This window comes from Eleutherodactylus coqui, chromosome 1, assembly GCF_035609145.1.
Source record: "Eleutherodactylus coqui strain aEleCoq1 chromosome 1, aEleCoq1.hap1, whole genome shotgun sequence".
NCBI lineage: Eukaryota > Metazoa > Chordata > Amphibia > Anura > Eleutherodactylidae > Eleutherodactylus > Eleutherodactylus coqui.
In genome coordinates, this window is record NC_089837.1 from 232,287,291 (window position 1) to 232,427,033 (window position 139,743).

The 139,743-nt window shown below is 43.8% G+C and overlaps 2 protein-coding genes across 8 annotated transcripts; both read left to right on the top strand.

Annotated features, from left to right (window-relative positions):
• The first annotated feature begins 10,497 nt into the window (after positions 1–10,497).
• On the top strand, positions 10,498–79,753 carry LOC136631913 (heat shock factor protein 2-like). Of its 6 annotated transcripts, none has more exons than XR_010793096.1 (13): positions 10,498–10,711; positions 23,470–23,578; positions 25,297–25,469; positions 29,844–29,995; positions 31,945–32,008; positions 36,416–36,465; positions 41,155–41,227; positions 61,020–61,144; positions 68,076–68,210; positions 74,352–74,400; positions 75,967–76,039; positions 76,384–76,552; positions 78,619–78,746. XR_010793096.1 is itself a non-coding variant. In XM_066606425.1 (13 exons), exons 1-12 carry the CDS (start codon positions 10,619–10,621, stop codon positions 76,502–76,504), a joined length of 1,152 nt encoding a protein of 383 aa, XP_066462522.1. In that variant the 5' UTR covers positions 10,498–10,618; the 3' UTR covers positions 76,505–76,552; positions 78,619–78,746. The 6 variants fall into 6 exon arrangements, 4 of the variants coding, with proteins under 4 accessions (XP_066462522.1, XP_066462499.1, XP_066462508.1 ...); XR_010793097.1 differs by having other exon boundaries at positions 76,387–76,552; XM_066606425.1 differs by having other exon boundaries at positions 76,449–76,552.
• A 13,807-nt stretch (positions 79,754–93,560) lies between these two features.
• On the top strand, positions 93,561–137,309 carry HSF2 (heat shock transcription factor 2). 2 transcript variants are annotated; one of them, XM_066606442.1, is made up of 13 exons: positions 93,561–93,737; positions 99,258–99,366; positions 100,896–101,023; positions 101,392–101,516; positions 105,650–105,725; positions 110,009–110,070; positions 110,155–110,239; positions 110,817–110,962; positions 117,014–117,277; positions 120,058–120,163; positions 125,975–126,028; positions 131,146–131,221; positions 136,353–137,309. In XM_066606442.1, exons 1-13 carry the CDS (start codon positions 93,645–93,647, stop codon positions 136,616–136,618), a joined length of 1,590 nt encoding a protein of 529 aa, XP_066462539.1. In that variant the 5' UTR covers positions 93,561–93,644; the 3' UTR covers positions 136,619–137,309. The 2 variants fall into 2 exon arrangements, with proteins under 2 accessions (XP_066462539.1, XP_066462548.1); XM_066606451.1 differs by lacking the exon at positions 125,975–126,028 and having other exon boundaries at positions 93,563–93,737.
• The last annotated feature ends 2,434 nt before the right edge of the window (positions 137,310–139,743 follow it).

Sequence of the window (139,743 nt, forward strand, 5' to 3'; positions counted from 1 at the left end):
ACAGTACTGCACACAGGTAGATGTGGCCCTGAGAAGGGCCGTTGGGGTTCTTGAAGCCTACACTGACTCCTAACGCTCTCCCTACAGCAGCACCAGCAGCAGCACTTTCCCTCAGCTAAGTCACAAGGCATGTGTGGCGAGCCGCGGGAGGGGCCGATTTTTATACTCGGGTGACACCTGATCGCCCCAGCCACTCACAGCAGGGGGGTGGTATAGGGCTTGAACGTCACAGGGGGAAGTTGTAATGCCTTCCCTGTCTTTCAATTGGCCAGAAAAGCGCGCTAACGTCTAAGAGAGGAAACTGAAAGTAACCAGAACACCGCGTGGTGCTCGTTACGAGTAACGAGCATCCCGAACACCCTAATATTCGCACGAATATCAAGCTCGGACGAGTACGTTCGCTCATCTCTAATCAGAGGCAAAATGGAATCACTTCAATGTCTGCGAATACGACAATACAGGATGTTCTTTGATGTTCTGCTTATTGCAGTCAGGAAAGGTGAAAAAGAGCTAATCGCATTCATAAGCTGGACTAGTTATAAAGGGCCATGTGTGTCAGACACTAAATATTTTGTGGTTCAGATCACCACTAAATGATTCAGGATACAGAAGGCAGATTGCTCTTTTCATATTAATAATGGAGAAAAAATATAGTCCATAGCGTATGGCTACCAATATATAGAAATAACTGAATAGCAAGAACCCCATCAATAAGATCTTATGTACAAAAATGCTCACCACAGCGTATTTGTGTATGAATGAAGTTTGAAAAGGTAGTTTTGCTTTCATCTCCACATAGTACTGTACTTTTTGCGCATGCAGGACCAGTTCACATGCACGCAAAACACCATTTCTGTGAAATAAAAGGCTAATTAGAATAATGAGGTTCAGATGTGTTCTTTTTCCTGCGTTTTGCTCAGTGTTTCATGCTTCCCTTTGCGTATTTTTCTGTGGGATGTTCTGTAGTTTCTGGTGGTACCATTCTGGAGTACATATGACTTTTTGATTGCTTTTTATTATATTATTTCTTGGAGATGGGGTGACTAAAAAAGCGCAACTGGCGTTTTTTTTTCTTTTTCTGACAACGTTTACCTTGCGGGATAAATTAAATAATGTGTTAACTTGATGTATTGGACTTTTACAGATGCAGCTATCACAAAAATATGTATTTTTATTTTATTATTTAGAATTTTTTATTATAAATATGGCAAAAGGTTTTATTTTTTTTAACTTTTTATTACCTTTTTTCTTAATACTTAGTAAAACTTTTTTAATCTTAATTTTTACTTTTCTTTAGTCCCCAGAGGGAGATAAAAGCTAGTGATCCTTTGATCGCTCTTGTAGTATGGTGTTATGTCAAAGTATTGTATTATACCGCGTTCTAAGGCCTTAGTCAGACGGGCGTTTTTTCGCGCGATTTGCGGATCGCATGACGGATGCGCATCCGCAAATCGCGTGACCGGTGCGCGCAAGTCACCCGAAAATCGCCCGAAAATCTGCCCCTAGCTGCGTTTCATTAGAAACAGGCCGGAGCTGTCCAGCGCATTGCATTCAATGGAGACGGCAATAGAGCCGTCTCTATTTAAAGCAATGCGCTGCGGGCGAGCCCGGGATGAATTGTCGGTAAGGGCTTAACTATATAAGCCCTTCCCTGCAATTAATCCTAAAATGTGTTAAAATAAAAAAAAATTGTATACCGAGCGGCCGTCCTGCAGTGGGTGTGAAGGGGGTGTGAGTCAGACCTGCCCCCTGATTGGCTCAGCGCTGAGCCATTCAGAGGCATGGCTCACTCACACCCATTCATGAATTCATGAATGGATGTGAGTCAGACCTGCCCCTGATTGGCTCAGCGCTGAGAGGCAGCAGTCACTCACCCATTCATGAATTCATGAATGGGTGTGTGAGTGTTTTCAGCCTCTGATTGGTCAGGGCTGTGACCAATCAGAGGCAGATCATTCAGCAGGCGGGGATTTTAAAGCCCCGCCGGCTGAATAGTGCCGAGAAGCAGTTCAGGAGAACTGACAGCGGCCGCGGCTGGACTCCGGCTGCAGCGGAAAGGTGAGTATACAATTTTTTTTTATTTTAACACATTTTAGGATCAATTGCAGGGAAGGGTTTATATATTTAAGCCCTTCCCGACAATTCATCCTGCGATCGCCGGCAGCCCATTGCATTTAGTGGAACCTGCTGTATTGCCGGCTCCATTGAATTCAATGGGCAAACATCGTTCTTCTCTGCCACAGCTGTTACAGCTGTGGCAGAGAAGAATGATTTGTCTTCTATATGTTCTCAATGGGGTCGGAGCTGCTGCCGCCGGCCCCATTGAGCGCATATACAGAAGAGAACAGGAATCGCAGATCGCAGATAGGTGCGATCTGCGATTTTTTGTTCTATAATTTATCGGACGAGCGCATAAAAAGCGCTCATGTGTCCGATACCATTGCAAAGCAAGGGTTTTAAAAAATCGCCGGACGCATGCGCATGCGCAAATCGCGGCTAAAAACGCCCGTCTGACTAAGGCCTAACAGGCATTCTATCAAGCCATGCCTAAGGCATGGCTTGATAGTAGGGTTGCCGGTATTTTTTTTTTTACCGGCCCTATTACAGGCTGGTATTTTTATCACAGCCTGCTGTAGTCGGTGATGCCACAGGAAGATAGGGGTGTGACAAGGCTTTGATAGAGGGATGGCCCTGTCACACCCCTAGCTCCCGATTGGCTCTTTGGGAGTGTGCTGTTCCATCCCCTAAGCTATCTAACTCACCACCCGGCTGCTGCTTTGGCTCTTTGTGCCCCTCCCTCAGCTGCTGCTGTCTTGTTCTTGCGGTGGGGTGCCTCAGCAGCACAGGCGCTCCGTCGGCTGTGGCTGTCTTAGCGGCAGGGTGCCTTGACAGCACAGCGGTGAGCAGGCGCCGGGGTCCCTCAGCAGCACAGCGGGGAGCCGACAGTGCACTGGACACCTGAGCAAACATCCCCTCTGAACTCAAGTGCAGTTTGGCAGAGCAGGGAAGAAGCAGTGGCACCAGATGAACAAACGATGTTATACCTGGGACAGAAGACTAAAGGGCTCCCTACAAATCTTGCAGCGCATGGGGGGCATGGCCCCAGTGACAGCGCTTGTTAGCTGTTGAGAGAACATCTGAGGGTGCTGGGGACTGTAGCAGACCAGAAGGAGGAACATGGCCGCAGGGACGGCGCTTGGCCCATCCAGTGATCGCACACGTGAGGGTGTCAAGAACTGTATCAAGAGGAACATGGCCACAAGGACAGCGCTTTGAGGTTCAGGGAGTCGAAGTTCGCAGTGTAGAAGTTCGTAATGGTGATGCTGCAGCGTCTGATTGGCTGGCAGGCACTAATACTACAAAGGCCGCTCTGTGGCCAGGTATATCAAAGGAATCAGCCCATGGCTGCCAATCACAGGCAGTTCTCGTCTGTCATTCATTCAGCGAGCTCCATTGAAGGCAATGCGTGCATTCCCTATGGTGCACGCATGTCCTATATTTACAGGCGCACGCCTGTAAAACACAGACATGTGAACACACCATAGGGAATGCATTGGATGTAATAGACGTGTGTTTTTGTGCGTGCATACGCTTGTGTGAGGCCACCCTATACCAAAATAGATGTGGAACCTTTTGTTTTAGTAGGAGCAGTCACTGACTAGAAAGTAAGAAGATAGCATGGGGAAGAATTGGTTGAGAAATGTGTCTCTTGCAGACAGAATGTCGGTGTGGGCATTTTTGTAGTTTCGACAAGCTTTAGTGATTCTAAGTTAAATTAAAGCCTTGAACATTGTGGGAAATTATTTTCAGCACCATGAGGAATTATTGAGGAGATTATATTGTTTTATCCTTACAGAGAAGAGGCTAGGGAAGAGGAGAAAGAGAGAGAGGCAAGGAAAAATAGGGGTAAATAGCCAAATAATCAAATTAACTATCATACCAGGTTTGCATCACCTGTTTTAGTTGTCATCACAGCTGGTAGTTCTTGGGATGACATGCCACCACAGCACAAGAGAGGAACCATATTATAAAAATCATGTGAAACATCCAAAAGAGAAGAGATCTGGAGATATGGGGTGTGTCACTATTTGGACGAGAGGAATCTGATGGGGTTGGCATTGGTAGTGCCTTAGGTGTTCTTTTGCTGAAGAAAGGGAGCTTTGACTGTATTTTCCAGATTTTAATTGAGAGGGACTCATTGTCGGTTTATTTAAAGGGGTTGTCTCGCGGCAGCAAGTGGGGTTATACACTTCTGTATGGCCATATTAATGCACTTTGTAATATACATCGTGCATTAAATATGAGCCATACAGAAGTTATTCACTTACCTGCTCCGTTGCTAGCGTCCACGTCTCCATGGCTCTGTCTAATTCCGATGTCTTCTGGCGTTTTTAGACGCGCTTGCCCGGTCCGTGCTTCTGCCTGGTGAATGGGGCCGCTCGTGCCGGAGAGCTGGTCACCGCGTCTTCATCGTAGCTCCGCCCCGTCACGTGTGCCGATTCCAGCCAATCAGGAGGCTGGAATCGGCAATGGACCGCACAGAGCCCATGGTGCACCATGGGAGAAGACTCGCGGTGCACCATGGGAGAAAACCGCAGTGCATCCCTGGGAAAGGACCAGCGGCCATCTTGGGAGAAGAATTTTATATGTTCATATTTCATCACATCGGTGAGTAGCAAGTGGTTAAAAACCGCTTTAAAATGCTATTTTATGCCGGGGGGTGACAGGGGGAATGAACTAATTTAAAATTTTGATGTTTTTCCTCGGGACAACCCCTTTAAGGGTTATCCCTCAAGAAGGTTGGGGGAGAGAAGGTGAAATAAAAACTCTCTTCCAGTTATTGTCCTCTTCAAGGCATGTGGTGTGGGCAAGACAACATCAGGGTTTCATAATCCTACATGGGTCGTAAAGTCGTCTCCTTTAAGCTGCCAGTGTAGTGGGTATGAGATTGAGGGTGCACTAAGGGTAGTATTCTCATAATTTGCTAGTAGAACTTTTATTATTTCTTGTTTTAAGTGTTTTTACTTAATGTATAAGGTCAGTTGTGGTATCGTAATCAACCACTAGATGGCAGGAAAGATTGTAATTTGTGTGGTAGGTTATTGATAAGGGATTTATGCTCTAATTTAAGAGAAGAAAATTCTCTTATTTATTTTAAAGAAAATAGAAAGCTCAAAAAGCCTCCTTGTGTCCCAGGATTTTTATAGGAAAGCGGCGACCTTCCTAGGTGTTGCAGTGTTAGATGTTCTTCCGGTCTACCAAACAGAACTGAGATCGGGTAAGTACCCGCAGAAGTGTCCCCACTATACAGTCCCATCACTGTGCTCTGTGTTGGGGTGTGCTGTCGATCTCAGGTGAGGTGCACAGGTAAGAACACTTGGAGAGCCTGCCGCTAGCACAGCGACTCACCCCCCTCGTGGTACCTGTTTTCCAGCACTGAGGCTCAGGAAGGAGTCAGACTCAAATGGTCACGGTGAAGGGGTTTTCCGTGGGCCCCGCTGTCCATCCAAGACGTTTGTTGGGCAGAGGTCCCAGGATCCAGCAGCCAACCAGGCCACGTCTAGAAGAGCCCTGCTGCTGCTAGATTATCTCTCAGGGGTCCTCCCAGACTGTACACCAGGACACTGGTAGGTTTTAAAAACCGTCAGGAAATCACTTTTCTTCCTATATGGATAAGGAGCAAACAGACACTGAAGTTGATGATTTTCACCTTACAGCAAAACAATTCAGTCCCTTCTATGTGATTTCTGTACTGATAAGACAGTTTGTAACTTTCATGACAGTGAGGGTGATCAATGAATGGAGCAGTGAGGGGATTGTGGGTTCTCCTACAATGGAAGACTTCAAACAGAGGCTGGACAGACATCTGTCTGGGATGATTTAGTGAATCCTGTACTGAGCAGGGGCTTGGACCCGATGACCCTGGTGGTCCCTTCCAACTCTATGATTCTACGTTATGAGATTAATCTGTGCTGGATGGATATACATTGTGTTAAAGTTTTCAGTCTCATACTGGTAGTTTTGTGTTTAAGGGCTACCTAACTGCCAAATTTCTAAAACAAGAGTATGGGACTCCAGACTAATTGATTTAAAGACTTCTGGGAAGTTTCTGTTAGGTAGTCATCTAAAAATTGACATTACAGCAGGGATTCCGAATCAGCAAAATTTTGAACTAAAAAATTAAAAGACAGGGTAAGTTTTTGTTAGTATTAATGGTAATCGTTTGGGGAGCAATAAAGCAACTGCAGCTCATCTGGCATGAGTAAATAAATGTCCAAGGGACAAAGCAATGGCACTGTGAAGGTCATGCTCAATCAATCTGGCAAATGGGCACTCTGGGAGTGCCATAGTTTGGGGCATGCCAAAGACTAGCTGTTTGGATGTGGATAGACAGAGAACATTTTCAAGTGATTGAAAAGGATGGATACATAATCATGGATTCAGGATGAAGGACTTCGTATAGAAGTCCCTGGATGACAGCATAGTTAGAAACTGTATGTTGAGAGTATGTGTGAGTTAGTAGGCTGTAATATCCCCCCCCCCCCCCCCCACAGATTCAGCAATGTCAATTGTGGAAGTGCTGTGTTCAGACGGCTTGCATTGACTTCAATAGAAGCCGTCCGTGTGGGTACAGCAGCAAAATGGAGCATTCTGCAATTTGTTTTCCGCACCAAAAGTATGTTTAAATTCATGTGCTTCCCTATGGACGGCTTGAATTGCAGATCTTCCACGCGGGTGCCCAGCGCGGATTCTGCAAATCAAATCTGTCCGTGGACATTGGGCCTTACTGTGGTAAAAAGAAAGCTCAGCTGAAATTGGATATTAGGGGCAACAAAAACTGTTTTCAGATCAATTTGACTGGTCAAATCATGGCTGTTGATCCTGGTAAGTTTGAATTTTTTGCTATGATCGCTACGGAAAAATCAGCTACGCAGTTTGCTCAACAACATAACTTGCTCCTTTCTAAAGAGCATCTTGAACAGCAACAACAATGCTTGCTGGAAACCAATGGCTGCACCAGCACTGGTGGAAGGAACACATGGTGATTCTCCATTCTACTATATTTTGTCTACAAATGCCAATGCTTATTGTTTGACATTGTTTCTTGACAGCTTCTTTATTAAAAACCTTACATGGTCACATGCTAAATGGCAATGCTTTTCAATGGACACATGCTGTAGTAATATCAGAAGTTGGTTCACATGACTTGACACTATACTTTTCTTCGTCCTGCTTTGCACTATAAATAAAGTTAACACTGGGCTGGTCTCTCAGGAAAGAGAACAGTGGTGATTTCACAGTTGATGTTTCTTGTTCTTTCTCTAATGATCATTATTAGTGATGAGCGAGTATACTCGCTAAGGGCAATTGCTCGAACGAGCATTGCCCTTAGCCGAGTATCTCCCCCCGCTCGAGACAAAAGGTTCGGGTGCCGGCGGCGGGCAGGGAAGAACAGAGGGGAGATCTCTCTCTCCCTCTCTCCCCCCTGCTCCCCCTGCTGACTGCCGCTACTCACCGCTCCCCCGCGCCCGAACCTTTTGTCTCGAGCGGGCAGGTACTCATTAAAGGCAATGCTCGCTCGAGCAATTGCCCTTAGCGAGTATACTCGCTCATCTCTAATCATTATTACTTGATTTGGACACGAGGGAACTCAGATACCAGCAGCCTTATTGCTGATTTGAAATTTGAAGGAGTACTCCAACACCACCACCACCACGAAGCACGACAGCATCACGTTGTAGGGAGGAATGGGAAACTCTTCAGACTTAAAGGAAGGATAGATGGCAGTAAATACAGAATAATTCTTGAGAAAAACCTGTTAAAGTCTGTCAGAGATTTGGGACGGGGGTGCAGGTTTGTCTACCAACAGGAAAATGACCCTAAGCATACTGCTATAGCTACACTAGAGGGAACAGTAGCCATACAAATCACAGTTCATCCTACAAAAAATCAAGAATGCTCACAGCGGTATCGATAGAAAAACCAAAACGTCATGGGTCAAAAAATGGTGACAGAAAAAATACACCATTTTAACCCCATTAGTGACCGGCCTATTGTGTTTTTACATCCTGCTGACTTATTTACACGAGCATATTGGCCGCCATTCTCACGGCCGGCCGATATATGCTACCAACTGATGCACTGAATTCCAATGCATCAGATCACACAGGTGTATTCCCTCAGCGAAAGGGCTTATTCAGACGACCGTATATCAGCCGGGTATTCACACCGGCCGATATACGGCGTCTCTCTCTGCTGGGGGAGGACGCTGGAAGAGCCGGGAGCAGTGCTCTGAGCTCCCACCCCCTCTGCACTATTTGCAATAAGAGAAGGCGGGACAGGGGCGGGGCTAAGTTCCAGGAATTAGCCCAGCCCCCCTCATTGCAAATAGTGCAGAGGGGCAGAGAGGGGGTGGAGAGTTGGCGCAGAGGGGGCGGGAGTTCAGAGCACTGCTCCCGGCTCTTCCAGCCTCCTCCCCCTGCAGAGAGGGACGCCGTATATCGGCCGGCGTGAATACACAGACGATATACGGTCGTCTGAATAAGCCCTAAAAGCGCCCGGCCGGCCAATATAGCACCAGGCGCTTTTATGGCAGGCATGAAAGATAGTCCTGGAACTATCTTTCTGCCCGGAATATGTCGGCCGCTGCATGGGCTCCAATGGGAGCCAATGACAGCGGCTGGAGAAGGGAGGTAGCAGGGAGTTTTAGCAGGGTGATTGTAAAACTCCCTCCCTCTCGTCTCCTCCCCTCCATCTGTTTGCAATGGGAGGGGGCGGAGCTAAGTTCCGCCCTTTCCATTGCTGGCTGTGGACAAGCGGTGGGAGCTTAGCTCTGCTACCGTCCACTGCAAACAGTCGGAGAAGAGGTGAGCTAGCGAGGGGGAGACAGTTTAGCAGAGCTGAGCTAAACTGTCTCCCCATGCCCAATGGCATTGCGGCCTCAGCCTATATGTGTCGGGCCTGTGCCGTCTGAACGGGTGCACAAATGTTAGATTTACGAGTTGTAAAAACGCATGCGCCCGTGTGAATCCAACCTGCAGCTGCAGGACATGTATGAAGTGAGATTGCGCACTGAAAGATGTCAGAATTTTGTTTTTTTTCCATTTCTCTCCACTTAGAATTTTTATACATTTTGGTAAATTAAATAGTACCATTGAAAAATACAACTTGTCCCACAAAAAAACAAGCCCTCAGACAGCTCCATCGATGGATAAATAAAGAAGTTACGATTTTTTTAAAAGAGGGGAGGAAAATGGAAAAATGAAAAAAAAAAACTTGGTCACTAAGGGTGCATTCAGACGACTGTATATTGGCTGGGTTTTCACGCCCAGCCGATATACGGCATCTCTCTCTCTCTGCAGGGAAGGAGGCTGGAAGAGCCAGGAGCAGTGCTCTGAGCTCCCGCCCCCCCTCTGCCTCCTCTCCACCCCCCTGCACTATTTTCAATGAGGAGAGGTGGGACGGGGCCAGAGAGACGCCGTATATCGGCCGGCGTGAATACCCAGCCGATATACAGTCGTCTGAATGTGCCCTAAGGGATTCAAGTACTAAAATAAAAAAACTATATAAAACTATATAAATTTGATATAGCCGTTACTGTACTGACTCAGGCCTCATGTCCCACACGGAATCCAGCACTGCCCACGGCCAGTAAGCCCTTTTTCCTGCAATTCCTGGCAGCGGCAACTGCGCGGATCCCTCAAATTCTGGGTTCGCTATACTGCGTATTGTCCTCGCGGTTCGCCGTTGGACATGCGCAGTACAGGTTTTTTTCTTTTTAATTTCCTGCTTTCCTGTGGATCCGCAGCACATCAATGGAAGCCCCCCATGCAGGATCTGCAGAAAAATGGAGCATGCTGCGATTTGTTTTCCGCATCAAAAGCTCACAAATCAAATCTGCATATTTTAAACTAATTGCGGACGCCCATGCATCTGTATGGGCGGCCTTATTTGCAGATCTCCACTAATCAGACCCGTCTGTGGACATTGGGCCTCACGGACAAATTATTATTACCAATTGTGCTGTGCTGTGTGCGTTATAAAAACATTTTTTTCCATTTCACTCCACTTAGAAATGTGTAAAAGTTAAAAGTACATTAGAAAACAAGACCATTTAAAAATATACCTGGCCCTGCTAAAAATGCAAAAATAAAATATAAAAATAAAAAAGTTAGGATTTTTTTTTTTAAGTGAGGTGAACATAAACAAAAAAAAGAAAAAAAAAAGTCCGTGACCTCAAGGGGTTAAACAGCATACATCAGTATTTGGGTATATAGCAGATAAATCACTGCGCAATCTGCTCATCTACGAGCGCTACGGCCCGCACAGACAGCCGAGCCTGCGGCGCTTGTCCGAATGTGCTTTGTGCTCTGCTGTTGATAAAGCATGTTGATTTACTAAAAAAAAAAATTGTCAAACGGCGCGCGAAGAAGCGGCGTTGAAGAGTCACGTGAGGGGCCGGCACGTAATGTGAATAGGGGTCACGTGAGGAGGCGGGGCTCCGGGCGTTGTTAGTGGATGGAAGGCATGTAAATGATTGGGAATAGCAGGCAAACACCTCCAGGCTTCCCGGCGACGTAAGAGGAGGGATCAGAGATCTTGGCGCACGGCGACGACCATGAAGGCCAGCTCCACCGTCCCCAAATTCCTCACTAAGATCTGGGCGCTGGTGGAGGATCAGAGGAACGCCGAGTACATCTGCTGGAGCCAAGTAAGGCCGGAGCTCTATTGTGTCCCGGCCTCCATCATGGGGCCTGCATTGTATCGGCGGGAGGGATGCAGGAGCCCACCTCCCAGGGGATGTATGAGGGGCCTGGAGTTCTCGGAGATCCTCTGCTCGGGGGTGATGACAATCTGCGCTCCTCTAGCAGGCCTTGTGCATCCTCACTGCTGCCTGGGCGCTGTGTTTACAGCAGTGGGCAAGTTTTACAACAAAGGGGGCATATGTGTATAAAAATGTGTGTTTATTGGGCATTTTATTAATTTTGCAAATATGTGAAATCCCCAAAAAAAGAACAAACTCCCAGTCACTCTCCCACAGGCGGCTTCTACAGCGTTTTAACATGCGTTTGCCGAGACTCCATTAACTTCAGTGGGGCTTCTCAGACGACTGCTCCTAATGCTGCGCTAAACGAGCGCCGTCTGTTCTAGTTTGATAGGTGACCGCGCTTTGTACCACAATGATGGCTGCGTTAAAACGGCTGCCGGACGTGCTTGAAAACGCCATTCCTAAAACGCTGTAAAAAGCGGTGTGTATCCGACCGCCTGCGCGGGATGGGGCGCTCTTGTTGTGAACAGCCCCAGGGCTTGGAATTGCCTGTTGCCTGATTCTGGTGCAGACGTAATGGGGTCTGCGCTGCTCACATCAGCCAATCACATGTTAGTGCCCTTCTTTCTGGGGAGGATTCCATCCTTTTTCTCCCAGAAACACTCATGAGGGCCGCATGGTCTGAAAAGTCATGTGACCAATGAGCGTGGTGAAACTGAGCAGAAACAATTTGTGATTTTATTTTCTTTTTTTACCGTACCCAAGGTCCCTGCCCCCCCAAATCACAGTAAGTTCCATTCCAGCGCAGATGGCTTCCATTGAAGTCAATGGAAGCAGTCCGATCCGCAGCCCTTCCGCAATGACATTGCAGAAGGATCGCGGATTCCTTGTCATCGCCTAGCGACAGCGGGGTGTTTTCTGTCCAGCACATCTGTTCTATTTTGGTGCGGGCCTCTCATGGACAGCTTCCATTGATGGCATATCCGCAGTACAGAAGCCGCCTGCACATGAAGCCATCGTACAGGTACACAAGGGTCACCACCGAGGCACAGGGTTCGGTTCCACTGTGACAACTCGCAGCTGGAATCTGACCCGTTCATGTGCAAACGGCCATAGGCCGCCTGCACACGGGTGGAAATCCCGCGGCGGGATTTCCGCCACTGAAAGCCTGCATAGGAGTGCATTACAATACGCACTCCTATGCAGACGGCCGCGGTTTGGTCGCGTGAAATGTCGTGCGGCAAACAAACCGCGGCATGTCCTATTTCTGTGCGGGGCTCGCAGAGCCTCGCACAGAAACGTCACTCACCCAGCCGCCGGCTCCGGTCTGCGCATGCGCCGGCACATGAAAGAGCCGGGGCCACCAAGCGCGGGTGTGTACGTGCTCGTCTCTGCAGGCGCTGGGGTCGGGTCCCGCCGGATCCGACCCACCCGTCTGCAGGCGGCCTTACTCATTCAATTTTCGTGCCCAACAGAAGCGGATACAAAAGTATCGCTCTTTGTTTTGAAAATGCGAAATGTAATAAAATGGTATTGAAACAAAAATGACTACAACATGCTCGGGGATCATTCATGAACCAAATAATCTTAAACTTGTAAAGCGTCGTTGTCATAAGAAATAAAATGTTGGGTTCTTTATAACTAAAAAAGTTGTGGAATAGTTGACCAATCAGGAAGGTAAATAGAAAAAGTGGTGGCCCTTTTACACACAAAGATGACCGCTCAATAGATGGCTTTTGAGTGATTGCTTTGCATAAACTACTAATAGGTACTAATGCCTATTAGTAGCCTATTAATGCATGTGAGCCGCTAGGAGCTGTATTCAGAGAACAGCTGGTGGTCTGTTCTCTGAATACATTCCCTTTGTTCTGCCACGGGGCTGACAGCTAAGGCCTCCCTCACACAGGGCGTTTTATACAGCGTTTAGCGCTGCCTTTTCAGTCCAGCGCTAAACGCTGTACAACACTCCCATTCATTTCAATGGGGCTGCTCACACAGGGCTGAAAACGCAGCACCTTCCAACGCTGCGCTTTGACAGCGATGCATGTTCTATTTTTGGGCGTTTTCAGCCCTGCGTCGCTCATTGAAATGAATGGGCAGCGGTTTTAGCACTGCTGAAAACGCGGCAACACTTGGTGCCGCGTTTTTGGCAGCGTTAACCGCTTGCTGATTTTCGGGGTGAGGGCTTGTAATAGAAGCCCTACCCCGAAAATCTGTCCCAGCTGGCTAGAGAAAAAAAAGAAAGTAATACTCACCTAGCCGCTGCAGTCCGGTTCGCGGCCGCTGGTCTCTGCCGCTGATCCGGGCTTCCCCTGCATTCGCAAGTCTATTGCCGTAGGCTAGGTTCGAGAACCCCGCCTCCGGCAATAGAGTGCTGTGATTGGTTGTCGGTGCTTGCTCGATGCCCAATCACAGCCCTTCCTTGACTGTCTCAGCCAATCAGCGCTTGCCGGCGCTGATTAGCTGAGACAGTCAAGGAAGGGCTGTGATTGGTTGTCTGTGCTTGCTCGATGCCCAATCACAGCACTCTATTGCCGGAGGCGGGGTTCTCAAACCTGGCCTCCGGCAGTAGACTTGGGAGTGCCGAGGAAGCCCGGATCAGCGGCAGAGACCAGCGGCCGCGACCCGGACTGCAGCGGCTAGGTGAGTATTACTTATTTTTTTCATTTCACCATCCTTGGCTGCGTTTTCAGCTCGGCTGAAAACGCAGCCAAAACGCTGGCATAAAGTATGCCAGCGCTGCTGAAACGGGGCGGAATCTGCAGTGACGCAGCGTTGAAAAACGCTGCGTTTCTGCAAACGCCCTGTGTGAAGGAGGCCTAAGACAATGTTATCAGCGCTCCTCGCAGAGAACACGTCCTGAAGCCCCCTACTATTGGCTTTTTTGAGAAACAATGGATTTTCTGCCGGAAACAAAATCATCGTTCCGCAGGAAAGTGAAAGATGGGCACATTTACACAAAACAATTATCGCTCAAAAGATGGTTTTTGGCCAAATTTTGTGTGATAATCGTTGTGCCTTAACCCCTTGAGTGGCGGGTTTCCTACCACCCTGTCGTGCCCACCAGTGCAGGTTTTTTAAAATGGTCTAATCATTGAATTTCAACTAGTTTTGCAGTTGCGTCTCAAGAGCCATAACTTTTTCATTTTTCCATTGACATGGCCATATAAGGGCTTGTTTTTTGCGGGACAAGTTGTGATTTTTTAAACAGGGGAGGAAAAAAAGAAATGGGGGAAAAAAGAAAAAAAGGGGCGATGTCATTAAGGGGTTAAATAATGTATTAACTTCCTTCTCTGGGTCATTACGACGCATGGATACCACATGTGTGATTGTATTTTTGATTTTTTACAAAGTAAAGGGAGACAAGTGTTTTTATTTTTTTTATAATTTTTTTACTTTTTTTATTTTTTTTATTTTTTTGTCCCTTTAGGGGACTTCCACAGGGACACATCAGGACCCCTGATCACATTCCGGGGGTCCGATGGTGACAGCCCTTTACATGCTGCAGTCACATAGACTGCAGCATGTAAAGGGTTAACACAGCAGAGATCGGAGGTTTTCTCTGATCTCTGCTATAAGAGCTAGTACCTAGCTGTCCTCTGACAGCCAAGCACCAAGCTCTCCCTGTCACAGAGACCATCGGCTTGCTTCTGACAAGCCGATGGTCTCTATGGCAACCTGTTCACAAACCAGTGCAGGAGATTGCCGGCATATTGGCAATATCTTCTGCTGGTTTTTCAAAGCCCTTGCACTGCTCTGTGTGGGTCTGTGCAGGCAGAGCACACTGTCACAGCTTGTGGCATTGTGCTCTGCAGCTCCCATAGTGATACATAGCCCAGAAATCTTCCGGGCAGTATCGCTATGAGCAGTGGAGCTCGTCCCGGAAAGTTTCGGGGCGTGCCACTCAAGGGGTTAAAGAGCCTTAATTAAATACAAGTATAAAGAAATTGCTAGAGTCCAAGCTCCCAAAATTTTTTTTTCCAATGTAGTAACACTTGGGCCACCTTTTTCTATCGGGATGAATGTAACCTCTTTTTTTTTTTTCTCTAAACACAATGATTGCTGGAAATTCAAGCGTGCCATATAGTGTGAAATGTAACAAGCATAAAGTCTTAGTATGACAAGATTTAATAATGCTGATATTTTACTTCCCAATATTCAAAATTTCGATTCAATAACACGTGAATCAATATTCAACAAAGTGAATGATGAAGTTTTTGACTCTCCATGACCAAAGTGAAATAGTCCCAGTATTGCTGAAAGAGAGGACAGCTCCATAAGATATGCAGGAAAGTTCTCCCATTGCCACAACCCCTCCAGCAATCAGACGTACAGCTGGGGGACATTTGGGCAGGCAAACCGGTGTGTAATACAAATGTAATGTAATTTCCATGATAGTTTTCACATGTGAGCTACTTTTGAGGACTTTGTGTCAAGTGAAATGTTTCCTCCACTCTTTATCATAAAATTCTTGAGCCAACTCCTTTTCCTGTTCGTTCCCTCAGTGGGTAAGTTTTTTTTTTTTTTTTTTTTTTGGAAAGCTTACCCACTTTTTAAACGGCTTCCCTGCACTGGTAGCGTTGGGGAGCAACGGCGCGGCATCAGGAACTGGACAGCACAGCGCTGGGTGAGAGTAAGGGACGGGGGAGGCTGTGGGAAAGGCTGGAGAGGAGCGGGGACACTTCAGTAAGACTGCACAGAAAACTAAATTTTTAGTTTTTTAAATTTCTAAGCCTAACACCGAAACAAACCCTAACCCTCCATCCCAGCACTAAGTAAATACCCACACTGCTAGGACCTTGCTGCATACTGCCAATCAATAGCATGTGGGCGTACAGAGGGCAGATACAGCCCATCACTAGCTCTCCACCCATTCTGCTGGTGGTGACCAGATACAATAATACTGTAATGGTCTTCCACAGTTGGTGGATAATAGGATGAGGAATGCTCATATGGCACAAGAGTCCCCATGCAATAATGGAGTTAGTGTGACAATGCCTAGTGAAACGCACCTAGAGATATTCAGACATGGGATATCATATTGGAGCACATCCATAGGTATATGATCTTACAGGAGGACTCCATGAGGTTTGGCATGATTATGGAACGGGTCAGCGGAGAAAGGCACAAAGGCAGAAGAAGACTTAACAAGGGAATCGCAAATAAGGATTAGGTCTGTTTCCAATCTCCAAAATGGAGCTAGTTGGTAGACATGACATAGCTATATAATAAGCATAATCATCTGGAAGACCCTAACCCCTTTGCCATATGTGACTTGTAAGTATTGGGCGTGCTATGCGTGGTTTATGTTGCACCCAGACAAAACGAGATGTAGTCCGGCAGTAAGGAAACGTCTCAGTAGCTCAATAAAGAAGTTATTCTTCTCAGCCACGATATCCCAAATGTAGCTTTTTGGGATTCGTCCCTAATGCCACAGGTTCAAAATTTCATCAGTAGAGATTTTTATGTAAGGCGGATATTATGCCCAGATATTTAATGCCCTCATGTTGCCAATCAAAAATATATTTATTTTGTTAATAGTGTAATAAGCCACTAGGGATGTTCAGAGGCAAAATATGGGATTTTGCGCGTTTACTTCTGTAGTACAAGATCTGTCCAAACTCTGACTTCTAATGCAGTATCTCGGGAGGTTCTAGGATGTGCTAGTGTCAAGATGATGTCCTCTGGTTCTAGCGATATTGGATCACAGACTTCCATTTGGATACCTTTTTAATAAGAGCATGTTTTTAAGAGCTTGAGCTAATGATTCCCATGATTGTATAAAGATCAGTGGAGACAGTGGACATCCCTATCTGGTGTTCGTGATGAAGGGTTTAAATATAATGCAGATGTGGACTCGAGAAAGAGACTGCTATAACCCATTTTCTAGGGCTGCAAAGGAATATGACTAGAGATGAGCGAGCATGCTCATCCGAGCTTGATGCTCGTTCAAGCATTAGCATACTCGAGAGTACTCGAGCGAGCACCACGCGATGCTCGAGAAAATTTCACCCTCTCCTCCCCACATGTTTAGCAGCTTTTTAGGCAAATAAACATGCAGGGAAAGCAACCCTGTGCACATCTATAGCAGTGATTGGCTGGCCGGAACAGGTGACCAAGGATCATAAAAACTCAGGTCACCTGATGCTCACCTCACACGGAGGCTGGATTAGCTGAGGGACAGAGCTGCTGTGAAGGAGGTTAGAAGGCGCATTAAGGCAAGGATCCATCTTCAAAGAGCCCAACAGTCCTTTTTTAGGACTACAACTCCACTTTTGTGCATTAGCAGCTTGGCTGCCTGGGACCAGTAGTGCGCACAAAGACTGCAGCAGCACCAGAACAGGTTGGAAGAGGCAGTGGGGTGGCCAGAGGGAGAAGCAGGGCCAGAACAAGTAATCCCCCAACTGTTCCCCACAGCACCTCCTCGCCGCAAGCTCCCGTGCAAAGGGCTAGGTGCTCGAAGGTCTGGAAGTTTTTCAATAAGAGCGTGGATGACCAAACAGTGGTGTGCAACCTGTGCCGCACCAAGATCAGTATGGGAGCAACCGCTACCAGCCTGACCACCACCGCGCAGGCATATGATGGCTAAGCACCCGACGAGGTGGAACGAAGGCCATTCACCTCCTGCGGGTCACATGGTATTCCCCTGTGTCACATGCTGGCACTGAGATGCAATCCCCCTCCAACGACGCGAGCATGAGCGTCTCCCGGCATGCACTCACCCTTTCACCTGCACGGTCCTCTACTGCCTCCACTAATGTGTCCTAGCGCAGTGTTCAACTGTCCACAACACAGACATTAGCGTGCAAGCGCTAATATGCAGGCACCCACCTGCATGCACAATTTCTAAACGTGCATATCTCCAAACTGCTGAGCCTGGAGATGCTGCCATATAGGCTGGTAGAAACTGAGGCTCACCACAACCTTATGGCGGTAGCTGCCCCTCGCTACTCGGTCCCCAGTCGCCACTATTTTTCCTGCTGCGCCGTCCCTGCCTTAAACCAGCACGTGTCACGGAATATCAACCGTGCCTTCACCAACGCGGTTACTAGGAAGATGCACTCAACCACCGACGCGTGGACAAGTGCTGGCGGGCAGGGACACTACATCTCCCTGACGGCACATTGGGTTAACCTGTTGGAGGCTGGGACTGAGTCTGACCCTGGGTCCGCTCACGTGCTACCCACACCAAGTATTGCGGGTTCTACCTCGCTCATGGTTTTTCCGGCTCATGCCACCTCCTCCAACCCACCCCTCCACCTCTCAATTACCATCTGTGAGCACGTCGCCTTCAGTCGGTAGTTAGAGGTGCAGCAGCACTGCCATAGGGAAGGCGTCAATAGGCCGTACTGAAACTCCTGAGCTTAGGTGACAAGAGGCACACCGCCCAAGAGCTGTTACAGGGTTTAATGGAGCAGAGAGATCTGTGGCTTTTGTTGCTGAATCTCCAACCAGGCATTGTCGTATGTGACAATGGGCGTAACCTGGTGGCAGCTCTGCAGACTAACACATGTGCCATGCCTGGCCCACGTTTTCAATCTGGTGGTTCAGCGCTTTCTTAATAACTACCCCAATTTGTCTGAGCTGCTCAGCAAGGTGCGTCGGGTGTGCGCACATTTCAGAAAGTCCACCACAGATGCTGCCACCCTCAGTAGACTGCAACAGCGCTTCCAGCTGCCAGTTCACCGACTGTTGTGCGACGTGCCCACGTGCTGGAATTCAACTTTGCACATGTTGGCCAGGGTTTATGAGCAGCGTAGAGCCATTGTTGAAAACCAGCTGCAACATGCCCGTTGGAGTGGTAGTCAGCCTCCGCACTTCACAGAGGAGTGGGCATGGATGTCTGACATCTGTCAGGTGTTAGGAAACTTTGAGGAGTCAACACAAATGGTGAGCGGCGATGTGGCCATTATCAGCGTAACCATCCCGCTGCTTTGCCTGCTGAGAAGGTCACTGCTAAGTATTAAGGCCGACGCTCTGCGGATAGAACAGGAAATGGGGGATGACAATACGTCGCTTGATAGCCAGACCACCCTCATGTCTGTTTCTCAGTGCGTTTTAGAGGAGGGAGAAGAGACTGCTGCCCACACTGCATAGGGTACCCATGCTACTTTCTTCACATCTGTTCAGCGCGTATGGGCTAAAGAGGAGGAGGAGCAGACTGAGAGTCATCCTCCTAGTGAGGACAGCGATGTGTTGCGTACTGGCACCCTGGCACACATGGCTGACTTCATGGCTACCTTTTCAGGAGAAGAGGCAGTGGTGTCACCCGCAGACGGTGATTGGCCTTTGTTCCACCTAGTGTGGTGCTTAGCAAAGATGTGCCAGCACGTGTTCCTTGCTGATTATGGTCTGGCCCAACTAAATTGTTAGGGGGTGACCACCAGGCTCTTGCCCACAATTTGGCTTAATAGTGCAACCTGGGAGCCTCAGATGCATCCGTGCATGCTGCCACTGCTGTTCCCTATCCATTTCTGTGGTGTTTTCATCACTTCTGATGTTTTCAGGTGAATCACACACCCTCCCTTATGCGGAGCATGGGTCACCTTGAAAAATGCTTGAGTCTCCCATTGACTTCAATGGGGTTCGTTACTCGAAACGAGCTCTGGAGCATTATGAAAAGCTCGGCTCGAGTAACGAGCATTTTGGTGCTCGCTCATCTCTAAATATGACCAATTAATGCGGTGAAATGCCTTTTTGGCATCCGTGGCGAGAAAAACACAGGAATCTTCCCAGATTCTATATAAGCTTGGTTTAAAACCCTCCTAGTATCATCTGATGCCCGTTGACCCTTCACAAATCCCACTTGATTTTCCCTGATCAGTGATGGTAAAATAGGTGTCAGAAGCACAGATCTCATGCAAATATGAACCCATTTTGTTCAATGTCTTCCGGCACCACATCGCAGTACAGGGAAGATTTGTGACATGCTTTATCTTTTCATGTTCCTTGGAATGCATCACCCATTGATTCAATGGGGCCTTTAATGCATTGTGTGGGTCTTGCAATGCCGTACAATGTGCATGCGAGTGCAATGTGAAGTTTCCCATTGAAATCAATGCTAAACACCCCTGATCCTCTTGTGTGTGAAACTCACATGACAGGATGATGTGAGGTGATTTTTTTCAGGCAAAACCGCCTCACATCCATGGGTAAAGCACAGGTTGCTGAGCGTGATATCGGGCTGGATTTCTTGGCCAATATTGCACTCGTCCATGTGTAGGTGGCCTTCTATAGTAGCTTACTGAAAGGCGCCGACAGAGCAGTTATTCTTACCCCCCCCTACCCCTGAAAATCAGGGTAGAGCTTATTATCGGGGTAGGTCTTACTATGGAGTAACACGGTAATAGTGGCCGAATCCAGGTAACGTCTAATAGAACACCTAGCAATAGTTATTCGATTTCTCCAATACCTAGGGTGGGTCATTAATTGGAAGCAATTGGACACGACCCCCAGCCAGAAGAAAACCTTCCTAGGAGTCCTACTCAATTTAGACATGTTCTTTCCTTCCTTCGACAAAGATGAAGCAATTACAACTCCTAGTCAAAAGGTCCCTAAAATGCAAAACCTGTGCCATCAGGACTGCTATGTCACTGTTGGGGAAACTCACGTCTTGTATTCCGGCAGTAGCATGGGTTCATCCCAAGAACTTTACAGGGAGCGATCTTAGCCGCCTGGGACAGAAAACGGTCATCCTTGGACAAGAAAATGTACATGGGAATGCAGTGAAAGTGTCTCTAATTTGGTGGCTTTCAACCTGGAACCTCTCAAGGGGTGTTCACTGGTTCTGAGATTCAGTGGTGTGCATCACAACAGATGCCAGTGCAAGGGGCTGGGTAGCCCACATAGGGGACCTTTATCTCCAATTTTTAAAAATTATTTTCTGCCGCCATCTTCTGCGCAATAGCTTTTTTAAATTTTTCCATTAAGTTAGTTGTGCCAGGGCTCATTTTTTACAGGACGTCCTGTAGCTTCCATTTGTACCATTTTTGATTCATCGCTTTTTGTTGCATTTTTTTCTTGGAAACAGGGTGACCGAAAAAGCACATTTCTGGCGTTCATTTGAATTTTTTTTCTGATGGCGTTCATTGTATGGGGTAAATAATGCGTTACTTTGATAGGTCGGACTTTTACGGAAGAAGTGATGCCAAATCTGTATTTTTGTTTTCTGCATATTTTATTATAAATGACAAAATTTATATTAATTTGTAAAACTTTATTCTTCTTTTTTTTTTTTTCAGTCCCACAGGGGACAACAACTTGTGATGCTTTGATCACTCCTGCAGTATGATGTAATGCCATAGCATTACATCATACTGCAATCGGACAGGCAGTCTTATCTAGCCACCCCACAGGAATGGCTTGATAGGCATTCTGCCATGACAGCCCTGGGGCCTTTCAGAAGGCCCCTGGCTGCCATGACACCTGCACTGCTACCTGCGATCTCCTTACGATGGGCCGTACGGGGCCCCCAAATATCGCTCGGGGTATTTAAATGCTGCTGTCAGAATTGACAGCGGCATTTAAAGGGTTAACCACTTCGATCAGCCGCGTGGCTGATTGGCGGACTACTCCACACGGCTGGTTGGAGCTGTTGCTGCAAAGTGTCAGCTGTAAAAAACAGCCGGCGCCCAGAAAGTATGAAGGGGAATCAACCCGTGATCTCTCTTCATACGTAGACCGCCGATACATGGGTCAAAAGGTGTATTGGCAGTCACTAAGGGGTTATGATGGTTGCTCACTCATGCTTGCGGTGGGTTGCCCTTCAGGAGAGTCCAGTTCCTGTTGGTATTTTGGGGGGGCTGATGTGATTAGAGAAAGCCACAAACTCCATATGACTGTGCAGAGATTTGCGCCTGGTGTGCACACGGCTTTCTGTGAATCATGAGGTGGAGTTGAGTGAATGGTCACAGGTTTGAAGCATAGTCTTCCTATCTGGCGAAACTGAGCTGCTCCTTCATTGCAGCTCCCCGGATTTCACTTACTCAGGCGAACGCTCAGCTGCCCACGATGTTGGGGAGCTCCCCTGCGGGCTTCCAGCCACACCATCGTGGTCACCTTTTTCTTTTTTTTGGAACTGGCAGAATTTAGAAATTGTTCCTCCTGTTCATCACTTACATCACCAAGACAATCTGGAAATCCATCCAAATGACTGCAGGTCCTGCAATGGGATGTTCATGTTACAACCAAGTGTTCAGGGACAGAAGTGATCATGTTCTCCACAAGGTCCCTGTAGTTAGTGGCCCTATAGTTCCCAGGGAGATGCTTTACAACCATACAAAACAAGTACCACCACGCGCCTCAATGTTGTCCACTGGATCTTGGAAACGCCGGTCTCTCATGAGTTTCCGGATTTGTGGTCCATCGGAAGTGTTCTACATTTCTAGCTGGAACATCTTCCATTTTCTTCAGTGTCTTTACACATTGTTTCATCAACCCAAGTGTGATGTGCAGCGATGGCGATATGTATCATATATACTAATAGTAAGCAAATGCTGGCCGGAAAAAAGTCATTCTAACAAAAATACATAATGACATCCGGAGTATCTCAAAAACTAGAATGAAATGGATGGGGTGGTTGGAATCAGCGGCACAAAAATACCCATAATAAGGTCTAAAATTCCAGGCACCATGAAAAATTGTTTGTGTATATAGTATACAAATTCTTTTCCTGTGGTAGATTAGAGGTTTTTTTGGCTGATAGTCTGGGATGCCCCAGTGTACTCCCAGCATGGTGTTAGTGGGTAACAATAGCCCTTCTCCTCTCCAAGAGGATCGTCGGCCCCTTTAAGATACCTTTTACATGTTATGACTGCCAAGTGCATAAGTGCCCAATAGTGTTCCAGCGCCCTTCACACAGAATGATAGTCTGTCACAGAGCTATCTGCCACCCATATCCATTCACTCCTGCTCACACAGAGTAAGAAGTACTGAGTGACGTCTCACTCACTGCCTTGTGCCAGGGGCTGTGTACACGGGCAGATGGTGGCTTATCGCTTCTTTTGAGCTACTATTGAGATGACAGCCTGTAAAAAGGTACCTTTTTAGACTTCTGACCCCCTCAAAACAATGATGTGCAGTCAAAGACCCATCATAGTACAATAGTTTAAATTGAGGATTTTTGTCAGAATGCGTGGGCATTGTCACTGTGTCCAAGGCTTATAATAAAGGGGAAGTAAAAAACTATAAAACAAGGTAAAATCTGCTTTTTGTTCTGACCAGTTTTTAGGCCATGTAGATTAGAATCGGCCATTTACATGGGACGATTGTCGCTCAAAATTGGTTGAAACGAACTAAAATGCACAATTACCGTTACGTCTGAATGTGAAGCCGACGTGCACTATTAGTTTACTTTTTTTTGCTCTTGTTGCTCCCTTTCAACCGGCATAAAAATCATCGCTGGTTCATTGACTTCTCGCTGAGTGTAAACGCTCTCGCTCAGTGTTTCACATAGAATGCGAAGCGCTAAACGTTAAGTGAGCGGTAGCCAGCAGTGATCTGTCTAAACGCTCTGCGCGATCGCCAACAACTAGTGGTGGAATCCCTCGCTCATGCAGTTCATTTAGCCAACAACCGTCCCGTGTTCCTTCTAATCTATACTTGTTGTTTTGCACCCCCCCAACCCTTCCCCCTCGTTGGTGACCTGTGTGTCTTCCCCCTTGTACAACTGGAACATAAACCCCATTTGTATCTTCTTTCAGGATGGGAACAGTTTCATCGTGTTGGATGAAGAAAGATTCGCAAAAGAAATCCTGCCTAGACATTTCAAGCATAACAACATGGCAAGTTTTGTGAGACAGCTCAACTGGTGTAAGTTTTATATTACTTTGCGGCATTGCAGCTTTTAAGTATTTAAAATCAAGTAGCATTTAGTTTAACCCCATAATGACCACCCGGTTTTTAAAATGGGGTCATTTGTGGGGTATTTATCATTCTGACAGCTATGAGTCTTTGCAATCTTGTCTTGGTGCAGGAAAACAAAGTGTTCCTCAAAATGTTGATAGGTAATGTTAACTTTGTACATCTCCTAAATGGTTAAAAAACCTAGTTTTTCCAATTTGCGTCCAGGAAAAAGTAAACTGATGGAAATATATATCCTATCGAAAATTTGTACAGTATTTTTGCACTTATTTGAGATATTGCAGTTGAAAATGTGAAACATTTTTTTTTTTTTTTTTTTTTAACATTTTCCTAATTTTAGCGCTTTTAATAAACACATTATTTTGGTCTATTCTTACCACCTAAATGAAGTAAAATATGTGCGAAACAACAATGTCAGAATCACTTGGATATGTAAAACCTTTATGGAGTTATTCTCTGTTAAAGTGACACATGTCAGGTTTCCAAAATTTGACTCTGTCACTTAGGGGGAAACGGACTTTGTCACTAAGGGGTTAAAAGGCATCCTTTTAGACATAACTGTATCCTGCAGCCCTAAATGTATTGAACAGTTTGACTGTACTTTCCAAAACAATGGTAAAAAAAATAACTTTAATATGTAAGTGCAAAGGTATACAGCTGCACGTCTGTCTTTATGTTCTATGACACAGTTTGAATTGAGGAAGGAAATGGAGCTGCATGCACCTTTTCTATGTGTTGGAACAAAGGTTGAGTGTACATTTATTCCTAATTTTAAAATTGCTTGTAGTGTTAGTTGATTAGATGGAATTTATTGTGGTGTTTACAGTTTGCATGTTAATGGGGTCCATTCGATGTCCTATTTGCATGTTCTGGGAACATCTGTGTGGATTATTGTCCATGCTGCTTGTTTTATAATCCATAGCATGTACATGGATTTTGTGCTGAAAATATGCAGTTAAAAAGACCTCTTCAGACACCTTTTTTCCATCCCTGCCTCGAATTGCCTGTTGCACGCTAGACCTTTCCTGTAAGTCCAGTCGCTTCCATGCAGTATAGCCTCCAGTATGATACTTATCTGACACCATCTTGATGCTGAGATTTCTCCATGCTCCCTTCCTCTGTGCTCTTATACTTATCACATGTCCAGCTGGAGCCAGTACCATCTGTACCTGCTGGGAGGACACTGCCATTACCTTCTATAATCCTCTAGATAAGCTACAGACCATAATTATATAGTCGTAAGGATTGTCTGATCTTCATTATTATTGTGTGACAAGAGCCTCTAAGCACCCACAGTAACTGATGCCAAGAAGAGCTAGTGTACCAGTCCATGTAAGATCACCACACAGCAATTATGACTTCTTAAGAGCACATAAAGCCAAGTAAATCTGGTCAGTATTAGATCTCATGACCCACCTGAAGAGAACGACTCCAGGAGGTTTTAGATACACAGAAATAACTAACCATGATAATGTTAGCAGGCTTCTATATAGTACAGACTTCTGCATATGGCTAATTAATAAAGGAGTAAAAATCTCCATATGGAGAAACGGAGTGCTATAGAGTGCTTTTGCTTTCATTCATTATGTAACTAGGTCCTGTGTGTGTTCTAGCAGTTTGATGTAATCTGAGAGTTGAACTAAAATACATGCGTATTTCTATTCCAGATGGCTTTCATAAAGTAATGCAGGATGAGACTGGTGCCGCCAGGCATGACAAATATTGTTCGGGTAGATATCAGCACCACTTTTTCAAGCGTGGTCAGGAAGAGCTACTGTCAAAGATAAAACGGAAAGTAACGTCAAGTACGGGAGAAAAGCGTGCGTTCCGGAAGCCTAAGGTTAGTATGTTTGTTTGATCTTTACAAATTTCAGGTATACTACTGGTATTAGCAATATCCATAAACCGGCAGCATACAAGCTTCATAGGATGCACCCCCTATATACCCGTGTAGTATGTTACTATACTGTTCTCTCTGTAACATTAACAGTGTGCCCCAGGTAGTCAGAGTTTTTGTTGGTCCGGGACTGGAGGGTTGTTTAACACGTTAAGGACCAAGCATGGTAAATTTACGGCACTTGATCCTGCCTTTAACCCCTGCCGATGGAAAACGTACCGTGCAGGATTAAAGGAGTTCTGTCACTAAAAAAAAAATTCTATACTTATCTATTTACCCCCCCCCCCCCCCTTGTTCAGTCTACTTACCTGACCTTCTCCTGTCTCCTGCAGTCGGGGGGTCACTTCACCTACAGCTGCCTGATTCTTCTTCTTTCTGTCAGGTTACATACATTGGTTGGCAGTCTTCTGCCTGCCAACCAATGTACGTTAAGTGTCAGCTTACAGGACAGCAGGGTGATTTCCTATCTTCAGAGATTGCTCATGCGAGCTGTCTCTGAAATAATTACAATTCCTTCCTAGGAAGTGAAGCTATAGCACAGGGATGTGACCTTCACTGACCAGGCCGGAAGGAATTTGAGGAGTGCAGCCTTGATAACAAGCTGGGCCCAGCATGCTACTGGGACACTGCAAAAGCTCAGCTAGGAGAAGATGTGCTAAGGAAGCTGACAGGGAAAGAATAGGTAAGTATGTTTTGTTTTGTCATTTAAAAAGAAAAAATCAAGCAAGAGCAGCTTCGGTCCTTGGCTGTCAGACACAACCAAGGACCCAGAGGAGTCAGCCTTCTCCTCTTTATAGGCTACTCGGTGAGCGCTATGCAGTGCAGAGACAAGTTGGTAGTGCTACTTCCGCTATTCAACCAGGCGATCACTTGACCACCGGGTGCCCCATCACTGCAGAGCTGCAGGGTCCTAGCAGACCCAGATCAGCTCTGTTAGTGACTACTGTCACTACAGGGGGATGTTTTCTCCTATAACTGGTGCTCCTATGGATGCCCCAACTACAGTGGAAAAGTGAGGGGAATGGGGGTGGGGGAGAATGTGAATGACCCCCCCCCCCCCCCCCCCCCCCCCAGACACACGTCTTATCTGTGACCCCATATCATTGTTTGTTGCACAGAAGCTACAAAAAGAAGTTAAAAAAAAATACAGAATAAAATAAAACTATATACATAAAGAAAATGACCCAGCGCTGCCGATACTAAATCTATACATATATCCCAAACTATACATATATCAAAATGTCCAACAAACTGAAGGACCCATTCCTATACTTTTATAGTTAATTTTTAAAATTAGTATATTTACACTAAAATTACATTTTATTACCCCTAATAAAACTAAAAAAGGGGGAAAAAAATTCAGTCAAAAAGATACAAAAAAATTGCCCTATATGTCATGGTGGGGGAAAATGCATCAAAAATAATTTTGGTAGCTGAAGATGGTGCAGCAAAACCACAACATAAGTAAAATCCGTAAGTGACTAGTTCTTTTAGGACCAAAACACTCTGGTCCTTAAGGGGTTAAAGTGCTTTTGGTGTGAATCATTATGGGCTATCAAGATGAGACTAGGCCTCTTGGCTTTTACTTAAGTTGACCCAAACATAATGTGACCCATAACGTGAATCCCAGTCCGTGGCTCTAACATATCCTTTATGAGGAATCTGGAAGACCTAAGGGCCCTTGCACACTTGTGTTTTTGTAACGTTGTGATATCGCTGCTTTTTTTAAAACGTGAATGTCAATGGGACTTTCTAATGTTAAAACGCATCACAAGTTTGAGATTTTTGTGCGGTACGTTTTTAACATTAGAAAGTCCCATTGACATTCGCATTAAAAAAAGCAGCAATATCAGTGTTAAAAAACGCTGTTGTGCAAGGGCCCTTAGAGTGGGTACACTGAGGCATTGTCTTTGCAGCTGAATGGCTTTGTTGTATCCTGTGACATGCAGAGACAACACCATAGTTCCCAGGTCTGTTTCCCCCAGGTTCACCATGTCTGATTATAGCGGCCATGATGCTGTGGTGAATTCAAGCTGACAACATTAATTGGTTCCGTCGGGGTCTCTGTATGTCATTGCAGGAATATAGAGACTGCACTGTTTATGCCCTCAAAAATACCAAAATGGCCAGTTTTTTTTTTTTATCGCAAAAGTCAATGGAACTTTCTCATGTTAAAATCGCATTGCAATGTGTGTGTGTTGTGCTAAAAAGGCTTCATAGGGAAACATGGGAGATAAAAAAAATCGCACATCACAGAAAGATAGGGCAAGCAATGTTTTTTTTTTTGTTTTTTTTTTTTTTTCTCTCTCAACATTACATCAGTGAAAACCTCACAAATGGGAAGGAAGCCATTGTAAAACATTGGTTTCAAAATAAGCTTTTTTTTTTTTTTTTTTCTTTTTTCTTTTTTCTTTTACTGACTATTGCATCAGGTGAAAATCATGCAATTTTTCTCTCCCGTGTAAGGCCAGCCTAAGTGGGTTGTTTCAGTGGCATGCCATAAATGTATGTATGTCGGTGCAGGCAGAAAAGTTGTGCTTGGGCCATTTGGGCCTGTGGTGTAATAACTTGGACCAGAGAACTCCTGATCCTAGCTGGCTAACACCTTCTATGTCCTGGACAATAGTGATCAGGCATCTAAGTGGTTAGAGGTAGGGGTGGTCCCTGTCATCTTATCACAACCACCCCTATGCGCAATGTTGATCTTGTGGTGCTGCTGGGTGATGGATCGATAGATTACTCCATTACAGCTGCCACTTGTTGAACGGCGTTTATAGGCCAGCAACTTGAGATTGTTGGGGGCCGTTTATTCCGATGGTGGCTGCCAACAAAGATTCCTGTTTTACATACAGCAATTGCTAGAGTTTTACTGGTCAAGTAACCACAAACTTAAACCACACCATAATTCAATTATCGTGGCAACGATTGTGGACATTGGGTAGTGGCTTTATTGCTCCAAGAAATCAGAACGACTTGTTTGAAACAAAGGAAACTGCATAAGGGTCCTTTTTAGAGCAGGCGATTATCCTTTAAACAGGGGAGTGATGTCACCACTGGCTTGTTTGCTCTCGTGCAGTCTGTTTAGACAGGCAGACACATCCTTGGCTCTTTTTTTTGGGAGACTGGAAGGGGGATTTTACACACATGGTGGTTTTACTTCCGTATTTTTCTCTTGTTTGTTTATTTTTTTTATTAGGGGTGAAAGGCTAAAAAAATTTTTTTTTTAACTAGTACATTTATTTATTCTAGCCTAAAGTACAGGGATAGGTTCCTTATTTTGTTTTGGACATTTTCATATGATTTGTATAGTCTGGGATTACAGGGCGCATACAGCTTTGGGTCGTTCTTTCTCTTTTTTGTTTTTTTAAATGTATATTTATGTTCTGAAATTTAAAAAAAATTTTTTTTTTTTCTGTACATCTAAGGCCCCCAAGACCTCTGTGGGTCATTCACATTGTATTTTTATTTCTTTATTTTATTTCACACTTTTCCCTGTAACTGACGCTCCTATGGATGCCCCAGCTAGTGGGAAACATCCCTGTAGTGACATCGGTCACAGGTTGATCAGAGTCTATTAGGACCCTGCAGCTCTGCTGTAACAGGGATCTCCCAGTGGTCACATGATCGCCAGGTCATACAGCAGAACTAATTCTTCTGCTTTTAGTCTTTATTACATGGCACTCATTGAGGGTTAAAGCCCAGGACCGTACGTCATAAATTTACCATCCTTTTTCCTTAAGGGGTAAACTAACCGATAAGCGAACAAGCCAATGATGGTTTTTATGCCTCCATGAAATAAACAATCAGCTAGTGTTCGTCTTCCAGTCATTGACTCACATTTAGACCAAACTACTATCGTCCACTTTGGCTAATTAGAACTATTTAATTTCTTTTAAAAACGATAATGGTTCCGTCTAAAAGCACCCTAACCTGTAAATCTGACGACAGTACTTACCTGTACGTGTCCTGTTGGAAAACCGGGTGTAAACAATATGATTGCAGTGATGTCGTTCCTGTGACAAACTTGCATACAGCAAAAAATCAACAGGGCAGAATGTTGCATGCAAAATCAACTTTGCTAGCATCTTGGAGGATGAAAGAAGTTTATGTTGCACCCAAGATGCTGTCCTGGCGATTCTTATATTTTCTACGCCTGAGGGTGCTGTGCATTCTTCCGGCTGATGAGGAATGCTGGACTATTGGTTTTGGCTAGGCTTGCATACAGTGAGTTTTTGTACAGGTCCCTTTAATAACTATGTAAGATAAACTTCTCCTGGTTAAGACTGGCACTTATTATATATAATAACTTTCTGCCAGGTTCAGGTTCAGGTTCCGGTTCCTGTCCCCCTTATTGAGGAAGGTAAAACTGGACCAGATGGGCCAGATGACATGCAGAAAATCTTAACCTTTCTTCATCAGCTGCAAGCAAGACAAGATATCCTTGATACAGCTGTCGAATCGTTGAAAAGGTAAAACATGTTTGTATATATTAATAAAAATTGTAATGTTGAAGAATGGGGTGTGAGTGTCTGGTCACATCACAAGTAGTTAAAAGTAAGCGAAGAATTGCTGATCAGGAGTCCAGTATGTATGTAACAATTTGCTGTACTGGGGCTTTTGCTGCATGGTTGAGTACCGTGTCCAAGACTCACAACAGAGAGCCGCATTACAAAGCTGTAAATATCCCAAGCTGTGCTGCATGCATCATCTGGCTGCCGGCACCTAATGCATGTTTAACTCTCACAGATTTGAAATTTGCACTGTTTTGCTATTACTTATATACTTGTTACCAGAATCTATCTCTTTGAGAATGAGTCTTGGGTCCCCATGACTGGAGGCCATTTAGACTTGTGCGTCTTGCGGCATTAGGACGGCCCATTTTCCAAGCCTGTGTACTTTTTTTGAATGAAAAATCTTCTTGGTGTCTCTCAGCCTCTTCTTCGTGTCTCTCAGCCTCTGCTTTCTGCATTCCTACATATTAATGGTCTTCTACTAGCCATTTTCATAATAGTCTGGCTACTATTTGCTTCGAATGCAAGTGGTTTTCGTAAAATCGTTGTTAATTTTTAGTTGTATTTATAGTTATCAAAACTTTATATTTTCTTTTTAAACTATAATTATCCAGTAGAATGCACCAAGATTTGAATTCAAACAATATGATGCACAGAAAAGTTCCACAAGTTAACCTGTGTTGCATCATAGTTCATCTACCCCTGAGAACTATCATATTAGTAGTCCAACTATTGTTTGCGGATTTGGTTAATAAAGCAAATTCATTTAAATATTTTTGCACTTTGGCTTCCTGTTTAAAGGCCCAATTACACGCAAAGATAGTCTTTCAAATGATTGAAACATTGAAAGTTTGAGCAATCTTTTTGAATAAAGTGTTAATGGCCTTCAGGGGCCATTAACACTTTATCGTCTTCATTTGCATGTAAAAGGTATCCAAGAGCGGTTTGCAAAGCCCAGCTGTGTGCACAGCTTCATTGTGCTTGTCGCAAAAGCTGGCAGAATTCAGGGTTAACTGCTGGCTCCCCATGGAGATAACAGCCTGAGGTCCTACTGACTGATAAAGGTGTTTGCTTTATCTCCAGTAGCTGAACGATGGATTATAAATTCACCTTAAAAAAATCATCGTTCAAATATAACGTGCCCAATGCCCGCGCTTACATGTAACTATTATCGCTCAAATTTGGTTGGGTGAACAAAATTTTACCAATCGTTGCATGTAAATGGGCCTTAAGCCAGGTGAAGTATAAACTGCTGTTTGAAAGAAATTGAGCTTTGCATCAAAACTTTCTGTCCAAGACAGAAGAGCGTTCCGCAGCTAATTACACCCCATGCAAAATAAATGGTAAGTAGGGTGATCACCTTGATGAGAGCAGCGCTGCACTATCCCTATACAAAGAAACCCTAATATACAGTCCTAAAACGGTCTGCTCTGTCCCTACACGTGTCGCCCACTCCTTGCCTCTTCAGGGTACAATAAAGTATGGCTTGATATCATATAACAAGTAAATAGAGGATAACTTGCATGGCAGTTCTGGTACCATATTTCTGGTGGAAGAGGCAATTGCATTTAGTGTACGTACTACCATCACTCAGTGTGTCTATTGTAAATCAGGGCCTCTTAACTAATTTTTATTAGAATGGTCGTTACCCCCTCCTTTTCTGCTCGGTTTCTGGCGATATGTCCTGTGATGTTGCTATGGGTCTACCGTTGTCTGCAGTGTGCTTCAAGACTAGAGGGTCACTTTAAGCTACACAACTTATGTAGATTTTTGCATAGGATTCCATTATCCAGATATTAGACCTGATTAGAAGGCAGATTTTTTACACTTGTTCTCTAAGGAGGAAGCAAGCATCCCTATGCATCTTTCATCTAATCCATAAAGCAATCCTTTTTTTCTTTCTAAAGGGAAAACGAGGCCTTGTGGAAAGAGGTCCTACAGTTACGACCAACACAGCAGCCGTTTGAAACTGTAAGTATTTAGTAGTTTTCGGCTGTAGCTGAAGAGATGTCTAATGCAGGTTTTGGACACAATGAGCACCTCACGATTCTCGTTTGCCCGAGCGAATGAGCTGGTGACATGACCACCCACGTGTTCCTGCTTGGGCAGCCTGTTTACACTGCATGATTCTCCTTGAGTAGAATGCAGTTCTCATTAATGAACGATCAGCGTTTAAAGTGCCCGAGCCGATGCTAAGTTTTATGCCAGCTGAAACTGAATGACAAATAAGAACCTCACAATCCTAGTTCGTCATTCAGTTGTTGGCTCACGAATATCGTTCAGTTTCGCCCATTCAAATGATTATCTGAACGATAATTGTTTAGTCCAAATGCAGCATTAAGGGCTTATTTAGACGACCGTATATCGGCTCGGTTTTCATGCCGAGCCGATATACGGTGTCCTTGTCTGCAGGGGGAGGAGGATGGAAGAGCCAGGAGCAGGAACTAAGCTTCCCGCCCCCTCTCCACCCCTTGCAACTGTTTGCAATTAGAGAGGGCGAGACGGGGGCGGAGCCAAGTCCCGCCACTTAGCTCTACCCCGTCCCGCCCCTCCCATTGCAAATAGTGGCAAGGGGCGGGAGCTCAGTTCCTTCTCCTGGCTCTTTCATCCCCCCCCCCCCCCCCCACACTTCCCTCCTGCAGACAAGGATACCGTATATCAGCTCAGCGTGAAAACCGAGCCAATATACAGTCGTCTGAAATAGCCCTAAGGGTAAGGAGACATGCTTTTAGTTACCAAGTTGCTGTGGTTGAAAGATGCTTCTGTTAACTGCATGTTTAAAGACTACATAGTACTATTGTGTAGTATAATGTGTAAGTGAAGGCCCATTCACTCGCAACAATTGTCACTCAAAATTTGTTCAAATGGTTGAAAGTGGGCAATTATCATTACATGCAAACGGGGGCAGTTGTGCATTATTCTTTCACTTCCCGTTTAGCACTGGGTTTTAGCTGGTATAAAAATAGTCATCAGGCTATTTAAAATTCGTTCCATTTGAATAGAAATCAAGTATTTTGAGCGGCTTGACAACTTGAGGGGAGTAAATAATGTACTCATTGTGCTTGCCTTGAATACATGATGAGCACATTGTTTACTCATGCTGGGAGAAGTTGGTGGAATCCTGCCAGCCAGATAATCCCTCATATGACCACACGCCCACCTGAGCAAGCAACTAGTTCTACTTCTACTAAAGTTTAGTTTAGCTAATGGGGGAAATAGAGTTGATTCCAAGCCATTATCTGTACGTGTAATTTTATGCAAAAAGTCATCCTTTCATTTAGTCGTTCAGCCGTTTAAACGATTATCGTTGCGTGTAAACGGCTCATTGGTCTGTCAGATACATTTGGATTATATGTGCATAATTTGAGAACTCTTGCCCGAGACAGAGAGAAACTTATATCTAAATGCTGTGGAATATGTTGGCGCTGTATAAAGAGATTTATCTAAACGTTTATGCCCTATTTACTTAGGGCATCATTTGTCCGACAGCTCACCCCTATGTGAGGGTGCAGCCATTGGCTGAAAAATGAGCAAATGCTCATTTCTTGGGTGATCACATCTGTTATGCAAAACCAAAATTGTGGTTGCCTGCCGCACATTATCCTTCATAAACTGATGCTGCTGACAAAAATGGACCAGTATGTGCCCAAATGATCTCAGTTGGGAGAGGTAAGAGGCCTTGCACTAGCCAAACTAGGATCCTACTGCACACTAATGAGGGGCAAAAACCCTGAAACAGCTGCCTGTGTATGGATTCTGGCTTCGTTCTCAATTCCCAGTCATTGCTCTACAGACCTGTTTAAAGGGTCAAGCATTGATATGAAGCAATGCTGCCGTCCAATAGGTGGCGCTGCAGAGGTATTATTCAATTTTCCTCATTTGAATGATCCCATTAACAGTCGATGCACATACGTTAGTGCTAGATTACTCAATGTAGATGGAAGTGCCAATCTGCTTTTAGAAATGTCTATTGGCAGATTTTCTGTCAGGAACGAGTGCAAATGTAAAAGGCCTTTAAGGGTATCCACTTGCAGTGGTATATCGCAGCAGAGAGACGTAAAAATGCTGACCCTCAGCAAACTCACTTATGGTTCTAGAAAACCTGATTAAAAATAAAATAAAATAAAACAAGATTAAAATAAAATGTTCACTTGAATTTCAGTATGATTGTTTAGCTCTTTCTCGCTAAAGTGAAATAGATAGATTTTAATTAAATTTTTTTACATTCCTTTTCTGGCAAATTGTTACGTTTTATTTAGGCCTAATTCTTCATTTCTAGGAAAGCTAATTGACAGCCTGTATGGCTGCAATATCTGCTTCCATAGGTGTTACCCCAGTATGTCTTACTATGGAACTCTCGGCCACAGGATATTATGGTGACAGAATCCAAAAGGGGTCTAGTATTACAAGGCTGAGATGCTGACTGAAAACTACCTTCCTCGGGATCCACCTTGTGGGATAATGAGTTAAACTTGATTGACTTGTCTTTTTGAGCCTTTCTAACCTGTTCCTAACTACTACTGTAACGCGTCTCTATCCCTAGTTATAAAGGGGATAATTTCCTGCATATTAGCCCTTCATCACTCTAGAAAGTTGGCCAACTCCTGCTCCTTGGAATCATTAGGCTTTCTTACATTTGAACATATGCCTTTGATACTAGAGGAGTCATTTAGCTGGAGGAACCCTCCTTGCTTTTTGGTACTTCACAAATTGCTATGTAGCAAACTGATTTGCACCATCATGCAGCCTGTAGTGCCCCTTTTACTCTTCTGCAAGGTCTCTGTAAGCATTCAGAAACTTGAGTAATAGCTCAACTTCCATACAACAGTTAAAGCGGTTGTACCAGAATTACAATGTATCCCATACACACAGAATGGGGTACAACTTGCTGATCACGGGGCTCAAACAGGAGTCCTGTGTCCCCATCTGCCTGTTAGTGTGGAGCACGGGACCCACAGTAAGGATGCAGTGGACACAGGGCCTCCAAGTCACCCCTTTATTTGTGGATAACTTGTAATTTTGGTATTACTCTTTCAACTGAAAACCTTGATGTGAAGCAGGGGAATTAAATTTTCATGCAAGTAGGACTTGGCGATATGGCCTAAAATTAAAATCTAGTGCTCCCTCCCTATATATATCTATCTATCTTTTTTTTTTTTTTTTGGAGATTACGTCACTGAAAATAGTACAATTCAGATAATTTGTATATATTAAGGAATTGTTGTGTATGCAATTCTTTTGTCAGAAAAGATATAGATGGATAGATATTCTTTTCTATCGTATTCTCCTTTCTTAATTTTAATCAGTTTTTTTTTCTTTTGTGTATTTTAGCTTGTTCTGCAAATAAACTTATTTTCTGACAAAAGGGAATTGCATGCACAACAACTCCTTAATGTATACAAATTATCTGAATGGTACTATTTTTGGTGACCTCATATCCAAAAAAAAAACGTAATAAATGATCAGAAAGCCACATGATCTCCAGAAATAGTACCAATAGAAACTACAAGACCTGTGGTGTTAAAAAAAAAAAAACAATTAACCCTTACATAACTGTATCGACAGAAAAATAATGGCAAGAAAAAATTCTTCCAACTTCCGGGGAACCGGTCAGTAGCTTGTCTAAAGCTCCATAAACTAACTTATGGTGCAGTTAGTGCAGATGATGGGGAGCCGGGTGAGGGATTTTTTATTTTATTTTTTTTACTCATCCACTTCCTGGTTCGCACGTTGCCTGCTTATAAAATCTGTGTGCCAGCCAAAAATCTGATTTGGACACTGGGCAAAATGTAGATGATAGGCACAGTTATCAGAAATCGGTAGGGCAAACCGAATTCATAGGTATAACATCATACTCTCCATTTTCAGCATATGAGGCAGTTACCAGCATGTGCTCTAGCCTTCCATAGAGCAATGTGGGGCTTTGTCTGTTAATTGATAAGATCATGCGGTGAAACTGCGTGACAAGAGCCAGTCATAGGGAGCGTTCATTCCAATGCCCCCCACAGATATTCCCATCTCGTCTACTGCTGTGGGCCCATACGAGGCTGCTAATCACATGTATGAAGCAATCAATCATCGCATCTTCTCTGACTCTTCAGCTGGTTTCTTCTCTCCTCCTAAAGGCTCCTACCCACTTGCGTTTTTTTAAAGAGATCGTCAATGGGACTTTTTAATGTTAAAAACGCATCGCAAGTTGGTACTTTGTGATTTTTTTTTTTTTTGCGATGCGTTTTTTTAACGCAAATGTCAATGGGACTTTCTATTGTTAAAAATGCAAGTGTGTGGGAGCCCTTAAGCCGATATCTTGTGAAGTTGTATGGAGCCCTGTCTGCACAGTTCTACATCTTATAATAGCACTTTCTGCTTTATTTGTAGGTTACAGCTTCACAGTCGTTTGAACAAATAGCCACTTTGCAAGCAACCCAGTAAGTACCCCATAATCTAACTTATGCTGCGCTGAAAATCTTGGGTAGATTTACCCAGAAAAGTCATGAGCTGCCAACACAAACTAACCTTCGGCTGCCTTCACATGGTTTTACATCCAGCGCTGACACTTGGCATTTTCTATCCCGCTGAAAAGACAGCGCTAGATATAAAATTGTGATTGGCAAGCCCGTTCTTTCTAAAGCATCATTCATCAGCAAGTTGCTTCTGGATGGTTGGGAGAAGTTGCCCTTGGAGGATGATTAGATACTGTTCTTTAATCATGGCAGAATTGTGAATGAGCCCACTTCCTTCGATGAACAGCAACCAATACATGAATGATCTCAGAATTCATGCCTCACTGTTGGCATGACACAGGACTCATGGTAGCGCTCACCTTTTCTTCCAAATGTCCCAAACAGTCTGAAGTGGGGCTTCATCAGAGAAAATCACTTTGCCCCAGTCCTCCAGCAGGCTGCCTCCAAAAGTCATCCCCTTCCTGAGCCAGATCTGCAGTGGTGTTAAATCGATCCCGCAACTAAGAGCTTCCGCACACTAAAAATAAGTGTAAAAAGGTTTACTAATTTAAGTTAAAGAAAAAACCCTTTGCCACAACTGTAATAGAATCTAAATGATAAAAAATACATGTTTAGAAATAAGCAGAGTCCGCAGCAGCATTGGCTGCGAACTTTGTTTATTTCTGCTTGCTGACGTCTTTGAGCTTTTGGATCCGAACTCCTACTGCGGCGTGCATTCAATTACCTGGTCCTACCTTATTGGTATTGTGGAGCAGTGCTGCTTGTGACCAATTTATACGATAAATACATATTTGGTATCGCTGCGTCCGTAAAAGTCCGAACTATCAAAATAACGCATTATTTAACCCACATGGTGAACGCTGTCAGACAAAATAAACAAACACCAGAATTGTGCTTTATTTGGATACCTGGTCTCCAAGAAAAAAAAATGTAATAAGCAATTAAAAAGTTGCATGTCTTCAAAAATGGTACTAACAGAAACTACAGGATGTCCCGCACAACATGAGACCTCGCACAACTATGTCGAAAAAAAAGGAAAGATATTATGAATTTGGGATCGTAGTAATTGTACTGACCAATAGAATAAAGTTAACAGGTCATTTTTTTGCATTGTGTATGATGTAGAAACCTGACTCGCTCTACGATGGCGGAATTTAGTTTTTAGTTTTTTTGTTTTTTTTCCATTCCACTCCACTTAAATGTATGTGGTTTTTTTGTTTTTTTTCTTTTCCCTGTACATTTATATAGTACTTTAAATAGTACCACTGAAAAAAACAAAAATGGGGGTGGGTGGTGCATGTGCTTAAAAGGTTAATATTGCTGCTAAAAAGAAAAATCTGATGCCCACTATTATCTTATGACACTTTGACCCGGATGGCATATTTTTTTTTCTCTGTTTTTATTTTTTTCACATGTCATTGAGCCTGCGTCTAGATGTCCTTGTGTGTCATGAGAACAATAGGGTTGCCATTCTGTTGTTCCTCCGCCTGAGATTACTTTGCAGCAGATTCTAAACTATTAGTCTGCCTTTCCATTAAAAAGACAGTGTTTCATTTTTAACTGCACATCGCTGCTGAAATAAGTTGTTTTTTCCCCCCAATCTCTCCCTTCGTGACGGCATCAATGGAGGATGGTTCCCACCTTATGAGATTAAATGGCTCCTCCCTACTACACTCCCCAGTGTTTCCTGTCCCTACAGAAGTATAAAGCAGAGTGCCTCCGGAATGGCAATTCAAACTTAGACTGATTAGGGTCTGATGCCTCCTCTGCATAGGAGTCCCCTGACACTGCTCTGGGCTTCCTTGCTAGTTACTCCGGGAGCCCATCAGACTGAGATTGTAGGCTTCTCAACCCGTACCTCTCCTCCAGGCTAGCAGACCCGCACATTGGACAGGCTGTGTCCACACCTACCGGCTGAGGTAGCTTTTGGGGCCGTCCCTCTCCTTCCACTGGCCGTATGGCAAATGGGAACTTCATCCCTAACTGAAATTCAAACCATAGCTATGCAACGCTGGGCTGGTAGGGGGGAGACTTATTCTTTGTAGAGCAGTGGCAAGATATTATCCAGAATCCATAGTTATGTCAAACTCTGCATAATAACATTCAGTAATATTTGAAGAAGTTTTGTACATGTAGTGTGCCTCAATGTCTGGACTCGTCAGAGCCTGAAATTTCATCAATACTAGAGTTCCTACAAGATGGGTTGGCATTTTTTTAAGCTGTAGTATTTTAGTAGTACAAGTTTCTACACTCCAGCTGTTTGTTTTTTAAATTTCATTGTTGGACAACAAAATGTATCAGCGGGCTCTTTTTAAAACACTATGGCCGCCTGCAGACGAGCGGGTCGGATCCGGCAGCGAGAAATCTCGCCGCGCGATCCGACCCCAGAGCCTGCAGGGACGAGCGCGTACTCACTCGCGCCTGGCGCCCCCGGCTCTTTGATGTGCCGGCGCATGCGCAGACTGGAGCCGGCGGCCAGGTGAGTGCGTGCCCCGCAGGAAATTAGAACATGCCGCGGTTTGTTTGCCGTGCGAGATTTCGCGCGGCCAAACCGCGGCCGTCTGCATAGGAGTGCGTATTGTAATGCACTCCTATGCAGACTTTCAGCGGCGGAAATCCCGCGGGAAATCCCGCGGCGGGATTTCCGCTCGTCTGCAGGCGGCCTTAACCTGTGCAGCTGCCGTGTGGGTCTTCTCTATCGCGGCCAGATCTTCCTTCTTCTGCATGGTGCATGCGCTTGGCATGCCAGCCAGCATGCTGCGCACATGCGCCGTGCTTTTTCTTTTAAACTTCCTGCAGATCTGCTGGATGAACGCAGTGTCAGCTGTGTCTGTGCCGTGGATTGGACGACTTCCATTGACGCACAGGGTTTTCCCACGCGTGCGATTTGCACGCCGGGTAAAAAATGACATCTGCAGGTATTTAATTACCTGCTGATGCCCAATGAATGCCTATAAGCATATTGAACTACGGATCATCCACATGGATTCCACAATTCAATTTTGCCCATGGGCATGAAGCCTTTAGGCCACATTTAGAATTAGACCTGCCATCCATTCGAAAGGTTGCACCTGGGATTTAACAACTCATCTAACTGGTGCTTCAAAAAGTGCCCTGCCTTTTGTTAAAATCAGCCATTAAATGTGTTTATAGTATCCAGCAGAGATCTATTCCAACTTCATTCAAGGTGGGTTCTACAGGAGCAGCCTCTTCCTCCTGGCCTGAGAGAGGAGATGCATCCTTTGTGCGGATGCGCAGAGCAGTGACATGGGCAAGCCCTTACACCTCCAAAGCATTCTACATGAGATGTCATTTGGATGTATATTTCTGAAGGCAACAATGCCACCCTAGTAGTCGCTTATCTGATACGTCTCCATTGGTTCTGTCGTGAAGGAGGCGTAGTGGACATGGGGAAACAGAATTAATGGTAGAAATCGTTCCCCAAGTCCCTCCCACTTGTACATCCTGTATCAATCTTTGGAAATGATGCCCCTTTTACACGGACACAGAATCTTAATGATTCTCGTTTGTCATAGCGAACAACAAGCTGACGTCCTCACCGGCTCGGGCTAGCCTGTTTAGACTGTTCTTGTTGAGAATCAGGCAGTTCTCAAGCACTAATCGTTCAGTGTTTCCTATTCCTATGTGAATCCCTGAACGATCTGCGCTTAAACTGCAAAGGTGACTGAGCCGGCGCTGATTTTTAAGCTGACTGAAACCTAAATGATGAACGAGAAGTGCCCGATTTTCCTGTTAGCCATTCAGTGATTGGCTTGTGTTTAAACAGAACGATTATAGTTTGGTTTTGCTCGTTTGAACAGTAACCATTCTGTGTAAATGCAGCTTAAAGGGGTTGTCCCACGGCAGCAAGTGGGGTTCAGCACTTCTGTATGGCCATATTAATGCACTTTGTAATATACATCGTGCATTAAATATAAGCCATACAGAAGTTATACACATACCCCCTCCGGTGCTGGCGTCCCTGTCTCCATGGCGCCGACTAAAGCTGCATTCTCCTTTCATTAGACGCGCTTGTGCTGTCCGGTCTTCTGCTCTGTTGAATGGGGCCGCTCCGGCGTGCTCACGCCGGAGAGCTGGTCTGCGCATGCGCAGAAGAGATGTGCGGCGCGAGCACGCCAGAGCGGCCCCATTCAACAGAGCAGAAGACCAGACAGCACAAGTGCGTCTAATGAAAGGAGAAGGCAGCTTTAGTCGGCGCCATGGAGACGGGGATGCCAGCACCGGAGTGGGTAAGTGAATAACTTCTGTATGGCTCATATTTAATGCACGATGTATATTACAAAGTGCATTTATATGGCCATACAGAAGTGCTGAACCCCACTTGCTGCCGCGGGACAACCCCTTTAAGCCTTGCATCAAACTGGGGTAGTTGAGGAATAATTGGGAAATGTAGTGGGCTGCTTCTCCCTCTGGGGGCTCTGTCTACAGAAGCTGGGGTGCTTTCTCCATTGATGCTGGCGTTTTGAAGGGCTTGTGTAAACTGAAATAATGTTAGGAATGATTTTCTGTTTCCCTCGAATAATGGCGTTAAAGTTCTCTTAAACTTTTTTTACTTTGTCAGTAAAATGATTTTAAAATGGTTTTGTTTCGGATTTGTAACAAAATAATAACTTTACCTTTTTTGTGTTTTAGGCCACTCATGATTGATAGCAGCGGAAACTACAATCAGCTGGCCATGTCCAAAACATCTCAAAATGCTGATCAGGTAAAGCCTTCAATTAAAGTGCGTGTCTTTTAAAGTTCAGAAATTTTATTTGGCTTTGTTGGAAATATTGAATAGTGTTTCTATAATACACAGGTAAGGTTATCACGGTCTTTAGGAGACCTGATGTCCTATCAATACAGAAGGCCGTTTGGGTTTGGGTATGGAGAAGTTGGTTTTATTTGAAGATGGGCACAACGGGCAAGTTTTATCAACTGTCACAGAATGGGTTCTAACTTTAAAAAAAAAAAAAAAGTTCATATCAGGTTTTTTTAACTTTATAAAGGGAACACCTTATGCATTTCATCTTTATTAGGCCTCCTTCCCACGAGCGTGACGGGGTCCGCCGCGTAATATTACGCAGTGAAGCCCGTCACGGCGCCCCCCAGAGCCCCTATACTTACCTGCGGGAGATAGCGTGAAATCGCTTCCCCGCCCACCACCGCCGCGTCACCGCCCACCACCGCCGTGTCACGTGCACGGCCGGCCGCGTCATTTGGCGTCATATGACGCGCGGCGGTGGGCGGGAAAGCGTTTTTTCACGCTATCTCCCGCTGGTTACAGCGGGAGATAGCGTGAACGGACGGCTTCCATTGACTGCAATGGAAGCCGTCAGTGCGTACAGCCCGTCCTCACCCGCAGAAAATAAAGCATGCTGCGGGTGAGGACGGGAGAAATCGCGGTGCGTAATTCCGCGCTGGAATTACGCATCGTGAGCATTGTGCTATTAGGTTCAATAGAACCTAATAGCTGCGGGCAACGCAGCGGATTTTCGCCGCGAATTACGCGGCGGAAATCCGTTCGTGGGAAGGAGGCCTTACTCAGACTTGTTTGTAGAAGAGAGAATGAATTATTTTTTTAAATATTAGCTTATTAATGATAACTTTTTTTTAAAGCAGACGTGTTACTACCCTGTTTCCCTGAAAATAAGCCCTAGCATGATTTTTCAGATTTCTTGAAATATATGCCCCACTCTAAAAATACACTCAAGTTGCATTTAAAAAAGTAAATTAGTGTTCAGGCAGCTATACATGTAAAAAAGTAAAAGCTTTTGGAGCAAAAATTAATGAGACTGTCTTTATTTACAGGGAAACTGGGTATGATTAGCAAAAAAGCAAATCTCCTTACCTAAAATGCTGCTTGTGCTGAGAAATTCCTCAAGTGCTGGACATTAACGGTCGGTCTGTCTTCTAGTTTTTTGTCCGCTGCCTTTTAGGTAAACTCTGTCTCTAGTTTTAGATAACTATACACTACAGAGGAAGTTAGATTAGTGTCATGTTTCCCATAGAAGTCAGTGGAGAGGAGGGTGGATGGTGAAAGCTGCTGCAGAGGGGGAGACACTCGCACAGACATGCTGCTGCAGCTAATAGCTGTGTAGATGTGAATTTAGTAAAGAGTAAATCACTAAGTACTTCTGTGTAATGTTCCTCTTTGTGTACTGCGGAGAGTTAGGGAGCAGAATCTGCAGTTTCTATCCATGCCCAGTGTATAGAAGACAGCATAGCAACTTGCCTCTGTCCACCAGCTCAGGGAAGATTGAAAATTAAACAACCCTACTGCCTGCAGAGGGGAAAACTGGTTCAAATAGAGACGTTTATAAGGACTTTTCACACGGCGTATATTTTACACACCTAATACAGACTGCTTAATTTGCACTGGGGTATTTATGCATTTTTCACATGGGGGGGGGGGGGGGGGGGAAGCAGCATGTCCTATTTTGGTCCATTAAAGTTAAGGGGATTGTGTTAATATACATGATACATGTGTATTTCCTGCATGTAGGTGCATGCAGACAGGAGGAATCTACAGGACTTTCTTGCATTTTTTTTCTTGTGTGCACAAACATGAAAAATGCAATGAAATTGCGCACAAAAAAAAACGACACAAGGTCCAAAAATGCAGTGTGTATTTTTTTTTTCCCAGTACGTGAAAACGCATACGCCTAGGTGAATGAGCCACAAGTGTAACTACTCCTCAACGTGTCAATGGAGCTCTATGCACTATGATGATGTTTCTCGCCTTCCACCTTGTTAGCACAGAGTTTACCTACCTTGTAGGGTGCCTGGGTAGGGCTGTAAGAGCTGTGCCACCACCAATGAGTTGCTGAAGAGAGTGGCATGGAGATGGCACCCACTCCCTTTGCTTGTGCTGGCTGTGTCCTCCAGGGAAAGTAGAGAGGCTGGCCACATTAAAATATGTTCGGCCCGTTGGCCTTGAGTTTGACATGTTTACGTAGAATGTGCATCAGGGTATGTCTGCTTGGTAAGAAGAAATGAATGTCATTCAATGGATTGTCATAGACTAGGATTGTGGAGAAAGTATAACTTGAGCATGCGTCTCTCCTTTATGGTGTACATCCCGAAAAAGACAATGTACATTTGAACAGAATGCTTATGCATTTCAGATCAGCATCTTTTGGTCCTTCCTCAGGCTGTGACTGTCCTATTCGTCTGAATGGGACTTTCATAAATTCATGTTCTTGCTGCAAATAACAACGGGTCCTTTTTTACAATGAGCAATTTAGGATAATGGATAACTTGCTGATCAATGGGGTTCTCACTGCTGCGACCCCCCCCCCCCCCCCCCCATCCTTTTTATCTCTATCCTCTCACTGTGGTTTGTTACTGCACTCCCCTTCAGTGAGGAGGAGACCCGATGGCGCGCTGGTTATGCAAATTAACTAGCAATACATGCAGTTTCAATGGAAATGCAGAGATACCCATGCGGCTCCATTTACAGTTACGTCACTACAGGGAAAGAAGCAACCCACGCAGTGACAGTAGAGTGGGACACTGGAGCTCTGTTCTCCAGATCAGCGAGGGTCTCGGCAGTGATCAAATCAAACTTAGATTTATGATCAAGTCAAAGTTCAGTCTATCCCCAAGCAAGATGTCAGAGTGGGCAACTACACGGCATACACATCGTTGCGCTCGTACCAAGGCAGCCTCACTCTATCAATGTGCACCAAAGCATGGCTGGCTAGCCGACCGCCCAGAGCGAACAATAGTGCACATGCCTGAAGCCTCGGCTCTTACATACACTGTGTGTGAGCCGGGCGTGCACGTGTGCGTAAGAAAACTCGTGGCAAGCCATCGTCAGGGAAACAGCAGTGACAGGTTAAAGGTAAAATTGGTCCATTAATGGGCTGATATAGATCTATAGCTGTTATAGTTTCTAAAGTGCATAAAAAGTGGTCCCAATATCTTTCTAGATGATTAGGCTTATTAGGGGGTACTCGCCAATTAAAAGGATAATCCCCATAATATTACCTATTAAAATGAATGAATGAAACTACAGCTGTATAGACCTTGCCCAGTCCGGGCGCTTGAGGATTGAAACTGGCCGGTCAACTCCCCAGCTAGGGGTGGGTGTATGAGCCTAAATGCTCAGCATCTTTCATATAAGATCAGTCAATAGAAGACAGGAACACAGTGGTGGTGATCAGATAATCGTGCATGTGGTAAAAGTGCACAACTAATAAATTGACAATAACTGACCCTCTCCATAATCTATCCCTGATGCTGACCATAACACTGGACAACACTGTCCCTAAATATCACTAAAGATATCCATAATGGAAACCTTCTCTGAAACGCTGACCCTGACAAGAAAAGTGGGTTCTAAGAGCCAGAAACAGAAAACCAGCTTGATCAAAGTTGACTTATAAAGCAAGACAAGACTGACTAGAACTAACCACAGGAAAAAGACTACCTTGACATGGAACAAGATACTACCGTAGAAGCAGACAAGGAATATGTGACAAGTCATGAGTATTTAAAGAGCATTTGGCTAATAGGAACTTCTCTGCCTACAAATGAGCCTGGGCTGCAGCAGCTGACCAATTGCGATGGATCAGATGTAGGACAGTTACATAGCAACTGCTGCGACAACAAACTGGAAGCAGGAGAATTCTAGCTGAACATAATATGCGCATGCTGACGTAAATGCAAGTGTTCCGGTTATGTGAGGCACTGGCCAATTTAAAATATGTGGTGAATAGTTTGCTATACCAGTTTTTTGGGTGGTTGTTTTTTGTTTTTTTTGGCCAAACCCATGGCAAAATGGTGCTGGGTTTCCTTTTTTTTAGATACACAATATACAGTCACAGGCATCCTTTGTCTTGTACACCTAAGTAGGACATTCAAGAAACCATGCAAAATTTTTCAAAAATGTATACACCAATTGCCCCACTCATGTAGCCCGTTTTGGTGTAAGCTGCTTTCCCTAGACAGAAATAAAGCGAGAAAAATACCCGTGATAGTGAGAGTTATGTCATTCCAACACTATATTTTCTAGACTTTTGTATCAGCAATCAATTGTTTAGTATTCAACTTATTAACAACTAAACCAACTGATCAAATCTATAGGTGAGTATTAGGAATGTATCATTTATTTTCATCTCTGGTTGTTTATCGATCCATTAAACACTACATTACAAAATCCAGCATTATAGGTAGCATCTAAGTAGAGCTTTTCTTCCAATATACTGTTATGTATGCCGTGTTGTAAGAAACCCAACGTTGCCTCACTCCTTTGCCAAAGTGTCTCTTGTGCGCAGATATCGTCCAGTTTCTCCTACGCCATATGCTAATGAGGCCAGGACTGTCCAAGCGGCTGTCTCTCTGTCAGCAGTCCGGGCTCTCTTTTTCTGTTAAAAAACACCCCCTTTCTTGCTGAATGACTCCTCCAGCTTTTCCCGCTAGAAGTGTTATGCCTTCCACCTCCAATGTGCTTGCGTTGCACTGACGCGGCGTGATGTCAGTCTGGCCTGAGAGAGTCACTGTGCATGTGCCCCTCTCTGAGGGTATGTGGCTTGGCTGCTGGACTGAATGGCTGCCTAGTGCAGTACGCCTGAACCACCAGGATCCAAAAGCAACATTTCAGCTGCTAAACACACAGCTACACGGGCCTCACCTGTTGCTTACACCTCCAGGATGCTGCAGAGGGGGAAGCGGTCAGCCGTTAATCCAGGCACAACACCTCGGAAAGTGGTCCAGCGGACACCCAAGTAGAGGTCTGTACAGCTGCTACATCATCATTTATCAATCACTCGACCACGCGGCGCATGTGGCATCTTCTCCTCCTGCTGATCCAGAGCAACAAAGACTGGACACTCTGAAAGGAACATCTGACGCAAAGGTGAGCGATTCATCACATACCACTGTTGCATCCTCACCCTTAGCAGACATCTTTGATAAGATCTCCGTGACTAACACATTGTTCATGGATAGCACCATGTGAGCCATGTTGAAGGCTCTACAACTCTCCATACAATCCAATTTTGTTCAGCTTATCGATGCCACCAATTCTTATCACCATGGCAGAATGTATAATTGACCACGTGGAGACAAAGATGGACTTTGCAACGTCACGTAATTCCCTCATTGATGCACATTGCAACGTGGAGTTGAAGCTTGAATGACTTAGAACAAAGGTGGCTGAGCTGGAGGACAGGTCCTGCCAGAACGTGAGATTCTGAGGGTGTCCAGAAACTGTGTCTGCCCCTGAGCTTATGCAATATCTACATCGCCTCATGCAAGCATTGTTGACTGAGTGTGCGGTACAGAACTTGATAATGGGGCACACCACAGACTCCATAGCCTTAAACACTTGGAGGATCGTCTACCAATGGATGTTCTGGCTCGTGTCCACTTCCACATAAAGGAAAAATTACTGGATGCTGCTAGGAAAGCTAATCCGCCTACCTGCGCCGTTTAATTCCTGTCTTTATCGACAGACTTATCTGCAGCATCCCTAGCTCAAAAGCAGCAGTTACTCTGTGACAACATTCAGGACAGTTTTGATCACCAAGGACAACGCTGATTTTGTCATCCAATCTTTGCAGAGAAGGAAACGTTAAAGTTCAATTGCTTTTAAAAGGTTGTTTCCATCTTTCAAAGACGCTAATAAAATCCCGCCGCCGTGATCAGAAGATTTGGGCATTGTGAAATCCCATAAGTAATCTGGGAACTGTTTCATATGCCTTGTTGGTGTGTTGCTGCAAATGAACAAAACCAGGAAGTCTGAGAACTTATACCCCCAAACAAGCTTTGCTGCTTGAAGCAGTTGTATTTCTTTGTTCTCTCATAGTACAGTAAGACTGTTTCCCCTTAATATTGTATATTTTTGTTCCCTACTCTTCTCATTAAAGTACACATATTGGCTCGTCCGGCATACGGAGTACGCTCCCACGCAGCCAACCTTCCACAACTTGGAATTGCTGTGTCACTATGCCTTATCTATTTCCTGTTTAAACATGGTGATTTAAGATTGTATCGTTAATGTTTAAGGGCAATCAAAACCATTACGTGATCCGACCGTGCAGCGATTTTATGTTTAACCATTGAGGAATATTATAATCAAACGCCTACATACTTGTGGGGAAGTAATGATTTTTGTTTTCTCAGCTTGGACACAAACCTAGTCTCAAAAGGGACTTAAAGGGGTTGTCCCGTGAAAGCAAGTGGGGTTATACACTTCTGTATGGCCATATTAATGCACTTTGTAATATACATCGTGCATTAAATATGAGCCATACAGAAGTTATACACTTACCCCCTCCGGTGCTGGCATCCCCGTCTCCATGGCGCCGACTAACGTTGCCTTCTCCTTCCATTAGATGCGGTTGCGCTGTGCAGTCTTCTGTTCTGTTCAATGGGGCTTCTCCGGTGTGTTCGCGCCGGAGAGCTGGTCTGCACATGCGCAGAAGACCTCAGCGGCGCGAGCACACCGGAGAAGCCCCATTGAACAGAACCGCAAGCGCGTCTAATGGAAGGAGAAGGCAACGTTAGTCGGCGCCATGGAGACGGGGACGCCAGCACCGGAGGAGGTAAGTGTATAACTTCTGTATGGCTCATATTTAATGCACGATGTACATTACAAAGTGCATTAATATGGCCATACAGAAGTGTATAACCCCACTTGCGTTCACGGGACAACCCCTGAGGTAAATTCTGATGTCCTATGGAACACACATTTCAGAGGCTCGTTCATAAGATTAGGACACTAGTAAAATAAGAACTAAAAGCTTAGAGGAGATGCTCCATAAAATTAAGGCCCTTGAAACACAAAATGAACACAAACACAACAAGTAGAACTGTTTCAATACAGGCAGACACCCCAAAGTATATTGCTCCAAATTTTTGAGAGGAAACCAAAGAATCAAAGCCCAGTACTGCTCACAAAACAAATCTAAGAAGCTATTAGGGTCTCGTCTTAAAGCCCAGCGTCCTAAATCTTGGATCCTATACCAGTTAGATCCAAATAACACAGGGAAACTAAAGGATCCAACAGATATAACAAATGCTTTTAGAAATTATTCAGCTCTATGTAACCTTAAGGATGATCCCTTTACATTTCCCAGTACAGCCCATCAATCTGTTCATCTGGTTTTGCAAAAGCTTAATTTACCTACCTCTTCCGCGGGTCGGAGAGAATCTCTCGACTCTCCACTCACAATATCGGAAGTACTTAAACATTCCTTGCCAGTGGGTAAATCACCAGGCCCAGATGGATTCGTAAGTGCTCCCAAGCAATGGTATCTCCATATACGTATAAAACTTTTCAGCTAGAGGTCACAGAGGGTTCTTTTCCAAAGGAAAGCAAACAAGCTCCGGTAGTTACCCTTTCTAAATATTTGCTTCTAGACTGGCACCTATTTTGCCAACATTAATTAGGGAAGATCAAGTGCGATTCATGAAAGGCCACCAAGCACCAGGCAAACATGGAGAGTACTAAATACTAGTGCTGTTGGTCTAGCACTAGTCCATAGGGAGAACACCTTCAAGAGGTCCTAATTGGAGATTGAGAGGAGAAAGTAAAGATTGTGGACTTATTTTGTGAGTTGTGCCAGTTATTTAAATGAGTATTATACCCAGTGGTTCTTTTTTTATTTTAAAGACTGCCAATAAAACACGTTTTTGACACTCCTTTAGAAACCACTGATTATAGTCCTACAAGTAAGAATTAAATAGAAACATGACAAACATGAGCACAGATGTCAGTGCTATAAAATATAGAATTAAGGGGCAATGAATTTAAATATAAGGGGCAGTACAATTGTATTGTGTTTTAATAATGTAGAAACAAAGGAAACCTTTGTTAAAATATACAATTAAAGGAGATGTCCCGCGCCGAAACGGGTTTTTTTTTTTTTTTAACCCCCCCCCCCCCCCGTTCGGCGCGAGACAACCCCGATGCAGGGGTTAAAAAAACCACCCGCACAGCGCTTACCTGAATCCCGGCGGTCCGGCGTCTTCATACTCACCTGCTGAAGATGGCCGCCGGGATCTTCTACCTTCGTGGACCGCAGCTCTTCTGTGCGGTCCACTGCCGATTCCAGCCTCCTGATTGGCTGGAATCGGCACGTGACGGGGCGGAGCTACACGGAGCCGCTCTCTGGCACGAGCGGCTCCATAGAAGACTGCTGAAGACCCGGACTGCGCAAGCGCGGCTAATTTGGCCATCGGAGGCCAAAAATTAGTCGGCTCCATGGAGACGAGGACGCTAGCAACGGAGCAGGTAAGTATAAAACTTTTTATAACTTCTGTATGGCTCATAATTAATGCACAATGTACATTACAAAGTGCATTATTATGGCCATACAGAAGTGTATAGACCCACTTGCTGCCTCGGGACATCTCCTTTAAATTGAATGGCCGCCAAAGAAGGTTGAAGGAAGCTATTTGTAAATATTTTTTGAGACTTTAGGTTTTAATTGAACTGATTTTTCCAGGTTGGCGTTCAGTCCTAATGGGACTAGACGTATAAAGTTTATAGATCCAAAACCTCTCCGTGTTTTTTTTTTTTTTTTTTTTTTCCATCCATCCAACATATTTTCAGCATCCAGTGAGGTGTGTTCCACTGCTGTAACAGTAAAAACGATGAAATCAACAATTATGCGCTAAAAGGCAGTGTCTAGAAGCAATTTAAAAAAATGACTGGTGGTATTAGACCTATGGTTATTAACTCTAGAACGCAGGCATTGTGTGGTCCTATGTATTGCGAGCTGCATGTACATTCTAATGACAACTGAGCAACCACACAAGACCTTTCCTATAAAATTCTTCATAAATTCAACTGCCTTCATTTTTATGTTAGAACAGCACTTGCATCTCCCAATTCCGCATCGATAAATGCCAACTACACCGGAAAACAAGGCATTTTTCATTGTATCTGTTTTTCTTATTTTTTAAGCTAGTTGGGGGCAAGGATATTTAACATGTGCTCTCTTGAATGTCAATCCTTATCTTTTAGGAAAGGATCTTTTAAAGGAACGTCCCAGTGTTTTTCTAGAATTTTTCAAATAATGGTATGGCGTATATGTAGTGACAATATTATGATACCATGGTTCCCTGAAAATAAGACCCTGTCTTATATATAGTGTTGCCACAAGAGGCGCTAAGTCTTATTTTGGGGGGATATCTTAATATGCTTAGCAGGCTCAGTCTAGGTGCCTCCTGCTGTTCTCCGGAGCTCCGACACGCTAAGCCGTGGCATTGATTGGCCAATTCCTAAATCCCACCTCCACAACGTAATAGCTGTGATTTGGCTAAGCAGTGGTCGAAGAACAAATCGCAGCGTCACATTGATTCATCGAACACTGCATTGATTGCTTCTCGAGCGCTGCTTGGCCAATTGGAGCGATCGCTTGATGGAGGTGAGGTTTATAATTCCCCTAACCAGGAAGTGATCTTCTGTGGGTGAATGAGGACTGCAGGACGCCCGGCGGATGATACGGCTAGGTAGAATAGCCGCTTTTTAAAAATGCTTTTATCGTCACATCTCCTATATTTTTTTTGCTTTTACAGTTTTAAGTTATCACTAGAGATGAGCGAGTATACTCGCTAAAGGCAATTGCTCGAGCGAGCATTGCCTTTAGCGAGTATCCCCCCCCACTCCAGACGGAAGGTTCGGATGGCGGCGCGGGGGAGCGGTGAATAGCGGCTGTCAGCAGGAGGGAGTGGGGGGGAGAGAGGGAGAGAGAGATCTCCGCTCCGCTCTCCCCCGCAGCTCCGTGTCCGCTGCCAGCACCCGAACCTTCCGTCTCGAGCGGGAGATATACTCGCTAAAGGCAATGCTCGCTCGAGCAATTGCCTTTAGCGAGTATACTCGCTCATCTATAGTTATCACAATTTGAGTACAGCAGAAACACGTCTAGCTAACAAGGTGCTTACAAATGATAGATTGATAGAAGAACTTGGCATTCCTGATATTTGTGATTCACTGTCTAGCTACGCATGTATTTCAATTGGCCCTATGTTGGAAGCTTGAAACTTGGACACCCTGAATACACACAAATCTCACTTAAATCTGATCATAACTAGAGATGAGCGAGCATACTCGTCCGAGCTTGATGCTCGTTCGAGTATTAGGGTGCTCGAGATGCTCGTTACTCGAGGCGAGCACCACGCGGTACTCGTCTCGATTAAACGAGCACTGACCGTTGAATTCAATGGAGCCGGCAATACAGCCGGCTCCAATTGAAAGCAATGGGCTGCCGGCGATCGCGGGATGAATTGTCGGGAAGGGCTTAAATATATAAGCCCTTCCCTGCAATTCATCCAGAAATGTGTAAAAATAAAAAATATATATATATACTCACCTGGTCCCGGCAGACGGAGTTCAGCGCAGCCGGCGGCAGTCCTCCTGAACTGCTCTGAACAGCTGTGAGTAGTATTCAGCAGCCGGGGATTTAAAATCCCCGCCTGCTGAATGAGCTGCCTCTAATTGGTGGGTGAGTGACTGCTGCCTCTCATTGGCTCAGCGCAGGGACCAATCTGAATTCAATGGGCTAACATCGTTCTTCTCTGCCACAGCTGTTACAGCTGTGGCAGAGGAGAACGATCTTTATGCTGACAGTGCGGGGGAGGGGGGGGGGTCTCACTCTTGCCACTATTGTGGCTTAATAGTGGGACCTGGGAACTTGAGATGTAGCCCCTCGCCTGCCCTATCCGTTTCTGTGTCGTTCCCATCACTTTCTTGAATTTCCCAGGTTTTCACAAATGAAAACCTTAGCGAGCATCGGCGATATACAAAAATGCTTGAGTCGCCCATTGACTTAAATGGGGTTCGTTACTCGAAACGAACTCTCGAGCATCACTGAAAGTTCGACTCGAGTAACGAGCACTCGAGCATTTTGGTGCTCGCTCATCTCTACTCATAACCTCTCTGTGGCAACTACCTACCGTATTTTTCGCTTTAGAAAGCTCACTTGTCTTCCTCCCAAAGCAAGAGAAAAAGTCACTGCATCTTATAAAGCGAATGTGCTGAAATTTGTCGCATCAGCAACTGTTCACGCGGTTGCGCGCTTAAATGCACGATCATGGCAACTAAATTGCGGTCGTGCAAACAAACTTGTGATCACGGGAACAAATGTGCGATCACATACCAGTTTTCTCTCCTCCCCACTGCCGCCCATGTATGCTGCTGATTGGTTTTAAATGCGGCAGGAACTGCTGCTGCTTCCCCCTCCTTCACCAATCGGTTTCTTCACTTCCTCCTGCCGAACAAGCACCACTGTGACATGAAACTCTGCTGTCGCAGACCTCTGCTGCACTGTTACCTGGCACTGTCCCTAAATGAGTTCAGAATATTTTTTCCCTATTTTCCCCCTCTAAAACAGCGGTGCCTCCTATAAAGTGAAAAATACGGTACATTGCCATATCTCTCCCCATTTACCCTTATCTCTAACTGCTTGGAAAATCATAATCGTGTAGAACCCCATTGGCATCTTCCAGGGGAATGCATTCCTTAGGCTGGGTTCACACAGGGCAGATTTGCTGCAGTTTTGCCGCAGAAGAAATGCTTCTGCGGCAAAACCACTTCAAAGGTTAAGTTTGGCTTGCGGATTTTCTTGCGGAAAAATCCGCAAGCGGTTTTTTCTGCAGCATTTTTTGCTTTTTGCTGCATCCATAGGTTTATGGACAAAAAAGCGCTGCAGAAAAGACAGAAGAATGGACATGCTGCATCTTTGAAAACCGCGTCACAGTTGCATTTCCGCACTCTGGCTGTGCAGAAAAAATCCGCCCTGTGAGAACAGCTTTTTTGCAAAACTCTTTGTGCTGCATTGCACTGCAAACGTAGCGGTTTTGCCGCAGTGCGGATATGCAACGGCAATCCGCGGCAAAACCGCAGCAAATTCGCCCTGTGTGAAACCAGGCTTAGATTTGCTGCAACATGCTATCTCTTACCTGATGAGATCCACTTAGAGATATCACTCTGGCACACTTCTCTGCAGGGATAATCACTCCTACCATATGATCACTTAATGTCCCAATACCATTTGACCCCTGGAGATCAACAAATATATAAATGCACCATTTTTATTTTTTTAAGGCTCATATATCCTCTTTGCTTCAGGGTAAGGCCTTGTTCACATGGGCGTATTTTTCATCATTATTTTGTAAGCCAAAATTAGGAGTGGGTCCAAAATACGGAAGAAATGCAAATCTTTCAAATGATACTTTCTCTCCACTTCTGGTTTTGGCTCACAAAATACTGATGAAAAATACGCCCGTGTGAAAGAGCCCTAAGGGTAACCTAAACATATTCAAGAGGAACTAAGGGTCTGAAGCCTATCGATACCTTTTGGCATGACTGAGTAATTTTCCAAAAAAAATATATCCATTAAAGGAAATTGGGAGAGGGATCGTGCTCAAACATTCATTGATAAAGAATGGAGACACACACAACACTTAATTGTAGTTAATATGTGGAAACAATGAAAAACACTGATGGTAGAATACTCCAGTCCTATTAGCTCCAATGTATCCTAACTGCTGAAGAAATTGTGGTGATAAGGGGACATTTGTTGCATGTCTTGTGGGGCTGTCCACGTCAAAAAATGTTGGCGCTCTGTTTTCAGATGTTCTCCGTAGTGTGTTGTGTGGTGCTGAAATCCCCTCCCTCAGCCTTGGTATATATTTGCTTATACACCAACATACTGACTTGATCCAATCTCACCATATTGAGGCATTGGAAAAGCACAGTGTAGGAGAAACTGTATTCTCCATAAATCAAACCTATACATGTGAGAAAATGCTTGCATGTTGTACCCTAATACTTCCCAAATTCCCTCACCTATGGAGAGCACGGTCATCTAGCAGTGCTATTATTGTACCTTTACGCCAACGGAAGCTAGGGGTTTGACAGGAGGAACGCCCCTGTCGCACCCCTAGCTCCCGATTTGGCAGAATTTGTAAAGCCGCTTGAAGGTCCTATCCACCTCTGTACTAATTTGTGCCTGCCATCCTGTTTGATGTTTAATGATTCGGTGTAAATGCTTTGTTACTGCTGTAACATGCAAGCATTTACAGAAAATGATGAAAGCAAAACTTGTCCTAACCCTCCAGCCCAGGCTACAATGTGTACAAACACTGTCCTCCCCCATGCAGTTGCGCTGACATAGTGGGTGACTAAGCAGTGGAAGAGCACAGCAGTTCATCGGGGTGAAGCTCACCATGCTGCTGGGAGCGGAGGACCCAAGGAACTGATGGCCAATGGTGAGTGGGGTGTGTGTGGGGGTGTGGAGTGTGTGCTGAGCACGGCTGTAGGACCGAAGGGGGGGCTGCTACAGATGCCCGATAGCGGGGGGGGGGGGTTACTGTCAGCAGCGGGCAGAACATCAGCAGGCTCCTAGGACTGAAGGAGTACTGCAACTTATCGGGGACAGCAGAAAGGGGGTGAATTTCAGCAGCGCCCAGAACATGAGCACGCTCCTGGGACCGGTAGAGCGCAGCAGCGGGAGAGGGGGGAATCGCACATCTAAGCAGCAGAGGGCATCATGCCCCTCCCCTCCCATACTATCACTCTTGCCTCCACCAGGACTTCCTGGTGGCGTCAAGATACAATAATACCTGTAGCACCTACTGTGTAGTAAGTGTATTATGACCCTATCCCCATGATAAGCCTTCGATCAATCAGGGTGAGTTAGCAAATGTGTGAAATGCTGATCATGCCATTTTTATCAACATGGTAACTACTTTCTACATTTATGCTTTCTCTTTTCTACTCCTTCCCTAGTTTTACAGATTTCAATTCAATTGTTGACTATTGTACAATTTTTGTATGCTACATGATATACTGTTTGTATTTCCTTGTACATGAAAGATGACTATTTGTCGTACCCAGTTTGAAAACTGAAAAATTGAATAAAAATTAAATGAACTATATATTTTTTTTTTTTTTGTTTTGCTTACCAATTTTATCACTCCACATCTAGTTTTTATTCATTTCACAAAGCTGGCCTGGAATTACAAACCACCTCGTAGAGAAGTCTTGTACGCAAAGTGCAACTTTTTTATTCATAGACTGTCTGTCTGATCTGTGTACATGGAAGTTTTTGGCAAGATGCATATTGGGTCATTATCTTGTAATTGTAAAAGTCTTGCAACTTTAGCTGAATCTCAACTTAATTCAATTTAGCGGAAGAGTTTATTATGATTCTATGCACAGCAAGCTATGGATAGGGGCCGCCATGCTAAGGTTCCTGGTATTTTTGGTGTACCATTATTTCTTATGATTATCTTTCCGCGAGAACTCTTGTATTGCCTCTGCCATCAAAGAAGTAGTTCTGGAGAATGCAAGAGTCTGATCATAGAATTTTTTTTGTAAGTTTTCTTTTTCTCCTAGTTTGGGCCGCCTTTTTGTGAGCAGTTAGAACATAATGGCTTGGACAACATGACTTCCAGGGCAGTTAAAACAAAATGGAATGTTTTTTTACCCCTCATAGACCTGCAATCAGCCAAAAGTGGAGTTAGAACAGTATTGCACTAAGGAAGCAAAGTATCAGCCACTTCTTTCAAAGGGACGGACTCTCTCACTCTCTCACTCACTCACACACACCCACACACCCCTCTTGTGTGCAAGGTTTACCAGTAAATTGAGAATGAACGATAACCGCAGAAATCTGTATAGTGAGATCAGGTTGCAGCACCTGCCCATAGACGTTTATAGAAAGGCAAGGAGGAAGGAGAGTGGCTGGGGGAGACTGAAGCCGAAGGACACACAAACAGACCTACAGATACTGCTGTAGCATATTTAGTAAGTGTTCTACCTCACCCCAGTGCTGCATTCAACTGCTTGGTGCTGCTATAATATGTCTTACATTCTGCATCTGAGTGGAAGATGGGGGAGAAGAATCTTTTCCTATATGTACTGTGCATAGGAGATGACCTAGCAGCTGGTCTAAACAAACTTCTGGAGCTAAGGTCATAGAAAATGATGCTCAGAAATTGAGTCAAAAAGAAAATGGTTAAAGGGATTATCATATACAATTTTTTTAAATTTTGGTTGCTTGGCCTCAGGATACACTATCAGTATCTGATCGCTGGGGGTCCACTGCTCAAAAATCCTGCTAGTCAGCTGACTTGAAGAGCCTCTAGCCCTCACATGAGCGTCACAGCTCCTTCAACTAGCTGATCAGCGGGGATCCCGAGTGACAGACCTCCACAGATCAGATATTGATGGTGTAGCCTGCAGATTGTCAATCAATTTTTAATAGGTTGGATAACACATTTTAAGATGTGCATGAGACAAATTATGTAATGATTTAGAAGTGGTTTTTTTCTTCTCATGTACACACAACAGGTTCTACAGTCACCTGAAAGTTTAGCCAAGCTTTACATATTGGACAGATAATTTATGTAATTTTGAAAGTAATGCAATAGATTAGTAAAATTTTCAACAGTTGTACTAAACATATTAAATGGCGTATAAAATGTCCCACACATTGTGTAGCTGATAAAATATAGCTGCATTTATTACACAACACTGGTCCCAGTGATGCTCGCTCATTTGCTACACAGGAGCAAGTATTGCTGGCATCGCTCAGTGCTGCCAGAATGGAGGTGGAACGTTCTTTCCAGAATTTTATAATGCTTCTCCCTAGCCTGCGAGGGCTATAATTTACTGTGTGACAAGACAGGCCTTTTGAGAGCCTCCTGTTCGAGAGTAACCTGCAATTCATCTTTCCATTTACTAAAGAGAGGTTATTGGCCTGAGTTACTAGTTTTGAATAATAAACTCTACATATCGTTGTAACTGCAATAGGTTGTGTTTAAAAAAAAATAAGTAAATAATTTTGGTTTATTGAACCCTGCTGGCCAATCTAGTGAACTACACAAACTGCAATATGTCGTGGGTCAACCGACCAATGAGAAACTCCATCATTATCCTACATTTAGAAAAGCAGCTATGATGATGGGGGCAAAATGTGAAATATTTTTTTTTTGTCTCTTGTAAAGTTTGATAGAATTGACTACTGCAGTTACCACAACGATATACGATTAACTCATCCACAACCCCCCAGAGGTTGCTGGTAATCCTGGGTGCAGTACTGTATTGTACAGGAAAAAAAATGTAGTTGAAAATGCAGTGATGCAAATACAATTAACTTAGAAGGGGTTTATTGTGCAACAGTAATACAAAATAAAACTAAATTCATCACCAGAATCTTAGACAAAGAATAAAGTTAACACTTATACCACACAATAAACGCGGTAATTTAATACACTTACACAGGCTAGAAACTGATGTTTGGCTACAATATAGTTGGGTTGAAAACTTACTTGTATAAAGAAAATTAATTTAAACACACTCCTAGCTTTTTTTTTTTTTTTCCCCCTTCAGTTCATTTAGCAAAAAAAAAAAATTCAATTAAAAATTGTCCAGAAATGTTAAAAATAAAATCCATTTAAGTTTTGGCAGAATTGCCCAACTGCAATCCAGGGACTGTTTAGGGAAAGGGGCAGAAAGGAGATATACTGTTAATTAGGATAGGAAGGGGTTGCATTTTGAATAATTTAAAGAATATGGCCGTGACACCATCAGGCCCTGGGTTCTTCTCCTGTTCCAAGAGACTAGATGGTTCCTTTTGCTTATTGAGTCTAAATCTTCCATATCTAACCTCGAGATTGTAGGAAGGACCCTTTTTGTGGATGTAGTAATTTTATTTTCAAATATAATTCTGGTACTGCTACATCTACATATAGCCCCTTATATAATATGGGGAGTCATAGTAAGCCTTAAAGAGGTTGTCTGGGATTGGAAAATAGCTGCTGTCTCCGAAAAATGACTCCACTCCTGTCCATAAGTTGTGTGTGTAGTATTGCTGCTCAGCTCAATTGGAAGTGAATGGGAGCTGAGCTGCAATACCGGACCCAACCCATGGCACTGTTTAGTAGAAATCAGCCATGTTTATTTAGTCCTGGATAACCCCCTTTAACTAGGTTTGCTATTTGACATGTGTAAACGTGCCAATATGCAACCACATAATTTACATTTTCATAACACTACAAAATTGTTCCTGTGGTCTTTCAACACTTGTATATTACAACTTTTGAACAGTGCTTGGTTCAGTAAACCTGACTGGGTCAAGCCTTATGTAATTCCTCCATTGTAGCACAAAGCTGTTGCCTTAGTAGTCTTTTCTCTTTTTAACCTGGCCCAGTTATTGATTGATATGCCCCTAATTACACATTTTTAGGCCTACCACTGCAGAGGAAAAGACGTGTGGTCTAATGCATGATCTGCAATAACATTGGAAATGGCGAAAGCGACCTCCCCCTTACAGACTGTATCCATGATTTAAAGACTTATTCAGATACTACCTGGTTTCCTCCCCTGCCAGATCCAGCTGGAGAATGATCAGACCACAGTGCAGTTACCCATTGTAGATGACGGATGAAATGTTAAGGCAAACTGCAATATGACTACCTATCCCATCTGGTGGCTTATTCATTTCAGAGTTAATGGGTCCCAGAGCCCTATGGACTCTAGAAATTTCCAACTCTTCTGAAACTGGGCACCCTAGAATCCTGCTGACCAAACCCAGTATGGTGGGTACCAGGTCTACTGTCTTGGTTGCTTCAGAAAAGCTCCTTATTCTTGTTTTATTCCATCTGCTCTGATTCTCAATCTCTGTCATGCAGACGGTAAAGTTGTTTTTATATGTTTATGTGCCTCATTTGGACAGGAGGTCAGAAACCTTAGAAGACCTGAAGCTCTAGTTAGGTTGAGATATCATTCACTTAAACTTTCAGTGTTTGGTTGAATCGCCACTTTCATGGAGCTAAGCTCTACAAATTTCTCAATCTCCTGTCTAGTAGGGAGTAGTTTCACGTCCCAGTCCTGCTAAACTACAAGGGTAGTTGATAAGATCGGTGGACTGGTCTGATAAGGAGCTTCGTGTTCTGCAGCACCCAGGCTTGAAGTGGGGTAGGGAGATTTAAGGCTCATTTAAGATAACGATTGTCACTCAAATTGCGTGCAAGCAAACGAACGTGCACAATAATCATTAAAGGGGTTGTCCCGCGCCGAAACGTTTTTTTTTTTTAACACACCCCCCCCCCTCCCCCTGCCCCCCCGGTTCGGCGCGAGACAACCCCGATGCAGGGGTTACAAAAACAAACGGGTAGTACTTACCCGAATCCCGGCGGTCCGGCGTCTTCATACTCACCTGCTGAAGATGATCCTCTCTCTCTGTGGACCGCAGGGCTTCTGTGCGGTCCATTGCCGATTCTAGCCTCCTGATTGGCTGGAATCGGCAAGTGACGGGGCGGAGCTACACGGAGTCGGCATTCTGCACGAGCGGCCCCATTGAAGACAGCAGAAGACCCGGACTGCGCAAGCGCGGCTAATTTGGCCATTGGAGGCCGAAAATTAGTCGGCACCATGTAGACGAGGACGCCAGCAACGGAGCAGGTAAGTATAAAACTTTTGATAACTTCTGTATGGCTCATAATTAATGCACAATGTACATTACAAAGTGCATTAATATGGCCATACAGAAGTGTATAGACCCACTTGCTGCCGCCGGACAACCCCTTTAAGTCTAAACTCAAAGCCATTGTGCACTTTTTGTTTGTCGCTCAGTTTCAGCCTGCATAAAACTCCTCGCTTGTTCGCTCACTCCTCTTTACATCTAAACAGTCCACGCTCAGTGTTTAAATAGGCATGTGAATCACTGAACGAGAGGAGAACGATTCTCAGCGATGATCTGCCTCTCTAAACCTTCTACACGAGTGCGAACAACTGACCAAATTAGTGGTGATGTCACTGGAGCTGCTGCTGTGGCAAAGGGCTCTGAGCATTGTGCTGAGAGGAGATTTGGGAGATATTAGTGCACTTACCTCTCCGCTGTATATGCTCTGAGATGTGGCTGCAGCTCGGAATAGAGAAGCGGGAGCGAAAGGATCTGCTTCCAGGTTGCAGTCAGAAGCGGTGCAGTCCTGTTTGTGCCTCCTCTGAACTCCAGTTACCTCTTGTGGAGATGCCCCCTTCTCCTTCTCTCTCCCATAGGGACCACCGGTGCAGCTTTCAGAGTCCAAAATTGCAATTTCCGCATCCTTGTGGTGGGGGTTCCCAGGTCAGTGTGCTCACTCAGTCATTGTCAGGATTCTCTTAACCTCCCCGCCCCTTATAGAGCTCAGGTGTGTGTCATCTGGACCTGATAATTTGTCCATTTTAATATTTAAGGCCAATACTGCATTTCTTCTTGCTTAAAATAAATGCTCCATAACGCTGTCACTTGTTCAAAAGTCAATGATGAATCTGCCCTTCAAAACAGGGCTGAGCGAAGGCGAACGAGATAGCGATGACGTCACTTAGCGATGACGTCACTTGCTCGTTCACTTGTGCAAACGAGAATGTCCTCGCCTAAAAGGAGCCTTAGCTCGGCGTCAGTACATCTAATCTTACATTCATAAAACAAGCTTTTTTTTTTTCCACACAATACAATTGATAAACCTTATGCATTGTTTTGATTCTTAAGTATGCTATTCGTCTTATTGTTTAGGCATTTGACAACAGGACCACATGGTTTACTGACAGTAAAACGATCAGGGGCACCAAACGATCTTTGAGAGACGATCTCGACAGCTCTACAGAGGAGCCTGCGAATGAAATGTTGAAAATTTCTATGTAAGTTAATGTTTTTTGTTTTTGTTTTTTTTGTTTTTTTGCTTAATCTATACATATGTACAATACTTTGAAAGTTTTTTTAGGCAGGTGTGGAAAAAAAATGCTGCAAAGGTAGAATGATTTCAGAAATAGAAGTGTTAACAGTGTATTTTTGCCATTTAAAGAAAGTATAAAGGGAATGAACAAAAGAGAAATGTGTTGGGTGTGACCACACTCTGCCTTCAAAACGGCATCAATTCTTCTGGGTACACTGGCACAAAATTAGAGATTTAATAGGTTTATAGTCAGGTGTGTGATTAACCAATTATACCAAGTGACCCTCATCACTTTCATAGTTGGGTTGCAACGCAGTCATTAACTGAGTCAACTGTGTAGGAGACTTAAAACTGGGTGAGGAACAAAGCTAAGGTTGTGAAAGACTGTTTCACATCACAGGTAATACACCATACCGAGACTTAGCACAGCAACAAGAGCCAAGGTACCACATTGGCAAGATCTCTAGCAGGCAATGATTTCCAAGGAGACTGGGGTTTCAAGATGCACTGCTCAAGCTCTTTTGAAGAAACACAAAAGCGGGCAGTGTTGAAGACTGTAGATACAGTGGTTGCCCAAGAAAACTTAGTGCAGCAAAGGAAAGACACATCATGCTTCCCTTCAAAATTGAAAGATGTCCACCAGTGCCATCAGCTCAGAACTTGTAGACAGCAGTGGGACCCAGGTGCACCCATATACTGTTCAGAGAAGTCTGGCCAAAAGTGGTCTTCATGGGAAGAATTGCAGCCAAAAAGCCTTACCTTCAGCGTAGAAACAAGGGTAAGCTGCTAAACTGTACACAAAAGCATAAGAACAGCATTGGAGAAAACTAGCAGCAGGTACTCTGCACTGAGGAGTCAAAATCTGAAATATTTGGCTGTAACAGAAGGCAGTTTGTTCTGCCACAAGGAGTGTCTGCGGCCAACAGTGAAGTATGGTGGAGATTTCTTGCCATCTTGGGGCTACATTTCAGCAAATGAAGTTGAGAATTTGGTCAGGATTAATGGTGATCTCAAAGCTGGGAAATGTAGGCAAATACTTATCCATCATGGGATACCATCAGGAAGGCATCTGATTGGCTCCAAATTTATTCTGTGTCAGGACAAGTATCTAAAACATACAGCCAATATCCATTAAAGGGGTAGTCCACGGTGAGAAAAACATGTCTGTCTTCCAAACATAGTGCCACTCTTGTCTATAGAGTTGTGTGTGTGATCTTGTAGCTTGGCTAAATGGAAGTATGGGAGCTGCGCTTTAATACCAGACACAGCCCATGGGCAAGGGTGCTGCTGTTTGAAAGAAAGCAGCCATGATTTTCTAACCCTGGACAACCCCATTTAAGAACTATTATCAGCCTAATGAACATAGTATGTTAGGCTGAAAAAAGACATATGTCCATCCTGTCCAGTGCCCCACTCCCCAGTGTTTTTCTATAGGAAGGCAAAAAACTCCAATGAGGTAGAATCCAATTTTCCTCATTTAAAGGAAAAAAAATCTTTGACTCCAATCTGGCAATCAGAATAATCCCTGGATCCGGCGACTCTTCTGAAGTTATTAATGATCATAACCTGTAATATTCTATACCTCAAAAAAGACGTCCACAGCCCCTCTTAAACTCTTATCGCATTCAGTCACCACGTCCTCAGGCAGAGTTCTATAGTCTCACTGCTCATACAGTACAGACGTAAAGGATGCCCCCTTGTCACAGTCCTGGGTATAGATGATCTCTGTATTGTCCCCTGATATATTTACACATAGTTATTAGGTCACCCCTTAACCCTTTTTTTTCTAAACTAAATAACCCCAATTTTGATAACCTCTCTGGGTATTGTAGTCCGCCCATTCTATTTATTGTTTGCCTGTATTTGTACCCGCTCATATGGATTTCTTGATTACTGGTGCCCAAAACTGTACACAATATTCCATGTGTGTGGTCTGACCAGTGACTTGTAAAGAGGAAGAACAATGTTCTCGTCGTGTGCCCTTAGACCTATTTTGATGCACCCCATGATCCTATTTACTTTGGCAGCAGCTGCCTGACACTGGTTGCTCCAGTTAAGTTAACTAAAATCCCCAAGTCCTTTTCCATGTAAACTGTCAGTGTTTCCCATTTAGCATGTAATGATGACATGTATTTCCCTGCCCATGTGCATAACCTTATATTGCCACTTTTCTGCCCAAAGTCCCAACTTATCCAGATTCATTTGCAACCGTATTCTGTCCTCTCTTGTGTTAATTACTTTGCATAATTATCAACAGCAAATACTGATATTTCACTGTGCAATCCTTCTACCAGGATAAATGTATTAAAAAGAATAGGGCCCAGTACTGACCCCTGTTTCCCTACTAGTAACGGTGACCCAATTAGAGTATGTACCATTTATAACCACCCTCTGCTTTCTATCACTGATCATTCTTATTTTATATACCAACCTTTTATGTGGCACAGTAACAAATGCTTTGGAAAAATCCAGATACACAAGAGACACAGATATCTAATGACTCTTCTTGATCCAGTCTAGGATTTACCTCCTCGTAGAAGCTGGTTTGACAGGAGTGACTCCTCATAAACCTATGCTAATACGACATACAGCTATTTTCCTTGAGCTACTCCAGGATAGCATCTCTCAGAAACCCTTCAAACATTTAACCCACAATAGAAGTAACCCTTACCGGCCTTTAGTTTCCAGGCTCTCTTTTGGACCGCTTTTTGAATATTGGCACCACATTGGCTATTAGCCAATTCACTGGAGCAGATCCCTTCACTATGGAGTTCTTAAACAATGGATGAACAAGGAGTCCTGGAAGTCATGATGTTGCCCCACAGAGCCCTGATCTCGACACAGTTGAGTCTGTCTCGGATTACATGAAGAAATGGAAGGATTTTAACAAGCCTACATCCTCAGATCTCTGATGAATCCAAGTCTGAAATTTTTGGCCTCAATTGTAAACCTGTCTGGAGAAAAATCACCTGCCCAATACCATCCCTACAGTGTAGCACGGTGGTGGCATCATGCTGTGGGGGTGTTTTTCAGCAGTTGCGACATGAAGACCGGTCAGGGTTGACAGAGCTGAATGGGTCAAGGTACAGAGATGTTTGGAACAACCTCCTTGCCGAGTTCCTTCAAAAACTGCAAGTGTACATACAAGTGGTGTTTTTTAAGGCAAAGGGTGGTTGAAACAAAATTATTCATTTGAGTTAAATATCTTTTTTTGTTCACTTAGCATTGTGATGATTGACCAAAAAACTATCAACACTTCTATTTTTGAGATCATTCTTGCTCTGCAGCAATTTTTTCATACCTACTTAAAACTTTGGTATAATACTGTAGTCTACATACATACTTTTACACAGTTTTACTTTAAACCCTTTATGCTCTGACAGCCACAATCAAGGGCTTATTGTTCTGTGACAGCTATATATACCACAGTGATCTTGTGTACCCATATAATCAGTGAGAGCATGGCTGATTTACACAGCTGGGCAACTTCCGGGATTGGGGGTAACACCTTTCCCTTTTTCAAGTTTAAACCTTTTCAATCCAATTTCCTTGCCACCCTCACACTCCCCAGCTCTTATTTATTTTGGTTAAGAGAGCGTTGTGGATTCCTTGGAATTACTCAATAGAAACGCATTAAAATGAACTGTCATGTTAATGTTCAAAAAATTGCTAATAAAATCATCAATTTCCAATCCATTGTTGGCCTTCATCTCCAATGCTGGGCGAGGTCCAACACATTCTCACAATATGCAGGACGGCGTTCTGATCTTGAAGACTGTTCTACAGATAGATATAGATGGAGCGCTGTTTTTCAGACTGCAGTATACATATGCAGTACTGCCTCCGACATCAGAGAGCTGTCCTGTAAGACTAGCATTAGTATGCAGAACAACCGCCGACATTGAAGCGCTGTCCTCCATACTGTTAGAAATGTATCAGACCTTGCCCGACATCAGAGCTATGCAGGGAAATCTTAATGTTGGACGAGGTCTGACACTGGATTGGAAAGGGTTAAAACCTTGGGTGTCCCATTCAATAGCAACCGCAGCATCTAAGGGGTTAGACAGAGGGAGAGTGCTGGATCATTGCAATACAAATCACTCAAGGGGTAACACCCAAACATCTGTTCATTACTAGAATGTATAAAAAATTTAAATTTTCAGATCTATCAGGTCATGGGGTCAAGAAATACAGGGGGGTCACCGAAAACTCCTAATTTTGTTATCTTGGAAACTATGGGGTGTAGAAAGGTGTGATTCTGTTTGTAACATGTAGATTTATAACGGTGCATTTCAAAAGTCGTTTTTTTGTTACATTTTGTTATGCTGTGGCCTTGTGCAAATTAAATCTCCAAATTTTACCTATTCTGCATTCATACTTCATTATGACAAAGTGAAAACAATTTTAGTTTTTCAATTTAAGAAAAAGTTTTAATTCTAAAAGATTTATAACATTTTGCATTGAGCTAAGCTAAGTACTTGGTTAGAGCACCTTTTGGCAGCGATTACAGTCACCAGTCCTCTTGGGTATGATGCTACAAGGTTTGCATACCTGAATTTGGGGATTTTCTGCTATTTTCTGCAGATCCTGTCAAGCTCTGTTAGGTTGGATGGGGACTATTTGTGGACAGCAATTTTCAGGTCTCTCCAGAGATGTTTGGGTTCAAGTCAGGACTCTGGCGGGGCAACTCAAGGACATTTAACAAAGTTGTCACTAGGTCACTACTGTGTTGCCCTGGCTGTATGCTTAGGGTCATAGTCTTTGTGGAAGGTGAACCTTCTGCTCATTTTGAGAACTCTGGATCAGGTTTTTATTAAGAATATCTCTGTTCTTTGCTCCATTCAGCTTTCTGTTAACCCTGACCGGTCTCCCTGTCCCAGCTGCTGAAAAACACCCCCACAGCATGATGATACCACCACCATGCTTCACTGTAGGGATGGTATTGGTATTGGACAGGTGATGAGCAGTTACTGGTTTTCTCCAGACATACTTACAATTTAGGCCAAAAAGTTCAGACTTAGCTTCATCACACCGGGAAATCTTGTTTCACACAGTGAGAGTCCTTTTTTAAGTGCTTTTTGGCAACCTCCAGGCAGTCTTTCGTTTGTCTTTTACAAAGGAGAGGCTTCTTTGTGGTCACTCTACCATAAAGTTCAGATTAGTGGAGTGCTGCAATGATGGGAGAAGTTTCCAGGAGGTCAACCACCTGCAAATAGAATCTTTGTAGCTCAGCCATAGTGACCATTGGGTTCTTGGTGACCTCTCTTACCAAGGCCCTTCTCCCCCTATTACTTAGCGTTGGCTGATCCACTAAACTAGTGTCCTGGTTGTTCCAAACTTCTTTCATTTTAGAAATATGGCGGCCGCTGCGCTCTTGGGCACTTTTAGCGCAGGAGAAGTTTTTTCAGAGCTTTCTCCAGATCTGTGCTTCCATGTAACTCCATCTACAGGCAGTTCTTTCCTCCTCATGACTTTGTTTTGGCTCTGATATGCATTGTGCGCTGTGAGACCTTTATATAGACCATTGTTTGTCTTTTAAAATTATGTGCAGTCAACTGAATTTACCACAGGTAGACTCCAAGGTGTAGGAACATCTCAAAAATGATCACGAAAAATGGGAGGCTCCCAGAGCTAAATTTCAATTGTCATACCAAAGGGTCTGACAATTGAAATGTTTGTCAATGCAAATTGTTTTTTCATTTTTAATTGACAAAAATTTTTAACATTCTGTTGTCACTTTGTCATTATGGGGTATTGAGTGCAGAATGATGGAGGAAAACGTGATTTTCTGTTAATTGGCACAAGGTTACAACATAGGTTGGTGTTTAAAATAAAAAAAGTGAAAGGGGCTAAAGAGACTTTCCAAATGAATTGTATTTTCCTAACATTGCAATTGCAATCTAAGTAATATTAGAACAAAATTTCATAAGTTTTTGGAACTGAGCCATTCCAGATGGAAAATTAAAGAAATTAATTGACCCTCATCTTGTATTTCCTGACCCCATGAGCTGATGGACCTGCAAATTGGGATTTTTATATACATTTGAATAAATATGTATATTTACGTAAAAACCAGATGGTTGGGTGTTACCCCTTGGGTGATTTTATCCTGGAATGACCCCACTATAGTTCCTGCCCTGCAGCAGCTGTCACCGTGTCTTTGGGAGATGATACACTTTATTATATGTAGGATAAGTCTACTTCTGGAATATTGCACAGCAGCGATCACTCATCATGATAAAAGACAAACACCACAATGTATACGTATAGAATTCTTTACTAGAATAGTAGTAAGCAACAATGTAATTAAATATTACCGGCCTTTTAATAAATTACACAATAACCACAATAATTTTCAGGTTTGAACTGGTGGAGACCACAGAACTTGCTGCCATCCTTCTGACCAGTCCACCATTGTGCTAAGATGAGAGCTGCCAGACCCAAAGATCCAGAGGAAGGCAAACATTCCCCTGGAATTATAGCTCATGGGGGAAGAAAAATTCCTTCCTGTCCCCAATTGTAGCAATCAGCTATCACCCTAGATCTAATGTGTCCAGCTGTCTATATATGTATGTAATTATAGGCTCAGGAGAGCTGATGATGGAAGGGAACATATACAGCCAGCTCCTCCGAGCTTACATTCTAGTATACAATAGAAACTCTTCTCCTAAGAGCTTGCAATCTAATAGAATGATAGATATTCTGCTACGAAGGTATATGGGCACCCTTAGCTACTAATGTGCTCAGCCCATAGTTATCTAACTGCTGCACTACTGAATCGGAGTAACCAAAGAAAGTCCCCTTTGTGCTCATACATCAGCAGTATTGCAGACTATAACTTTAGTCTGTTAGCATTGTAGTAAAGTGGTGAACCAACGTGATCTTTCCAATTGCAGACCCCATGACTATGAAAGTTATCAGACAGATGACTCTGATGATCCCTCTGACCTATCCTCGTGTGAAAGTGAGGAAATGGTAAATGAGGAGTCTGCCTCCAACCACGGCCATTCCTTTGCAAAGACAGTTGAAAAGTAAGTAATCACTTTTGAAAGCCTTATATTTGCAGATGCTGTGAAACCATGTTATAATGCACAATTCATACTTAAATGCGGTTTCCCACCAAAGTCCCAGAATAGGGGACCTAACAATCACAAGAATTGTGCCCCCGTAAATAGAGTTGCATTGTGCAGGCATGAGCCCTCCTCCTTTCACTTCTGTGGCAGACAGACAGATTGCTGAACATATTGGTTTCCGCCTGGCCTGTATTAATGAATGGAGCCTTAGGTGAGAACGCTCATCGCGTCTCCATTCACGGGGGCATTTGGAGGTGTGGTTCTTGGATAAAGGGGATAAATAAAATCCCTTTTAGTAGACTATTTTCATCACTGCCATTGGGGTGGACACCAAAAGGATCTCTGGGGTGTGGTATATAGTTTACTTACAACATAATGCAGCAAAACTACATTCAACTCCGCTCATCTTGATATGAAATTATATTCTTAGTAGTCAACAAAACCTTAGACCATGACAACACTCCAGTGTGTTGCAACTTTTTTCAACACTACTCTACTGCATAGCGCTGCGCTCTTTCCATAGCGCTCATTCAAGTGAATGGGAGCTACGGAAAGAGCGCAGCGCTATGCACTCTTTCTCCTTAGGCTCCGGACAGATTGCAAGAAGCCATGTCAACGGTTTCTCAACTTTGAAAAGGCAAGATGGGAATACCCCATTAAGTGCCCTGTGAGATCACCACTGCAAATCTACAAGAGAGCTGTGTTTAACCCTTTCCAATCCAATTTCCATGCCACCCCACACTCCCCAGCTCATATTGATTTTGGGTGGGAAAGCGAATTGTGGATTCCTTAGAATTATTCAACAGAAACACATAATGAACGGCCATGATGATTTTATTAGCAATTTTTTGAAAACTAAATGTGAGTTGTGAGCAATTCACATCGGGAAGATGACTTGTAGTAATCCTGTAAATATAATCATATTGATATTACATACATTTATATATTAAGACTATTAATTTCTAATTTCTCTAATCTATATCTGTAATAGTGGCATACGGAGGGATCCTATTACTACATGCAATGTGTTTATCATATGTCTCTAACGCTGTGCAGAACAGCTCTCTGATGTCCGAAGCTGTTATACATATGTAAATTACAGTATGCAGGACAGAGCTTCGATGTTGGGAGGCTATTCTGCATACTGTAATATACATATGCAAAATGGCCTTCAGAGTTGTCCTGCACAGTGTTAGAAATGTGTGGGACCTCGCCCTACATTGGAGCTACGCAGGTTAGGTCTAATTCACACGGGCGACACAGCATCGCCACGAGAAAATGCAGCGATATCACATCACTGGTCCGTGCTATATCGCTGTGTATTCTTACGGCAACACCGCGATTTTGTAGCATCACATGCGAGGGTTTTCGGGGGAGGCTTGAAATATAAGCCTTACCACTAAAATAAGCTGTAGCTGAAGAAGGGAAAAAAAAACACATACATCACCTTGGACGCGTTGTCAGCCCAGCCTCATCTTCTCCCTGGGTCCCAGCACTGATCTTCTGCTCTGGCCGGGGATTGAAAAATCCCCGCCTTCTGGCTTTGATTGGCTGAAGCTTAGCCAATCACAGCCATTCATCGAGTGCTGGCTGTGATTGGCTGAACTTCAGCCAATCACAGCCAGCGCTTCCAGAAGGTGGGGATTTTACAATTCTCGGCCAGAACAGAAGATGATCAGTGGCGGGACTCGGGGAGATGATGCGGCCGGGCTGACAACGTGTCCAAGGTGATGTATGTGTATTTTTTTTTCCCTGCAGCTAGGGCTTAGTTTAGGCTTTGACCGTAGGATTTCCTACTGTGAAAGCTGCATCACACCACACGAAAACTGCGTTTTCGTGCGAAGTGATGCAACAGAGGAAGGCTCCATAGGAAAACATGGGCTACAAAACCTCACGAGTCGTGTGCATATTGCCGTACCTGCGAGGTATTTGTGTCTGGTTGTCGTATGCTACAAAACATCGTATGTGTGAAGGAACCTATAGGAAAGCATGGGGTTCTCATACATGTGATTTGTAGCATTGTAGCAACATTACAAAATCGCACGACTTTGTATGTCTGACGAGATCTGGCACTGGATTGGAAAGGGTAATAAAAAACGCATTGAACGCATGCTATCTTATTCCCACTCCACTGCTGATTTTAGGACTGGTCTTGAGGGACATCACCTTGAAAAAAACTTATGAGTCACTTGTATGTGAAAATATACAAGCTGCTGGATTATTCACAAGCTACATAAGATTAGAGGCTAAATAATGCCAGGCGAATTTTTTCCGTTCCCTTTTACAATATGCAGGTATTAAATCTTGCCTCTGTGAACTTTTTGCTCACACGTTTTTTATTTCTTCTAAGTTGTGTTCGAAAATATGATAGATGTCATTACCTAAGCAGGAAATATGCATGTTCTGAGATTAGTTTGTTTTGGTTATAATTATTTTTCCATGGAGCCGCTTTATATCCGATTCATAATTTACTGAGCAATATTCTAAGAAATAATGTCACTTCAAATTATTTCGCAGAACGCTAGGGGGTTAAATTCACCATTTAAAAGAGTGATGGTGTGGAGGGAAGCTAATCCGGTAGGAGCAAATGTAATTTGCATGCAAGAAAATCACTTCTCACTATCATGCCAAAAAAATCATTACCAAGTTCATATGGCACGTGTACCCAAAAACCAAGCAGGCATCCTGATGGCAATAGCAGCAGAGCATAACTTTGTGGTATCTGGAAAAAATAGTAGACAATAGGGATAAATATATCATACTTTCAGGAACCATTAACGAAAAACCCATTACGCTTACAAATATATATGCACCGAATTTCTGAATAAAGTTATAAAAAAAAATGCAAAAATGAAACCTGATCATCTGTGGAGATTTCAATATAATTCTAGATGCCACAATTGACACAACAAACAAACATAGAAATTCTCCCACGTTGTTGCCCTGGCTTAAAAAAAAAAAAAAAAAGCCCTATATGACACATTTAGGGCTCATGTCCACGGGGAAAATATGATTTAGGATCCGCAGCGGATTACCTGCACGCGGATCCGCACCCCATAGGGATGCATTGACCACCCGCGGGTAGATAAATACCCGCGGATGGTCAATAAAAGAGATTAAAAAAAAAATGGAGCATGAAAAAATCTGGACCATGCTCCATTTTCGTGCGGGTCTCCCGCGGGGACGGCTCCCGCGGGCTTCTATTGAAGCCTATGGAAGCCGTCCGGATCCGCGGGAGACCTAAAATAGGAATTTAAAATAATTTACTCACCCGTAGCGGGCCGGGAAGGTCTTCTCTTCCTCACGGCCGCATCTCCCTTGCTTCGGCTCGGCGGATGTGCCCGGCGCATGCGCGTGGCACGTCGACGACGTGCCGGCGACGTGCCGCCGGCGTGAGGAATTCATCCGCCGGCCGAAAAAAAAGATCCGGCCGTGAGGAAGAGCAGAGCGTCCCCGCCCGCTACGGATAGGTAAATTCTTATAAATTCTTCTTTTCAGCGCTCATGTCCGCGGGGCAGGAGGGACCCGCTGCAGATTCTACATGTATAATCTGCAGCGGATCTGATTTTCCCCGTGGACATGAGGCCTTAGGTTTCTTAATTCATCTTCCAGAGAATTTACCTTCTTTTCACCCCGGCACAACTCATTCTCCCGCATAGGCCCTCTGCTGGTCGACAGGTGGACTTTACCTTTTAATACAACCATCAGAAATGGGAACGGCCTTATGGTCAGACCATGCTCCAATATCCTTAAAAGTAGCACTAAATTTCCAAAAGGTTCTGCTAGAATTTAGAAAAACAATGTGAATCTGTTGAGGCTCCCTCACAATAAAGCCCTAATCAGCGATGTCTTGAAAGACTACTTTGACCTTAATACTATTCCTGATGTAAGCATTTTCTCTGCCTGAAATGCTCACAAGGCATATATCAGAGGTATTTTGATATAGCTCAGTGCTCAAAACAAAAAATGCAAATGAGAACAAATTAACAATTCTCTTAGGCTGCCCATCCAGGGGCGGTTTTCATTGCGTTCTCTGCGGCGATAATCCGGCCACGGGGAACGCAGCGAAAGCCCGCCCCTGGATGAGTAGCCTAAGAGAATTGTTAAGTTGTTCTCATTTGCTTCCACCCCCTGTCCACAAGAGGAGAATCATTGTCGGCTCCTGCTCCCGGGTGGCGGCTCCCGCGGCGGAGATCCGCCGCAGGATACCGCAGCGCCCATGGACAGGCAGCCTAAATCAAATACAGTTACAAGAAAAATACCTACAGTAACCCCCCCTTCCTCCCCGCCGGCACCCGAATCTTTTGAGACGAGCGGGCAGGTACTCGCATAAGGCACTACTCGCTCAAGTAGTTTGCCTTAGTGAGTACGCTCAATCATCTCCTAATTGAGAGCCATCCTACTAGAAGAACATAACAAAAATTCAGACTTTACACGTGCAAACTTCTACTCCTACAATTTGTAGAATTAGGATTGGCAGCAGCACACAGAATACCTTGTAGATGAGGGAGGAATCTTCAATAGGGTTATCGATGCACGATCCTAACCCGGTCCTGGATCCTGAACCAGTTAAATACAGAGTCCACGTGCACATAAAGCAGCATCCAGGGGTATCTTCCAATGAGCGTTTACACTTACGTAGTCTGGTCTAAATCGTCTTTATTGTGCCCAGAGATAATGACAACATTTTGACGTATGTCTGTGATCTTTGCAAGCATGGAATTTGTGTACATACAAACTAAACAGAACTCTGGATAGGAAATCTACAAAACGACCTCTAGAAATTCTTCCCTAATTTGTCTCTGAGACGTTGGACCAGACATATCAAGCAAATCACAGACCTCCTAGACAGTAAGGAGATTATATCATTCCAAACTTTGAGAGATAAATTTCACCTCCCATCTATCGAATACCATACCTATTATCAGATTTGCTCCTTTCTTAAGGCCACAAAGTTAGGAGAATGCATTTTCCCGAAAGGTTTTGATAGCAGATCTTTCAGGCCCATCATATCACACAACTTTTCCACTAGGAAATCTTATAATGTTCTGTCTGGAGATATGGGAGTTAGCAAAAAGGTTCACGTAATGAATTGGGAATGGGACCTTAGAAGGTCCTTCTCTACACCACGATGGCAATCATCTTTTGAGTGGGCTAATAAAGCAACTGAGCGCAAAATTACTCCAAACCCACTACAAATAACTTTCAAGATGGTACTATACTCCTTTCAAATTAGCCAGAATCTTCCCAAATACAAGCAACAAATGCTGGTGACAGTGTGGTCAGGCAGGTACCCTCAGACATATTTTCTGGTACTGTCCCCAAATACGTACCTATTGGAAAGAGGTGTTCAATAATTTACAAAAAATAACGCGTGGGAGTTCCGAGGAACCTGGGTCTGGCCCTTTTGCTGTTAAATTGTGAGAGTATTCCATATCTGGTTTGGAAATGGAGTTGCCACTATTTACTAGCAGCTAAGCTAACTTTGACTAGACATTAGAAGTCTGTTCTCCCTCCTAAAATTAAAGAACTTCATAACTTGATAGCAGATCATTGCATATATGAGAGAATATTTGCCCATGCTAATGATAAATCAGCTTTGAATCTGTATGGAGGCCATGGATACGTTACTCGGTGACACGCTAATCTCTGAAACCTAAAAACACTAGCTATAGGTGTAATTTCCAAAGAAAAATTATTTTAACAGTGTCTTTATGTAATCAATTGTGGAAATTCAAAGCATTGCCTAAAAGCACTTACTGGGAGTGTCCAGCTGCCAAACAGTGATACAGAACAAGGCATGATGGAAAGAAAACCTGTCTGAGGTTGACTCTCCCAATGTCGCTCTCCTTCTACTCTAAAGTAACCTTGACTTCAAAAAATTTCCGTGAGAAAAACATGTAAACACTTGTATCAAATTAAATTGGGCGAAGACAGATATTTACATCACATGTGCACGAGCGCAGGGGTCTATCCATGGGCGTTTATTCGATTCTCTCATATTCTTAATTTGAATCAATACTTGCCTTATTTGACTGCCATGTTTTTTCACGGGCTTTGATTTACTAAAGTATATTTCTTTGACTTCACACATTATAGACCAGTAACATGCAAGAGGATGAAAAACGGCACAGAGAAACATATTGTGGTAAGTAGTAACTGAAGAAGAGCACATACTGTATTGCTGGATTTGAGGTTTTCCTTCTACCTCGCGTATTTCCCCTTATTTAAGCCAAGGGATGTATTTTATACTCGCCCACTCCCTGTTTCCTGCACTGTCACCCGGTGAAGATTATGTACGGCCTGAAAATGTGACTATTTTCAGATTGCTGTTTGAACACTCTCCCATAGAAGTCTATTGGATGGCGTGCGCGTGGTAATCTGAAAATCAGATTTTCATGTCGCGTGTGGACTTCACCTGCGGACGGAGCAGGGGAGTATGAAATATACATCTGCTGGCTCCCAGAGCCATGACTTTATGGTGCAGTTTTGTAGGTGACAAGTTCCTTTAAGGCGACTTTTTTTTTTTTTTTAGCCTACAGCTGCCACTGTTCAGCACTTGCTTTCGGTCTTGGCAAAGTTTTTCTTTTTTTGCACTATTCTCAGCATAACATTAAGGCCTCATGTCCACGGGGAAAATCAGGCCCGCTATGGATTCTCCATGGAGAATCCGTAGCTGGTCCCTCTTGCCCCGCAGACATGAGCGCTGAAAAGAAGAATTAACTCACCTCTCGCACGCTCCGGATCTTCCCTTCGTCACGGCTTCATCTTGTCTCCGTCGCGGCCGGATCTTTTTTCTTCGGCCCGGCGGATGTGCACGGCACATCGGTTGCGTGCAGCGCGCATGCACTGGCCCAAAGAAAAAAGATCCAGCCGCGACGGAGAGAAGATGAGGCCGCGAAGAAGGGAAGATCCGGAGCAGGTGAGTATATTCTGATTTTGGTCTCCCGCGGATCCGGACGGCTTCCACAGGCTTTAATAGAAGCCTGCAGGAGACCCGCACGAAAATGGAGCATGGTCCATTTTTAAAAAAATCACTTTTATTGACCATCTGCGGGTATTTATCTACCCGCGGGTGGTCAATGCATCCCTATGGGATGCGGATCCGCATGTGGGTGATCCGCTGCGGATCTTAAATCATATTTTGCCTGTGGACATGAGGCCTAAGGCTGGGTTCACACAAGGTGTAATTGCTACAGAAATTCCGTGCAGACTTTCTGCACAGAAATTCCACCTCCGACTTTCATCCTGAAATTAGCCAGCAAAGTGGACAAGAGTTGCAAAAATCCCATCCACACTCTGTGGCCAAGCCCCGCTGAAATTCACACGCCGCGCGGAATTTAAAGACCGTCATTTCAATGCTTTCCTTGTTTCCGCGACGGCCTCTCTATGGGGAGAGATGTCTGCAGCAGAATACAGGCTGCGAAGCCGCTCCTAAACTCGCGACGAAAGGCCGTGGGTTTTGGAACTGCATTTCTTCCGTGGAAATCTTACGGTGTCTCTTTGGTCATTCCGCGAGATTTCTGCAGGGTTTCAGTCCTGTGTGATCCCAGCCTAATACTTTATGTACGAATGAGGTACATGATGGCTATTTGCGTGTTTAATTTTCACACTTGGTTGGGCTCTGAACCTTTTGATGGTGTAGCACTGCAAATACTGTATAGTAATTACCATACTCCAAACTAAACTATTCTGTTTCTGTTCAAAATCTCAGGTGACAAAACACAGAGTAGAATACAGTGACTCTGAGGAGGAAGAGGAACACAAGAACTACTGTGGGGAATCTGGTAAAGCACATCTTATGATATTATTTTCAAGGAGTTCTCCTAGAAACACTTGTTTTCACAGTCTGTAACATTTTCAGACTGGTGGGAAATAAACATAAGAGTTGCTTCCGACTTTTTCCCCAACTAATCTCAGATTGTGTGCCGCCTTGTTCTTGCATACGAAACATTCACACATATGTATTCACAAACTGTCCTGTGGAATGTCATTTCCACCTATACCATACACTGAGTGAATTTAAACACCGAATGAAGATTATTTCACAGGTAGTTTGTGCAATTGGCTTGACCTGGGGGGTGTACTAGGGTCCTGTTTTACAGCCTTGTATTGATCCTCACTAATTCAGTAGAGATCTCTGGAGGGGTTCCAGGAAAGCACAAGTGCTCCACAAGACTTCTAACATCCCCTAAGGTTCAGCTTCTTATAGGGTGGCAAAAAGAGGGTTGCGAGGCAACCTGAATGAGTGAAGGACCAAGTGTGACGGAGAGAAGCCCACGATGCAAAGAAATAGCAAGGTACACACCTCCTACTTAAAGCAAAGGTGTTACACGTACATGGATGTAATCAGGGGAGGTTTTAATGGCCACACTGTGTTCATACTCAAAAGTAGGGTCAGTAGCAGATATATTTTAGTACATAAGAAAGGAAAAGTAAGAACTAGAGATGAGCGAGCGTACTCGGATAAGCACTACTCGCTCGAGTAATTGGCTTTATCCGAGTACCGCTGTGCTCGGGGCTAAAGATTCGGGTGCCGCTGCGGCTGACAGGTGAGTTGCAGGGGAGAGCGGGCGGGAGAGAAGGAGAGAAAGATCTTACCTCCGTTCCTCCCCGCTCTCCCCTGCAGCTCCCCGCTCCGTGCCGGCACCCGAATCTTTAGCCCCGAGCACAGCGGTACTTGGATAAAGCCAATTACTCGAGCGAGTAGTGCTTATCCGAGTACGCTCGCTCATCTCTAGTAAGAACCCATGGGAATATGGTTGATAGGTCACAGCTGATGCAGAAGGGAGCTGGACTTGGATGCTGCGGTTGCTATTGATGGTGGCATATAAGCACTTAAAAGGATGGGATCAGTGTTATTTCCGATACCGGCAATTCCTAGGTGGGTATCGGCCACATAACACAGCCAGAACCCTGCCACGTGTGAAATGGACTTGACCCACTGCATACAAATCCCTTCCAGTGGATGTTGGGTAGGAATTAAAAAACAAGAATGATAGAGAAAAAAATTGCAAAACTGTTACTGTCATCTAAAGCCTAGTCCATATAAAATTAATGATAAAGGCAGCACTCCACACAGCGACTTATAACATGTATACGACCTTTATTAGCCCATGGTCATGAGCGCCAGCGACGTTTCAACCCAAACTGGGTCTTTCCCAAGCCTAGTCCATAATGAGGTGAAATGACCGCTGGAAGCAAACTGTGGCACAGGACTGGAGCAGAGCTTTGGCAATAAGTGTGATTGTCAGGGCTGTGAAGTTGGTAAGCCAAACTTCCTTCTCAAATTTCTCAAACTTCGACTACTTCATATGACTTGTTTTTAAAGTGATAAATTTACTGTATTAAAGTGGTAACATCCGGCTTTTCATCACCATTATGATAAATTAATCAAGCTACATCCTACAGTGGATATAAAGTCTACACATTCCTGTTAAAATGTCATGTTAAAAAATCCGACAAAGTTGACTTAATTTCAGATTTCTTTCTGCCTTCCATGTGATCTGTTATCTGTACAACTCCATTGGAAAAAAATTTTTAAATATTTTAGAGTGGAAAAAAACCCCTAAAATAATGTGCTTGCATAAGGCCCCCTCCCTGCACACAGGCGGAAATTCTGCTGCGGGATTTCTCGCAGAATTTCTGCCTGTGCCCGCCTGCATAGGAGTGCATTACAGAACGCAATCCTATGCAGACGACCGCGATTTGTCCACGTTAAAATACACGTGAAAAACAAATCGCGGCATGTTCTATTTCTGTGCGGGTCTAGCAGAGGCCTGCACAGAATTGTCACTCCCGGTGTGCCGGCTCCGCTCTGCGCATGCATCTGCTGGCGCCGACAGAACATCTCTTGCTGGTAAAGGGGTTTGAAAACCCCGCCTTGAGCAAACGATTGCTCTGATTGGTTCTCGAGCATCGTGGCTCAGCCATTCAGAGTCGGCGCTTGATGCACCAATCACAGCGACTCATTGAATTGTATTTTTTTACAGGTCTGGCCTATTTAGGTGTTTGATATCAAGAAGGTACAAAAGACAGTGTAAAGCTTTTTGTCTGACTCCACCACAACTCTATATTTACGTAGTACTCCCACATTTGAGCATTTTGAGCAATACTGATTGTGAGGTTCAGGCTGCTTGGACCTCTACTGATCCCAAGAACAGGCTGTTTTTTTTGTTTTTTCTTTCACTCATGCACGTGCAGTCAGATTTCCATCAGCAACCAGGCAAAATGAGAGTTGTGTAAATCAGTCGGTACATGTCCTATAACACTCTTGTCAAAACCACCCTCTAAACGTGTTCTCTATTTGTGTATTGTGAAATTGTACAGTTTATACTCATACTATATTCATACTTTTATTTTAAAGGCCCCACAAAGAAGACCGATAAAACATGCAGAATATCATGTGCCAAAATGGGACGAATGCTTAAACGAATTCATCGGGACAACGCTCAGCTGAATGAGAAGGTTCTAGCTGTAGAGCAACAATCTTTGCAGAAACTTTCGGAAATCTCTACAGTATTGACCAGTTTAGCTAACTACATGATGAACATGCAAAACTCCCAAAGACCTGGACACCCAACTTCTTTTGATACAAGGATTCCTCCAAATGACAAGTATAACTCCCAGAGACATAATTATGGACTGTTTTCTGATGCAACCAAGAAAGAGTACGACTCATAGCTTCCATTTTAGACCTATGTGACTTTACATACATTGGACTTATAATTGCTAATCAATATGTGTCATGGTAGGCACTGTGTAAGTCTTTTAGCTGTATCTAGTAGTAGTGATTTTAAACTTGCCAGAAAGCCAGTTTTCTGCATATTGAAAGGCAAGAATTACTTTTTAATTGAAAGAGAATTGAGATTTACATTACATAAACATCCAGAGTGTCATCACTGTGGAAGGATGCCAGCTCCTATGAAGTGCAGAAGACGTCATGGCCGAAAGGCTCTCCCACATTGGAATTCTGGTTAGTTCTGCATATATGGAAAAACCAGGAGATCTGTAATGGTGCAGAAAAAATGGTGGCATGCCAATCCACAGGAAAAGGACATGACACAGTAATTAAGCAGGAGGAGGAAGCCGATGACTGGACTGCACTGGCCTTCTGAAGTTCTCTACCAATATGATCTTCCCATCTTGTTCATTGTAACGTTCTGATAATCCAGAGCCTGTCTGGTCCCGTTCATGCATGATTATCAGAGTTTTACTGTATTCTCATGTGTCAACGCAAAACTGTCCTAGTGGATGTTTACAATGTTTTCCTACACAGTAGTTTATTTTAAAATTTCTTAGTCATTAAATACATTTTAGATTTGCAGCAGAGCTTAGACTTGAAAGATCGCATTCGTTGCATAATAGATGAAAGTATGCACTGGACTATGTGTCTTTGTGGTACTATTGTTTATCACTGCTTATGTGATGCCTATAATGTAGCTCTATTGGTTCTGTGGTTGCTTTCTGACCCTATGCCCATAAAAGTGTTTTATTACCCACTTGGTGTCTTTTCTTATTGGAGTGCCTACATTTATTTTGCAATAGATGTAGCTTTCACGTTGGCAATATCCAGCCTGACTTTACACGGCCATGCCATGGGTGGTGATCTGCAGTCTGCAGTCCTGCACCAGAAGATGTACCTCATCGTGTGTCTAATAATGTGCACGTCATGGCCGCCAGTTAGACTTGCTATAGTCAGTAACTCCAGCTTGTAACTAATCGGCATGAGTACCCCTAATTCCCCCCCTCCCCGTGATCTGCAGGGATATTTTTGGGGGTCTTTCATTCTTTGCCTTTTTTTTTTTATCCATTATTTAGTTTTATTGGAGGTAAAAAGCTAAAGGCTTTTTTTGTTTTCTTTTCTTTATAGTTTATATTTAAAATTAGTATATTTACACTAAAACAAAGTATGGGAATGACTTCCTCATTTTGTTTCGGATGCATTGATATATTATTTGTCTAGTTTTGGATACAGGGCGCCTATAGCAACTCTTTTGGTTGGCGTCGGTAGTGGGTCCTTTTGCTTTTATTTTACTTTTTTTTTCTTTTTTTTTTTAAACATCTATGTTCCCCATCACGTCATATATAAGATCTCTGGGGTTCATTCATATAGCAGCCCCAGTTACAGGGGAAAACATCCCCCTGTAGTGACAACAGTCACTAACAGAGCTGATCAGTAGGCACCTAGCAAACACATGCTTTCTCTCTTTAGTACTTAGTGCTATGTAGTCTGGAAAGAAGGCAGAAGATTAAAATCGTTAACAGATGTTTGGGTTTCCCAGTGAGAGAATCTCCCTGCATGTCTTATTTCAGCCTACACTCCCCTTGCCTATCAGCAGTGTTTTCCATGAAAAGGGTGACCCTGCAATCCTATCATACTGCAACGAAGAGACTTATTGCCTTTCAAAAAAAAAAAAATTGATTCTTCATATATCAGTCAGTGTATGTGCAAGTTCATCCCGATAAGTTTCCCCCTTGGTTGATGGCTCATAGAGTTCATCTGGTACTGTGTACCTTGTCGACACCAGAAGCTAGGAGCAGACCTCGCTTTGGTGGAGGTAACACCCCTGTCAAAGCCCTAGCTTACGATTGGCTGTCCCATTCCCCCAGCTGTTCAGTGCCGAAGACACCGCCGTGGCCTTACACTGGACACGCAGCAGCTATTGCGGCGGGGGTCGTCCCTCGCAGCAGCGGCGGGCTCATGAGTAAGAGTCACCGTAAGCCTTCACCCACAGCACAGCCACACATAGCCAATTGTAAGCTAGGGGCTTGCCAGGGGGCATTAACTACAAGATACCCAGGACAGCTAGCTCCTAGCTTCCGATGGAGACAAGATACACCAGTACCTGTTCATCCCTGATAGGCAGGGACATAGATTACAGTACTCCACCCCCTAAATCAAGTGCTTTCAACTAATTCTATATGTATATGTGTGTAATCGAAGTGATTCCTCCCATCCTGAATATTATTTATGGTTTGAGAAGACTCAAACGCTCTGAGTACCACGCATGTAAGTCAGAGACAGTAGTCCTCAAAATCAACAGAATTCATCACTGAGGAGAGCCAAAATAAAATTTTACTTTTAATAACTAGTAAAATACTGTAGAGACACAGCTATCCAGACAAGGACAAATGTAAAACCTTGTGGATCCCCCAAAATTATAGAAATTTATTTTGGAAGAAAAACAAGTAATATATATTTCGTCTCCACCTCTTTTATTAAATATTAGTAAAACCTATCTTTTATAGCTGCTTTGAGAGAAGCTGACTCCTAAGCATTCAGTTTTTTTAAGTTATTCTCTTAATGATACTGAAGACAGGGCAATGTGAGAGTAGAGATTTTATAGATGTATAATTAATCTTCCTACAGGAAGAATATTACTACCTCTCAGTCATATTGTCAGTTTATTGAAGACAATGGGGATAGTTTAGGTACATACATCTCCTTTTACCCAGAGTCACTATATATAGACATTCATCGCCTGTGTACACGCTTTACTCGCTATGGTGGCAACTCTTCCTTAAGTATGCATATTCTTGCCCACTTGTGTCAAAAGCAACTACTTCCAGGGTGAATCAAAGTATGTAACGCACATAATTGTGGCTAATATGCCTAGGTGGATAAGGCACTAAATAATAGACCAGCTTCTGATCTAGTGTAAAGCAGATTTTTGAGGATGATGTATGGCAAGTTTATCAGTTAAATACCGAGATTGTATGTAAGGCGATAATTCATACTGCAAATTTATCAGTACGAGTACTTTCTATAGGATAGGGATCGATGAAGTGATTTTTTTATTTTAGAAGCCAGATAGTTTTTGAAATAGTGCTCTGCCTTGAGGGAGCTGTTCTTTGTCTCTCTAACCAGTTTTCTTGGTCTCCAGCTGTGTCTCACTTATCTTAGACTATCTGCACTCACTCCTTCTATCTAATAAGGTCCCTTTTACTGTCTATTGTAGTTGATCCTCTACCTTTTAATGTCTTCTATCTTTAGTTTTTCTATTATATATCTATCATTAAATTCTTTTTCTATCATCTTTCTATCGTCTACGCTTTTCGTCAGTTCAAAGGCTAAAGCAGTTTTCTCTAACCAAGATTTGGAAACGAATAGTCAGACCCGTTCAATAAATCATGCATTCAAAAACCTTACGGCAAGTCTAAGGAGTTTGCGTGTTCATGGTAGGAGGTGCAGAGTCTAATGATTTAGAAAATAACATCATTCCGCGTGGCCTTTAGACATATGCACCGCCTTCTTGAAGAAGAAAAAACATCCATAAGAAAAATAAATCTCTGGATGAAGCGATAAAAACACTCAAAAATTCTCAGAAACCAGAGTTTGAAAAGGAGAAAACTCAAACTGACGATTGATAAATACACTAGCTACCTTTTAAAAAAAGGAAGCATTTCCAATTTACCAGGATTTACGGGATTCTCAGAGAACAGGGTATATAATGTAAGATCATAAACGGAGTCAGAAATTAGTTCTTCAAAGGGTGAACCATCTGATAATGAAACATTTAGAAGAGGGGCTAACTATGAAAGGACCAGAGGTAGGGGAAGTGCAAGAACTAGAAATGGAGACAAGCACTACCAATCAATAAATTAGAAGAATTGTAAATTATCAACTTATCTGCCAGGGACTTTTCTGAAACACAAATGAGGGTATCATTTGTACCTATAAATAGATTTAATCCATTTCTCTGGACAAAAGATGTGGCTCTATTCTTGAGAAAACAGATGGAAGAAGTACTTTACAGTACAGCATTGCAATCGGTGTACAGAATTAGGTATTGACCCTAAGGAAATTGATGCCCTAAACAGTCTAGAAGAACTCCCCTTAGAAGGACAAAGAACTTTGGGGGAAAGGCCCTTTTACAAATCTGAAAATAAAGACCACAAGTACACCACCTCCAGGATAATGGTTCTGATAATGGTATCCTGATTCACGAATGTGGTTGACATCTAACCCCATTAATCCCTTGAGTGGCGGGTTTCTTACCACCTTGTCAGACCCACCAGGGCAGGTTTTTTAAATGGGCCAATCATTTAATTTCAACTAATTTTCCAGTCGCGTTCCAAGAGCCATAACTTTTATATTTTTTCTTTGACACGGCCATATGAGGGCTTGTTTTTTGTGGGACAAGTTGTACTTTTTGATGGCATCATTTTTGGGTGTATATAATGTATTGCATAACTTTTGTGAAAAAAATTGTAGGGAGATTAGGGGAAAAAAAAGAAATCCTGCCATTTGTTTTTTCGATTTCATTTTTACGGCATTGAGTGTGCAGAATAAATAATGTGATAACATTATTCTCTGAGTCGCACGATTCCGGCGATACCAAGTTTATACAGTTTTTATGTTTTGCTATTTTTCTACATTTAAAACATTTTTTTTCTTAAAGGTTTGCTTTTGTGTCACCACATTCCAAGAGCCGTATTAATTTTTTTACCATTGCCAGAGCCCCAGAAGGCCTTGTTTTTTGCGGGATGAACTCTAGTCTTCATTTATCTAATTTTTTGGAACATGTAAAATTTTGATCGCTTTTTATTCCATTTTTTCTAGTGGCAAGATTAACAAAATCTGTAATTCTGGCATGTTCTTTTTTTATTTTTCACTGCATTCTCTGAGCAGTATAAATAATATATTAAAGTAATTCTACAGGCCAGTACGACTATGACAATACCAAATTATAATAGTTTTTTTTCTTTTTCATGACTTTTTCACACTTAAAAAAAAAAAGTAATACAAGTTTAAATCACCCTCCTTTTGCCATATCTATAATAAAAAAATCTAAATCATAAAAGAAAAATACATATTTGGTATCGCCGTGTCCATAAATGTCCGATCTATCAAAGTAGTGCATTATTTACCCTGCACGGTGAAAGTAGTCCGAAAAACAAATTAAAAACGCCACAAATGCAATTTTTCAGTCACCCTGTCTCCCAGAAAAAAATGCAATAAAAAGTGAACAAAAAGTCGTATGCATTCCAAAATGGTACCAACGTTAGCCCTTGCTCAAGTACGTCGATGGAAAAATAAAAAAGTTATTGCGCGCAGAAGATGCAGCAGAAAATAATTTTAAAAAATTAAATGTCTTTGAAAAAAAATACAAGTGCTACAGTAAAAAAAGGATACACATTTGGTATCGTAGTAATCGTACCGACCATAGAATAAAGTTATCATGTCATTTTTGTTGCAGTTTGTGTGCCATAGAAACAAAACGCACTGAAGGATGGTGGAATGTCATTTTTCTTTCATTTTACTCCACTTAGATTTTTGTAAACGTTTTTCAGTACATTATATGGTACTTTAAATAGCACCATTGAAAAATACAACTCATTCCGCAAAAAACAAGCCCTCATACAGCGACGTCAGTGGATAAATAAAGGAGTAATGATTTTTTTTAAACGGGGGGAGGAAAAAAAAAAATGGGGAAAGAAGAAAAAAAGGGACCATGTCATTAAGGGGTTAAATAATGTACTAACTTCCTTCTCTGGGTCATTACGACGCAGGGATACCACATGTGTGATTTTATTTTTAATTTTTCACAAAGTAAAGGGAGACAAGTGTTTTTTAATTTTATTTATTTTATTTTTTTAAATAATTTTTTATTAATTTTTTATTTTTGTCCCTTTAGGGGATTTCCACAGAGACCCATCAGGACTCCCTGATCACATTCTGGGGGGTCCCATGGTGACAGCCCTTTACATGCTGCGTCACATAGACTGCAGCATGTAAAGGGTTAACAGCAGAGATCAGAGGTTTTCACGGATCTCTGCTGTAACAGCTGGTGCCTGGCTGTCCTCTGACAGCCAGGCACCAGCTCTCCCTGCAACAGAGACCATCGGCTTGCTTCTGACAAGCCGATGGTCTCTATAGCAACCTGTAAACAAAGCAGGACATTAGAAGCCGGAGATTGCCGTCATATCGGCAATATCTTACTGCTTCTCAATGTCCTGCTGTGTTCTCTGTGGGACAGTGCAGGCAGAGCACACTGCCACAGCTTGTGGCAGTGTGCTCTGCAGCTCCCATAGTGATACATAGCCCGGAAATCTTCCGGTCTATATCACTATGAGCAGTGGAGCTCGTCCCGGAAAATTTCCGGGCGTGCCACTCAAGGGGTTAAAGGATTCTTCCCTTGCTTGGGCTGTAAGGCATGCAAGTTTATGAAAAGAGGCTCTACATTTACCAGCTCATCGATTAAGCAAGTATACAAAATTAGAGACTTCATAAACTGCAGATCAACAGGTGTGTCTACGTCCTATGTTGGCAAGACAACAGCATTTGAGGAGGCGAGTGCTTGCTCATATTGGCAACATCAACCGGGGGATCTACAAGGTTCTATGTTTGTCCTTGTTTTGAATAGTTATTATTAAAAGTAAAATTTTATTTTGGTTCTCCAGTGATGAATTCCGTGAGTACCACACATGGAGTATGTTTTACTCTTTTGATTTATGATTGATATTGGTACATAGTATGTTAGGCTGAAGGGAGACAATGTCCATCTAGTTCAGCCTTAAATAGCAAAAATACAGTGCGGGATTAAAGCCTCTTCTGCCTTTTCCTTTCACGGGTACATAGCGCTTAATGAAAGTAAATGGATTTTCATCGATCCATTCACACTTGCATATAGTCATTGCTTATGTTACATGCGTAAGACAAATTGCAGCATGCTCTCTTTTATCGCGTACTACGTGAGTGAGAGTCTTCTCTATGGGTGTGTATAATACACAATGTTTACGCAAGTACTGTTTTCCCTGCTTGCTTTTTTTTTTTGTGTGTGTGTGTGCGTGCGGCACATACGCAGTACATATGTGCGTAAAAATAAGCGCATACACGATCATACGAAGGGAAAATTGAATAATACGCATTTCAGGTGTGACTTTTATGCAGCATGCCCGTGTGGATGAGCCCTAAGGCGTTATTCAGATGGCTGCATTCTTGGGGGGTATTTCACTAGAGCCTATGAGGCTATACAAGAGCACTTTTCACATGGAGCTATTCTCAATTGTATCATGGCAGAGAATAGGACAGGACCTGTCCCTGGACCCCCACAAATTGGACAGCATGGCGGAGGGGTGGCTGCCTTCTTCACATGATTGTAATGTTAGTGTATTACAGTGTATAGAGAATCCAATCAATAGGGAACTGGAAACTTTATTGTGAAAAAATTCTGGTTTATTAAATGGTGCTCAGCATGACAGGGTAAAATTCACGGAGAACGTGTTTCAGTCCTTTACAGGACCTTGATCACCTCATCCGCATGACTTCCTCCTTTCATTTAAAAAGACAATTAAAATCACGAAATACACCTGATCATTAACCCTTATGTTACTTTATAATCACAACTGTGTAGGTGTTGCACCCATCCCCATTGGAAAAGGGGACTTGTTATTTGTATAGCGCCAACTTATTCCGCAGTACTTTCAGGCAATTTATTTATTACCCCCCAGCAAGCTGGGTACAGATAGTCCCCGACTTACGAACAGGTTCCGTTCCAGGAGCCTGTTCGAAAGTACATTTTGTTCATATGTCCAAACAAATGCACATTCAAGTAATAGAATCGTTGGGTGTAAAATAGTAACAAAAATAGGATCTTACCTTGATAAGGTGACACAGCTGGAGTACGTGGACTGGCTTTCTGTGGGAAATTACTGACTGGAAGTGGAGGAGACGTTGGGCGATGGTGGAGCAGCAGAAATGGGAGACAATGATGCATCAAGAATTGGAGAGGATGAGTCATCAGCACTCAGTGGTAATGGGACGTCAACATTAGAGGGAGGCTGAGAAGATGTTGGCGTGGATGCTGTAACACCTGACGTCGATGGCACTGGTTCAGGGTCATGATGAGACTCATTATATCTTTCCATCCTCCTAAAGAACCGGTCTGAGGATGCCTTTTTCTCATCGTATATGGCCTGGTAGCAATGAAGTGCATCGAGGACAGATACTGCAACCCTGGTGTACCATTCCACATTTGGGTCCTGTGATTCAAAGAGTGCCAGAGAGTCTTCAATCATCTGAAATGCCTTTCCCATCAACTTGGTCTGGAAATGCTTCGGTACTGGTTCCACTTCCAGTTCGTCCTCTTTTTCTTCCTCCTTCCTCTGGTTTTCCAGTTCCATGAGTTCTTCATTTGTCAGCTCCTGGTTGTGCACAGCAAAATATTCATGGAAGTCCTGTTCCTCAAGATCAAGGTCAAGCTTCTCACTGATGCTCACTAAGTTGTCGACTACATGTTGTTCCTCTGCCTGTAGCTTCGCTAAACTAGGGGAATTGTGGACAAACATGGGGCACAGTTTCTTCGAAACCCCATTCATAGTGGCCGTGGTAATTTCACGCCATGAAGCATCAATGTTCTTTATGGCATTATAGATAGTGAAGTTCTTCCAAAATTCACGTAATGTCATCCCAGACTCACCCTCAGTTGCCTTCAGTGCCGGACCAAACGTGCGACGGAGATAGTATTACTTGAAGGTTCCAATGGCCCCCTGGTCCATTGGCTGGAGTAGGGAGGTAGTGTTGGGTGGTAGGAAAACTACCTTCACATTTGCATGAAAATCATCCAGGAAAGGAGGGTGCATTATCTAAAAGGAGAAGAATGTTGAAGGGAATGTTCTTATCCCGGCAGTACCTCTCCACCTCAGGGATGAAATGGTGATAAAACCAGTCTTGAAACATAGCAAGAGTAACCCAGGCTTTTCGGTTAGTCTTCCACACAACAGGAAGTGAGGCCTTAGCTATATTTTTCAGGGCTCTTGGGTTTTCAGCATGATACACTAACAATGGCTTGATCTTCATATCTCCAGCGGTATTACTGCCAAGCAGTAGCATCAGTCTGTCCTTTGCGGGTTTGAAGCCAGGCATAGACTTCTCTTCCTTACTGATGTAGGTTCTGTCTGGCATCTTTTTCCAATAAAGGCCTGTTTCTTCAACATTAAATATTTGCTGAGGTGAAAACGCACCTCCTTTGATAATTTCCCGCGAAAGCAAGTGAAGTTATATACTTCTGTATGGCCATATAAATATTGGCCATACAGAAGTTATATACTAACCCCCCCCCCCCCCCCCCGGTGTTGGCGTCCCCGTCTCCATGGCGCCGACCGAAGCCTTCTTCTCCCTCGATTAGACGCGCTTGCGCAGTCTGCTCTTCTGTCCCGTTGAATGGGGCCGCTCCGGCGTGCTCGCGCCGCACAGCTGGCCTTCTCTTGAATCAGCATTAAGCTTAGTGGCTTTCTTTTCTGATGACAATTCTCTATCCAAATGCTCACATTTTCAAGTTCTTCTATCCCTCAATATATCTTTCAAGATCCTCTACCGTAGCTGTCATGTGTGCCAGTTGTGGTAGGGAATTGAAGAATTCCTCTGCTGCATCTGTCACAGATGTGGCAGATGTAGCAGTAGGGAATTCTTTTCACTACAGGGGATGAAGGAAACATCTGCCGCATGCGGCAGATGTGTTCTTCATCCCCGGGGCGGACACGGCAGTGGCGGAGGGTGTTTTTTGGTTTTTTTACACTAAAATTATTGTTTTTCAGGGAAGGGCTTATATGTAAAGCCCTTCCATAAAAAACAATTCAGGGGTGCCGGCAGGCCATAGTTTTCAATGGAGCCTCCGGCAGCAGCTGCAGCTCCATTGAAAACAGGTGGAGAGGGTCAAAATGTTCTTGAGTACTGTGTGGTGCTCGGTTCAAGTAACGAGTACTTCGAGTATGGTAATGCTCCAAAGAGCATCAAGCTCAGACGAGCATGCTTGCTCATCTCTAATTATTACAAATCTACTACTATTCAAAATCTACTTACATTGAGAGCCTAAATTGATTAGCAGACTGAACTGATTATAAATCCATACAAAAATTACCCAGAAAAAGTTCATCATCATTCACCAATAAAATGTTATTTGTTAACAAATAAAAAAACCTATTCATGCAGTATTATTACGCTAATAATATGTTTTTATACATTATGACACTTTTTTCTCAATAAACATACAGTAGATCCGTTTTAACAATCATTCCTTGTGGGACTATAGAATTTAACATTAAAATCCAATAGGCTTCCCTTCTTAAAACCATTTCCTGGCTGATCTTATGCTTCCTATGACTTCTAACCCTTTCGATGCCAAAACATTCAAATTTACTAATACCACCTGAATGTGCCTCCACAAAGTGTCTTACAGCTCCCCAACTATTGGGAGTCTGAAGTTTTTATTTGTCTCGCACGTTCTGCTATCCGTATTTTAATCTTTCTTGTAATACAACCAACATAATAGATGTTACATGCCATGGAAGTAATCACATACACAACATTGTCAGAATTACAATTACTGTAATGTTTGATGTTATATTCCTTATTACCTTCACTATTGTTGAACTTACTTTTTCTCAGAGCCCTGGGACACACATTGCATCAAGAACTCCCACATTTATAAAAGCCTTTATATGTCATCCAGTGGGGTTTATTCTTATTTGAAATATAGAAACTTGGTGACAGTAAGACTCCTAAATTCTTATTTTTCCTTGCCACAAACAACATTCTTTCATGCAGTATATTATTTATACGGTCGTCCTGTTTTAAGGTTGGTAGGAATTTGAAAAATAATTTGTTGATGTCATAAAAATGATTATTAAATGGCATTGAGAAAACTATCCCTTTTTTTATTTTTTAGGGCTCTTTTTGAGTTGATCCTATCTATTATAACTATCAACTTGATTAAACACTTTATTCAGGGTAGATTTTTTATAACCCCGTTCTTCTACTCTTAGGGCGCCCACCTACTGGCGTTTGCGATTTTCGCGTGTTTTTCCCGCGTTTTTCGCGGCGTTTTTTGCCGCGTTTTCGCGGCTTTTCCATTAATTTCCATTGACTTTCATGGGTGCATTAGGAGAAAAATAAGGACACATATGCAACTGACAGTTCCTATGTTAAAAAACGCAACGCAACGCAAAACGCCAGTGGACAGGAGTACATTCAATTCTAATTGCTCTGCAGAAAAAACGCAAAGAAAAAAAAATCGCCAGTGGGTGGGCGCCCTTAGGGTGCATTCAGACGACCGTATATTGGCCGGGTATTCACGCCGGCCGATATACGGCGCCCCTCTCTACAGGGGGAGGAGACTGGAAGAGTCGGGAGCAGTGCTCTGAGCTCCCGCCCTGTCTCTGCCCCTTTGCACTATTTGCAATGAGGGGAGGAGGGACAGGGGTGGAGCTAATGCCCAAAACTTAGCCCCGCCCCCTCTCATTGCAAATAGTGGAGAGGAGGCAGAGAGGGGGCAGGAGCTCAGAGCACTGCTCCTGGCTCTTCCAGCCTCCTCCCCCTGCAGAGAGGGACACCGTATATCGGCCAGCGTGAATACCTGGCCCATATATACGGTCGTCTGAATAAGCCCTTAAATAGATTGATTTCTTTGTTTTATTATAGGCCATTTTCTCGGAGCAAGCCCTTTTTGCTCTCATAAACTCCCCCACGGGAATTGCTTCGGCAGTATGCCTGAGTGTCCACTAGTAGCATACAGGATAGTATTCCCTGCTGTCGGCTTTCTATCCAAGTTAGTGGAGATTCTCTTTGTTGAATTATCACTGGTTAAGATGAGATCCAGGAGCGGTAGTACTTCAATGTTATCTTGTGAATTAGTAAAACCCAAATTGAATGTGTTATCATCGATGTATTTCATGAATTCTTCTATTTCCATATCCATTCCATTCTCCAACACGTTGTCTTCCCAGATAATTATGATGTCATCTATGTACCGAGCATACCACACCATGGGGCCAAAAAAAGGATTTTCATCTGAAAAAATACATTTACTTTCCCACCAGCTTATTACCAAATTTGCTATTGTTGGGGAAATCTGTTCCTCCAGTTATAAATCAACAGGTGTAAGGTTAGTGTTCCCAATGGGGATGGGTGCAACACCTACACAGCTGTGATTATAAAGTAACATAAAGGTTAATGATCAGGTGTATTTAGTGTTTTTAATTATGTCTTTTTAAACGGAAGGAGGAAGTCATGCGGATGAGGTGATCAAGGTCCTGTACAGGACTGAAACCTAATAAATCAATGTTCACGCTGTGGAATTCCGCAGCGTGAAATAACCCATGGCATGTCCTATTTGCCGCAGGAATACGAGCAGACGACTCTCATTGTAGTCAATGGTAGACGGATGTCACGCTATACTTCCGCCGTAGCACAGCAGAAGTATAGCGTGAATACGCGCCCCGCCCACCGCGTCATGCGGGAGCTGCACAGCAAATCCAGAGGTGAGTATGTGGTCTTTGGGGAGGGCGCCGTGACAGACTCCGCTGCGATATTCCGCTTGCAGAGCCCGTCAAAGCCATGGACATGAGCCCTAAACCAGAGTTTTTTCACTATGACGTTTCCAGTTCCCTATTGATTGGATTTCTACATGAAACACCGCTGCGACTGAGCGCTTATGTTGGAACCAGTGAAGCAATCTGCGGAGTGTAGAGGGAGTGCAGGAGTAACCAAGGTGGGGCAGTTTATTCTTTTTCTACCTTGAATATTGAAGTGTATTATTGTACCAGTCTTCCATAGGCCCAGTGCTGCCAATCTATATATATAAAGACGAAAGCCCTTACTGACTGACTGACTCACTGAGTGACTCGCCAAAAGTTCTCCAACTTCCCGATGTCGTAGAAACATGAATTTTGGCGCAAGCATAAATTATCTCCAAAATAGGAAAAGCTAATGGGTCCCAACTCGATTATTCAATTCTAGCGCAAAAGAATTGGCGTCGAAATTTAACGTACATAATCTAAATCTCTCACTTCCCAATGTCATAGAAACTTAAAATTTGGCACGAGCATTGATTATGTCATAAATAGGAAAAGCTAATGGGTCCCAACTCCATTATTCAATTCTATGCGCAAAAGAATTGGCGTCGAAATTTAACGTACATAATCTAAATCTCTCACTTCCCAATGTCATAGAAACTTAAAACTTGGCACGCGCATTGTATATGTCATAAATATGAAAAGTTAATGGGTCCCAACTCGATTATTCAATTCTATGCGCAAAAGAATTAGCGTCCAAATTTTACGTACAGAATCTAATTCTCTCACTTCCTGATGTCATTTTATATAAAGGAAACCTCCCCGTGGTGTTTCCTGGGTAACGCAGAGAACTATGCAAAATGGTGAACATATGTTTTTCCTCAGTATCTCTAAAGTAACCACGACTTCATAAGATTTTCCGTGTGAACACCAGATAAACACCAGCACCAAATTAACTCGGGCGAAGCCGGGTATATCAGCTAATCATACATATAGTACAACATATACCAGCAATAAAGATTGCAGCGTATTTTGTCTTGGCGCATATTACACGCACACATACATGCATGGCAATGTCACTGCGCGCTTGTCACATGTGGGCACCACTCACGCGCAGCTCGACTCTCACAGGCGTATTTGAATTGTGTATTACGTGAATGATATATGTGTGTAAAATATGTGGTAAATCGCAGCAATTCAGATGCATTGGTTTTTGCTGTCCCGGTTACATTCATTTTTCACGTGCGTATTCTACACAACCCCGTATTACGTGCGATGGTACCTTACTGCGTATGTGCAGCGGGTGTATGCAGCATGGCTAAGAGACAACAGAGGTAAAAGAAAGAACAACCCAGGAGGCCGGAGCATGGCTACCTGAGATACGCTGTTGTGCGCAAAAAACCCCCCACAGTACATGGCGATACTCCACACCTGGGTACAACGCGGTGTGTTACCATACAGTGGCGTGCGCGGTGTATGGCAGGGTATCACACACGTTGTCATGCACTGGTTTCATGATTTTTTTTAAATTTCCCGCTCTGTTGCCTAACGACGGTGCGTCCAATCGCCGCACATACAGTCTGTGCGTGCAGTATATTACGCACCCATGGCGAACAATAGGGCTCTATCACACGGAATATGCTGTACAATAGAAGATGCGGTTTTGTGTGTGCGTATGACACGCAATTAAGCTTGAATGGACCGATGTACTTTCTCGGATGCCGTTCACCGCACCTATTGTACGTGACAAGACACAAGTGGCAGGCTGCGGTGTGGTGGTGTCACTGTAGGAGAGACTACAGTCTATAGTGTTCCCCTCACGACAGTTGTCAGGCCCTTATACACGAGCCCGCGCCCGGCTGCACACAGCGCCAGCTGGAGGCGGGAAGCCGCTTAGCTTGTGAAGCTTCCTGCTCGACGCATGCGCAGAAGTCCAGCAGGCTCTTCGTACGCGCGCCCCTATTCTGTGAGGCGGAGCCCCGCCCTCTCCGTGCTCCGTGAATGGGCATGCCAGGAGGAGCTCACGCATGCGCAGAGCGGTCTCCTCGTTCACTCATTCTCTGGGTGACTGTTTACTTGCCCCCGGATATCGGGATAATGAAGCAGAACTCGAACGTTCCGGCCTTCCTGAGCAAGCTGTGGACGCTAGTGGAGGACTCCGACACCAACGAGTTCATTACGTGGAGCCAGGTAACCCCCCCGCCTGTGTGCGGATGTGGCACGGCCCGGCTGCAGTCATGTTGGTACCCCCTGGCATAGGCCCGAGTTAGCTGCTGTCCACCATGTGTGCTTCGGTGCTCGCTGACTGCGGGCTCTGTGCTCAGCCCACAGTGCTCCTCGCCACATAGAGGCAGGAGGCCGGCCTGCAGGGTGCTCCAGAGCTGTGCTCACACTGCTTCAGGGCTGGAGGTACAACATACACTTCCAGCTGACGCCTGTGAGGAAGGGGGGCACACTGGCTTGGGGAGCTGAATGGGCCCTGTTGACTATATTGGGGTCTTTTCGGTTCTTCCCCTGCTGCCCAGCCTTTGGCGGAAGAAAGGGCGCTTTCGGTATTTTGTGGCAGAACTTCTGACCGGAGTTCCAACATATTTGTGAGCCCGTCAAATACGCCGTTGTGGCCCCTGTAGGACTTGTATTCCGCGTGTGTCATCCCCCCGCAGGCTACATCTTTAAGGCCGCGCTCACAATGGATGCTTTTTGCTGTGCTGATCGCGGTACAATGTGCCCATTGATTTCAACGGGACCTCGCAGACCTGCGCTCCAACATGGCGTTTGTAACACTGTACTTTACAAGCGCTGTCCTATTATTTTATTTTTTTTTTAAACGCACTTCATCACCCATCACAACGGTGGGATGTGTTAATAGCGCTGTCAAACGCTGACGTGCGTTCATAAACTGCGCTTAAAATAGTAGTTAACTGATCCGTGTGCGAGCGTGGCCTACGGGCTCCTTCACACCAATGAATTGTTACAGCATATTGTGTGTGGAATACCCTGTGCCAATCTGCCATAAGCTGCCAGTGGCGGGTATGGCACGGAATACAGTAGGTTGCAGCATGTCCTATAGTGGTGCTGTTAGAGAATATATATACACAACCATCTCCATCTTTGGATACAGTAAAGCTGCCTGTCCACAGGTGTTTTTGCATTGCGTTCCCCGTGGCGATAACCCAGCTACTATGGAAAGCACAGCCCCCCCCCTGTCGTGGCCGTCAAATCGCAGCATGCTGCAAATTGCCGCAGTGAGCCTACCTGTCAGACAGGCTCACTGCAGAGATCCGTCAGCCGGCTCCTGCTCCCCGGCAGCGGGATATCCCAATGCCTGTGGACAGGCAGCCTTACATGGTTACATTATGATCAAAATTCTATGTGTAGTGTTAACACCATCTACATTGCGGCCCTTTAGCTGCAGCATGTAGTTAGGGCCCGTTTACATATAACGATTGTCGCTCAAAATTTGAACAAAAGAACAAATGTGGGTGATAATCGTCCAGTGTAAAGGCACACAAATCGCTGCTTTGTCGTTTGTGATTGTGTTAGGCAGACTTTTCAGTCAACTTTGCACTGGCTTCTCATCGCGTGTAAACGCTCAGCGCTTCCCATAGAGGAAAAGCGGACGAGGAGTCGGCAGCAAGTCGTTGTTTGAACGCTCTGCACGAGCGCGGATGACGTTAGCGGTGACGTCGGCGCTCACACAGTCATCCAGAAGACTGTTGGCCCGTGGAAAAGGGCCATTACATCAGACTTATCTAGATGACACGGCCAGAAGAAACCCCCTTGATAAGAAACGATTGAGGTCATAGCGTCTGCTCCTATGCCCAAAACAAGATGACAAAGCAGAACTAATGTAGTATAAACAGGCACGCTTGTTTATTAGCGGGGAAGACGGGCGCACCCTTGGATTTACAACTATAAAGGTTGCTATATGATAAAAATAAAGCTGAAATCGGTCCGATTCCACCCAACTGAGTGTGACCTGATGACTTCTTCTTTTATAACCTATTTGACACAAGCTATGTCTACCTGTATCACAGACTTACTGCGCCATCAGTGCATATTACACACCAAGATAGTGCATGGCCATCTACGGCCCGCAGCAAATCATTGCAGGCTGCATAACTGTTGCATGTAGGCGGCACGCAGAGAATTATACTTGTGTCCAGCCGCCCCAGGGGCTCATACCCACGGGCGTGTTCTCACAGCGTATTGTACAGACGTGTGATAAGTGATGGAGTCAATGGGCTTTCATTGATCCATGTGCGTGTAGACACTGCGTATAGATACACATGAGGAATAGATCTATTTCTCAGCGTGAGCGCTATACGTTGGTTTAAGCAACGTATGAATACATTGCATATGGGCGGCATTTTCATACTCAACCCCACTATGAAACCGAGTGGGGAATTAAAAAAACAAGTCTTACTGCGCATGTCCATATGCGTATGAGGCCCAGTGCACTCACAGCCATACGTGGTCTCTGCCGGCAGACCCGCTGTGTACCAAATCGGTTAAAACACTGCAGGGAAACATACACCCATGGACAGGAGTCCTAATTCTCAATTTTCTCCTGGGCAGAGATCGTAATGATGAGGTGGGTTATAAAATGCTGCGTTTTAACACACCTGTATGATAACAGCCTTAGGGCTCCTTTCCACTGGCGATAGTGATTATCGCTGCAAGGAAAATCGCAATGTTAAAATCGCATCGCTGCAAAATCGCAAGCTTTTGCATTGTGAGAATCTGTTTTGCCATTGCACTGTATGGGCCACAGAAAAATGTAAAACACTGAAACAATCCTCCTGCGGGGTTTTTTTTTTATTTTTTTTAAATCCTCTCATTGCAGCTTGCCCTTAAACATCGCTAGTGGGTTTTTTTTGATCAGCGTTTTCGCCCGCAGGTTCCGGCATGTGACAGTGCTTTTTTAACGCACCCCATCATGGTGAACCGATCTCTCCCCATGAATTCTTCAAGATATGTTGGACGCAAGTCGCAAAGATTTTCGCCTTCATTCGAGCCTTGCATTAACTGCAGTCTGTATCCTGTGTGTCGTCACCAGTTGGAGAAATGAATCCAAACTTTGGATCCCTGTGATTGACACGTTCAGGACTGACATGTATTGCCGGATGAATATTGTAGTAGGCCGCCCAGGAGTCCCTGTGCACCATCAAATGTCCGGTAACGGCAAGGAGGCTCTTCATACACCCAACAGCTGGGATTGTTGGGTTGTCCGTAATCTCATAGACCCGTATTCTGCGATCCTGGGAACGACTGTTACGTGTTTCATCTTATGACTAAAATAAGGCTACTTGACTAATCGGGGCTACCAAGCAGAATGGGGTTACCGTGAAAATACACTTTATACTTCATGATAAGTTATAAATGTCAAATAGGGTGTGTTGGAATATTCCAGTCGGTTGTGCCTATGTTCCCAACCAAGCTGTGTGTAGCCACTTTTTCAGAGATGTACGACTTTTCAAGGACAGAGCCCTTTCTGACGGATCCCCACGGTTCTTGTTAATGCACTTCCAAGAGTATCCATCAGACGCTGGTGATGAGCGACCCAACGCAGAGGGTGTTGGCAGTTCTTGTAATCCAGATTGTTTGACAGTAAATAGCGCAGTTTCGTGAACTCGATGGCATCCTTGTTATTCATACCAGCTATAATAGGCTGCAGTGTCTTCTCAAAGACATGCCCGTTTGGTTTAAAGGGAATCTGTCACCTGCTTTTAGCCCTGTGAGCTAAGCTTGTGGGCTGGATATAGGTGACCGGCTGGGGATGTGTGATATTTACGTCCTCCATCCCAGTGTCTGTGTGGGAAGATACCATTCAATGCATTGAGTGGCGCTGCTAAGTAGTCCGCCCATTCTAATTTTATAATTGACAGACTGCTTAGCGTGCCGCTCAACACCCTGAGGGGCGGCTTCCAGTGCTCACACTGGGGAACGACGGGGCTGGTAACTAGAACACTTACATCCCCGGACTCAGTGTGTCATCCGATTTCAGCCCGTAGGACTAAAAGCCCACAGGACTAAAAGTAATTGACAGTCTCTTTAATTTGATGTTCTAGTAAAAATGTTATTTTAAAAATTGGTGGATCGCTACTTCCCCGATGTAATGCGAGTCGATTTTGTTAAATTGCATGATATCGAGCTGTGATTCATGGCCCAATATTGTACACGCTGCGTGAAATTGGCCTCGATGTTTAATTTTTGCCCCACTAGGGGACTTGAATATCACCATCTTTTATCATTCTTGGGCCTCGTGCACACGGGACGATATTTATAACCCTCCGTAGCATGCTAGGGAAAAATGATTCTTCATGCACATGAGTGGAAACCAATTGTGGTTTCTGCTCACGGATGGAAAATCGCAGCATGCTCGATTTTCATGTGGTTCCTGAATGGACGACTTCCATTAAAGTCAATGGAAGCCGTCCGATCCGCGGCCCATCCACCATTGACAATACGGATGAGCTGCAGCAAAAGCAGGAGTTTAAAAAATATCTAAATAAATATCTGTACTGTGCATGTCCGATGGCAAGCTTTGTGGTCCATCCGCAGTACAGAGAAACCGTAAGAAGACAGGTTTGCACGGACAACGGCAAAGAAGACTGGTGCGCATGGTCACCTGCCGCGGTCCGGGCCAAATTCCGTGCGGGATTCCACAGGCGGAATCTAGACCTGCTGTGTGCATTCGGCCTTATAATACATGGTTATATTTCATTATAGCAGTGTATTATGAAGCTGAGCCTCATAGGCCACCGTAGCTGGCAGACTTGGAGGCCATATTCAAGCCTCAGTATACCATAGCAACCTATTGGGACTCTGCAATCACATGGCAGGGGTCTGATGGGTGATAGAGGGAGCCCCCTCCCTCTGTGAACCTTTTACATGCCGCAGTGCCTGTTTGAGCAAGTACTAGGCTGTTATCGAACAACTGAGCACCTGCTCCCCCTGGCATGGGAAACCTGTGCCACACATCTGTTGCATGCTGACGTATTGGTGGTCGTTAATGGATTAATTCGCTGTAAAGCAATAAAGGACATTTTTACTATAAGATAGCTTGATAAATTTCCACTGAGTAAGCAGGGGGGGGACGTAATCTTCACTTTAGAAGTACATGTTACCAGTGAGGCGGCGCTGTGCGAGATTAATATGGTAATATTTTACAGTTTTACCTTTATTTACATTTTAAGGCTGTGTTCGTGTTGTAATGCTAGTAGGATATGTCCCAAGATAGAGCATCATATCCATCATGGGTCCTTTAAATAAAATAGTGGTGATGTCATCGTGAATGGAGCCCAAGGCCAAATGCATAGGGCTGTGTTACAGCTTGTGCTTTACATACAGAGCTGAAGATGGGATTGGATTCCATCATACAAGATCAGGAAACCTTTACCTAAGCAAGCTTTCAGACCTAAAATTAAGGCTGACTTATTTGCTCCTTGCCACTCCGTATTTCAGCATGTTGTAAGCTTAAAATCGGCCTATGAAAGGGGGGCCAAAATGTACCTCTCCCTGCATGTGGGCACTGGTGAGCAGCTGATTGTCCTGCTCCTGCATCCCCAGCAATCGGCGGCTGTCCAAGCATTTTCCCTGCAGGGGTTAAGCATCCAGACTATGGTCGCTGACCACTTCGTCACTGATCAGCGTCATATCTTTCTTTGCTCTATCCAATGTATGACTTGGTCTTTTTTTTAATTTCAGAATGGCCAGAGCTTTTTGGTCCTTGATGAACAACGGTTTGCTAAAGAAATCCTGCCCAAGTACTTCAAGCACAATAACATGGCCAGCTTTGTGAGACAGCTCAATATGTGTAAGTCTTACGTCTGATACTCCTCTATACAATCTCAGCGACCTATAGAATAAGACTCTTCAGAAGGAATGCAGATGCTGCTACATAATACAGGGATGACACAATAAAGGAAGCCTTCCGTGAGATGACCAGAAAGGGTTCATTCTTTTTAAGATGTTTGTAAATAGGGTCTTATAACAGATGCAGTAGTTGTCAAGGAGTTCAACTACTACAACGGTTGATCTCTTATGTGCCACCTTACTATGGTGGCACTTAAAAGAACATAGGGCTGTTTGTTCTGTACGTCCGGTGCCTGGGTTGTTACTAACTGCCATACACATTGGATAGTGGTTGGAGACCAGAAATATTGGTTACTGTCATTTTACACCCTTAGATGCTGTGGCCATAGTGATCACAGCGAGTTTGACAAGGGGAGTGGCCTCCTTCTATCAGCCCATCAGCCCTCCCTGCAGACACATGTCCATGACTAGTTATGGTCTAACAGTGATTTCCCCACCCCACCCCTCCTTCTCCAGATCAGCAATGAGCACTTGTCCTAGAGGCATGGCCTAATAGTTTGAAGCAGTGATGGATTGAAATGCAATGTACTTGAAGGTGTTACTGGTGTTGCTTAAAGTCTCCTAAGGGGACAATAAATGGTAAAAAACATAGTTTAAAAAAGGTTAGTAAAGTTTCAAATCCACTCCCATTAAAAAGAAAAATAACCACAGCATGTAGAATAAAGTTAGTCTTTTCATTGCATAATAGTACCAACACCCGCATTTTATCAGTATGCATTAGTATTTTTGTATGTAGTTTGCTAGTTGGTGGGGGAGCCCAAGATGTCAGCCAGTGTGGCCCACCTTAGAGATACAGGGCAACCCGCTGTCATATCAGCCAGGGTTGATATCCTGTATGGTGGGTCACCATCCATCTATGGCTGACATCTTTGGTATCGTTCACATGTGCAGGCTATTAGTATATGCAGTCACTCCTCCCCAATCTGGGCTGGGTTGAGTGGGTGACTGCATATTAGCCTGCCAGGAACAAGCTGCTCCTCCACACATTATTGTCTGGCTGACTACATATCTTCAGGGCTTAAGGCCATTGCGCCTGCCCTACGGCGATTGTGCCGGTGGCGATTGTGCCTGCCTTATGGCGATCGTGCCTATGGCGACCGTGTCTGCTTTGCAGACCTTCAGGTATTGTATTTTTGGCTTTTTCAGTGAATGTGTTTCATTGCATAATGAACAGCAAAAAAATGGTAAGTGTTTCACACCCACTCAAAAGAAGAAGAAAAAAAAAATTTATATATATATATATATAATATACATACGCTAATCAGTGTATGTGTGTGTGTGTATGTATATATTCTCAAAATGATGCTTAGAAGACTACAAATTGTCCCTCAAAGTAAGCCCTAACAGGACTATCGGTGGTGGGGGAAAAAAAATATAGTTCTTGATGTGCAAGAATAGGAGGAAAATACTTTGTCTTTAGCATCAAAAAATCTGTGCGCTATTAAGGGCTAAATTGTGTGTGTCTCTCAGATGGTTTCAGGAAGGTGGTTCATGTGGACTCTGGGATTGTAAAGCAGGAGAGGGACGGACCAGTTGAATTTCAGCATCCTTTCTTTATGCAGGGGCAAGATGAATTATTAGAGAATATAAAGAGGAAGGTAAGACTTGTTTCTGTACTTCCTAGCCGTAATAGGGCTCAGATCGCACCCACATGGTGTCTTGGTGGTCCACTATGTTTGACTCTTGTACTCAGAACCTTACTGGGTATTGAACAATGTTTGCTATGTAATGATTATCTCTCAGCACAATGTGCAGCTTTCTCTGCCAACGTGAACAGGTTATATTGGCGGCTGCAGTGATACAAGATGAGCACCTGAATGCTGTGCTTCACCACTGCAAATAATACAAATGTGCTGTACTTTTCATAAAAAGTTTCATACTATAATTATAATATATCTAGTTGGATCTCTTTTGCCTGATTTTCTTTATATACTTAAATCTGGTCACTTTTGTTTTTTTTTGCTAGGTATCCTCTGTAAGACCTGAAGAAGCAAAGGTAAGACAGGAGGATATATCCAAAATCTTGAACAACGCAGCTAAAGTTCAGGCCAAACAAGACACTATTGATACAAGATTATTCACACTGAAAAGGTAACTTGACTTAGTAAAACAGTTTAGAGCTAACACAAGTTTTCAACATGTTTTCTACTATGCTTGTGTCTTCTCTGTTTGTAAGAAAAAGGGCCTTTTAAGGTCTCATGTCCACGGGGAAAATCAGGCCATGGAGAATCCGTAGCGGGTCCCTCCTACCCTGCGGACATGAGGTATTAAAATAACAATTACTCACCTTTCCGCACGTTCCGGATCTTCCCTTCTTCGCGGCTTGATCTTCTCTCCGTCGCGGCCGGATCTTCTTTCTTCGGCTCGGCGGATGTGCTTGGCCCCGCCGAAGGAAGAAGATCCGGCCACGAAGAAGGAAGATCAGGCCGCGAAGGAAGGGAAATCTGCATCGCCCGGAGTAGGTGAGTGTAGTTCAATAGAAGCCTGCGGGAGCCGTCCCCGCGGGAGACCCGCACTAAAATGGAGCATGTCCCCTTTTTTTTTTTTTTTTTATGCTCCATGATTTTTTTAATCCACTTTTATTGACCATCCACGGATATTTATCTACCCGCGGGTGGTCAATGCATCCCTAGGGGGTGCGGATCCGCGTGCGGGTGAAGAGTTAAAATCCGCTGCGGATTTTAATTCTTCCTTTCCCCGTGGACATGAGGCCTAAGGCAGGGTTCACACGGGAGATTTACAGCGGAATTTCACTGCGGCTAATCCCAGGATTAGCCAGCCATGTGGACGAGATTTATCAAAAATCTTGTCCACACAGGGCGGCAAAGCCAGCGCTGCAGTATGGATTCACGGGACGTAGCATGTCCTTAACCCCCCCCCCCCCCCCCAGCTGCGACGGAAAAGAATGCAGCGAAGCCGCTCCAAAACCCGCGGCTAAGATTTTTCATTGCAGCAAAACCGTAAGATTTCTGCGGTGAAACCGGCCTGTGGCAACCCAGCATTAGAAGCAGCAGTTCTTACTTGGTGATTGCTGGGACCACTGAAGGAGAATTAGGGTTGTTGGAGTCGCTTCCTTTGTAAACAGGCTGTTCGTGACATGATGACCCCTAGTTAATATTTTCTCTTCTGGTTTTAAGCTCCGTAGATTTGCTATATGAGAATTTTATTTAGCTGAGTGATCAAGCTTATAAATTATAACTGTAAACTCACTGCTCGGATGTCCCGGCTCTATTCCAGTTATGGAAGGCACTGACTCCTTGGTTTAAATACATGTGCAGCTCTCGCCATCTCCCATTGTCTTTTTCCCATCTACGCTACTGTTAAATGGGTATTGTACTTTCAGCAAATAAAGGTTATTCATAATGGAAAGTTATACAGAATACTTGGCATATCCAGTTAATCCCCCAATTTTAAGATCTGTCTGCATTACCTATAGGCATATCCTATGTGCTTATAGGCATGTCCCATATGTTTTGTTTCCTTTATTCCCCACCCCCACCCCCCTACAGTTTAGGTTAACTCAGTTCGTTTTGCAGGAATATTACAGTTTAGGATGAACAGGGCTAGTTCTACTGTAAATGGTTTTAGCTCTGGTTCGATCAGCGCTATCAACATGCTTTTGGTGTTCTTTTAAGCATGTTCCTAGCTCTTTAAGAATCTGAGTTGGAGCCTTTTGAAACTGTCTGAAACACTGAGTGTAGAGCTGCCCGTTTTGTTTTTTTAGTGTGTGCAGAGGAGGAGGGGAGGCCGTATATCTCCCTTCCCCACCGGAGGGATGACACAAATTTTAGTTTATTGAAAAGCTCTGGTCCAGGAATGTGGCACCAGTGGGGTGTTTTTGCCCCCTGCAAAAAAAAAAAAAAGTTATTCAATACATTATGTGTAACTGAAATTAGTTTCCATTAACTTTTTTTTTATTTTATATTCCGTCTTCTATCTGGACAATCTCTTCATGGATCTGGTGCTTTCAGTCTGTCATGTGGCCAGTCCCCACTCCTTGGTCTCATTGGGTGAAGTCAGACACTCACAAGTCCAGCATCACCTCTTGAAATTGAGCAGAGGGGGACCGCCTACTTGATACATTGAGGATGTTGGGAGGCAGATCCATGAAGGTCCCCGTTGCTCAATCTCAAGAGATGATGTTGGACCTGAATGAGAGTCTGACTTCACCCAATGAGAGAAACACACACACTGTGTGTATGTGTGTGTGTGTAAATAATGTGTTCTATTATGGCATAGTCAGCAGGAGCCATGCAGCCAGTCAGCTTATTTTGCCATGATAGCTCCTCTTTAAAGGGGTTTTACAGGATCAGAAAAATGTGGCTGCTGTCATTCAAAAACAGTGCCACGTCTGTCCATAGCTTATATTTGCAATACTACACACAACCTGTGGAGAGATGTGCTAGTCTTGTAAGACAACAGCTAGGACTTTCTAATCCTGGAGAACCCAGATGCCTATTACTGAAAGCCTGTTAGGCCAATAAGAGATTTGCAAGCTAATGCATTTTTTTATTTCTGCTGTCCTTTGTTAGGCAGGTTACTCCATGGACTTGCAGTTGAATTATACGTTTTCCTACTGTTTAACGTGCAACCTTTTGGCTCCTGACTATTAAAGTTACTTAAATGATTGTATCTTAAAAACTTAATTGGGATGAAACTGTTCTATCACAGCCGCTATGAACCTGATTAAGTGGGCATTATGAGCAATAATGGGGACATTGTGCTCACTGAAGCACCATGGCCTCTCCAAATACAGTAGTTGACCGCTGGTTGTCCCATTATTCTGGCTCCCAGCAATCTGATACTGATGGCCTACCCTAAGGATAGGCAATAACTTTAAAATAACTGGTAACCCTTTTAACCCCTTCCCGCTGCTGGGCGTAAGTTTACGTCCTGGCAGCCCGGTACTTCCCGCAACAGGACGTAAACTCACGTCCTGGAGATAGCACGGAATCACGTGATCCAGCGCTATCCCGCAGCGGGAGCCGGCTGTCAGTCACAGCTGGCGTCCCGCTGCAACAGCGGGAGGGCATCGGAGATGCGCCCCCCGCTGTTAACCCCTTCCCTGCCGCGATCTAAGTAGATCGCGGCAGGGAAAGAGTTCGGACTCCCTCTGTGTCTTCGGCCGGCACTCGCGATGTCATCGCGAGAGCCCGGCCTGTCACCATGGCAACAGGACGCCAGACACTGGCGTCCTGTATTGCCTCTGCCTATGATCGCTGTATAAGCGATAAGGCATGGCAGAGCAGTAGCTCTGCCATGCCTTATGACAGCGATCATCAGGGCAGTGGTTAAAGTCTCTCAGAGGGACACAAACAGTGTAAAAAAAACAAAGATTAAAAAAAATGTAAAAAAAAGTAAAAAAAACATTTTTTTATGCTTTTTTTCTCAGATTAGCATAAAAAAAGGTAAAAAAACCCCCAAACCCCACATATTTGGTATTGTCGCGTCCGTAACGACGCGTACAATAAGTTGCACATGCGTTTGACTGTGCATGGAAAAAAACGCTAAAAAAAATGCTAAAAAACTGAGGCAAAATGCCAATTTTTAGCATTTTGCCTCACTAAAAACGCAATAAAAGTGATCAAAAAAGCCGTACGCACCCCAAAATGGTACCAGTAAAAACTACAGCTCGTCTTGCAAAAAATAAGCCCTCACAGAGCGCCGTACATCGAAAAATAAAAGTTACAGGACTTTGAATGCAGCAATTTAGAATAGAAAAAAGATTTCCAAAAAAAAGGGGTTTATTGCAGAAAAGTGGGAAAACCTAAAAAAAAATGTAAGAATTCTGGTATCGTTGTAATCGTACTGACACGCAGAAAAAATGGAATGTCTCATTTATGCTGCATGATTAACGCTGTAAAAAAAAATTAAAAAATCTATGACAGAATTGATGCGTTTTCTCTCCCTGCTATCATAAAAAAAAAAAAGTTTTACAATACAGTCTTTGTACCCAAAAGTGGCACCGATAAAAACTACAGCTCGCCACGCAAAAAACAAGCCCTCACACGGCCACGTCGACGGAAAAATAAAAAAGTTATGACTTTTGATATACGGAGAAGAAAATCCGCCAAAAATTGTTGCGTCCTTAAGCCCAAAATAGGCCATGTCATGAAGGGGTTAATGAACAATTGGAACACCCCTAATTATCACAGTGAGAATGTTGATTTAATCATTGGTCTTATTTTTGTCTTGTGCTCACAGCTGTGCATTTTTCCTTGCAGGGAAAATGAAGCATTATGGAGAGAAGTTTCAGACCTGCGTGCTAAGCACTCTCAGCAACAGCAAGTTATTAGAAAGGTAAGGCTTCATGTAATATAATGCATATATGTGTTTTTTTTTCCAGAGAATCAACATAGAATGGGTATTTGGATTGCACTATTTATGGTCCGTCTATGGTAATCTGATCTGTAATTACAGATCAGTAGTGCAATTATATACTTTTCACAAAATTTGAAGTTTACGTCTGCTAAAATTTACGCCAGTTTATAATGCAAATTCTAGTAAATGTAGTGGGCTGTGAGCAGCCACACCTGTTAATTCTATGGCCCAGCCAATCTTGGGAGAAAAAAAATGTTGAGCTGGCAAGAACAATCAGTCAAAATGGCTGAAATCAAGATCCCAATATCCCCATTAATTCTATCCAAGCCATTGAGTAATTTTATTTATGCAGATGAGGAAGAACACACAACTGCTAACTGGTATTGACACTGTTATGCCTGATTTACGTGCGACGAGCTGTCGAGTCAACTATGCCTGACACTCGTCCCAGTGATTCTTGCTTCTGTGCTGTTACACAGGAGCAAGTATCGTTGGCATCACTCATTAGCACTGCTGGCATGGTATTGCCCATCTCCATTTACAATAAGCAGACAGTCGTTCAGAAGTGAATGGCTGCTGTTTACACTGAACGGCACGTAGTTCGGTTTTCTGTATGCAGAAACTAAACGACTGAACAATTCTCATTAAGTCTCTGCATGCATTTACACGAAATGATTACCATTCAAATTCCCACGGGAGCGTAGGAATCCGAACGGTTCTGAACGATAATCATCCCATGTAAATGGGACATTTAGTTCCAGTGAAATGAATTGATGTTATTTGGTACTAGTGGGCAGGCACCCCTTCCCGCATATAACATGCATCACCCCCGCTTGTCTTCTGCATCCAGCTGTTCTCTGCTCAGAGCACTGACCCTGTGGTGCACTCATGTCCTATCTTTGCAGGCACACACCATAGGGAATGCATTGGGGCTAATGGAAGCGTGTGTTTGTGCGCGCGTATGCACGCACAAAAACACGCTCGTGTGAAGCCACCCTTCTTAGTGCCTACAGTAACAAATCAGTTGTTGAATTGAAAGTCGTCCAATGATGATGTGCACCCCAAGAAATGGGTATCCAAAAGTAATAGACGTGCCAGCAGCTCAACCAAAAAAATCCACACCAGTGGGGGAGCAATATGATCGTTGTGCACGCTGCAATTAGGATCTGGACTTCCTAGATGGGCTTGTGCAATTCATAGAGTGGTAAAACAGCAGCACAACTCCAAAGTATCTTCTTATTGCTTAAAAGGCATCTTTTATTGAATCTACAGGTTAAAAGAACCACGCTTCGACAGTCTGAGAAGTCTTTGTCAAGCTTAACAAAGACCGCTCAGACGGTCGAAACGTCGTTCTTTTATTAAATCCGCAGGTTAAAAGAACGAGTTGTAGTGCTGTTTTACCACTCTATGGATTACCCCAATAAATGGGGGCTATAAATAGGAATATTCTACTGAAGCCATACCTGTGTGGGCTCTGTTATTATGCTCCTGCGTCATATGACTTCATTCGCTGCTTGCACCTTGCTTGCCTTCTAGTGGCTTTTTGCCGCAACAAAGCCCTAAATCTTAAGGCCCTTTTAGACAACGATCTTCACTCAAAAATCGCTCAAAGCCGTCTTTTGAGTGATAATCGTTGTGTCTAACTGCACTGACATCGTGCAGTTTTCATTAAGCTGAAAGATCAGCGATCAGTTATCAGGAATTCACAGTGGGATACAGCTGATACTATTGTTTTAGCGCGGTGTATGAAGAACATAGCGGTCCAGCTCTGTTCTCCATACGCAGCATGGAGCGCCTGGCTGTATAACGCTCCGAGCAGCAGCTGCGGCTCCATTGAAGGCAATGCATGGACCAGCAATCACGCGTGTTTTTGCACGTACATGGGTGCGCACTTATGTATGCATCTATGTACGCACAAAAACACGCTCATGTGAAGCCGCTCTAAATTGCCTTCATTGCATACATTCTGACTTTCTTGAGAGTTCCAAATGATGCGGTAAATATTCTTACAACTCTTATCTTATCTCCACATATGTGTCTTTGCACATAGCTAAAACCACACTGGTCACTTGGTTTATCTAGTACATTCCATGGCTGTAGTTATCTTAAAGAAAACTTCTACCACCTTTCACCTAGATTCTTACATGTGGCGTAGTGTTTAATTCAAACATTACTTAAAGGGGTTGTCTCGCGATAGCAAGTGGGGTTATACACTTCCGTATGGCCATATTAATGCACTTTGTAATATACATCGTGCATTAAATATGAGCCATACAGAAGTTATTCACTTACCTGCTCCGTTGCTGGCGTCCCCGTCGCCATGGTGCCGTCTAATTTTAGCGTCTAATCGCCCGATTAGACGCGCTTGCGCAGATGGGTCTTTTCCCTTCGGCTCGGTCCGGCAGCAGTGGCGGGGACGGGGACGCCAGCAACGGAACAGGTAAGTGAATAACTTCTGTATGGCTCATATTTAATGCACGATGTATATTACAAAGTGCATTAATATGGCCATACAGAAGTGTATAACCCCACTTGCTATCGCGAGACAACCCCTTTAAATGTATATTAGTCCATGATTGTCCATAATCAAATGGCGTCCTTCACAGGCTTGTTCACATGGACTTAAGTGCATTTCAGTCACGCAAATACTCAGTGTGCATGAGGGAAGGGACTTGTTGTTTGTATATCGCCAACTTATTCTGCAGTGCTTTCAGGTAATTTTTTGTTTATTACCCCCAACAAAGCTGGGTACTCCTTTTACCAACCTTGGAAGGATAGAAGGCTGAGTCAACATTGAGCCGGCTACCTGAACCATGCAGAGATTGAACCCGCAACCTTCAGGTTGTGAGCGAGAGCTTAGGACTGCATACTGCTGCCTTAACGCTCTGCACTACCAAAAATTGCTTATGTCCGCATTTTGCGGCCTCTCTGTCGTGTTTTGGTGTGTGAAAAATGCAGTGCACGTTTGCGCACACAAAAACATACATGAAATGATGTTGATTGTGCGTATATGCACAGCAAATACGCAGGTTTTCTGCACATGGCATACGCACTTATGCACGTCCATTGTACAAGATGGGCCATGCCGCATTTTTTTTCACGCAGTCTCTCATTTGAACAAACCCATTGAAATCAATGGGCTCTTTTCATTGTGTACTACATGGGCAAAATAAGGGAAGCAAACCTTTCCTCCATGAATAAGAACCCTACAGCCTAGAACTGCAATTCTTCCACGTCATGATCAGACATGAAGCCTTTAACAGATAGATTGTGTATTAATAAATAGTTCTGTCATTTTAGGCTTGTTTCTGTAAATGTAATCCTAGTTAACATGTTAAAATGACTGCATTGTCAGAAATCGTTTATATGTAGGGGCCCTTTATACGTTCAGTAAATGGAAGCGGAGCAAGCTGGAGACCCCTACCAGCCGACCACCTTCATTTACAGTTAATAGATGAACGACTGTCTGTTTACCCAGGCCTATTGTCATCTGATGTTTATGCCTGCATAAACTGAACATTAAGCGAATTATCCTTCGTCATCCGGTCACTGGTAGTGTTTACACTGTATGGTTATCGATCAATTTTGCACAGTCCAGCGATGAACTAAACTAGAATCGTTCAGTTTTAAAAGAGCCCTTAAACTTTTTTGTTATCTCCAAACCTGCATGTCGTTATCAATACTAAAATAATCCTGAAAATTGTCAATTTTCACAAGGGCTACTGAGCCTCAGAATAGGGTGACACTTCCTGTTCTGGACAGAGCACATTTCAGCAGTCATCTCATTATTATTGCAAACATGATACAATGAATTGTGACGCCTACATATAGATAACCTAGTATCCACCACTCACAAGATGGAATTGTCACAGCTCACCTCCTCCCCCTCCCTGAACAATGATCTCTGCACAAGTCTCAGAGCATGCCCACAATACTCTCCTATGGAAGTCCGAGTCCTCTCCAGACTACAGCTTGCTATGATCCGTGTGGCTGCTGTAATGCACACCTCTAAATCCTATTAGCAGCTCTGGCAAGATGGCTGCCCCATAATTATGTACAGACAAGTGGAATAAAAAAAGGAGCTAAAAGCAGATAAAAAGAATGGGCATCTGGTTGTAAGCAGTAACTGTAGAGGAGACCTAGTCCCTTTTAAGAATGTTTTTCGTTTCCCTGCACTCCGCTTTTGTCGCGAGGTCCATTTTCAGAAGCTTACCTTCGGGCTGATGTGTATATATTTTTTGTCTGTTTACTTCTATTTTCAGATTGTACAGTTTATTGTGACCTTGGTACAGAATAACCGATTAGTGAGCTTGAAGAGGAAACAGTAAGTACGCTTTATTCAGAGTTTCTGTATCGAGCCCGAAGACTATAAAGAAGCAGTGACTAATGTTTCCCATTCATTTTAAAGGCCATTGCTTCTGAACACAAAAAGTTCCCCCAAAGGCACTCTGCTACAGACAATGGTTAAAGAAACCGGAGGGGACAGCCGCCATGTAAGTCTGTCTTCTCCCTCGTTCTCTTGCCTTTTTCATTTGTTGCATCTTGGCAATTTTTGAGGGCAGTGTATTTAATTAAAAAAATTTTTCTGGGCCCCAATCTCATCTGTACCAGGGGCTCCGGATAATTTTAGTTGTTCGGCTCTGTCCTCAGAGCCAAGCAATGTAAACGCTGGAGCTGAACAGTGCAAAAGGGGCTCCGTTGACTATAGTGGGACCCTCCCAGCATTTCAAACAGCATTTAACCGAATGAAATAGCGCTGTACAACTTTGTTTTGAGATTTTTGCCATATTTGCACAGAGGCTCCTAATGGAGCCTCCAACACAGATGTGAATGTTTTATCTGTTCAGTAGGCAATGTACCCCATTCATTCAGCAGATACCGCCACCCTGAGAAATCCCCTCGTATATCTGCATACGTTGGACATGAATAGGGCAAGATTTCAGCTTCAAGATCTAAACAGAATATTTTGATCCTAGGGGCCAATGGTGGCCTGAGACTCCCATTATGAATAATGGCTGAGAAAAGGAAGTGTTTGTCTGTTCTTCTCAGTTGTTCTGTATTGTTTTGCAGGTCCCACTTAGGACAGAACCTTTAAAGAGGGGAGAGATCTCTGATGATATAGTAATTTATGACATAACAGACAACATTGAGGATGTAGGAGTGAAGACGCACGTCAGTCCTGAAAACCCGGATAATACTTCTGCTGAAAGATTAAAGTGAGAACTTTGAAATTTACACATGCAAACCTGTGATTGATATATGTGAAGGTAAAGGGGGAGGAACGCTAGAGGTCCACTAAAAGTAATACTACAGAACATCAATAATAGGGGGTCTTTAAAAAAATACATTGGTGGCCGTAGGGGGAGAAATCGTGTGTGTTTATTATATATAATATACCTCTCCGTGCTGCTTCTCCCGCTGTGCCCCTCCCGTCTTCTGGTTACTTTGGCTGCAGCGATGACTTGGTTGTTTACTCATGACCACTGCAGTCAGCAGGAGGGTTTGACACAGGATGTCATCAGTGACATTACATAAACCTGCCACTGAAGGGGTTAAAAGCCCACGCTGAACCTCCACCTTCTCTTCTGTGTTGGATAGGCCCATGTTATCACACGTCATGCAAGAATGGACACGAGCCAGGAAAGTGTTGGTGCTCAAGTGTTTCTCAACATGAACAATGTTATGAAAGAAACAAAAAATTGTGTCCAAAACAAGAATCTCAAAACATTTGCACATGCTTGGCACAGGGATCGGGGGTGGGGTGGGGGGGGGGGTGGAGGATGAAATCTTATCGCATCAAAGCCACTTCCATCACTTTCCTTTCTCCCAAGAATTTCTGGGGAAGTATAGAAGAAGGATCTTCTTTCTGTTCAGAAGGATGTTGATAGAGTAGACTGACAGCTGTAGTTTATAATAGACTTCATTGCTTGTTATATTGGTACCTGGTAAATGTGACAGTCCATAGCAATAGCTTGTTTCATTGGCGTTTGCTCTACTGTTTTGCCTGCTGTCCTCTTCCTGCTGTAACATAGTATGGCTCTGGCAAGATGAATCTGTTTTATTTCCAGCTTGTTTCCCATAGCTGTTAAATCAGCTGCTTCCGGTGATGGTAAGCGTTGGATTTCAGTCTATTTGGCTTTTATTTTGACCTGCATTGTTTTGCGGTAGCTGCAGATGCCTGTACATTTGCAATCGAAGCTCATATTGTACTATGTTCTAAAGTACACGTGTCACACAAGGCCCGCAGGCCAAATCTGTCCTGTCGCTTCATTTTATGTGGACCGCCAGCCTTGCAACAACATAAGGGCTCTTTCACATTGGCGCAGCAATTTTTGGTCGGCTGTGTCACAGCCACAGTGCGACCTAAAATCGCAAGAACAAGAGACAGCCGTGATCAAATGACGGCTGCATCTCCCGTCCATGCGCCCGTTTAGACGGCCTGGTTGGGCGAAGATACGTCCAGCCCAGGATACCGTTGGGCGGGGGGAGACAGTTTAGCTCTGCTAAACTGCGTCCCACCTTCACTGGCGCTAGGCGAAGGGGGCGGGAGCTAGTGTGCCAAGCTCCCGCTCCCTCTCCATCACTTGTCGGGTGCCAGCAATGGAAGGGGGCGGGGTGGGAGCTTGGCGCACTAGCTCCCATCCCGCCCCTTTCCATTGCAAACAGCCAGCAGGAGGGGGTAGGAGTTTAGCAGACACTCTGCTAAACTTCCTCCTACCTCCCTTCTCGGTCAGCTCCTATAAGCTTCCATAGGAGTCTGTGGGAGCTGCCACAATATTGTGGTGGCAGGTCACTGTTACCACTAGGGCCACTATGGGGGTCACTATCACTAGTAGGTCCACTAAGGGGATCATTGTTATTACTGGAGCCACTATGAGGGGGTCACTCTTATTACTGGAAACACTACTGGGGTCACTATGGGGGACCCTATTACTATTGGGGCCACTCTGATTAAAGTGGTCACTTACTACTGGGGCTACTTTGGGGGCACTATTATTACTGGGGTCACTATGGGGGGCACTATTACTACTGGGGCCACTATGGAAACCACTCTTATTATTGGAGCCACTATGATTACTGTGGTCACTATTCTTACTGGGGTCACTGTTACTATTGGGTCCACTATGGAGGTCACTATCACTACTAGGTCCACTATAGGGGTCATTGCTGTTACTGGGGCCACTATGGGGGTCACTCTTATTACTGGGGCCACTATTATGACTGGAGTCACTATGGGGGGTCACTGTTACTACTGTGGCCATTATGGGAGTTACTACCACTACTGAGGCCATTATGGGGTCACTATTACTACTGCGGTCACTATTATTATATTGCCTTACAATCGTCCCTTTGAAGGCTAATATGGTCCTCTGTAAAAAATGAGTTTGACACCCTTGTTCTAAAACTATTGCTGTAGGTGGTGTCTGATGCCTTGGTTGTAGAGACTTGTACAGTTTCTTGCAATTTAACAAGAAGTGACAGTTGTAATGAATGTCTGAGCTTATGGGATTGAATTCTGTTGCCCTCTTTTACTCCCAGGTAACTTCCCAGTCTTCATGAATAATTCTGCAGTTTGAAATCTCATGAATGGCAATAAGAGCCTTTTGGCAGACTTGCATTTCTTCTGCAACATTGGTTTCAAATCTTCTTGGGGCTCGTTCACATCAGTGTTCGGAGTCCTGTTTTCCTGCTCTGTACCGGGAATAGAAAAACTGCACTCCCTGGTAGAACGGATCCGTCTTATATAGTGCCCCATTGCCTATAACCAGCTTCCTTCGATTTCTGTCTAGCAGTCCAGCTTTTTGCCAGAATTTACAACACAGAATAGTGTAGCTTGCGATTTCATCCTTTTTTTTTTTAACAAAAATCAGTAACTGAGGTTCCGAACAGAACCTTTGCTGTTAATGTAAACGAGCCCTTACCCAACAGATGAAAGAAATTCCTTGATTTGAGAGAACGTCTTCATTTTGCTTGTGTGAGTTTAATGAATAGCAAAAGATGTGACTTTTTTTTTCCCCAAAGAAATTCACGACTTTCATAATCCTTTCTTATTCTTCTTCATCAATCTTTCTGAAACCGCTAAGGCCTCCTTCCCACGAGCGTGACGGGCTCCGCAGCGTAATATTCCGCTGTGAAGCCCGTCACGGCGCCCCCCAGAGCCCCTATACTTACCTGCGGGAGATAGCGTGAAATCGCTTCCCCGCCCACCACCCCCGCGTCACCGCTCGTCACCGCTCGTCACCGCCCACCGCTCTCGCGTCACCAGCCGTGTCACGTGACGCGGCCGGACCGCGTCATTTGGCGTCATATGACGCTCGGCGGTGGGCGGGAAAGCGTTTTTTCACGCTATCTCCCGCTGGTTACAGCGGGAGATAGCGTGAATGGACGGCTTCCATTGACTGCAATGGAAGCCGTCAGTGCGTACAGCCCGTCCTCACCCGCAGAAAATAGAGCATGCTGCGGGTGAGGACGGGAGAAATCGCGGTGCGTAATTCCGCGGTGGAATTACGCATCGTGAGCATTGTGCTATTAGGTTCAATAGAACCTAATAGCTGCGGGCAACGCAGCGGATTTTCGCCGCGAATTACGCGGCGGAAATCCGTTCGTGGGAAGGAGGCCTAACAGTCGCAGGAAGGTTCTGTAATGTGTCGGATCTATTTGGCAGATTCCGTGGAAGCCTCTTTTGCTTGCAAGGCTTGTCTGTAACAAGGATGTTGGTTTTCATCCATTTCCATTTGAAGCTCTTATAGTTTACGGAGAGACTAGCGAACCTGATTAATTCCTAGCCTTACTAATGTAATACTGTCGAGTCTGACCAGGATCATGCCTGGACTTGCATCGTTTTTTTCTGTACTATGAAAGTGCTTTTTGATTGGTTGTGAAAACTTGGGACAGGACTTGTATCTTGTTTTGTTTTAATTACCTCATGGACTTGCATTGCTCTTTTTATTAACCTCATTTTTGTTGAAGTCACTCCAGGACAAATCACCCAAGGGGTAACACCTGACCATTCATCTCATTAATTAAAGGGGTTGTCCCGCGAAAGCAAGTGGGGGTATACACTTCTGTATGGCCATATTAATGCACTTTGTAATATACATCGTGCATTAAATATGAGCCATACAGAAGTTATTCACTTACCTGCTCCGTTGCTGGCATCCCCGTCTCCATGGTGCCGTCTAATTTCAGCGTCTAATCTCCCGATTAGACGTGCTTGCGCAGTCTGGTCTTCTCCCTTCTGAATGGGGCCGCTCGTGCTGGAGAGCTGCTCCTCGTAGCTCCGCCCCGTCACGTGTGCCGATTCCAGCCAATCAGGAGGCTGGAATCGGCAATGGAACGCACAGAGCCCACGGTGCACCATGGGAGAAGACCTGCGGTCCACCGAGGGTGAAGATCCCGGTGGCCATCTTCGCAAGGTAAGTAAGAAGTCACCGGAGCGCGGGGATTCGGGTAAGTACTATCCGGTTTTGTTTTTTTAAACCCCTGCATCGGGTTTGTCTCGCGCCGAACGGGGGGGCTATTGAAAAAAAAAAAAGCCTGTTTCGGCGCGGGACAACCCCTTTAATTGTTTAGTGATTAAGGCGCCCTGTCCACAGTAGTTAATTCGCCGGCAGTAAATCACCGGCGAATCGCGCCGGCCGACGCTTCCCATAGCATTGCTATGGAAAGTGCCGACACGGCAGCCAATTCGCAGCATGCTGCGAATTGCCCTGATTCTCCGCGGTCAGCCTATCGATTAGATTCTATATATCAGAAAAGGGTATAACAAAACACAGGACAAAGACAAACAGATATGGCATGCACAATTGTATAATATCAGTCTTAGTACTCCATTATTACACCCATTTTCATATATATTTTGGGTAGATTGAGTCTACAGAGATGTGCAGCCAATACGTCTCTAAATTAGTAACATTCTCTAACCCTTGACTTAATAGTTGTAGTATTTAGAGTGTATTTTTATTGATGCAAATCTCCAACACTCAGCTTAATAGTCGTGGTGTTTGGATTAACCTCACACTCTATTCAGTGATTCTCTCTAATTGAAAGAGGCTCTATTAGGTTGTTTTACTCGGATAATGTATGAATAATTCCGGTTGATGGATATCTACTCTATCTAGAAAGATGTTTTAGAGACATAGCCTCCGGCCTTGATGGTAGGTCTGACCTGTGTTATGTGAATGGAGAGGGGCGGGGGAGCGAGAGGAGAGAAATCTCCTGCACTGCCCCGCCCCCCTGCTGGCCGCTCCGTGTGCGAGCCAGCTGTGCTATCTCCCGTGCAGGAGCATGGGAGATAGTGAATGCAGCGACGCGTGTCGGGCATAGTTTGCCCGACACTCGTCCAGTAGAAGTTGGCGTTTAGACACACAGTAGTCAAAGGGGCCAACGTCATAAGTACATCCACACTGGCGCTGACATACTCTTGGACCATCATGGATAAATGCTGCCTGTAACTGTTAGTCCTAACCTGTGCTTTTACTGCGGGCTGCAACAGGCAGAAAAAAAAAAATCTATTTTTCACCTTTTCTAGACTTCCCCTGCCATCAGCGGGGGTGCTGCTGCGGCGTAGATACATCCCCGCAGCCATGAGGAAAGCTCTGCTCAAGTGCTTAACAATCTGTCCTGATAGAGCTGTATTTTGGCATTCCTCTTCACTGTCGGCATAAGATTTGCTATTTTGGCCTTGTACTGGAGATTAAGTAGGGTGGTCATCCAGTAGGGATCTGACGTTTTAATGTGGGCTATGTGGCCTTCTGCAAGCACTGCAGCATAAAAGCACTCATGTCTCAAAGGGTGCCAGGCCTGATCCTGAGGAATGTGGGCTAAAAATTTCCTCCAGCTGGTCCTACCATCCACATAAAATAGTTGGGATTAGTGATGGAAGGAACATAGCTAAACCCCCCCACCCACCTACAGATATATATATTATCTGACTTCTCTTCTTCTCCCATGAGTGGAGAAACGTGGGAGAAGACACCCCCACCCACCTGGGTCAATATAACCCCTTGGGTGATTTTATCTTGGAATGACCCGATGAGAAAAAAAATGGAGTTTTTTTTTTGTTTTGTTTTTTTTTTATTTAGTCAAATCTCAGCTAATGAGAAAATTTACTTATATTAGTCATCGCGTAATGTTATGTCCTAAAAATCACACATGGACTTTATAATGTGTGTGTTTGAAACTGCAGTATTTTGGTTGCATTCTAGAAAACTCCAGAACCAATTACAGCAGGGAAAAATGTAATCTGAATCCTTTGTTTCTTCTAGTGGACATCTCTCACCTGAAATTGTTATAGTGGAGGATGACAGTGAAGATGAATATGAAGATTCCCCAGTTGTTCAAGAACATAGAGCCACAGATGAAATTGGGCAACTGAGCCCAGTCCGTGAGGATATTTCAAGCCCATTAATGTCCGGTCCTCTGCAGTTGAATAACCAGTCTTCACTAAACTCAGAAGATCCCGTCACCATGATGGATTCTATTCTTAATGAAAGTGGAGTCCTTTCTCAAAATATCAATCTCCTTGGAAAGTAAGTGGCAGCTCATGAAAGAATGTTTACAGCTGATTGTGTAAGATTATTACCGTAGAGCACACATGTCAAACACAAGGCCCGAATCCGGCCCGCCGGCTGTGCAGAAACCCACTCATCCAGCCTGTAGCAGCCCGGGTCCGGTGAGTATACGCCGAGCCCAGGATTCCGTTGGGCAGGGGGAGACAGTTTGGCTCCAGTAAACTGCCTTCCCCTTTCCGCAACCTCGCCAGCTCTCGACAAAGGGACGGGGCGGGAGCTAGTGTGCTATGCTCTTGCCCTTCTCCGTCCTTTGTCGGGTGCCAGCAATGGAAGAGGATAGGGCGGGAGCTTGGCACACTAGCTCCTGTTCCACCCCCTCTCATTGCAAACAGCCAGCAAGGGGCGGAAGGGGGGTGGGAGTTTAGCAGACACACTGCTAAACTCCCTCCCTTCTCCGGCAGCTGTCATTGGCTCCCATAGGAGTCTATGACAGCATCCGTATTCTGGCTGGAAAAGAAAGTTCCAGAACTATTTTCTGGCCAGCATAAAAGCGTCTGACTGGAATGCGTACCGTATGCACTATCTTGGCCGGGCGCTTGGTCCCGGGCTTAAAGCCCAGCAGTATGTAAAATTACAGCAGAGCTTAAAACCTCTGCTTCTGCAATCAATCAGAAGCAGGATGGGTTGTCAGCTGTTAGTCACAGCTGATAACCCGAAGGAGGAGGGCAAAGTGGGTTTTAACAGTTTCTGCCAGTGACCAATATCACCAAGGGATGTTTTCCCCTGTAACTGGGGTTCCTATGCATGCCCTGCTACAGTGGGAAAGTGTCAAATAATTGAAAAAAAACCCAAAAAACATGTGAATGTCCCCCAGAGGTCTTACATGACATCATGGGGGGCAAAGAAGGTAAAAAACACAATTACATACACAAAGAAAACAATAGTACAGAATAAAACAATACATACATAAGAAAGAAAATAACCCAAAGCTGACTCCGACCAAAACCATCGCTACATGCGCCCTGTAATCCAAAACCATACATACCATCAAAACGTCCGAAACAAAAATGAGGAACCCGTTCCCGTACTTTATTTTAGCGTAAATATAGTAGTATAAAAAAAAAACCTATAAATGTTTAAAAAAATCCTTTTTTTTTTTCTTTTTTAAGCTTTTTACCCCCAATAAAGCTAAAAAAATTGGGTAAAAAAGTCAGTGGAAAAAGATATTTAAAATATAGCCCTATATGTCACAAAACGAAAACACAACAAAAATAATTTTGGTAGCTAAAGGAAAAAAAATAAGGCAGTAAAACTACCACATGGGTAAAATCCCTAGAAAGTGTCTGTTCCTGTTGCAAAACAGCTTGTTCCTTAAGGGGTTAAGATTAACAGGCGTTTCCCAGGATGAAGACATGCTGCACTTGGGGTTATGTGAATGTACGGCCTGTCATTGCTGCAGTGAGGTACTTCTTGCTGTAATTACATTTTTTTACAAATCTCGAATCACAAACATTTGTCAGAACAAATGACAACTTGCTTTTTAATGTTTCCACTGTTTAATTACATAGTTGTATTTAGTGCAGTGGGTATATTTTCAGTTCTTCAGTATCAAAATCTCTTTTGGATTACTTAACTGAGGGACCAAGATACCCCAGTGTTTTGCAAGTAGAGTTTGATGACTATCTCTGTGCTCCACAGACAATGCATCTACTCGGAAGCCCTGCTTTGTAGGATCTGGAACCTTCATCATGCGTTTTTTTTTGGCCAAAAAGACGAACACTATGCTGGACCCCATTCTAAATTGATGGAGACTGTTGGGTACTGTTAGTACCTGTCATATGACTGATTTGTTATAGACCTAAACCATTACATAGGTGTGAACAGAGCATTGTAAGGGCTCGTTCACATCAGCGTTTTGATTTCCGTTTTGAAATGATGCGCTGGCAAAAGAATTAAAGCAAAAATCATAATTTATGACTTTTGACAAATCTGGTAGACTGATCCATTAGAAAACAGACAGTTTCTATCAGTTTTCCCATTTGCTTCCATCTACATCCTTTTACTTTTTTTTTTTCTAATCTTTTGTGCATGCGCATTTAAAAACAGATCTGTTAAATAGACATCAAAAATGGAACCAAACAAAATCCTGTCTGTTAAGTTCTATTGACTGTAATGTTAAAATATATATATATATATATATATATATATATATATATATATATCTCCATGTCTTCCCGGTGTCTCACAAACATGAAATTTGGCACAACCATTCTTTAGGCCCTTAATAGGAAAAGTTAAGGGATCACAACTGGATTATTCAATGCTAATTGCAAAAGTAAGTGCGCCCCTAATGTAACTTCTCGGTGTCGTAGAAGCGTAAAATTTGGCGCAAGCATTCTTTAGCTCCTAAATGAGGAGAGTGGGAGGGGTGGCACATTCTGCAGAGGGACATCGGTACATGCAGCCTGAGGAGAATCTAACGCTCCTCTATGTGTATACATATTTTATTCCTTTGTTGCTCTAAAGGAACCTTGACTTCATAAAATTTTCTGTGCAAACACGTAAACACCTGTACCAAATTAACTTGGGCGAAGCCAGATACATCAGCTAGTAAACAATAAAACAATAAAATCTAATAAGTATTCGAACTGAGCCTAGAGAATACCATTAAAACCAATGGACCTTAAAACGGGAGTCTTTTTTTTTTTAATACCATTTTGCAGAAATGGCTGTGTGAATGAGTTTTAAAACTGCTTTTATATTTGCTGATTTAATATACTAGTTATCCTGTTTTACAGAGTGGAACTGATAGATTATCTGGACAGCATTGACTGCACATTAGAAGATTTCAAAGCCTTACTAACTGGACGTCAATTCAGCATAGACAGAGACCTGCTGGTAGATGTATGAACACTGACTTTAATTTTTCCTTCTAATGTCATATATGTAATAAGAGTTGTTTTGTCTGTTACCTTATCAAATATATGCAGAAATTGCATGTGAATAAATTCCATCTTTAAAATGACAAAAAAGGTTACAAAGCAGCTCAGATTGGATACAAGAAAGTTGCCAAATTGCAATAAGTAAGCCAGAAAGCTGAAAGGCAGAAATTGGCGTATGTATTAACCGAGTATCACGTCAGCTGATTTTGAAAATCTTGTCCACAAGCTGCGGAAATACCCCGAACAAAACCCATGCATAAATTGACTTGCGGTGTGGAATTGAATTCTGCAGCATGTCAATTTTATCACAGTCTCCACTGCCGAATTTACCTCTTCTTAATGAGAGGATGAATTCCGCACAGGAAATTGTGATAAAGTTTGCATCATATAGTGTGAGTCTGGTGGCAGGCTTTCAACTGCTGATCTGCAGCAGACATTCTGCTGGAAATAAGCCCCGTGTGGACCCAGCCCTAGGGCTTATTCACACAAGCGTATATCGGCCGTCCAATATACGCTACCGTGTGATGCACGGGGCAGCGCATACGGCGTCGGGCTGTCTTCCCCTTGCCTCCCCCTCGCCGACTCTCTGCAAGGGGAGGAGCTGGGACAGAGCAGGAGCTAGTATGCTTAGCTCCCGCCCCTTGCCACTGTTTGCAATGGGCGGGTCTTATCTGTGCCCCTGTCCTGCCCCTCCCATTTCAAACAGGGACAAGGGGCGTAGAGGGGAAGGGGGACTGAGTTTAGCAGCCACGCTGCTAAACTCCCTCTCACTCCCTTCTCCTGCAGCTGTCATTGGCTCACATAGTCATTGGCGCCTACAGGGCGCTTTTACGCTGCGGAGATATGCCCCTGTGCACTGATGCATTGTAAACCAATGCATCGGAGGGGCACAGCGTATATCAGCCGGGGCGTGAAAACCCAGCCGATATACGCCCATGTGAATATGCCCTTTGATTTTTGTTTTTGACTTTTGTGGGGGTTTTTGTGGATGTGAAAAACAAATGACCAGAAGTTTAAAAAAAAAAAAAAAAAAGACACACAGACTACATACGGAACTACACATGGATAAAAATCTGTGTTTTGCTGACAGAAAACAACCAAATTTTTATACAATTTTTATACAAACTGATCTGTGTTGTATACATTTATTTTGCTACAAGGAAAATCTCTAAAGGCTATAGTCACCTCTTTGGGTTTTTTTTTTTTTTTACTTTTTATGTAGTTTGAGCTGAAAATCAATTTTGCAACAGGGTTTTTTAAGTATTTAGCATTGTTTTGACTTGTGCACCTTCTATGTATCACTGTATACACTTCATCTCCCAAACGTTATCAGCTAATTTATAACCACAACAGAGTTCTTTTTTTTGTGATTGTAAATTAACTGATTAGCTCCTGGGAGCTCAGGGCTCAAAACCAAATAGAGAAGCTGCGGAAGCCTAAAGGCCCATTTAGACACAACGATTATCGCGCAAAATTCGCTCAAAAGCCGTCTTTTGAGCAATAATCGTTGTGTGTAACTGCACTGAGATCGTACAGTTTTTGTTATCCCGTCGCTCATCGTTGTCTTTCAGCACGCTGAAAGACAACGATGAGCCTTATCAGGAATTCACAGCGGGATACAGCTGATATTATTGTTTCAGCTGTATTCCGCACCCTGATGACAGGCGGGGTATGAAGAACAGAGCGGTCCATGTCTGTTCTCCATACCCAGCATGGAGCGTTTGGCTGTATAGCAGCCGGGCGCTCTGTGCAGAAAACATCTGGATGCAGAAGACAAGCTGGGACACCCCGCTTGTTTTCTGCATCCTCTGCTCCGAGCGCTCGGCTATATAACAGCCAGGCGCTCGGAGCAGGGAACAGCTTGATGCAGAAGATAAGTGAGGACACCCTGCTTGTCTTCTGCATCCTCCGCTGGCAGCACAAGGTGATCGCTCATCTTAAGCGACATCTCTTGAGCGATTATCGTTGTCTAAATGGGCCTTAAAGGGGTTGTCCCGTGAAAGCAAGTGGGGTTATACACTTCTGTATGGCCATATTAATGCACTTTGTAATATACATCGTGCATTAAATATGAGCCATACAGAAGTTATACACTTACCCCCTCCGGTGCTGGCGTCCTCGTCTCCATGGCGACGACTAAAGCTGCCTTCTCCTTCCATTAGACGCGCTTGCGCTGTGCGGTCTTCTGCTCTGTTGAATGGGGCTTCTCTGGGGTGCTTGCGCCGCCGAGGTCTTCTGCGCATGCGCAGACCAGCTCTCCGGCGCAAGCACGCCAGAGAAGCCCCATTCAACAGAGCAGAAGACCGCACAGCGCAAGCGCGTCTAATGGAAGGAGAAGGCAGCTTTAGTCAACGCCATGGAGACGAGGACGCCAGCATCGGAGGGGGTAAGTGTATAACTTCTGTATGGCTCATATTTAATGTACGATGTATATTACAAAGTGCATTAATATGGCCATACAGAAGTGTATAACCCCACTTGCTTTCACGGGACAACCCCTTTAAGGCCACGCTCACATGCATGTATTTTAGTTGTGTTTTATGCGCGTACAAAGCGGTACATTGTGGCAATTCAAATGCATTGATTTTCGATGTTACACTAGCGGTTTCTCATTGTGTATAATACATGAGTAAAAAAAGCATATTCCATTTTACCGCATGTTACTCACGATAGTGCCCTTTTGTTCTCTATGGGTGCGTACGTAATGCTGTTTAAATGCAACATCTCAAAGCGTCAGAGCGGGAAATGTAAAAAATAAATTAAAAAAAGAAACTAAGACTGAAAAAGGCAGTGTGCGTGAAATATACTGTCATGCACATTCAAAAATCAAAAATCGCTACCATACGCAGAGATACACCGGTCCACTCAGTGGTAAAACTGCCTAAGGGTGCGAAACTTAGTATTAGTGTATCTTAACGCCACCGGAAGCTAGTGGTTTGATGGGGAATGCCCCTGACACACCCCCAGCTCCTGATAGGGCCAAGGGTGTAAGGTCCTAGCAGCAGAGTGTGCATTGCATTGTCCCAGTGCTGCAGGCTTCGGCTGAAGGAAACTTTCCTTCTTAGGCCTCCTTCCCAAGAGTGTGACGGGCTCCGCCGCGTAATATTACGCAGTGAAGCCCGTCACGGCGCCCCCCAGAGCCCCTATACTTACCTGCGGGAGATAGCGTGAAAACGCTCCCCCGCCCACCGCCGCCGTGTCACCGGCCGTGTCACGTGCGTGGCCGGCCGTGTCACGTGACGCGGCGGGCCGCGTCATACGGCGTCATATGACGCGCGGCGGTGGGCGGGAAAGCGTTTTTTCACGCTATCTCCCGCTGGTTACAGCGGGAGATAGCGTGAACGGACGGCTTCCATTGACTGCAATGGAAGCCGTCAGTGCGTACAGCCCGTCCTCACCCGCAGAAAATAGAGCATGCTGCGGGTGAGGACGGGAGAAATCGCGGTGCGTAATTCCGCGGTGGAATTACGCATCGTGAGCATTGTGCTATTAGGTTCAATAGAACCTAATAGCTGCGGGCAACGCAGCGGATTTTCGCCGCGAATTACGCGGCGGAAATCCGTTCGTGGGAAGGAGGCCTTAGTCTGACATTATTATCTGTAAATAATGCCATGTTTCCTGCTGTAACATGGCACTATTAACTTATAATAATGTCAGACTAAGAAGATAAATGTTCTTCAGGCAAAGCCTGCAGTGCTGGGACAAAGAAAGCATAGTCGGCTGCAGCCAGCAGTGTAAGCAGACCAGCTGTCCCCCGTTGGATGTGTAGAGTTAACACGGCCATGGTCTGTGTGAGCTGTGTTCCGCACAGCTTTGTCCCGGAAAGGCTGCTGTAACCTGCGTGACGGCCGGGGCCCCTGTGGTCCCTGACGGCCGCTTCCCTGCTGAAAGCTGCCAATGCTGAGAACTTCAGGCATGAACGATGTGAAGCGCGACCTGCCACGCGCTTGTGCCCCACAGCCGCAGGCAAATCATGCTGCAGTGGAAATGTAAATGCACTTCTGGTGTCTCCCGTGCTGCCCTTCTAGCAGCTCTGAGCTGCCCTTCTACCGACGCCCCAGGGAAGACACTTGCTGCAGTTCATCCTTCGTGGCCATTTCAGGACCTGCAGCTCAGCAGCCAATCAGGTACAGGGGGCGTCACCCCCTGTCAATCTTGACTCCACCAGGACTTCCTGGTGGCATCAAGATGCACTAATACCGCAAAACTTTTATTAATCCTCTTGCAAAAAATGATTTTCAGCCCACAATACATGCATTTAAGTAAAGCAAAGTACTACTTGGCCTGACCAGAAAAAAAATATGAAGTCTGCTCCTCCAAAATTGACTCTAGGCCCTGCTATTTAAGTTTTACACTAGTGATTGTATTAGGCATAATTCACAAAACATGTTTTATTTTTTACAATTGTTTATTTTGTGATGAAATGTTACTTTGGACTTTGTATTGAAATATAAAATGTACTACATACGATTGTTTTGTTTTTTGGGTCAGTGGCAGCGTTGTGGTTTTTTTTTTTTTTATTAATAAAATGCTATGCTTGTTGGGTATGTTTTGTTCTTGGGGGGGGGGGGCAGTTTTCTGTATTTCTATGTTTTTTTGTTTGTTTTTTTTCTTTTTGATCCTTTTTTTTTTTTGTGTGTGTGTGTTTTTGGGGGCTTTTCTGCAGTTTTTTTTCATGGGCTTTTCTATTGGACTTGAAAAACGCACTTATAAAATGACACTAAAGATGTCATTAAAACCCCATGTTGCATTTTTATAAAAGCTAGCTGTATTTTTTTCATGCATTTTTGAAGAGCAAGAAAATGAGAAAGGGCTCTATAGAGTTGTACAATAAGTAGTGTCACTATGGATAACTGTCCATCTCGGGGGAAAAGATCAGTGAGAAGAGATTAGGAAAATGCCCCTTCTGTGTTTTATGGTATCGTAGATGCTAAAATGTGATTAAAGGACAATTCCAGTGAAACATTTTCTTCATTATGGATCTAGTACCCCGTGTACATAAGTCAACTAGTAGTATTTTGTTTGGATATAACCTTTCTACCTGGAAATTCCTGGAGTCTCTCAGGTGGATCATGTGAGCTCATTATGAGAAAACACAGAAACAAGTAATTTCCAGGTGGTCACAGTCAGTATTTCAGTCACCAAAATTCCTGTATGATGAAAGGGAATGAACTGTACCACACAAGCTTTTCACAGAGAGGACAAACTCCTATCAGTTATTAGTGATGATTAGAGGCTCCTGCCACACAGTTACAATGAAGATGACAGTTCATCCTCCCTGACTGTATGCATATGTTCTCTAGCTCATGTAGGAGAATAGAGAGGGTAATGCTTATATAGACACTATCGTCCCAGCAGATAGATGGTACTGCCTCTAGCTAATCATTTGGTGCTGTGCCGATACATTTTTGGATTGATAGCACAGCATAAATAATCACGATGGTGCCTCATAAGTATAAGATAAGATAATTATGTTAGGGGTGCGGTAATGGAAGACAATTGGGTTAGGGGGTATGGCCCTTTAATAGTACATTACAACTGAGCTGTAAACACATGGTTAGTCATTCGCAGTGCATGACAGATGCTCACAGCATATTGTGAATTTCTTACTGAAAATGCATGTATGTGCTGCTATGTTTTTTTCCCTCTGCATTACAGACCATGAAATCTAGCACAGCGGTCCTTTGGTCTGTGGGGGTGGTTGTGGGGAGGGATTGCGAAAAGTGAATTTTACTTATTTTATTATTTTTTTTTTACGTCTTTCCTTTTTCAGGTTTTCTCCACTAATGTCCAAATGAGTCCTTCTGACTACCTTAATGGTCCCAAGGTATGCATCTAAAAGGGAAATGGCCTGTATTCCCTCACTTTTTGCATTTAACGACAGCAAAGTCATAATGGACTGCTGACTGTGCGGCTAACTGCTAAGTGAAATCTTTCTATAGGGAATACTTGGTTACAACATGAATTCTACATGGTAACATGGAAGCCTGTGGATTCAAATAGTTGCGCCGAGCCTTCCCTGCATACATCAAACGCATCACAAAAACTGAAAAGTGCCAAGTTGGGCTTTCCTGCATGTGCTGTGTTGGTGTATTTGTCTACCTTTACTGAAAAGTCAGCTTGGTCCTTCCGGATACTGGAGACAGACTGGGTTTTAGTGGTCAGAATCTGTTCAGACTTTCTGCCCTAGATCTTTGGTCAGTGTTTTCTGGTGGTTCATATGAAAGGGAAGTGTCATTCCTATACAAAAGCTCAGTAGCTGAATCCAGAAAGTGGGTTTTACTTCGTAGTCCCCATTGCACTTTTGTTTTCTAATGATGTCTGGCTGCTGGAATTCGCTGTGATCTCAGGCTGCAGCAGAGAGGATTTCCTTATAGAGGCCTGCCAATACACGGGCTCTTCTTTCTTGCTGATAGAGGCCCATGAACAACCCTTTTAAAATTTGCGCACTTGTTTTGTAGGAAAGTTTCTTGTATTTAAAGGTGTTTTACAAGGAGATCAGTTTTTCGCCCATTTCGTGATGGCCAATTTATACGAATATCGTGCAGCTGTGAAATTGCTTTCTTTTCTACTCCCAAAAACAAAAAACCGCCCAGAGCGAGATCGGCTGAGTGGTGAATACAGAGGGTGAGGCAAGGGTGTGAAGCTATTTTTGATGAAAATTAGCATAACGCTCAGCCTTGTGCGGGCAGGTGTGTTGTCATCTTGAAAGAACCAGTCATCTGTTTGCCCACACAGCCCTCAATGTTAAGAAAGTTTTCATGAAAAAGGCAAAAAAAAACACCCTTACTTCACCCCCCAAATTCACCTGATCCTGCTACGTTTCACTTATGAAGCCGTTATACAGGAAGCAAAATTTCCAAGCTGCATGTTATTCATATGAATTCGCCAACATGAAATGGGTGAAAAACTGCACACTTTGTTGAAGAAAAAAAATAAGTGGAGCCGAACATAATCTTACCCCAACAACATTGGCTGGCATACCACATTAGGTTTCCACAGATATTCACCTAGCAACAGCAACCTGTACTAGTAATGCCCCGCCTGCCAGAAGATGGTTACGGTTTCTTTTGGGTACCCTTCATCTCATGTAAAGGTACCTTTTCGGTGCTTTTCCCCATCCCCCTCCAGTCTAGAGCTGCATTCAACTCTCATCCCTGTTACTTTCTAGTGCAGAGATGCAGGAAGGATGAGGGCATACCAAGACGTGCTAAAAGTACAACGTAAATGGCCTGAGGAAGAGGACATTCCAGCAGTGAAACACTTTGGCACTTTGTTTAATTTCTAGCCCTCCCCCTTTCTCTTTTCTTAATACAAAGGGTTACATCCTAGGACAAGTTTCTCATGGGCTACATGATGGCAGTGATTTTGCAAGTTCCTGTATAGCACCTGTTGACTTGGAAAACTCAGCAGCTTTGTCATGCCCTTCTTCTAAGTAGTTGTGGGTAGCTGTGATTCCAAGGACTATTTTCATCACATTATTATGACTAAAAGTGACTGTTCCCAGCAAGAGAAATCAAGTAATCTTGTAGATATGACTCATGACTGGCACAAAGTAAGGAAATACTACAAGCTATATACATTCCATCTTGGTTCTTCTGTGACGGGATGCGAAAATTTTTTGAACTTCTGTGCATATTTTTTTAAAGGGGATGTATCATTACAAAATTTCATTCCTGGAATACTACTTTAAGGCCGGTTTCACGGCTGAGAAACGTGCGAGATTTGTACGTTGCGAGATTCACAAATCTCATGCAGATATGAACCCCATTCTTTTGAATGGCGTCGTATACATGAGCAATGTTTTCTCAGACCACATTGTGGTATGTCTAGAGATGAGCGAACGTGCTCGGCCACGCCCCTTTTTCGCCCGAATACCGCGATTTCCGTACTCAGGCGAAAAAATTCGGGGGGCGCCGTGGCGGCACGGGGGGTAGTAGTGGGGAGTGGGGGGGGGGAGGGAGAGAGAGAGGGCTCCCCCCTGTTCCCCGCTGCTACCCCCCGCACCGCCACGCCTCTCCCCACCCCCCGGCGCCTCCCGAATCTTTTCACCCGAGTACTGAAGTACTCGAAAATGGCGGTACTCGGGTGCGTAAGTACTCGAAACGAGTACGTTCGCTCATCTCTAGGTATGTCCTATCCTTGGGCGTTTCTCGTAACGCATCGCCCATTGATTTCAATGGGTCCTTTTAATACATTGCATGGCTCTTGCACAAAAGGTTTGGAATTTCACAGATGCAAGGCATTTTTACCTGAAAATCGCCTTGCATCTGCAGGTAAATCACACGTTTCAGTGCGATATCGGGACAGGTTTCTCTCTCACCCATGTGTAGGTAGCCTAACCCTGAACACTGACGTACAGTTACATCATGGTGGTTCAGGGTTGTATGGAGTGTGATCGGGGGTCGTCCCTGCTCAATACAATAACAGCTGAAACCCGCCCGTAACAGTGGCGATCAGTGCTCACGCTGATCATGGCCGTTGACCCTTTAACTGGTCACTGTGAATTATGACAGCAATATTTAAATCCCTCAATTGGAGTTCAGGGGCCCCAAAGGGCCCACCCTTCCCCCCCCTGCATGGATATTGCGAAGTGCCATTCGGTTGCCATTGCAGATAGCTTATGAAGTTATGCCATTACACTGTAGGAGGTGTTCACGCCCCCTATGGGGACTAAAAAAATGTTAAAAAAAAATTAATTTTTTTAAAAAACTAAACATTTGGTATTGCTGCATCCATAAAAGTACGTATCTATCAACTCGTATCTACGCTTTTTTTTTATCACGCACAGTGAACGTCTCAGGAAAAAATACACCAAGTCAAAATTGTCCTGCTTTAGTCACTCTTTCCACCCCCAAAAATGTAACAAAAAGATCAAAAAGTCATGTTTTCCAAAATAATACTAAGGGCTCTTTCACACGGGCGTATTTTACATCAGTGTTTTGTGAGCCACAACCAGGAGTGGAGAGAAAGTAGAATGGAAAGTTTTGGACCCGCTGCTGGTTTTGGCTCACAAAATACTGATGTAAAATACGCCCGTGTGAAAGAGCCCTAATAGAGACTACGAGACATCCCACAAAAAGCATAGGCCTCACAAGTTTATTGATGGAAAAATTAAAAAAGGTATGTGGTCATAAGATGACAGTTTTTTGCTTTTTTTTATTCCAAAGATACTTTATTTTAAAAAAAATAGTAATACAAATTTTGTGTTGTTGCAATCGTACTAACCCACAGAATAAAGTTAGTGTGTCAGTTTTGCTGCAGTGTGTACCCTGTAGAAACCAGATCTGCCACAAAGATCACAGAATTGTTTGGGTTTTTTCTTTTTCATTTCACATCCCTTAGAATTTTTAAGTGTTTCAGTACATTGAAAATAGAACTTGGCCCGCCAAAACGAGCCCTCAGACACATTTTTTGAAAGTGAGGAGAAAAAACATAAATGGGGAAATTTTTTTTAAAAAATGGCTGTATCCCTAAGGCGTTAGATAGGTCTGGTTTGTTGGGGATTTAACCGCTGGGATCACAAGATCATTTGGAGAGCCAGCCAAGCATGCAAGTTGTCATTCAAACTCTATGAGATTGCCAAAGATAGCAGAGTTCTGCGCTCTATCTCTGGCGCTCTCATGAAGTTTGAATGGAGTGGCAGCATGCATGCTCGATTACTGCTACATTCAAACATGGACATAGGACCCTCCCCGATCTCATGATCTGTATGCATCCCAAGAGTTGGTCCCCCTACTGTTTACAAGTCTAGGTACTACAGTGGGTTGACCATTCACAATAGGTGTTGGTTACCGCCCACCTTACTGCATAATAACTTCTCTGGAAGACTATAACAAGCATGCTCTGTTACCTGAGCAGAAGTCGATAACCATCTCCAGACTACAGGTTTCTATAGTCCATGCAGTTGCTTTATATCTCTGAATACTGTTCACAACGGCTCTGGCAAGTGGCCTCCCCCGTTTGCAATATACGGAATATTAAGAGCATACCTAACTTTGCAATTGACTTTTCAGAATAAGTTGCCTTGTGTACATGAGGAGTAACATAATTTCTGTCCATTATATGACTTATATCATGCATTTATCGCCAGTTTTCCCATCTGCAGGCCTGATTTGCAACTTTCAGTTGTCTCTAAGGCGTTGGTTGGAGCCTACTGCTATGCTGTCTTCTGTGCACAGAGAAGAGTGTAGGACCTCTTCTCTAAGGTCTTATTCAGAAGTGCATATATGGGTTGTACCTGAGAAACTTGGGCGCAACTCACATCAAACCGCACATGGACATCCGTCTATCTGCTGTCCGATATTTATAGACCCCGTATCTTACATGTGCTATTTTTATTTGTGAATTCGGATTACAATACAGTAGGACATGCAGCGATAGGCTATGTCAGTAGCTTCAAATCCTATTACCGGACATAATGCTGTCCATGAAATACATGGACGGCACGCTGCCCAAATATGCATCTCTGAATGGGCCCTTGCTGTCTGTAACACTCAGAAATATCCTCATAAAGCACATTTGAGGAGTAATGAGCAATAGAGATGACTCCAGTAGCCATAGCACAGTAAACATTCACTGCTAACTGTATGCATGTCTATATAAGCTTCTCTACCTCCAGCAGCGCATTGCCTCACCCCCATAGTTTTCTATGCGCAGCTGAAGTTATCACCCTCCTCCTGGATGTGCATCACTTGGCAACAGGCAGTGAACAGCTAGTTATTTGTTAGTTATCACATTGGCGATCACATAAGCACAAGTTATTTGAAAAGCTAGTGACTGTTCTATAATTTTAAAAAAAATTCCGAAGATGAAAATAGAATTGGTCCTTATCTGGAATTAATGAGTAAAAAATAGGTGATACGTTCCCTTTAAATGTTTGTCATTATATAAACAGAAGCTGCATTCAAGGTCAGGTGCTTATTTTTTTCCATCGTTTTACAGCTGGAGACCAAAGGAATGGAGTCTTTTAGAAATGTTGAAACATTTCCCGAATCCACTGAAGATTGCCGGAAATCTGGTAAGTTTGATAAGATAAGACTAAAACAAAACTTGGATTGGAGTACATTGAGGAAGGGGGCAGGCTCTGCACAGGTATGCTTTTTACTATTTGTATAGTTTGAAATGGTCACATTTTTCCATCATTATGCTTAAAGGGGTTTTGTCATTAGGTTCACGTTACCTGAACCACTGGCGGCATGAACCCTAGACAGCTATGCACTATGCCCCATGGATGTTTTATTCTGAAACGCTGCATAGGTTCAGCATAAGCATAGTTTGAAGGCACTAGCCTTTACCTGCCCGCAGCATGTCTCCCAGCTTTCATAATGCAGGTGGGTCTAGGCTGATGCAGCCCGCCTCCATGATTCAGAGCTCAGCTCTGAGTCAAACTTCAAAGTACGCTTCTGCTGAAACACTGTCCCGTGGATGCTTTATTCTGGAATGGTGCACTGTGCATAGCTGTTGGGAGTTTCTGCTGCCTGTGGTTCAGGCAACATGAAGATGACAGCATTCCTTTAACCCCTTAACGACACAGGACGTACAGTTACGTCCTGCATGATCAGTGTATGTATGGAGGGGGATCGTGAATCGACCCCCGCTCCATACGATGCGGGTGTCGGCTGTTTCTTACCGCTGATGCCTACCTGCAACAGCTCCAATAAGTTGCGCCACTGATCGGAGCTGTTAATACTTTAAATGCCCCATTTGATGTTTGGGGGTCCCGTATGGCCCCCTACAATGAAATTGTGCGTTTTCTGTGTGGTTGTCATGGCAGCCAGGGAACATTCTGAAAGGCCCCAGGGCACATTCTGAAAGGCCCCAGGGCTGCCATTTCAGAATGCCTATCTTGTTATGCTATCATTACATCATACTGCGGGAGCAATCAAGCATCACACTTACTTTTTCCCTATAAGGACTAAAAGAAAAAGTTTAAAATTTTAAGCTTAAAATAGTTTTACTAATAATGATTTAAAAAAAAAAAAAAGTAAAAGTTAAAAAAACTTTTGCCATATATATAATAAAAGAATCTAAATACTAAAATATTTGGTAATGCATTATTTACACAGCACGGTGAACGCCATCAGAGAAAAAACTAAACTACAGAATTGTGCTTTTTTAGTCACCTCGTCTCCCAGAAAAAATGTAATAAAAAGTGATCAAAAAGTTGTATCTATTCAGTCGTATGGTAACCATAGAGAGACTACAGGACGTCCCGCAAAAAAATGAGCCCTTACACAACTATGTCCACAGAAAAGTAGAGTTATGGATGTCAGAAGATGGCGGCAGAAAACTATATTTAAAAAAAAATTAAATATCTTTGGTGAAAAAAAAGTAGTACAGCAAAAAAAACTATATAGACATAGCCTACGTAAACACCCCATCTTCCATATCAAAACTGGTAGACTTGAACTTTGGCTTTCAACACCAGGCACACTACATCCCATACCTAGGGGTTAATTTAACCACCTCACTATCTACCTTATATAAGTGGAACTATCCACCCCTGATAAGAAAACTCTCCGCTGAGCTGCAGAAGTGGGATAACCCACTGCTGTCCTGGGTGGACAGGGTACACGCGTGAAAATGAACCTTCTCCCACGAATGCTCTGTCTTCCGAACACTGCCCATCCCAATCCCAAGTGAAGCACTGAACAACCTACAAAAGCTTGTCTTTAAGTTCATATGGGCTAATAAACACATTAGAATAAGAAACAATGTTATGCATTACCACAAAAAACAAGGAGGTCTCTCGGTCCCCAATCTGAGGAAGTACTATACAGCGGCGAGAATAGCTCAATGGATCGAGACCTTGGGGGGGAACGAGTGCACCTCTATGGGTAGGTTTGGAAGCCTCAAGAATAGCCCCACATACATTTTCAGAACTGATCTGGTCTGACGGCCCTATGATCAAGAACCTTCAAGGCATGAGTCCCTTCTCATACTATTCACTACGCACCTGGAGAAATACCAAATATTAATACAAACTTTCAACAAAACCCTCTAGACTACTACCCCTAATACCAAACGAGAGATTTCCCCCGAGCATGGACCTTGTTCATTTTCAGTGGTGGAAAATCAATGAAATCACTAACCTTCACCACATGATAGAGAACTCAAGCCTGATGACCATGAGCCAATTTCAAACCAAGTTTAACCCACCCCCATCTGAGAATTACCGAGTCAACCAAGTGTTCCATTTTCTAGGCTCACTCGAACTACCTCGGGTTCTCCCGGATACAACCATGTTCGAGAGATTATGTCAAAGAGACCCTATGAAAAAAGGCTCTTTATCTCTGATCTATAGTATTCTGAACAACCCGACAGGAGAAAGCAAACTACCCTATATGGTAGAGAGATTTTAATATCAATACGTCTATAGAAAGATGGAGACATTGTTGTGAAGCAATATCCAAAGGTAGCCATCAAATGACTCTGATAGAGACCTCCCTAAAAATTCTACATCGCACTCACTTGGTACCAGCAAGATTACATAAAACCTACCCATCTACCTTGCCCCTATGCTTCAGGTGGTGTGCACCTGTGAGCCTTCTTCTGCACATCTGGTGGACTTGTCCGATAGTCGCCAGACTATGGGAACAGGTACACAGACTTCTACATAGACTGTTTATTGGCGACCTCTAAAAATCTCCCACAGTGTTCCTCCTGGGAGACCGCCAAACAGGATTCAGCTACCGCGCACATAAACTGATACAAGTCATCTGCATGGCAGCAAAAATTCATATTGCATCTAGATGGAAACTTACATGCCATAAGTTCAGACTCACTAGAGCATTTCGGGCAGGTTTGGGGACCCTGGATAGAGATGATAGATATCCCGGAATTCAGACATGTCCTCCAGTCGATCTAAAAGTAACCAAATATCCTACTCATAGTGGCATTCCGCAAAGTGGAGTAAGCCGAGTAATACATGAGAGGGAATAAAAAAGAGAGAGACGACCACATGTGACCATTGTTTATTATTTTTAACTTAAACATTTGGAACAATAAAACTTAAACACCTAAATCACTAGATAAGATAAGCAAAACAGAAATGAATAAAGAAGGTGATTACAAGAGAATTAGTATATATAAAGGGGTTGTCCTGCAAAAGCAAGTGGGGTTAAGCACTTCTGTATGGCCATATTAATGCACTTTGTAATATACATCGTGCATTAAATATGAGCCATACAGAAGTTATACACTTACCCCCTCCGGTGCCGGCGTCCCTGTCTCCATGGCGCCGACCGAAGCCTTCTTCTCCCTCGATTAGACGCGCTTGCGCAGTCTGCTCTTCTGTTCTGTTGAATGGTGCCGCACAGGTCTTCTGCGCATGCGGCGCGAGCACGCTGGAGCGGCCCCATTCAACAGAACAGAAGAGCAGACTGCGCAAGCGCGTCTAATTGAGGGAGAAGAAGGCTTCGGTCGTTGCCATGGAGACGGGGACGCCAACACCGGAGTGGATAAGTGTATAACTTCTGTATGGCTCATATTTAATGCACGATGTATATTACAAAGTGCATTAATATGGCCATACAGAAGTGTATACCCCCACTTGCTGCCGCGGGACAACCCCTTTAAGCTACATGTATAAGCTTCCTGTTATTAAAATGTATACAATTTAATACCTTATGCCCCCTGCGAGGGGATATTTTGCTGTTAAGAAAATATATACTTATCTTGATATGCTTCTTTAATAAAAGTTATTTGAAACAAAAAAAAAACGATATAAATTTGGTATTATAGTAATCGTACTGTCCCATAGAATATAGTTAGAATCAGGTCATGTTTTTTTTTTCTTTAATATTTCACTCCACTAAGAATTTTTGAAACGTTTTGAATACATTATATAGTACCATTGAAAAAAACAACTCGTCCCGCAAAAAACAAGCCTTCATACAGCGATGTTGATGGATACATGAAAGTTATGATTTTTTTTTTAAAAAAAAAAGGCAGACTAGAAAATGAAAATTACGGGGGGAATCCTTAAGGGGTTAATATAAAAGTAAAATGGAAATGAGCGCACAAAGCACAGCAATCAGGTTCCATTTGTAAAATGGTATCCTGGCTGGTTGCTGTGGGCAGTCTTTGTAGGAGGCCCAGTGCATGTAGAAATGTTTTTACTGTCTCCAGTCTGCTGGAGACAGACTGGTGCCTACACAAAAAAGCAGGGAAGCAAACAGCCTGTGTGGAACATAAACAGCCTAAAATTCTCAGTATTGCCTAAATGAAGCTGACTTTTACTGCATATTGACCTGTAAGAGTTCATTTACAATTTTTTTTTTTCAGTAATTTTTGTGAAAATGTCAAAAATTGAATACACACCAAAGGTGCTTCTACCAAAGTTTTTTTCTTTCCATGCGGTTTTAGTAGCCAAAAATTGTTTTAGTAGCAACTGTTTCTGGTGTTTTGTATAGGCTTCACTATAGGGCAAAAAAGTGAAAGATGTGTGAATTAAGAAAAATAACACCTAAAGGTAAACGGCCAACGCTTTTATACCTGAGTCGAAGAATACCACACTGTGTGTGAGAGGCACGAGGCCTCGTTCACAGGGCTGAATCTTGTGCTGGATTTGGGTGAGGATTCCACAGTGAAATCTACACAATTCTAGCATTCTATCAAATGCTATGCAAATCTGCTCTACTAGAATTGATATACAATGCAAAGGGTGACCTCCATGGCAATCCTGCACCATTTGGTGTGCATTTAGCTGCTGCTGACATACCTGATTATACCTTAATAGGCTCATACCAACCATTTAGGCCCCCTGTCCACGGGCGTTGTAGTATCCCGCGGCGGATCTCTGATAGTGCCAATCTCTGATAATCAGAGATAATCAGCTGACAGCAGAGAATCGGGGCAATTCACAGCATGCTGTGAATGGCATGGCGCGAGTGGAGAATCGCAGTTATTGGAGAATCGCAGTGATTCTCCGCTCGTGGACAGTGTGGCGGCGCTTTCCATAGCAGTGCTATGGAAAGCTTCAGAGGACGTGATTCGCCGGCGGTTTACCACCAGCGAAATCACGCCCCATGGACAGGCTACCCTTACACGTCATTCTCATCAATTTCTGTTTTTGTTTTGTTTTTTTTTTGTTGTTTTTTTCCTTTCCAAAAACTGGTTGACCTAATCTGTAGCATTTGTGTTTGCAGACCAACAACTGGTGCAGTACACAACCTATCCACTGATGGCGTTTCTGGACGGTGATCCTGGCAACCTCATATCGGAGACCCAAACTAGCAAAACCAATGAAGCGGACAATCTTCTAGAATCTAGCCTGGACTCTCAGCCAACACAGAGTAAACTGGTGCGCCTGGAGCCGCTGACGGAGGCAGAGGCCAACGAAGCTACCCTGTTTTATCTATGTGAACTTGCCCCCACACCCCTGGACAGTGATATGCCTTTGCTGGACAACTGAAGTGCTGGGATACCACGAACCTGTATATATTCATCAAAATGATGAACTATTTATTTGAAGTATCATTTTGGTACAGTTTCTCCTACTTGTTGTTCTCAATTTTCAGACTGGGATTTCACACTTTTATGCACAAAAAAATAACTTGTTAGTTTTAGTATAAAACAAAAAAAAAATGTTTCATAACCCAAGTTTTTTTTTCTCTATTTAATTGTAGGTTAGAACCTGAGCTCCATTATACCATTTTGCTTTCATATGTATTGTATATAGGCCTGCTTGATGGTATCCAAAAAAAGCTAAATTTTCCATAACACTTACAAGACTGCACCCCTTTAACATTTAAAGCTCCGTGCGGTTTTCTTGTGTCTTGGTACACATCACTATATAATGTGCAGTGTGCCTTGTTTTAGTGGTTTTGGAGCAGGTGTCAACATGTATACCAACGCAAGTCTGGGATTATAGACTGTCTGTACAGATTGCTATGGAAAGTGGAAGGAAATGTGAGCTAGGAACTAAAGTGCCTGTCCTTTTTAGTGTGCTTTGAAGAGCAGCTTTTGTTTTAAGGGACCAATGAATATCACTGTTCAATGATACATTGTGTATCTTTTATGTAAACTTGTTAATGCACTACTTAAATGAGAAGGCTTTATTATGGCAGTGACGACTTTTACCTAAATAAACAGATCGCTGTGGATTGCTTTTCTTTACTTAGAAAAAAAAAGTTGTGTTTTTCTACTTACCGTAAAAGCTTCTATTGGGGGACACAGGAACCATGAGACTAGGCTATTGTCACTGGGAGGCGGACACTAAGAACAAAAAGATAGTTGAAGTGCCTGTAGGCAGGCATAGTCTGCATCGGAAGAGCTAATCAGTTTGTGTCCCAGCAGTAGTAGATGCAATGATGACAAAATAAATGACCCAAACAGATGTCAGGACAGTACTTGAAAAGGAAACCCCGAACAGGGTCCATAAACCCACAATAAGTGAGCACTGTGTCCCCAAATGAAGGCTATTGATACCATTCCCTGCTGTTGAACTCGAGATGGTTGCTGAAAGCATGGAGGGAGCGTCTGACTCCTCTAAAGAAAATCTTGTGTAGCTGCTGCTTCCATGTCCTTGATTTGTAAGATGTACCAGATGGTCAGGATAAGACTATCCTTGTTCGTAGCGGATTGGCCTGGATCTAACTCTGAGTCGGACAGTTCACCTGAGGAGAGCAAGTCATCTTAGGACGAAGAGCAATACAAGATGCAAGTGGCCAGAGCCTTGAGGAATGCGAGAGGACTTTTAAGGACGCTTGCATGGTATACTGCAATGATTTTTCTCTTGGTAACTCGCCCTGGCAGAGGGACCTGAAGTGTTGGCCATGCTTGGCGCAAGCTATCTTCTCTGGGATCGGACATGCTGGAGGAGCACTTGCCAGAAAGGAGAAAAGGTATCGACTCCCTAAGCCAGAACAGGCCTAAGCGAAAAGAACGAATGATGGTCCTGGAGCAGGGCCGAAACTAGTGATGAAGAAGTGAGAGGAGGAACAAGGAACACTCTATTGGAGGAAAGGGCCAGGATATAGAAATGAAGTAGCCTCCCATTGGCCTGAAAGCCTTGGGCTATATTTGGCCCTGGAGCAAGGTACTGTCATTGCTTGTGTTAGATGTCTAGACCCAGCTTAAGCAGGGGTGTCAGGAAGGCAGCTGAGGAGACCAAGAGTGAATAGGAAGGCCCCAGACCTGGCATTGCAGGTAGGCTATAGAAGTGGCCTGCCCCAGCATCTGAAGGATCGGGCAGTGTGGGGAAGACGCAGATGGTGGATGGTGTGGGTAAGCCTGAAGCCGGGGCCTAGATTTGTGGCCGGTGCCAGGAGAAGACCGCAACACTGGGAGATGGAATAAGAGGCCTGCCCATACCCAATATAATCTCACTATTGGGGAACAGTAGGGGTTTATGGTTTTATTAATTGTAATTGGTTGCATGATCAAGACCCTGTAGATGATTGCTAAGCCCCAGATGAAGCTTACAGGCAAAATTCAAGTTGGATGGTTATTTTTAAGTGGAACAATGGTGTTTTGTTTTTTTTCATTTTACATGCTGGGTTGTAGGTTAGCTTTGTGAATATAAAGCTGGATTCTCACATGTACAAGTGCAATATCCACCCCGAGAAACTCAGATTGATATTGCACTCTTAAACATGCGAGTTTGATGAGTTTTGTGAGGAAAAATGCAATGCATCGCATGCTATTTCAATAGGAAAAAGAATTCACATCTGCATGCAAGTGCGATGCGTTTTTTTTTTTTGGCAAGTGGTCGAGGACACCCAAATACCACAAACGGCAATCGTTCTGCATCACTGCAGGAGAAAAATTGGCCCTATAAATAGAATCCATTATTTACAATGGGCCTATTTCCATCTGAATGTTGTGTGTCTCACAATGCACAAAATTCGTGCAGAAAAATTGCCCATGTGAAAGACCCCAATACAAAAAAATTGACCCCCTGATCTCCAGGTTAGCTGTATGTTTCTTTATCTTTGTATACCAGGAAATTGCACTGAGTGAAGTGTGAACAACAGTGATCTTTGGTCTGTTGGTTTATAGACCACTTCCACCTGTGACTACATCGCTGAGGAGCACATAGTCAAATAAAAAGTACTTCCAAGTTAAAAAGCATTATTAGCTCACTGGCATAGGAGGACTGAACAGTTTTATTGTTCATGGCAGCAGCCTGGATCCATTGTTCCTGTGTGTCCCAATGCACCAACAAAGAAAACAACTAAAATCCTACTGAAAAGGAGTGTGATATCAGGAAATGATTCATTTGCAGGTTTTCCTGCAAACCTTTTATTTCTCGTCTGTATCATTGGGGGACACAGCTCTGACCTTGGGGTATAGTTTCTGCCACGAGGAGGCGGCACTAAGCATAAGTGTTAACTCCTCCCACAAGCTATACCAACCCTGCAAGCAACATGCTAGCTAAGTTTTTAGCTTAGTGTCTAGGAGGCAGGACTGTCTCTCCTACAGAGACTATTTTTTCATCTTATTTTTTTCTCCAAACCAGTGAATAAGGGGAAGACAGGACTCTCCCTGTTAACCCACCGAGGAGGGCGAACAGAGGAGAAACAACCCTCTGTTGTC

What these genes read in the sequence shown, in the direction of transcription:
- LOC136631913 (XM_066606402.1), top strand. Translation starts at nt 10,619, where the DNA reads ATGAAGGCCAGCTCCACCGTCCCCAAATTCCTCACTAAGATCTGGGCG. An exon ending in TGTGAGACAGCTCAACTGGT is followed by an intron (nt 23,579 to 25,296) that starts GTAAGTTTTATA and finishes TTTCTATTCCAG; the next exon opens with ATGGCTTTCATAAAGTAATG. An exon ending in TTTGCAAAGACAGTTGAAAA is followed by an intron (nt 68,211 to 74,351) that starts GTAAGTAATCAC and finishes CACACATTATAG; the next exon opens with ACCAGTAACATGCAAGAGGA.
- HSF2 (XM_066606442.1), top strand. Translation starts at nt 93,645, where the DNA reads ATGAAGCAGAACTCGAACGTTCCGGCCTTCCTGAGCAAGCTGTGGACG. An exon ending in AGATTATTCACACTGAAAAG is followed by an intron (nt 101,517 to 105,649) that starts GTAACTTGACTT and finishes TTTTCCTTGCAG; the next exon opens with GGAAAATGAAGCATTATGGA. An exon ending in ACTTCTGCTGAAAGATTAAA is followed by an intron (nt 110,963 to 117,013) that starts GTGAGAACTTTG and finishes TGTTTCTTCTAG; the next exon opens with TGGACATCTCTCACCTGAAA.